The 144,179-nt window shown below is 39.6% G+C and overlaps 1 pseudogene; it reads left to right on the top strand.

Annotated features, from left to right (window-relative positions):
* Window positions 1–118,342: 118,342 nt before the first annotated feature.
* On the top strand, window positions 118,343–119,004 carry Ntmt1-ps1 (N-terminal Xaa-Pro-Lys N-methyltransferase 1, pseudogene 1; annotated as a pseudogene).
* Window positions 119,005–144,179: the final 25,175 nt, after the last annotated feature.

Raw genomic sequence — 144,179 nt, 5'->3', positions numbered from 1 at the left:
GAGCCAGTTAGGTAAGGAGGATGGCAGATATTTAGGAAAAACAATTTTAATATCTTTGGGGGTTTTATCATAAGGAAACAGTAAGGAGACAGCAAAATGTATCAGGATGCATCACCAGAGAACTGCTTGCAACAGCGAGAAAACTGAAACCGTCTTCAGGGACAACTAGGCATTTGGTAGCCACATTGCAGTGCAACTAGGAAATAGATTGCTCAGGACCGGCTGCAAATGGCTCAGAAGAATCTTGTTATAAACACATGTTTAGGACATATGTAAATAATTCGATGGTGAAAGAACAGAATCACTTCCATTTTAGTACGTGTCTCTGGTTACATATTCATGCACGTATGTATAACATACATGTTCGTTTTTTGTTGTATATGTGTAGCAAAAGACAGAACCTTCACCAAACTGCTTCACTCCTTTTCCTGAGAAGAAAGACTTTGCTCCCCTGCTCCCCATTCACCACCGTTTGCCACTTTCTCTATCGACCACCAAGCTTGCTTTTGCTACAGAAGTTTATGCACTGTGCTTCCTTATGTTGATTCAAACAAAAGAATTTTAAGAAATCTTACTTTCTTTGGAAGCAGAGGTTCTTTCTGAGTTATCACTTAGCCAAGGATGTGTCATTTGCACAAGCTGGAGAGACCCTCCATGACCACATCCAGCTTCAGGGTCCTAAGGTTTTCCCTGGTGTCCTGGGGCCGACACAGTCCATATTTAGCAAGCGTATCTTTTTCCTGCTGAGTCAGCCACTTTCTTTCTTTCTCTGTCTCTCTCTGTCTCTCTGTCTCTCTGTCTCTCTCTCTCTCTCTCTGTCTGTCTCTCTGTCTGTCTCTCTCTCTGTCTCTGTCTCTCTTTGCCTCTCTCTGTCTCTCCCTTCCTTTCTTTTCTCCTCCTCTTCCCTCTCTCTCCCTTCCTCCGTCCCTCTCTTTCTTCCTTCCTCCCTTCCTTTCTTCCTTCTCCTCTTCCTTCTTTTTCCAGAGCTGTGTCTCTTCATCGTTACCGAGTACAACTTTGACTATGAATTTCAATCTGTGAGGTTATGACGGCTTCCCAGACCTCTGTAACCTCTAATAGAGGTCTTGGCTGTTTTGGTTTGATAGAGGGTTTAGCTATTCTGGATTTGACAGAGGTTTTGTCTCATGTACCATGCACTTACAAGTGACATCGTCCAGACATTAAAATGCCTGCTTTTGATATGAAATCAAACAATAGTTCTTTAAAACCTTTTCCCTGAAGAACATTCCAACCCTTTAGAAACTGTGTGTCTAGGTAGAGTCTATTTAAGTGCCTAGTCTTTAGGGAGCATGTTAAAGTTGCTAACATCCTGTGTCCTGTGCAAGTATCATCATGAGTATATGAACATAAGACCATGCTGAAAGCTTAATGTTGGGTCATCTTTTTTACCCTTACATAGTTCAGGTAACACAGTATGGTAAATACAAGTGCTACTTGGAATGTGTCTTCCAGCTTCGCTCATTCATTCTTTCTCTGCTGCCAGGGAGTTTCAAGTTTAAACTAGAACGAAAATATGTAGCTTACACAATGATGAGATATAAAAGTCTTAACCAATTCAGAGTTTCAGCCACCCTCATCTTTTTGTGATTTTTTTGGGGGGTAGTTCATGAAATCCTACCACCATTTGTATTCTTATTAAACGGCATTTCAAATACTTTATTATTTACACAAATCTCAAACGATTAGCAAGAGTTGGCATTGCCTCAGGCTCTGCTGGGATGCAAGCTCCGCTCTAAGGCATTTACTCTAGGAAGTGTGGAATGAAGCCTGACAAAGGGATTTCTACGAGCGTCGAATGATGCTGATACTTTTGGCGATGCTGGCTGTCTTGTCAAGTAGCAAAAATGCAGAGCGAGCTTTCGCTTATCTCCTAGCCACTGTCTCCTTATGCTGAACATCTCCCCTTTGGCTTTTCAAGACCCTTGCTCTGTTACATGTACCTGGTGGGGAGAAACAACACGGCTAGTCAGAGTAATTCGTCTTAGAAAAGACATGTGCATCCTATGAGCCTCCACTGGAGATGCTTTATAGATCAAAGTGAAATTTTTTTTCACTGATGCTGTCTATTTGAGCACGTGGAACTTACAATATATCCCACAGCATCCACTATCGGGTGTCAGTGCACCAGGCTGTAAACCGTAGCTTGTCTCTTTGTTTCTAAAGGACAAATAAAAGTGAAGTCAGGTCTGTAAATAAACCAAGGGACCTTAAAACACACACACACACACACACACACACACACACACAAACACACACACACACAGAGAGAGAGAGAGAGAGAGAGAGAGAGAGAGAGAGAGAGAGAGAGAGAGAGAGAGAAAGGACATGTTTTCTCGAGCCAACTACAGATAAAATTGGTCTTCCCTGCATCTTCATGCATCGGGATATGTAACAGATGTCAACCGAAGTGACAGGGGTTAGCAAGACGCTTGTGAGTTGAAAGGGCACATATCCCTTTCCAGTGACATGTTTTCTGCTCTCCTCTGTCCCTCTTTGTTTATCCTTCACTCAGTCTCTGAGGCAGCTGCTCATCTATTTAGTCTTGGATAGGGCATAAAAATGCAAGTCAGATCTCAAATTTAGTTTGTCATTTGCCTTTTTGAGAGATGTGATTTATGTTTATAATAAAGTATTTGAAATGTCACTTAATAGGAAAACAAATGGCAGTAGGAATCTCATGAGCCCTAAAAAAAAAAAAAGAAAAGAAAAAAGAAAGAAAGAAAGGAAAAGAGGAAAGGGGTTGAAACTTCAAATTAGACATTTTTATCTTACGACTATTTGAGTTACATATTTCTGTTCTAATTTGTAAAAATTATCTCTCTCGATCAATCTTTTCCATTATTTTTTTTCCGAGAAAATTCATCAGCTGGGTTAATGATGGCACAGAAGTTTAATATATGCATTAAACATTTAAGTTTTAATATGTTAACATGTCATAGGGTGTGAATAATAACAATGTTTTATATATGAAGTGAAAACATATTTTATGTTAGAAATAGTTATAATGCCGAGAAAGTGACTTATATCCATAACAATTTCATTTAAATATTGCTTTAGCTCCCCATCTATCTCAGATGCAATTTTATAGTCCTTTTAAAAAATTCATTTCAGTGTGACCTCTTTGAGGCTGCAACTTAGTGCCTCTAGCCTACATATCCAGCTGTACTTGGGCTTGCCCCTATTCAATTACCTTTTAACATGCAGAGAGCAGCCAGCACCCAGGTTTAAGCTGCATTTCCCATTCAGAAACTCTTCAAGAATTACAACTTTGGCTCAGTTTCACTGCAATAAGAAAGAAGGGCAAAAAGGAATCCATCAACCTGCTTGGCTGTTAGATCCCAGGGGTGGTTTTTAATATCCCAAGTCTGGGCTCATACCTGGCCCTAGAATGGACTTCAGCGGCTTTATTCTGAAAAGTATAGAAATGAACTGTTAAAAGGGACCTTAGAATATTTCTGTGCTTCACATACTATGGAGGAAAGAAGGAGATTCTTGAGCTAGGAAATAATTCATAGAATGGCATAGAATCGTGGAGCCCTCCTTTCTTCATAGACTCTAATTGGATGGTCATGTTACAACTCTGAATGGAATAGTAGAAGTGGAGGGCAATAATTATTCTGTTTCATGAGGGTGAAATGACAAAACAAAGAGATATGACTATAATGTTTTAGAAGAGTCACACATTTTATATAGTCGGCCATTAAAATGCCACAAGACAGAGGCAGATGTGGAGAAAGAGGATCACACTTCCTCTAAGGGAGAATTTGGGCCCTGGAGTTTGGGGATGACATCAATAGCTTTGGTAACAAACTCACACTGTCGCACACTACATAGGTCAGCAGAGAATCTAATTCTCTCAGAATACAGTGAGTTCCTCACGAAGTTTTGACAAATATATGAACAAACTTTTAAAGATCAAAATGCTGCACCCTGAGCAGTTTGCCTTTCAGTGGTGGTTTTAAAATCCTGGCAATTTGCACAGACATCCTACACCAGGATATAGTATTATGTTTCTTCATAATTGATGAGGTGGGCCATAAATAACTGAACCGCATCATCCTTTTGGCAGATTGCTTTTGCAATTGACTCAAGAATAGTAGACAGTTTGGTTTACTGTATCTTCTTTTTAACGTATGCATAGATACCAAACATAAAGAAGCATGTCTTAAACGGCAAATATATCATGATATCAAGTCGATGAAGACAAATAAACAAGCACTAAATATCATCCCTCTATTACAGACATTTAATGAATGTCTATTGTTTAGATTGACACAGAGGAGAAAACTGATGGCCAAAGTAAAAAGACGTAAGAAATATGAGGTTCCACTGACAGACTGTGTGATGGGGAAAATGTCACAACAAGCTACACCTGGAAGCCAGGAGCCATGCCTTCGATGCGAACCTATGGTGTAAGCCTTCCGGCTGCTCTTCCTTTTACACTGCTCTTCTCTGGCATGGTCTTTAGAACAAAACAGTAACTGTATAGACAAATGGCTGGTGTTCGTTCCCATTCATTCATTTTGTTTTGCTTGGTACTAGGACTGGAGTCTGCCTCCTGAATGCTAGGCAAGCACTCCATCCCTGTCCTGCTTCTCAGCCCCATGTTCTTAGGCTGAAAACCAAGGTGTCACCACTGGGCTCTGTCATGGCTGCCTTCTCTGACTCAAACCATAATTATCTATGGCCTCATCTCTGTCAATTACTCTTTCGAATTTATTGACTATGTGGAACTATTTCTTTCCTTAGTAATAGTCTGACTTAGCAGGATTTCCTCACTAAATGCATTATATTTGTTTGAATTGCTATCGAAGTGATATAGGGTGAACCCAACATCTATGCCCAATCTTGCTGAATGGCAATCATTGGCCTGAATTGACTCTTTGGCCATAATTGGAAATACCAGGTCTTCCACAAGACCCTTGCTTGTTTGTGTCCAACTATTTCCTTTACCACCTCAGATAGATAGCTGTCTCCAGCATTTGCCTTTGGTAGAACACACCCGAGAAGTCTGTGTAGAAGAACAGGATCAAGGGGAATGTTTTCTTTCAGGTTGTTTTATAATTGCCTGACTACACATTGTGTTTCATGACGAGAATAAAATCTTTCCTAAAATAGCTCAAAAGTCTCCCTTAGAACAAGAACTATCCATTAGAAATAATAATGTACTTTAGCAATTATAACAGTTGATGAATAAAATCACATGGGTAATTATTTTTTTCTTAAAACAACACCCAATTGTAAAACTATATAAAAATAAGTTTAAGGAAAATCAAATTCTGGTTTTCCAAAGCCTGCAAAGTTTAATTCATAAAGCAAGATATTCAAGAGCTCTAGAACAATAAAGCTTAAAATAAATATTAATTGCAATAGCTTTCAAATATTGAATGCAGGCATCAATAAACCAAACATGAAAAGACCCATTTCCATCTTGTGGAGAGGACAGTAGCTTAAAATAGTTCTGTTTCTGCTAGATGCAAACAACATTAATTTTATTCCAAGTTTTAATGTTTTCCAATCATTCCAAATGAAACCCATCTTATTCTTCTGTTGTCCTAGGACTCTGCCACTCACAACCCATTACCCAGGACTGTTGATACAAACAATGGTTTCATCATCATAATGCCAGCTCCTTTAAAGCAGGGGTCAAGCTCTGTCTCAGTCTTACCATTACTGACCATTGGGCATAGTTTAGAGCAAGGCTCACAGCATACTTACAATGTCAAGATTTCTGAAACTTCTTTAGTAAACTGTGGGGGATTTTAAGCACAAGTAAAGAGAAATGATAGAGCAATGTAGTTAGTTGTCTTGCAGCATCTGAAGGTATGGGTTCCAGAACTTTCCACAGATATACAAGTCTGAATTTGCTCAATGAGTTAGGGAGGAGGAAACTTGGCCCAGCCATTGAGAGTACTTATCTTCTTGCCAAGTAGTGGAGTTCCTTTGTACCCACACTGAGAATCTCGTAACAACTGTAATTCAAGCTCCAGGGGATCTTGCACCCTCTTCTGTCCTCCTGTAGCACCCACACACACACACACACACACACACACACACACACACACACGTGCAAAAATAAAATACACATGTTTAAATATAAATAAATAAAATAAAATAGTGGTTGTATTTATTGCATTCCTGAATTTTTTAAACCATCCCAGATTTTATATATGTGTGTGTGCATAGATATGTATAAATGTATACATATGTGTATATATAAATGATATACATATTTACACATAGTAGGTCTGTTGTATTGTATTAAAGAATGATGACAGGAAATGCATTTGTACATGATCTATGTAAGCATGGCTTTTGGATCACAAATACTTTTAATCCATGGCTGGCCAGCTCTGTGAAACCATAAGTGTATTTAAATTTCAGGCTTATCAAAGTATCTTTTGCATGTGAGTTGTTTTATATTCCTAAAACCTTATTTTCCACCTTATCTATTATAGAATTTTCAATTATAACGCAAACCTGAAAGAGGCATTCTTCAGTTTTATTATAGACTGAATGTTACAGTTCAGAAATACTTTGTGCCGGAACATTGATCCTAGATATAAGTTTTGAAGTTCCAGTATATTTCATCTCATCTCTATGTATTGATTTTCTATGGAGAAAATGAGGAGAGAGAGAGAGAGAGAGAGAGAGAGAGAGAGAGAGAGAGAACTGAGAAGAAGAGGAAAAAGAAGAAAAGGAAGTTGAATGGAAGAAGTAAGATAAAGAGAAAGAGAAAAGGATGGGGTGGGAGGGAACAGAACGAAGGGAAGAGAGAATGACTGTGATAGCAGAAAGAATCCAGGAAAAGGAGAACCATGACAATACAGAGAAAAAATGTCTGGGTTTAGAGTCATTTATCATAAAAAGTTTATTTTGTATTTGATCTGATTTTTAGTGCCAGCAATTGGAGGGAGGGAGTGACAATGTTTTTTATTTCTTTGCTTTAGGAAAAAAAATAATAAAGCATCCCCTCCAATGAAATTTGATGTGGTGTGTTTGCCTTTGTTATTTTTTAAATACTGCATAGTCTTATTATGTAACTAAAGTAGGCAAAATACTTACATTTTATGTTTCAAATTAAAATCATGTGGTTCTTCTCTGTCTTTCTATTACTTGAGTAGACATCCCTGAGTCTCCCCTGACCTCCTGGTAGTGAGACGCAGTATCTGGCATTGAGTCTGATGCTAGTAGACACCAAGTACATCCTGCTTGAACTGATTTATTCACTCCAAGCCTTTCTTCTGACAGCGGATACATACATATTTTTCCCTTGGTAAAAATCAAAGAGAGTGCTTGACCTGATAGTTAAGAAGATATTTTTGTGGTCATATCAATGTTTTCCCTAGATGTCTGCTGACAACTTGTTCTACCCAGAATTTGATCTGTGCTGAGATTTGCTGGACGGCAGCATCATGTGGATTGATGTTTGGGTTCCTGGGACTCCTCTGCAGAACTCTCTTCCCACATTTCCGACAGGAACGGATGTCCCAGAGATGCTCTAAGTCTCTGCTGGAGACTGGAGTTCATCTGCTGTTCCCCTGCCTCCATTGGTACAGCTGTGATGGTACAATCTGTGAAGACTGGGGACTATGTGCCCATCTTCAAAAGCAGGATCAGTACATTCAATGGCATCGTGACCATAAATTATATATTCTCCAATTACAAGGAAGTCAAGATAGAAGTCAAGAGGATAATGGGATTTAAGCAATTTATAAAACAATTTCTAATTTAGCGTCTTACCTCTAAATGATACATGGAACATCAAGTGTTGGCTAAATAAATACATGGAAATTTTAAATGAAAAACTGATACAAAATGGGAAGGACTAATGAATGAGGAAGATATGTTTAGTTGGAAATTTGCAGCCTTAAAGCTAGAAATAAGACAAGCTAACACAAAAATAATAAACTACAATAGGGAAAAGATAGAAAAATAAGTATAATTAAACTAAAAATTATTTCTTGTCAAATAGACAAGACCTTAGGCAGAGTTATCACTGAGTAAATGACACCATGTAAATTACTAAAATCACAAATCAAATAAGAATATTTCCACAAACTTACAGCAATTGTTAACATTAATGGGATTCCTAAGAACCACATTAGCACAACAACTTAGCAAAAAAGTGGAAAATTCCTTAAAAAAGAAAAACCTGGAAACTACCAAAATCAATGTTACCAAAAATAAACACTGCTTAGATGTTTCATAACTTAAAGATAAAATTAGTGAATGCTTCTTTCTATAAGGAAAATGTTAATGCTAAATAGCTTTCCTGATAAATTCTTCCAACAGTGAATGAAGAAATAATAATGTGTCAAAATTACTTTCACACACACATACAAAATAGTATAGAGCATCTTTAACCCATTCTATGAATTTAATAGATTAAGTCTCGAGAGAAGCCAAACAATAGCATTACACAGACAAATATCAGTCAGGAGTGTAGACACATAACTTCGGAATAAAACTCAACAAGGAAGGCCCAAGGAAGACCCACTATTCATAGGCTTATGAATAGTGATCAAATAAAATTCATACCAAAAAGACAAAGTTTGACTTAAATGAAAACGTCGATGTCATTTATACAATGTTAGTAAGTTAAAGAAGAAAATGGTTTAAAAATATCTCAATAGGCACAGAAAAAATAATACCCATTTAATTATGATAAAAAATTTTCACATATAAGCTATAAAAGGGTTTTTTTTCAACTCGATGAAAAATACTTATAAGATGCCATGCAGCTAACACAGAATATACATTGCTATGAAGCATAAGGTGGATTTCCGCTAGGAAACAAAACAAAGTCTCTCTCTGCTGCCATCCACACACATTGTGTCCGTCACAGCAGTTCCACTTCACTCCATTCTGAAGTGGTTGGCCAGGGGGATCAGACAATAAAAAGAAATTAACGAGTGTACAATCCAGTATGAACCCGGAAGTTTCTTTCCCATGTAGGTTGCGTAATCTTGCACATAGGAAATCCTAAAGAAGGAAACCCCATCAGAAGCAAGCAGACAATGTGATGTAATAACATGGGACTCAGCGAGGTTCTGGATCCAAAGATTAATATGCAATTAACATGTGGAGATCAAAACATTAAGCTGTAGTTCTTATTACTGGAGCAATGCAAACATGAGCTAAAGAAATGGTTTCATTTAATGAAAAGTGTAAGTTTCTAGTACCCCGATATGATTTTATTTAATTAAAGTAAATATTTTAGTTTGTTTTTAAGAAAACCCATGTGTATGTGAACCATGATTTGAGCAAATGAAGAGAGGCATAAAACAATCACACCAAAAATTGGTCACAGAATTGTAATAGGATTAAGATGCATTTGTGTAAATATAAGGAGACCAGAGCAGACTATAGCGAGTCGACAAAAGATCCTGAAGTATGTATGTCTACGTGAAGAGGCACTTCCGGACTTATGAAGTAGCAGACTCACTGCTGTTACCATGGTTCTCTTGACGATAATCAGTAGCATCTGAAATTCTTTATCCCAAAACACTTTTGTAATAACTGACAAACTGAAATAGACATAAAACAAAAGTATATAAAATGGCAAAAGCGAGTTTTAAGAACGAGCTCGAATTTGAGGATTTATACCCTCCCTTTGCAAAACACACAATACAGAGTGTAGTCATCAAAGCAAGATGACATTTGCATAAGGACAGACACAGACAAAATGGAACAGAACTGAGAATCCCCAAATGCCATTATATTTATGGTCAATTAATTTCAAAAGAGCGACAAAGCAATTTAAGATGATTTTAGATAATCTTTTCAACAGATGGCACGGGGAAAATTGGGTATATTTAACAAAATATACATTTATCCTATTTTATATGTCACATAATATACAAAAATGAACTTAAGTAGATCAACGTCTATATAAAAAAGCCCAAATTATAAAAAATATAAAGAAGAAAATATAGGAGTGTTTTTGTGACCTTCAGTTAGATCAAGATTTCATAATTTTTACATTAAGTATATGTGATCAAAGTAAAAGTTATGGTTATCATTAAATGGCTTTCATTAAAACCCAAGCGTTTACACTTCAAAAGTCATAATTTAAAAAATGACATTAACAGCAGACCTCGAGGAGTCACTTGCAAACTATACAATTAATAAACTCTCTGTAGTCAGCATTTATAAAGAATAATATTTCAATAGGAAAAAAAGACAACTTTAAAATGAGCAAACTCTTTAAACAGATATTTACTACAAGTGTTTTTATAAATGGAAAGGTGTCTCATCCAGGTAAGTCACAGGTGAAATACAAAACCCTTCAGACACCAAAGTTACTTTATCAAAACACAATACAGCATCAAGCTTTGCCAAAGAAGCCACAGGGCTGGGGTCCTCCCAGAGTCCTGGAGCAAATCATGATGAGGCAACTTCTTCAATGACTTCTTTAGGCTGAGGTATTAGATGGTCAAGAAAATGCTCATTTATCTGCCTCCACCCCAAGTTGTATTCAAACACACAAAAAAGTGTACACAGATGTTTAATCCATCACTATTCACAATTGGATAAATGCAAATATGCTACAATACAAAGATACTTTTGTGAATGGACAAACCAAAAGTACCATGTTTAAACACTGAAGTATTATGTGACAAGATGATGAAGTTGCAAATACATACTAGACTATGCTTGGACCTCAAAAAAGTCCCAGTAGAAGCTGCTGTTAAAGGATGCATTTTATATGGTAAGTGCCCAAGCCTCTCAGTGCTTTCCTAAGGATGCTGATGGTACCAGGCAGTCAGAAGAAATGAGTTCCAGAGATCTCTACTCAATCATTGACTCATAGACTGACTAATACTTTATATTTAAAGTGGATAAACCGTATGGTTTGAAAATTAGACTTCAGTAAAGCTTTTTAAAATCATATGATGGGAATTTTGACTCAAGTTTCAAATGTTTTAATAAATGGGTTGTGCCACATTTTATTATAATGAGATGAAAATAATCATTTGAATTCATAGCTACAAAGATCTTAAAAAGTAACCTGAATGCTCTATACATATCATTTATAAGTGGCCAGAATAAAATTGATCCATTATAAAGGATAAAGATCAATTTATGGTGTTTAAGTCTCATAAACATGAAAATAACCATGAATCAGTAAGCAGAGGTTTAAATGTAACTTGAATGTAGTAAATCTTAAGCTAGATACTGAGAAGCTGACTAAAACTAAACTAAAACTGCAGAACTGACTGGGCTAGTCATGGTTGGTATGGTAAGAGTTAAACTAAAGGCTTCCACCACCCACGTGTCATTTATACAACTTTGGTTGGTTAATAAGTGTTAGGCTATTTAATTTCAAAATATTTTAAATTGAATAAAGCACATTGTTTAATGCAGGGTGAACTGTGTTATGGCCACTTTTCTCTCATGTGTGGTAATATTATAGACTTTACGTAAAAGCCAAAGTGCCACAATCAATCAACCTGATTACTGGTAGGAAAGTGCATAAGATCTACTGAAAGTTCAAAGAAGGGCTGTTTTGAGCTGCCTGATGTGGGTGCTGAGAACTGTACCCCAGTTTCTCTGCAAGAGCAGGAATGCTTTCAATGGCAGGCCTATCTCTCCTGTTTCAAATAAATGTTTTTTTCTTCAACCAGACCTCAGATCAAAATAAATGTAAAACTGTAACGTGAGAGCTACACAGACTTATCCTTTAGGAAAGTAAGGATGTATAGCTCCTTGGTGCCTTGGACCTACTTTACTCTATAGAAAAGGAAAAAGGGAGAATCTTTGCTTTGCATTAGGGAATGGAGAGGAGACAGGGCTTAGCCACATCATGCAGGAAAGTGTCTCATTATAGTCACACTTCCTTCTACCGCCTGACATTAATAAAGTGTGGGGTCCATTTCCAAACCACTCCATTGTCTTGGAATGTGTTGAAAAGGATTATAAAAACAGATGCTTAACTAGACATTTACAACTCTACACAAAACAATCCCAACATTTCCAGTGATGCTGCAAAGCCCTTCTGTTTGTCCTGAGGAACACAGTTCTGTAGGAGTACTATGTACTCTGTGGGAGTACAGCTCTGTAGTCTGATGTTCAGATATGAAGACCCTGTGGAGGAAAACGCACATCCAGGAGAAAGAGTCACATTTGTTCACTTGTAATCTACTCCCCTCCACACCGTTTGTTGTAATGTGGTGCCAAGGTTCATCTCTGACCAATCTGGTTTTCTAGCTTCGCCTAATAATAATAATAGCTGTTACACTGGAGACCTGTGTCACCTAGACACCCTTTCTAAAGGACAAGTTCTAAATGCTGTTGACTTCTGCCCTATTCCCTGTCACTCATGACAGTTTTCTGCAACAAATTAACTAAGAAGAAGAATGTTAGACCCGGGAGCAGATGGTTCTTCATAATATTTAAACACTGTCCAAACTTGGACTGCTGCCACACCAAAGCCTTGCCTGGGCCTCCCTTAAAAGCCTGTGGTAAAGGACAGCCTACTCAAATGGACATCAATTTTGCTATGCACCTGACTATGGAGCCCAGTAGAGAACTCACAAAGCTAAAGTCTGACTCCTATGGATACTGTTCAGTGCCTTATTGGCCAAGATGAAAGACTAAGTTCTAGTCCTGACACAATTCAGTTGAATGATTTCCTTCGTGGAGGGAACAACAGCTTGTTCCCACTTGCATAGAAAGTTATCCTGGAATTGGATTTCTCTGCCCTGCACAGAGTCTGTCTGCCATTGGTAGACATACAAAATGCCTTATCCAATGAAGCTGTGTTTCACAGAGTTCTGCTTCTGATTCAGGAACTCAGGGCACTGCATACAGAAACCACAGACCATGCCTTATGAGCCTCAAGGCTAGGTTGGTGGAGGGTTTAAACAGCCACCTTGCAGAGTCCAGACTTAATATGTGATGTGTATGTGTGTGTGTGTGTGTGTGTGTGTGTGTGTGTGTGTGTGTGTGCGTGTGTGTGTGTGTATGTGGGTGTGTGTCTGTCTGTCTGTGTGTCTGTGTGTCTGTCTGTCTGCCCATCCATCTATCCATTTATCATTCATTCATCTATCTATCTATCTATCTATCTATCTATCTATCTATCTATCATCTATCATCAAGATCAATGTAGATAAAGATGTGCATTTGGACCTATATATCCATTGTTTCTTATAGGGAAGTTCTTTAGAGTTGAAACCTTCCCTCCAGGAGGAAGGACACTGCCCACCTCCCTGCCAGTTTCAGGAAGCAAACAAAAGGTATCAAAGGTCACCTGTCTGATACAACAAAAACTTGTTAGAGTCTCTGGGTTCCTATACAACAGGATAAAAAGAAGTAAGTCACTGCTGAAGAAGGTGACTGACCAGCCGAACTACAGAGAGATGAGATGTCCCCAGCATTGGGCTGCCTTGGAGCTGTGCAGAGAGCTCCATCCAGGGTTGCAGCTGTCCTTAGTCTTTCCCCGGTGCTGGGCGGGCTTTTCTGTGGTGCAGCTGCTTCTCAGTCATCCCTGATCCCTCCTCAATGCATAGTGTCACTGTGAACTTTGGTATAGTTTTTACTTTTGTCTGTCCCAAGCTCCCTTTCTGGGGTGAATATTATGTCTGCCCAGGAAGTCTGCCATATAACAGTTGTATATTGAAAGTTTAGCATTTCGTTATTTAAAATATTAGGAAAAATCTTGTCAGTGCTAAGGATGCTCATACCTTTTCTTATCATTATATCATAAATATTAGTACTGTGCAGCAACTATGTCCACTGTATCCAATGTCCTAGGTGTTTAAGAAATTATTTAAAATATATAAGATGTGAATAGACTATGCAAACACTTTATATATGAAAGATTTGTAACCTTATCAGATTCTGGGTTTCTCAGGGAATCTGAAACCAGGCCTCCATTGACAACAGGGGCTGATAGTCTCATTTACTGGTTCTGTTGTTCAAGCAGAGCCCATACTGATTTAAAAAGGCAGATACCCTTTAATTGGGAAAATACTACACTAGACATTACTACTGGTACATTACCTCTGTCAGATGTTGCTGCGGCAGGATGCTGAATACAGAACTATGAAGAAAGTGATGTGAAGGGATGAAGGGGGCTGGAGAGATGGCTCAGTGGTTAAGAGCACTGACTGCTCTTCCAGAGGTCCTGAGTTCAAATCCCAGCAACCGCATGGTGGCTCATAATCATCTGTAATGAGATGTAATGCTCTCTTCTGGTATATCTCAGACAGCTACAGTGAACTTGTATACAATAAATAAATGAATGAATGAATGGATGAATAAATAAATAAATAAAAATTTTAAAGAGGGAAGAAGGAACAATGTAATATTACCAACCTCAAAGAATGGGATAGCATAATGCACTGCAGATCATAGGGTAACTGGCCTTCCATGAAGGAAAAGACGGCTGGATTTGTACAAGTCCTGCTCACAGAGTGCATGGTGGGATAGTGAAGACAACATTCATAGTTAAGGGTGCAGCCATCTCTGTCTCTAAGTCCAAAATGGAATTGAATTCTGTGGTTAAAGCAGCAGAACCCCTCAAACATGTCATAAGACAGAGCTGCCAGTGTAACCTCAGTTGCTTGTTTTCAACTTGTTTAATTTCTTTCTACCACTTTTCTTCTCTCCATCATTATTATTGTCATCGATATTTACCGTTCTTTAAACATTCACAGGGCTACCAACTAATGTTTGAAGGTATCCTACGTTTCATCTATTTTAGTGATTTTTTTTTTGTATGTGAAATATACAGTATTCCTCTGAGAGTGGGAATAACGATGAGTTGCCCAAAGCAGTTGAATAAGTCAATAGGGTTGAGAACCTCTGCCTATGTTAGAGCTTTGGTACTACCTCCCATTCCCCTGTTTGAGGACCTGAACTCTTAGTGCCTTATTCACCACTTCAAAAACCAAGCAGCTTCCGGCGAGCCAACGGTAGTCATCATAGAGAAGGCAATTCCTGCTGATGAAGAAGCAGTCAAGAAGCAAAAACAAAACATAAAAGCAAAACAACAACAAACAAACAAAAAAATGAAAGCTCAAAACGGTAACAGCATTGTACTTTTTAATGTCTAGTCTGCAGGAAATCAGGCTGTCCATTTAGTTATTCCTCTAGAGTTACTCTAATGTCTTCCATTTACTCTAGAACATTGAATGCTCCTTTAATGACTATTTCCTTAGTCTCTTTCATACAAATCTTTCACTTTTTTCTCACATAGTGTCACCTGCTAAACTTTAGCTTCTTTGCTAAAGCAATAATAATAATAATAATAATAATAATAATAATAATAATATATAATAGCAGTATACTTAACTTTGTATAATAGAGAGATAGAATGAGAGAGGAATTTTGCAGACATGGTAAGCCTGAGACTTACCGTTAAGAGAATGCTTGAGTTAGAAGAACACCCAGTCTGCATTAGCCAACAGGTCAGTCAACAGGTTGGCCTTTCTGGAGTTTTCTACAGCTAAAGATTAAAGCTCTAGTAGATCTTCATGCTTTCTAATTAGAGAACCTTGCAGGCTACTTATACCAACTCCTGAGAGACTTCACTGAAAAAAAAAAACTGTCTTTAACGAGATGATGTGAGGTCCTTGCTAAAAGGCAGAGATTTAAAAGTACCTCACAGTAAGTGATGTGAAGGTTTCTTTTGAGCAATAGGTGTGTGCAGAGGGTTTTAAGACGCTAACTTCTGTAGGCTGCAGATGGCTCTGCAGTGAAGAACACTGTTGGCTCTTGCAGAGGACCCAGGTTTGATTCTAGCACCCACACAGCAGCTCACTCACCTTGGTAGCTCCAGTTTCAGGGGCCCAACATCATTTTCTTGCCTCTGAGGGAACTGTGCGCATATGGCACACATATGTATATGCAAACACTCATGAACAAAACAATTAAAAAGAAAAGAAATAAACCTTTGAGAAATAATTCTAAGGCAAGTTATTCCTCTATGATGAGCATGCATTGTACTTCCAGCCTCCCTTCATCCTTGTGTTTTTCAGATGACCGTGTCTTGTGTAGTCAGCCTCCATAATTTCTTGTGTTTTTCAATGCTGCTAAGTGTTTTATCAGAGTCCGAGCTGTGAAATTCCCTCTTTTCTGTTCTTCTCTTTTCTTAATCTCCAGTCTGTGTGCCAATTAATTTCCTGAGTTGAGAAATTGCTTCCAGATTTTTTGCCCTATTTAGAAACATTTTCCATTGGTTAGGCATGGAAAGAGACAAACCGTTAGCACTTTAGCCACTAAAATTTCCAAACCATTTCCAAACACTGAGAAATCAGACACTCCTTTAAACTAGCAAGGCAGTCAGCAACCTTCACTAAACTTAATAAAACAATTTTAGGGACTGATTTAGGCAAGAAAATCATTACTCAGACAAAGCCAAGGATACCTCCTTCATATCAACATGAACAGAAATAAATTGGTTATTCACATTATTTGGGATTGATTGGGAAATTTAAATTATGATTTCATTCACTAAGAGACCCTGGTTTTCAGAAATAATAAGGGAGACTTTAATGGTCTCTTACCAACAGATGTGTCGTCAGGAAAGATTGACATGGGCTTTCCCTCAGGTGTGTTCATATTGGGAATATCTGCCTGAAAATACCAATATATATAAAAGTCAACAATAGGAGACTCAGATGTCATGGCAACATAGGATTGTGTTTTTAAGCCTAATGATGTCACAGAATTTATAGTCCTTGAAAATTGGGTCTTCTTGGATCTCAAATAGCTTCCCTCCTTATTTGACAGACAAGATATCTTTTCTCTATTAAACTTTTAGGAAAACTCAGCCTCTTCATCTCCCAAAGACCATCTCCAGCTAAACTCCGACAGGCTACTATGTTGTGAGAGAAAGTCTGGAAATGTGCCTGTTCCGTCTCTTTCACAGTGCCGTTAGTGAGCTCACACCTGTCTCCATTTCCGTTTTCCCATCTGAAAACTGACAATGATATCCATTCTCATAGCTAATTATGGCAAATAAATTAATAGACACAAAACACCATGACATATAGGTTAGCAAACCCTAGCTAGTTAATAGTCATGTTTAATAAAATGCCCTTTTTTTTTAATCATCTCAAGTTACTTCAAGCTATTATAGCATTAGTGGTCACAGTGGTATTCTCATTATTCTTGTTCCATCGTCCATTCTCAGTCATGGGGAAGAACAAAAGGACTTGGAAAACCAAGGCTTGCTTGGAAAACCAAGGTTTGTTCTGAGACACACCAGGTACTCCTCCTGGATGAGTTTTTTGCTTTGGAAGGAATGCTAAACCATTAGACACCATCCCCTTTATCATAATAGAAAAGAACAATCCTGGGTCGATGTTGCGGGAAAGTGTGAAGTCTGTTTGGTCTGTTCCTGTAGATCACTCACACTGGAGTCTGTACCCCGAGCAGAGGGTGTGTTCAGTTGGTGTGACCAGGCAACAAATTCAAATTATTTCCATGTCCTTCTTACTTTGGCCTCTCTTGCTGCTGCTTTCTCGCTGATTGTGTTTAAAATATGGGACACGGAGTCTTTTGACTTAAGATGAGGTTGAGAACACAAATTATTTTCTAATTTAGATGCTAGGATTATTATCTATGTATCTCTCTTCAGAAATGAAGTATGATGTCCAACATATGCCTTTAAAAAAAGTCAAAGTATTTTATTATAATAGAAAAAAATAGTCATGTACTGGTTAGCCTTGTTTATTTTAAACAGATTCAAGTGTTTGGTCTAGATAAAGGTTCTGGGTGTTGTTATTTTTTGTTATTGTTGTTGTTGTTGTTTATGCATTATTTGAAAACACATGAGCTGCCTGTCAGTCTCAGGTGTTCTGTACTATCCTAAATATTTAATTCAAGATTATAATCCTAGGCTTCAAAGTAACCCAGGCAGACAGAGACTTGAATCACAAGATCTAAACAACACTGTGGTCCCACGCTTTCCCTGTGTCCCACATAGAGGACAGATTTAAAAAAGTTCATTCTGAATGATTCCTTCAAAGATCTGAACAAAGTGCTTAGCACTCACCAAACACTTAATAAATGGATTTTGGTTGTTATTCCTATGAAACAAGTTTTTTTAATTTTCTTTCTCTTGTTCATGTTTTTCTTTCTCTCTTCCTTCAAAGTCTTTCATGGTTTCATTATCCTTTTATTTTTTTTTGTAGTCTATGTGTGAATTTCTTAACTATTGTTTTTTTCCATTTCTTAGACCATCAATTATGCATTGCCTGTTTCACACATGGCTTTCGTTGTGATAATCCCCAGTAACCAAAAACAGACTCATCTGCACTTCTGTATAGCTTGCATTTTGGTAGAAAAAAAGATAATAATTTGGGAGAGCATGAACAGTTACTCCTGCAATGGCCATTGCAGCAGAGGGATGTGCATGCTCTGAGAACAGGGAACGGAGAAAAATGTCCTGAGAAAAGGACAAAGGCAGCTTCCTTAAGTAAAGGACACTTAATCTGCGTGTTCAAGCATCAACTACTATTACCTACATGACTGTATGAGAGAAAACCACACCGTAAGAGTGGGCAGAGCTTACCCAACATCATGAGAGCAAAGAACACATAAATTTGAGCTCCCAGAAGACGAGCAAGGAATACAGAGAAACCGTCTGGTGTTGACATGGCTACCTATTCTTTTTTGTAAAGCGCCACTGAAAAATAAAAGATTGGTATGGGTACATTTTTTTTGAAACATGGCATCTATTAGAAAGTCTTTGGAAGGGAACTAGAGTGGAAGTAGGTAGACTCTTGGGAAACCTGCTGAAGCCATCATGGAGAAAGACATCATAAATATGGTCTAGGGTGGTGGAAAACAGACAGTGAGATTGCACAACAGAAGTCAGTTGAGACTTGAGAAGGAAACTGTTAAGAATTATTCAATGCTTCTGATCATGAAAGGTAGGATGACAGTTTTAGAGGCATGCTAGGGGTAAGGGCACATACCTGAGTTCTAATTGAATGACGTTAGTTTTAGATGTCTTTGAGATCCCCCCCAAATGTTAAGTAAATAATTAAATATATGGGTCTGGATGTAAGAAGAGATCTGAGCGGACTGGGTAGGTCTGAAAATAATGGGTCAATACAAGACAATTGCAAACACAGAAGTGCTTGGAGTCAGAAGAGAAGCCTTAAAGTCAGTATTTGGGGTTTACTGTAGATTAGGTTAGCCTGAAAACACAGAGCAGGCAACAAAAAAATAAGTGAAACTTAAGGTATGGGTTAAATACCAATTTTAATAAATATTCTAATGCAACTGTAAAGACTTGTATAAAAGTAATGGAAATTTATTTTACATTCTATGATCCAGAAATCATTGTAGAGCTTAATAAAAGCTGTTTCAGTGTGTGATATAGATAGATATATGAATAAAATGAGAAAGTAGACAAGCCTGAATTTATTCTCCTGTGAAGTTTGGCTATGAAGAAGAGAAACTAGGGAAGTTAAGGGTACAAGAAAAGTTAACTGGATGAGTTGTCTGAGGAATATTGTTGATTTTACATTAGCACAGTTAAAAGCCAAGGAGAGAGTTTCACTTGACTGAGAGAAAGCTGTAACCACGTAAACAAAGGTAGCTAGAAAATGGACAACAGCTGGGCAAGAGAGAAGGCTTGCTGTTAAATCTGAGGTTTCTGGGGATGGAATCCACAGAAGAGATCTAGAATCAGTCTTAGGGTCATTAAAGACAATAAAAAAATTGATAATATTGAAATCCTGTAGGCAAGGTGTGATTACTAGTGGTGCATAGTGGTGTAGAAACATTGCTATGGGGTCTTGAAGAAAGGAGGGGCTCATACCAAACGCAGTTGTTCAAGTGTGAATTTTCATGGTGGGATCACAGGATCGGAAATTAAAAAGAGCAAACTCTCAGGCAAAGGAGATCCTGTCTAATCCAACCTAGTGAATCCTAGTTAAAGAAGGAAGGGTTAGAGTGGCAGACCATACGTCACCTGCTGTACAATAGCATCTATAGCAGACAGAGGTTGAGTGATTAGTTATCCAGAGGGACACTTAAGCACTATAGATTTAGCAAGATGCTAGAACTGAAGTTCATGAGTGAAAGTACACAGATATTCAAGTTGACCAAGCTGAGAATCTTTGCCCAGTAGGTAAAAGGACCTTCTGGACTTTAGCAAGAAAAAAATGAGATAACCGTAGCATGCATTCCTTGTTAGGCAATATAGACCTTCACATTCAATTATGTATTGATACAATATTGTGCATCTTTTTTTTATATTGGATATACTTTCAAGTCAAAGTTACCTGACTTATCCACCACACTAGGGTCATGATAAAAACATAATTTTGGAGACTGAACAAAATGGATGGAAAAAAATGTTTTTTACCACTTTCAAGAAGCATATTGAAATTTTCCGAATATAATATTCTTCTGTCTTATCTGCTCTCCTAAGGCACAGCTCTACTGGTAGATTTAAAACATTGGGGTAGAAGCTGAGGAATCCAGAGGCCTGCTGCAGAGACTGAGCTTTGGAAGTGTGAATCTGTTATCTCTTTTGTCAACACAGACACGGAGAATGAGACATATTGCATTCACATACTCACAGAAAACTGGGACACAGGTAGGTAAACACCAGTCTAATGCGCATGATTCCCTAGTAGGGCTAAATGATCTATTTGTGCCTGGTCAAGACCTATTCTAGCATTTGAAATAGAATCATGGTATACCCAAAGGGTTCACTTATCTCCCATGGGCAGCGCTTGTGTTGTGCTGGCCACAGAAACATGTCTTGGCCTATCTTTTACTATGAGGAAAAGGTCAGCTTTGTTTTTATGCTATGAGATGCTGACAGGAGAAGGATATGTTTTCTTGAGTGTGTGACTGCATATTCAACAGCAGGAGCACTTCCTGTGGCTCCTTTTCTTTCTGACATATATGGGGATGCTGTACAGCATCATTACTTCTCGTCAGTGTGACTCAGTTATAATAGTTATTTTCTGTACTAGGTGAGGCTTTGAACCCTGTCTGGATACTCTTTGGCATCACGAACAGCATGGTCCATGTCAGACCAAGGATGACTCCGTGCTTGGAGATTTACCCCACCTATTGCTACCTCTTCTCTGGTGAGGGAGCTTAGCAAAGCTTATTTTTATCGCTCTCAGAATTCATACGAATCATAAACACTCGTGAGCTCTCACATACAAAGAGAATATCACTCTGAGCCATGGTTATGGGAGACAGAGGAAACAAGATACACGAGTACATACCAGTCATCGACGGAAACTGTAATAACATAAGTAACTGGTTTTATCTGAAGAATCCTTTCTGCTTTCTAGACCCAAATTCAGACATATAAAAGGAAAAAGTAAGTGACATTAATTTCTCTATGCATGGCTCTCAGACTTTCCTGTATGTCTCATGTGTCTCATACTTGTGAGCTCAGCACACCGTCTTCTCAAGGGTAGCACGGCACAGCCAGGCCTGGGTGTGAGAGGTTGTTCCTACCCACAGAATACATGGTGGACATCTAGAAACTTAGCATCTCATTTCCAGAGATTCCCATTTTCTTTTTCAACTGTGACACAAACCTGCTGTATGGAATACTCCCCCAGGAATTCTCTAAAGTACTCAGACCAGAGCCTTCAACACCAGGGGGAAGCTCATGGCATTTGTCACGTGCAAAGTTCTTTGTCTTTAAACCAGGAGCCCCTTGTCTTCTCCCAGGATGTTTGAAGCCACAGTGGGCCGAGTGGTTCATTTTTAATATGTGGGAAATCTCTTTCCTGTTGAGATTCCTCACACTCCTTCCCTGTTAATATGTTATTTACAGATTTCTTCTCCACGAGAGTCTTTGGAGATCTCTCTGGTTACCTGTCAACAAAAACGTGTAAAGAGTTCGGGGTTAGTGGGTTTGTGGAGGGGAAACTGGGAAGGGGGATAACATGTGAGGTGTAAATAAATAAAATGACCAATAAAAGGGGGGAAACAAAGCTAAAAGTAAGCAAATACTAGGAAAGAAAGGTTCTGCTGAAGAGGTCTACAACCACCCCCACGATTCTCCCTTGGCAGGAGAATATTTAGGAATAATGTTTAGTCCTTGAAATTTTTGAAATCTTGTTTGTTTGTTCATTTGAAACAGAATCTCACCAAATGCTGGAGCTGCCCTGTGTATTCTGATCTAGGTTCCTCTGTGTGGTTCAGGATAGACTTGAACTCAAGGTCCTCCTATGCCTCCTCCCAAGCACTGGAAGAAAATGGTTAAACCTTTAAAAATGAAAACTGAACAGAAGCTTTTAGTATTGAGTTACTTCTTTAACATTCATCTTCTGGAACTTTGTTTCAAATTTTTCTGGTAACGTTATGTCTAAAGGTCAATTATAATGGTGTTTCACGTCATTGTGCTTTTTGTTAGATGTTCTCCAGGTCCTGTGACTTTAAAGAAGAAAAAGACAGTGGTGCCTCCTGTATCACACCAGACTCCCATCATGCCTCCCAAAGACATCAGGACACAAGCGAAAAACAAAACCAGAAACAATCCCAAATTAACTGCACCTTGTCTTATTGTTCAACAGTCATCAAAGGATTGAGAAATGTGTTTTGGCTGAACTGGTAGCATTCCGTTTCCTATCCCCATCCCATCCCACGCAGTCTGCACTTCTTCACTGACCACTGATGAATGTGAGGGTGAAAACTCTCAGACAGTAGACAAGAAATATGTCATGGACGTTCTGGTTCTTCCAGTTTCTGTCTAGGAGCAAAGCCAGCATTTCCACACACTGGATCCTATTCTCTTTATGAATAAAGAGAAAGCAGAGGCTGCTTGGGCTACAAGAACACCTCTGCTCACCCTCACCCGGAGTGAGTAAGGCTTGGCACTTGTGAGAAAAGCAAGTGCTGGAGCATGCCAGGACAAGGAAGAGCAGTAAGTTACTTCTCTGTCTTCCTCCTGTGTTCTTTCCTAATTGAGACAAGGAGCTGGCAGGACAGTTAGGGACAGCTGGTGCACAGGACCCAACACAGTCCTCCTGAGCAGAGGAGTCCATCAACAACATGTTAAACACGCATGTATTGGTGGTCTGCGGTGGCAATGTTATTGTATTTGAAAAGCTGACAGCTCCAGAGGGAAAGCTAGACAGTAAGCTACAAACGTTGCCCTCCTTAAACATAATGTTAGATGAGGATCAAATACATAACTGTGGGATTAGCACATGCTATTGAACTTTTAAAAGCAAATTTAGTCCTAGTCACAGTGTATAAATATAGACTTCCTAGAAGAAGTGATATATAAATTGAGAAAAGGAAGATAAATAAACTTTAAATTAAAAATTATATAAGTTCTAAATGTTCATGAGGCAGGTCGAGGGCACATGCTAGATGCAATCCTCGAACGAAAAGAAATGACTCACTTATGGGAGCACACAAATACACAGGCATTTAAAGTACCAAACTATGTGAAGAGATATGACAGACAGACAGGCAGGCAGGCAGACAAGCAGGCAGACAAACAGACACAAATATGTGTGTTTTATATATACATACATATATATTCTGGATAAAATATACAGGAGGTAGAGCTATAAGAGTACCGCAGAAGACATATATTATCAAGCCCAGTCCTATTGGGGACATCTAGGAACAAGTGTGATGCCGAAAAACCCACCCAAGACTTTGTCAAAGAGGAGGGAAGAAAGACTTGTTGATTGTAGCAGGTAAGAAGAAACAGTAGATAATTCTCAAAGCATGGCCTTTTAGAAAAAAGCAAGGAGCTTTTCTAGCTGGGCAACACATACATTCGCACATCAAAGACTGCACTGCACAGAAATGGGTGGGCACATCGTGGAGCAGGTTCAGTTGAAGCCAAAACACTGTGTGCACAAAAATTGAGACTGTCCCTTGCCCAGGAATTTTGGTATTATTACAAACAGATTGCTCCAGGTCATCCGAAAAGGGTCAGTCTGACTGGGTAATTTTGGTTGATTCCTTGTAAGATTCTCTAGATGGCTTTATCTGAAATAAAAGGACAAATTGAAGACATTTCAAGTTAAGGAAACAGGCAATTGCTTCTCCTCCCAAAGCTTGATTGACCAAGTCTCACGGAAAACAAACAAAACCCGACTTTTCTCTGTCCCACTTACTTCCTGCTTCCCTTCCCTTTTGTGGTTGTGCTAGAGTGAGAATAACATGGGGCTGCTGGAGATCTGGCTCATGGGTAAAGTAAAGGAGTTCACGGCACAATTCATGAAGAGGCTAGGATGCATGACTAGAACGTAAGAAGACTCTGGGCATGACTGCAAGGGTCTGTGAGCCCAGCACTGGAGTGGAGAGAGGGGGATTCCAAGAGTCTTGGCCAGCCAGCCTAGTTAAAATGACAAGCCCAAAGTCCAGGGAGACATCTTATCTCCAGGTAACAAGGTGAAGATTCACAAGGCATCTTTCTCTGTCTGTCTGTCTGTCTGTCTGTCTTCTGTCTGTCTATCTGTCTTCTCTCTGTCTTTGCCTTGTCTGTTTCTCTCTCTCTCTCTCTCTCTCTCTCTCTCTCTCTCTCTCTCTCTCACATCTTCAACTTAGGAATCATAAAAGTCAAGATTATATTTGATATTGTCAGTCACAAGTTTTGATTAATTATTCTTTTAATTGATCGTGGTTTACACATACCAACACAGGATTTTGTAAATGCTAACAAAGCGTGTTATTATAGTCCTCCAACTCTGTATTATCTGTTTCATTTTGAAGAATGAACAGTACTGTCTTATTCTTGGCTGGAACCTTATACATTCATACACTCACATATTTATTCCTTTTAGAATTGGCGGTCACGGTCGTATGTATTTACTGTGTGTAGCTCGCATAACATGAGGACTGCAACAACCTTGGGTAAGCAAAAGAGTGAGTCCTGACTTGGAGAGCGAACTTCACCTGGGTTTCCTGCAAAGCACAGCGCAGCTTCCGCATCCAGGCTCAGCTGGAGTTACTATTTGGACGTAGTTTGTGGTTCAAAAGTAGGACCCTAGACCAAGCAGTGTTGCTATGCCACGTGGGGAGATTAACTTAACTCAAATGTGTTGTTACTTTTTCTAAATGTGATACCGCATGCATTCACTAGCTGAGATGGTTTTAATAACCTGTTTAACTTGTTTTGGTTGTTTGTTTGTTTTCTCTTTGCTTAAATTGGTTATGTCGTCTTACTGTGCTCAGTTCTTCTCTGACATTCATACTTCGGACTCTTTTTAAGAAAAGGGGATAATACTGGAACTTATCCCCTGAGCACGATGTGGATGCTCATTTGTGAGCCTCCTTGCTTTGTTTTTTTTTTTTTTTTTCATAGATGGAAAATCTCACCTCGAATTAGGAACCCAGATAAAGGCATCATATTGGACTTTGTTCCCCAGCATTGAGTGCTCTTTTGGCCCCATATTATGTCAACCATGCTATGTGGTACTAGGGGTTAGGACCTACCTCCCCATAGTCAGCTGGCTTTTTAGAGTCTACAACAGCAGACACGGGAGGGAAATGACCAGGCTGGCAGAGGGAGAAGAAACTTCCTGTAGGCTCAGGCTGCTCTTCCCATATGTTGTTACTGAGAAAGTTACCCTAGCAACAACCTTTACCCTAACTGCCTTCTTCATGGCAGCCCCAGCAGTGCCTTCCTGTAAGCCCAGCTGGATCTAGTTTGTAGCTGCCATGGCTGTCACCTCTGCCTCCGAGCCTTCATCGTAGGCTGCAATTCTGAAAGATTCCCATGTCTCCTGTTTTTAGCCCTCATTCTTAGGGTGGCTGCTTCCTGAAATTTTGTCCCTGTGGTAACTTTAGCATTTGTGGTTTTAGTTACCAGACTAACCACTTCTACACAGCTCTCAGTTCTTCACATTAAATTTTCTGTGTGTGCCTGACGTGCTTTCTGCTTCCAAGGAAGACGAGGTAGGTTATAGCCTTTATAGGTCTCAGGTATACATTAACTTCCCATCTGCTTACCTATTCTAGGATTTTTCACACTCTGCAGTCTTCCTGATATACTGGTGGGTGAGCTATGCTGCCAACTCTGTGTCTTATTTTTAAGTGTGCTGTTCTCTCTAAATGCTGGTGCTTAATGACATCTTGAACTCTTCCTTTAGTCTCAAGTACAGGAAGGAGAAATCGGCTGCTCGCCGTGACACCAGATATTGGTGTTCATCTAGTTTTGACCGTATGCCTCAGGCTCTGGGCTTCCGGTGAATTACTTCGGGTGCTTACTTCTCACTGTGTAAGCACTGCACTGATTAGCGCCGTTTTACAGTATTCAAAAAAAAAAAAAAAAAGCTCGTCTAAGATAGGATGACATACACGAGGTCAGAACGAAACGAACTGGGTTTCCCTCTATATCAGACACTAAGGGGGCAGGACATATTCTTACATGTCTACACAGCTTTGCATCCTTAGAAGACCTCAGCTGCGTTATATCACGTACACAGCGGTTTAATCCCATCATCCATGTGGACTTTTCTAGGGGATCAAGAGGCTCACTCCGTGAGAAGGAACACAGAGTGACATTGCAAACCTCGTCAAAAGCCTGGGGCTAGGGAGGGTGTGTGCCCGAGGACTGAGCATCCCTAAATGAACATGTTGTCAAACTGCCTTCTAAATAAATTTGACTCGAAACCCACAGTGGCTCTCAGCCTTCATCAAAGAATCTCCTTGTTGCAGAGGGTGGACCCTAATGCAAAAACTCAGATGTGGTTAAAGTGCCAGGAGCATGCAAAGCACTGGTGAAGATGAGGGTTTGTCTTAAGTGCGATGTCTGCACCACTCCTAACCTCTCCATCATAGAGAACGTCACAGAAGACAGGGTGAAAAGGATGGAAGTGATGGAGGATGGGAAGAGTGCCCTGAACCCAATCAGGTACAGCTTTGCAGTCACACCCCCTAATGCACAGCAACTACAGACACCTGCACAAATTGTGACCCTCCAGTGTTCAATTACGGATAGAAGAGGTATACATGAGGCGCCATTCTTTTCTAAGGAGCTAATGACTGTTGCTGGCCTCAGTGGTGTGTGTGTGTGTGTGTGTTTTCTCTAATAATATGTTCGTTCATTCATTGACTAAGAGAGAAGAAGGAGTTCAGAGGAAAAGGACAGGAACTACCACAGGGAAAATAGATCAACGTTATCACAACATACTTCGTACATGTGTAAGGCTGCTCAAGAAGGGAAAAGGAAATACCCTGAAACAGAGATTCAATGCACCATGAGTTGGGAGAAGAAAAAAATCACCAAGAATATACCACCGACCTCACAAATATTCACAAAGATTTCAATGCTACTACTCCTCCTGTTTGGGAGAGACCAGTCCAATCTCTTCTTCTAGTCCTTGCATTGCTTTGCTAAATAGATATCTTGCCAAAACTGCCTGTGTCTCTCAGCTGAATTCTGTCCTTCAAGAAGACAAAACTGCCCCATAACAAACAACAACTATGCCAAGCGCCTCGAGCCCAGCTGCACTCAGCTCACTCAGGTTCTAGAACATTGCAGTCAATCACATCTTACTGTGCAGGTGACATTCCCCAATGTACCCCGTGTCCCTCTAGATGTACGACAAGTATTGACAAGTTCCTAGACACAGTAAAGACACAACTGAAAGAAGAAGGTGGAAAGACTTTCTTGGAAAGGAGGTCAATCTTCTGTCCATGGCAAAGTTCATCCAGAGGTAAAGAGTGACCTGCTGCTCGACGTAAGCCTCCTCTGAGCAGTATCATTTTAAATTAATGGCACTAGAAACATGTTAGGGCCAGTAACTGGCAACATCTTCAGAACAAGACAACATCTCATAGTAAATAAAAATAATTCTAGACAGCAGTTAAGTTTAGGTAGATTTAAAAATAGAGGGATTAGTATAGGGCTCACAGGGGCAAAATTACAATGTGTCAAGGATTTTAAAAGTACAAAGTGATATTTTAAAAATATATAGAGAGGGGTTGGGGATTTAGCTCAGTGGTAGAGCGCTTACCTAGGAAGCGCAAGGCCCTGGGTTTGGTCCCCAGCTCCGAAGAAAAAGAACCAAAAAAAAAAAATATATATATATATATATATATAGATTATATATAGACATAGACATAGACATAGACATAGACATAGACATAGACATAGACATAGACATAGACATAGACATAGACATAGACATAGATATAGATATAGATATAGATATATGCCCTCTCTGGAGATAAGAAGAGGGGAGGGGAAAGAAGGTTTGTCATTGGTCTTTAGTCTTTTTTCTGTTTGTTTGTTGTTTTGGCTGCTGAGTAAGTGAAAAAAATAAAAAGGAAAATGAGGTTCTTCCAATTTCAAACTGTTTCAATATGGTTTCTCACATGCCCTACAGAGAATTCCAGAAGGCATGAACCCAGTCACAAATCACTACACATCAGCATTTTGCATAAAAAGAAAACATCCATATTTGACTCAAGCAACAATGAAATCAATACAGAAACATTTCCAGAGAAGTCCTGCAGGTTTTTTTTATGCATTTACAGCTAGTATTTTCCTGCAAAAAAATCTTCTGACTGTTTAATAAATCAACTTGAGATCCACAAGCCCTAAAAGTCCATGACTTTCTTTATCATTGCCTGGGGAGTCCCCTGAAGACCCAAAGAGGCATTTGTTTCTCCTGCTGTTTTCCTCCCTATTAGATGGTTTATCTCTGCTGTTATTTTGTTGTTGTTGTTGTTGATGATTTTAAATACAGGGTTAACTCATATCTTACAGTCTTTCTCCCGAAGCCCCTTCCAAAGCTTGTCGAATGTCATAAAATGAGCATCTGACCCACTTGGAAGCCAAAATATTGCTCTCAGCCCTCTGGCGTGGGATAAAACATTTCAATCTGTGACCTACAGGCCACACTCACCCTGCGGTGTCTGTGAATGCAACCCAGCACAAAAGCGCGAATTTACTTCAAATATAATGAAGATATTTTGGCAGTGTTTTGAAGCTTGATTGCACGAGTCTCAAATGTGAGCCTTGTAGATGGTGTTGCCTCTCAATGTTAAGAGATTGAAAACATCTGAATCCCTTGGTGAGTAGTGTTAAAACTACTCATTGCCTGCATTTGAGGAGACTCACCACTGAACATCGGAGCTACACTCCTCATTTTGGATGCTCCAGAAGTCAAACTTGGAAGGGCTTCATAAATAATGGGAGGTAAGGTACTACTTACTCACCATCAAGAAATCCTAAGTCTCCTTCATGATTTTATTAGTGTGGAAACCTATTGCGTTGAAGTCACATTAACACTGTAATATCTGCAAATCAGTCCTGCTTTTGAAAGTTACTAGTGCATGAAGAAGAACTGTTAATATGAGATGATAGAAAGAATGAAATATTTTTCTCTTGATATCACAGCAACTCTGCTGGATGAGATGGGTATAACAAAGAAACCCATCAAAATGAATAACGGATATGAAAATGTGCAGATTTGGGGGTTAGGTGCCCTTTTATCTAAAGCATTGAATTCCTCTGCAATGTCAACCATATTCTTTGCATATTAAAAACATCTATGCAATTCTCCATTGCATTCTAGTCTTGTCTTTGGAAACATGTAGATAAGATTTTTTCAAGGACACATGTGAATTAATATTTTAAAAATATTCCTAGGAGCTGGAGAGATGGCTCAATGGTTAAGAGCACCAACTGCTCTTCCAGAGGTCCTGAGTTCAAATGCCAGCAACCACATGGTGGCTCACAACCATCTGTAATGGGATCCGATGCCCTCTTCTGGTGTGTCTGAAGACAGCTACAGTGGACTCATATACAAAATAAATAAATAAATCTTTAAAAAATATATTCCTAGATAAACACCTCACAAAAGACTTCAAAATATGCATGTGTTACCAATATAAGTATTCTATTAAATTAGAAAGCCTTTATACATTGAGGATCTGTTTTGTTTGTATTTAATTTCTTAAATTACTAAGGGCCCAGTAAACTCTTATTCAGAATGTATTAAAGTCTTTGGTGCATCTAAATTGGAGGACTACACTGTGAGCTACACGATGGGCAAATAGGTCAATCTCACACTTAGTCTATGAAAAAATTAAATATGTAAACATACACTCATCAAAAAATATCATGATTGGGTCATAAAGAAACTCCAGGCCAGGCATGGTGACCGAGTGTAGAATGTTGGAGACTTTAAAGCCTTATTGAGATTTGGATTGCAATAGGAACCATCTTTGAGAAATGCTATGAATGCTCATGAATGTGTGTGGTCTTATTAGCTGTCTGGAAGACGTTTTTAAGGGATAACATGTTGCCCTTTAAACGAACATGAAGATTCCTTCAAAATAGATCAACTTTTAATTAGGTGTATGTGTGTGTGTGTACGCACTGGCAAAGGGCAGAAGTGGCTGTTGAATCCACTGGAACAGGAGTTACAGGTGGTTGTATGTTACCTGATATGGGTGCTCAGAACCAAACCCAGGTCTTTTGTGTACACTCTCAACTGTCTGGCCTTACTTATCATCTGTTTGTTTCAGATAAAGCCCTCTAGTAAAACTAATAAAGGCTCAGATAAAAACACACATCCCCCTGCCCCTTGACTCTTTCTCTTTTTAAGTTACTTAATTTAAACTATGGTCATAATAATACTAACTTTTCTCCAAGAGATTTTGCCTCAGCCATTTAAACATATGCACTATATGAAGAAGCAAGACATTGAGTGGAGCACATAAGGTAATGAGTATGTCTTGTTCTTCATGTGATGATGACTCTCATTTTCATGGGCAGGTAGACTAGATCTGGATGACAAGACACAGAAGCCCACAGGCCACTGGAGGACCGTGCATCTGCCAGTGAGGAGATGCTATTCCATAAAGTTGCAGCAATAAGAATAGAGAGAACAATGAAGGGAAGGTTCATGGATAATGGTCGATTCCTCAGGAGCAGATGCATAGGACTCCAGGACCAAACACAGCTTGGAATTATGATGGAGAAATGATGTCTACACAAAGGCAGGTTTCAAACTCCATGCCTGAGTGCCTGGCAATTTGGCAAAGGAAGATCAGGGTAAGGTTGATAAAATGGTTAGATGTGTTTACTAATTTGTCATGTAGCTATGCCACATAGAACTACTAGGTACTGGGGTTGGGGATTTAGCTCAGTGGTAGAGCGCTTGCCTAGCAAGCGCAAGGCCCTGGGTTCGGTCCCCAGCTCTGAAAAAAAAAAAAAAAGAACTACTAGGTATATTTTAAACATGATTTGAAGGTTTTTATGCACTTTTGCTAACTGTACATGTTAATGGGGTGCAGTGTGGCATCTCAATACAAGGATGCACGCTTCAGTGACATATTTGAGATACTCTCTTCCTTCTGATCATTACTTTATGCCTGTGATCCAAGTTCTCCCCTTGTAAATCTTCATAAAGTATAGCATAGATTGCTGTAAACTAGGGTCTCCCTAGACTGCTCCCAAAGACTAGAACCTCCCTATTCCTTCAATCTGGTTGTTTTTGCTTGCTATCAAACGTCCTGGGAACCTTACTGGCCTCTAGGGACCACAATTTACATAGAGTCTTTTTCCAGCGCTGAGGATCCATCCTGGTGTCCCGCTCATGCTCTTCAAGTTCCCTGCCGCAAGCCACATTGCAATCATTCAGATCGGATTTTAGACCGTGGGTTCTAACCCTTGAAATGATCTGTTTTATGAGAAAACAAATCACTTTACAGTGGTCAAAATGGTTGACCACCAATTAAGCTGTAGCTTAAGGACATATCTCCTTGCCACAGCCCTTTTATGGCCAAGGGCAAAAGAATGAGTATATCGTCATCACTAGGTCATACAATGAAGATCTAACCTCTAAGACAGGTGTGAATGTCAGGGTTAGAATTTCCGGCTCTACCGTTTATTTGAGAAGTGTGGGGACGTCATTTAATCTCTAATGCCCCAGCTTCCTCAATTATAATATAAAATCACTAATGCTACTTGGCCTCTATGTTAGTATAAACATCTTAATGATTTCAGCACAGACTGAGGACAGTGTCCATTAAGGGGACATGCTTTGGGAAACCTGAAGAATGTGTCCTCCTAGTCAAGGGTATGTTGTGGCTTCATGGACTAAAGCATGTATACCTTAGCCGCACACCTCACCGCAGGAACATCAGCACTCTGTGTTTAAGATTAGTCCAAATATATCTACTAAAATATGCTAGCTAGAACAAGCCAGATACCTTACTCACCAGGTAAAGGTGTGTGCCGCGAAGCCTGATGACATGGGACGGTCCTCAGGACCCACATGGATGCTAATCTCCTTCGACGACTACATGTCAATACACAGCAATGAAACATTTCCAGTTACTAGGAAGTCTTCCGCACAAACTTTTAACATGTCAATGTTAAAAAAAAGTCCATGATTTTAAGTGGCCCCCAAAAAATAATGAGCAGAAGTTGAACTCACCCATAAAATATATTTTGTGGTTCATTTTTTTCTTCTTATCTGCAGTTTAGAGTGCTCGTTTTCGTCTTCATTGTTGGAAGGATGAGGGCATTCAATTTAATTTTATTTTTGTGTTATTTTGTTAAATACCCATTAGGTTCCATATGAAATGCCCCAGGATAATTAAGTCAGGAATTAAAATAAATCTAGTGATCATTCAGGATAGTGTTAGTAATTCTAGATTGTGGTTGTGTCTGCTGTATGCTAAGCTTTGTAGTAAAGCACTGTTGAAGTTGCCGGAAGAATTGCAATGAGCCAATTGGAAAGTGGGACTCATAGTCAATGTGCTGAATTTTGAATAGATGTGGGGTCAGGGAACGAAATAATTTCCAGCAGAGGGGCAGGGTCTCCCAAGAAGAATGTGCGTTTCCTACAGAGATTGAACAGAGTGAGGGTAAGCAGAAGCTCCAACCCCACAGAAATATGGACAGCCCATGGCTCTGATCACAATGAGCTATCAACTGGGGAGCTAAAGAGGATGGGCTGCAAGTAATTAATCACTGACAAATGGTAACTTCCTATGTCAGAAGCAACAAGAGAAGGAAATCATCCATTCCCTGAGGATACCAAAGGAAGCTTCACACAGAGGTATTATATACCGTTGAAAGTCTGAAGATGCTTTTAGGCTAAAGTAGACATTGACCGAGGAAGTCAATGCCTGTAAAGCCATCCTGCTAAGCTTCTCTTCTACATAGTGCTATGGATAAATTCTGGGACACCTTTACTCTTCATTTGCCTCTGAATTCTCTGGTGTTGGAGAATGCCTATGCTTTAGGCAAAGGAGATCCACACTTTAATTTCATTTGTTTTGATTTTTTCATTTTTTAAAATTACTCATATTTATTTATTTATTTTTACATTACCCATCTCCCGGTCCACCCTCCCACAGTTCCTCATCCCAATCTTCCTCCCCCCCTGTTCTCAAGATGATGTCTCCTCCTTGCCAGTCCTCCTTACTCCCTGGGACTTCAAGACTCTCGAGGGTTAGGCATCTTCTCCCACTGAGGCCAGACTATGCAGTTCTCTGATGTATATATGTCAGGGGCTTTGGACCAACTTCTATATGCTGCCTGGTTGGTGGTTTAGTGTCTGAGAAATATCAGGGGTTCAGGTTAGTTGAGACTGCTGGTCTTTCTGTGGAGTCGCCCTTCCTCCTCAGCTTCTTCGAGCCTTTCCCTAATTCGAACACAGTGGTTTCCAACTGCTGTCCATTGGTTGGGTTTTAGTATCTGCATCTGTCTCAGTCAGCTGCTTGTTGAGCTCTCAGAGGACAGTCATACTAGGCTCCTGTCTGTAAGCACACCATAGCATCATTAATAGTGTCAGGCTTTGGAGCCTCCCCTTGAGATGGATATCAAGCTGGGCCAGTCACTGGACTGCCTTTCCCTCAGTCTCTCCTCCATTTTTGTCCCTACAGTTCTTTAAGACAGGAACAGAGTTTTTGACTGTGGGATGGCAACCCCATCCCTCCACTTGATGCCCCATCTTTCTACTAGAGGTGGACTCTACAAGTTCCCTCTCCCCATTGTTGGGCATTTCATCTAAGGTCCCTCCCTTTGAGTCCTGAAAGTCCCTCACCTCCTGTGTGCGTTTTGATTAACACAGATCTTTTCTATCCTACTCTAATCTGAAAGTGGATGATCAGGGAGCAAGCTGTGTTAAGATAAGAGCAGGATAGGGGTTGGAAGGAACACCTAAGAGAGTCAGCCGAAGTAGTCCTGGGCATAGCTGCATATATTTTCCAGAATTGGAGAGCATGCAAAGAGAGAGGAAAGAAAAGTTTCCATTTGGACCTAGACTTGGTGTGGATCCAAGTCTACATCACCCTGAATTAGATGCATTGATGTGTTTCCTTCAATGACCTCACAGCACTAGTTCCACTCAAGAAAACCCTGATGATGATCTACTTGGGCAGAAAATAAAAATGACACAATCCTATTGGACATGCAATTTTAATCTGGTCAGCGCACTGGTTTCTAGTCCAAGTAAACCAGATAGCCAACCATAGGGTAAAAGGATGATGAGTATGACCTTGTAGCATACAGATTCACTTGACTTGTGGACCATTCTTATATCTCCTAAGCATAGATGCTCAATCTGCATATACATAGGAATTATCTAGCTGCAGATTCAGCAAGAGATTTGATGCAGACAAATGACTATTGACTGTATCTTTGCAAAGAAGATGATTATGTGTTCCCCTTTAAATAATTAAACACAGCAAGGTAGCACAGCACCTCCCGATCAAAGGGGAATCCTGGGTTCTCTGGGTGACCATGCCTTGCACCAGCTCAAGGATCAGATGGTAGGATAAACGATGTTTCCTAAGCTCAGCTCCTGCTGCACCGCTGTGTAAGTAAAATATTTACATATCAGATAACTTTGGGTGGGTACCAAAGTTTTGTACTGCACATCTGCTAGGATTATTCTAAGTACAATTATCTTAATCCAAGAGGGGAAAGTCGCTAGTACCCTTTTTGATCCACTTAATTTAGTAAATTAATTTACAAACGTAGCCAATTACCCATGATAACATTAAGGTTTTTGTAGGATTATCGAAGTAACTTGAATGAAGCTGCTGACTTGGAGGTCTTCACTTCCATGTAAACAGTGCTGACATAGCTTATCTACTTCGCGATCCATTATAAACAGCTTAACCCAATTACAAGAAATACCTGACTGTCTGAAATTTGTACTTCTGAACATCAATCAGAGGTTTCGAATTCAAAATTTGGTACACGAAGGAAGAGCTAATAGAAACCTCTAAATAGAGGCTTTTATCCACTAATAGGGTCTTAGGCTTGACAGACCAGGTGCTTACCAAACTGAATGGCCAATTGTAAGACAAAAGTTCGGATTTTGGACACATATTTAGATGCTGCCTCTTTAAAGGTGAAAAAAATATGATTAACTAGATATAAATGCCAAGTTGGTTGTTGTTCGAGCTAATTATTGAGTTTTTTAGTATATCCTTAGATGTACTATATTTTGCATGGTAGTCTTGGCCTGTTAGCAACTGTAGAAATTAATTTTAAGTATAAAGCTCTCCTTTTCCCATCGACTATATTTTGTTATTCCATAAAGAAAAAAATTCATGACTTAGGGTAAATGCTAATATTCTAAACCCTAATATTCTAAACTAATATTCTAAATGCTAATATTCACACAGAAAAATGTGATGGAAAAGAATCAATTACTTTGAGGAGAGTTATTTATGATTATATTCCTAACATGTTTCATATTTGAAAACAAGCATAACTGCCTGAGGATCCAGCTATACCTCTCTTGGGCATATACCCAAAAGATGCCTCAACATATAAAAGAGACACGTGCTCCACTATGTTCATCGCAGCCTTATTTATAATAGCCAGAAAATGGAAAGAACCCAGATGCCCTTCAACAGAGGAATGGATACAGAAAATGTGGTACATCTACACAATGGAATATTACTCAGCTATCAAAAACAACGAGTTTATGAAATTCGTAGGCAAATGGTTGGAACTGGAAAATATCATCCTGAGTGAGCTAACCCAATCACAGAAAGACATACATGGTATGCACTCATTGATAAGTGGCTATTAGCCCAAATGCTTGAATTACCCTAGATCCCTAGAACAAACGAAACTCAAGACGGATGATCAAAATGTGAATGCTTCACTCCTTCTTTAAATGAGGAAAAAGAATACCCTTGGCAGGGAAGGGAGAGGCAAAGATTAAAACAGAGACTGAACGAACACCCATTCAGAGCCTGCCCCACATGTGGCCCATACATATACAGCCACCCAATTAGACAAGATGGATGAAGCAAAGAAGTGCAGACCGACAGGAGCCGGATGTAGATCGCTCCTGAGAGACACAGCCAGAATACAGCAAATACAGAGGCGAATTCCAGCAGCAAACCACTGAACTGAGAATCGGTCCCCTGTTGAAGGAATCAGAGAAAGAACTGAAAGAGCTTGAAGGGGCTCGAGACCCCAAAAGTACAACAATGCCAAGCAACCAGAGCTTCCAGGGACTAAGCCACTACCTAAAGACTATACATGGACTGACCCTGGACTCTGACCCCATAGGTAGCAATGAATATCCTAGTAAGAGCACCAGTGGAAGGGGAAGCCCTGGGTCCTGCTAAGACTGAACCCCCAGTGACTAGACTATGGGGGGAGGGCGGCAATGGGGGGAGGGTTGGGAGGGGAACACCCATAAGGAAGGGGAGGGGGGAGGGGGATGTTTGCCCGGAAACCGGGAAAGGGAATAACACTCGAAATGTATATAAGAAATACTCAAGTTAATAAAAAAAAAAAAAGAAAACAAGCATAAGAAGCAAAGAATTCATATAAAATCTTCAACCAACAAAGGGTAAATGTCTAGCTTATGCCCTATGTTTGAAGACCAGGCAATATAATGTTTATTTTTTAGTCAGAAATATCAGGACTTAAGTACATGCACGATCTATGTTACTTTCTAGCTATTTGTTGCTAGTTACACATAATTCTCTGGGTCCTCTTCTTCTCATCTTTAAATGGCCTAATGTTAATAAGTTGTTAGAAATGTAGAAAACAATACATTAGTGCACATGAAAGACCCTCACACACACAGGAGCTCTGTGGAGAGAGAGGATTCTTGATTATAATTACGGTGTCCACTATTAATCTATATTGATAGGTCATCATCAGTAGTAAACTATGTTCAATAAAAGTTATTTGTTGTGCTTGTGTTTGTGTGTGAGTGAGAGACAGACAGACACACAGACACACAGATGCACAGACAGCATGTGGAGGTCAGAGAATAACTTTAGGAGTCAGTTTTGCTGCCCTAGTTTTGGAGGGATCTAAATTCAGGTCCTCAAATTTACATGTCAAGCATCTTTCCCACCGGGTCATCTCTCTGGCCCCTGATGATAAGTTCTCATAGTGCTACTTGAACGTCTTTATTTATGTTATTTGAAATGCATGCAGAGATTCAGAATTGGATGTTTCATCTTGCAATAACTTTTTCCTCCTCTCTTTCACTCTCTGTCTCTCTTGCTCTCTGTCTCTCTCTGTTATATGCTCATATCCACGTACTGCTGCTCAGTCCTGTGCTTAGAGTCCAGGGAGGATGTGGAATGCCCTACTCTATCACTTTCTGCCATATTTCTTTGAGAACATGTTTCTTATGGAACCTGGATCTTAATATTTTGTCTAAAGTGGCTGACAAGCCATCTGCACAGCCCGCAGTACTTCTCGAAATGTTTAACACATGCACGGCATATCACTTAGTGGCCTTTCACCACTGTGCTTCACTGAACTTTGCACGGTCTTCCTAATGTCAGCTCTGGACACATGGAAATCAGAGTTTACAGACAAGGTAACGATGGTAGTTTAGGAAGATGTCCACTCACAAATAGCATAAAAGGAATCACAGTGATTCCTTCCAGGGCTTTTCGAAATAAAATCCAGAATGCGCTAAGCCAAAAAAAAAAAAACAAAAAAAAACAAAAAAAACAAAACAACAAAAAAAAAAAAACCCCAACCTTTCACAGAAATTTGTATTACATATTCATCTTTATCAGTGCACAAAAAGCCCACTGCGCATTGGTAAAGCAGGTATGACTATTTCAAACAATTGTTGAATGATGTATGAATCACCCTGCTTCCTTGCATTGTTACTGGCTTTGTGCTTGTATTGTTTCTTGGTTTCTTGTGTGGGGTATACGGCCTGTGCGCACCAGTTTCCTTGCATCATTGATAGCTTCCTGGCTGGTGCTTTCCGTTTTGGGATGTGAGCAGGCTCTCCTCAGGCAAGCCAAGCTAGAATACGGTGAGACCCCTGGAGCATGCAAGGCCAGCTTTCTTCCTGGAGAAGCTGCCTATGGGATGGGTGCACTAAGACTTGTTGACATGGAGTTGACAAGACTTCTGGAGATTGATGTGCCATCCACCTCACCATTGTGCTCATGATTCCCCAGCCTCAGCTCTGTGCCTTTTCTTCTCTTTCCTAACTGTTAGCTGCCGTGATCTGAAACAAGTGTACTTTTGGATTACTTTGGATTTTACGAGGATAAACTGGAAAACCATGCACTGCTTGGAAATAAAAGAAAGTTTCTTCCTAGGTGGGATTCATTCTCTGTTCCTTTCAAGTCAGAAACCATGGAGGCCATAAAAGGAAGCCCCCCCCCCAACCTTGCTAAGGTTGTAATTCCTCTGGGTGCAACTTCTAATTTTGATTAACGATAATGGCTTAAAAGTAAATGAGCTTGAAAAGCCTAAAGTGTTAAGATGGAAAGAATATCACTAATTTTTTTTAAAAAGTTATCAGTTGTTTTGCCACTGAAAACTCAATGCATCCTATAAATAATGGGTGAGGAAAAGGGCTCTGCTACTTTTCTAAAATCTGCTTTCCTCTCCTCTGACTTTAAACTGATCCCTTAAAATGTTTTACTTTTTGACTTCGGTAATTAAACATCCCTGGTAAGGCCGGGGTCATGGCCATTTTGACAAAAGAGAAGGTAATGCAAGAGGTATTAGCTCTAGGAGTTTATGAGTCTAAAAGTCAGCATAATAAAACATCACAGTCTCCAAGGGAGCCCATGTAAATGTGTTACCTTAGCAGTTAAGTGTATAAATGACTTCCTTGCTTATATAGACTTCTGCACAGCTCTTACATACATCATGCAAATTTATATTTACTAAAGAGACCTCAAAACTTTGCTTATTTAAAAAACATATTAAATAAATTATCTTGGTTCAGAAAATTGCCCTGGCACTGCCAGAATTAGCCTGTGGTATATTATTTAAATAGATAGTCTAGGCTTCCCTGAGGAATGAATTCGCTACTTCCATAACTTTAAGAAACGAGTCGGAAGAAAAAAATCAAAATGTCCCTTCCCCTAAATTATGCAAGCAGAAATTCAGATGTATTTATTCCATACTAAATGGTTTTCCCCACCACAAGCAAACCTCCTTGCAGGGGAGCAGGGAGGGGGCGTTACATTTTACATTTCAGAAATTGTTTCAGAAAGAAATGAATTTATCGGTACAATATGACACAAGACATTCTGCTTTAAAATCTCCGAAAAATATCTAAATCGCAGTCAGTTATGGAAGACATTCATAGCCCATCATAGACTTGTTCTTCCATTTGCAAGATGGGTGGACAGCGTTGGGTTCTCAGTTTAAAGTGTGATGGAATATACCACTCACCTGCACACTGTTCTTTTGGTCATAGGAGGATATACCGCAGACTGAAGGAGCTAAAGGAACCTGGGCAGCAGTCTATTGGAGTGTCAAGGTAATCGCCTTCGTTAGGAGGAATGTAACCCATTCATAGCTTTGAGTGTGTGGATGTGTAAGATTGGATCGTGAGAGCTAGAAGGTCAAATCAAGTCCATTCAGACACAAATAGACAAATTACTTTGGAAACTGCCCTCTCTCTGTTTCCCTCCCTTGTTCCGGGTGCTCACAAATGACCCAGTTTAGGAACACACAAGCTGCTCCGTCTCTCTGGTTTACATTCCTCTTCAGCGAGGATCACAACAGCATCAGCACGGAGAAACTGCTGTAATCAGTCAAGTCGGAAGCTGACACACTTCTTAGAGTTCTGCTTGCCAAAAATAGGATGTCATCTGTTCTGGATTTTTTCCCCCCACCTGAACCAGTTAATAGAGTAAAACGCCAGGCTTTGAGAAAGCAGGACTGGGGAAGCTGAGGTTTCGGTAGGTGGCGCTTCAACACAGCCCACCTGCCCTGCCTTCCACCAGGCTCTGAGAGCTAATACTGTAGTGTGGCTAAGAGGCACTTGGCCCAGTTTGCTAGCACTGCAGCTAAGCTGCGATCCAAGGCAAGAGCTGTCAAGAGATGGCGGGGGCGGGGAGGGGGTGAGGGGGACTATTTAGGAAACAAAACAAACCATGTGTTTGATAATCACCTTTACACCTGTGCACATATGTGAAAACACATACCTGTTCATACCTGCATTGGTTCTGCTTCTTAAGCTCAACGCCAGAGAACCAATTTTAAATTATCAATGATTTATAAGCTTTATTTGGGGGGCTCACACTTGTCAAGTTACAGTAGTTTTGGCTTCTGATTCTTTGATTGGGTTTCACAGTCATGCCATATATTTTTTGTGTGTGCCATTTCCCCCTTAAAAAGCCATCCCGGAATATTTGGATTCTTAGAAGTTTTTCCCTCCCGATATTCAACTATTTAGATAAACAGATATATAAAATGGTCAGTATTTTCCTGTCTTAATGACGAAAAATCAGTAAATGGAGCTTTCCCTAGGAACGTTCTCTAACATGGCTACAAATGATATCAACCAAGATGATTAAGTGGACAGTACTCTACGTGTCATTGGCAAACAGGCATAGATGCCCGGAGAGAAATACACTCTAAAGGGATTCACTGCGCCAGGCGAGATCCCTATGGTCCATTGACTTTAAGGATATCTGGGAACCTCACCCTAGAGAAGATTCGAGGGGACCGGGACGAACCAGGCTCCGTGTCAGACAAACAGATAGCAATTTCTTAATTACCTGATGTCTTTTCCTCATACTCTGCAGAGAATTCTCTCTGCCATTTCTGAGGGTTATATAAACAAATAATGCCTCATCAATCTCTTCGAAACATAAGGTTTAGAAGGAGATATTTTTTATTTGAAAATACTATAAGTAGTATTTTCCTGAGCTATTTTTTTCTGATAAAATTTTTGCCTTTCAGTCTGCTTTAGATTAAGTTAACAGACATACTTCCAAGATACTAGATAGAAAAGCAAATAAATAGAAGTGATTTGCATGACAATCATTTGATGCATTTGGTTATATTGGTATGAACAATTTACATACAAAAGTATGGGTTTGTAACTACTGAGAAAATAAAGTCACCAAAAGTGCAAAGATTGCTTTGTCGCTCCTAGACTATATGCTGTCTCTTCTGAAATTCATAGAACTTTAAAATGTTTAAAAGGTACATCTGGGGTTCTGCTGTAGTTCTAAAAATAACTTTCAAAGGACAAAGTATAGTGACTTTTAGAATAATCGGTGGTTCAAATATCGAAAACGATTCTTCCCCTTAAACAGAAGAACACAAAGAAACGCAACGTCAGCTACCAGCTACTTGCTCGCCCTTCCCTTGGATTTCTTGATAGAATTATCACAAAATTTGTAGTTAAAAAAGAAAACTGATTTGCGAGACCCTCCTCCTTTGGTTGAAGCTCAGTCTGCAAAATGCTGCTTCGGGTTTTCTCTCAGAGAAACCGCTTTTCTTCTGCCTCTTCTTCTGGTACTAATGTTTCTTCTCTTCTTTGGATGTTTTTCGTGCGTTTTTCTTGTGAGGGAGAAGAAGAAGAAAACTGTGCTCCGAAATTTCACATGTCTGTCATTTGACTATGTTGACAGCCACTGCTTCGTTAACTTTGCATTACAGTCTGGAGGTTAAAGAAAATGGCCACCGTTGCTTCAACTCTTTGCTGATGCCTTGCCTAAATTCGTTTTCTGTTTTCGGCTCCCTGCCCCGCCCCCAACAAATCCATTGTATTTTCAGCAGAATTCAAGTTTAAAATCCGTTTGAATCCTTCAGGATTTTTGCTTCCCCCTCACCCTGAAAGGTTTTGGGCCACAGAATGCCAGCAGAAAGGAAGGAATGGCATAAGGCCCCTTTGGCATCTGTCAGCCAGGAGCTCCCATCTGGGTCCCTGCAGCACTCAGAGTCTGGCCTCCTCCCCAGCGAAGGGCCACAAGGCTCCAGAGCCCAGACATGGGAGCATCTGATGCGAGACTGGCCTAATGAAAGTCCAGCATGGGGCTAAATGAGTTTCAACCAGGGCCGGGTGAGGGGCTAATGATGGAACTGCTCCCTGGGCTGCTCAGCGCTGCGATCTTTGTCAGGGCATATGGCTGTTGGCTCTGTGCCTCACTAAGCGATTTCCTGTTAGATTTATCCCCAGAACGGTCTCTTCCTAGCGTCCCTCCTCCGGCTCTTTTTGGCCTCTTCTCTTCCCTTCCTCAGCGCTCTGAGAATCCCTTGATTGGACTGCTGGGTCATAAATACTAAGTATCTTTAAATACTAAGGACAGAAGAAGGGAAGAGAGAATAGTGACAGGTATACCCACTGGGGTTTTCCTCTCATTTGCAGCTTGTAGCTGAAGCAGGCATTTCTCAGAATCAGAGAGACTCTCACCTTGAAACTTGTTGAACACAGTACTGCTGGCAGAAGTCCTCCTTTCTGTGTGTTTTTCTTCTCCTCTATTTTACGCTCTATTATTCATGTGATACAGAATCTTAGATGTCAAATACCTGAAGTGACAACAGACTTGGAGAGGTTCTTCTTCATAGGTAAAGGCACAAAGACAAGTTTTGGTTTGGGATGAGGTTTGGTTTGATATAGGTGTGTGACCATCATTATTTAAATCGTTATGGGGGAAATGCCTAGGACAGATACCACAGCAAATCCAAATACTAGATACATTGCACAAATACACATTTTACTTTCATAAAATAGGTAACCCATTAAGTATTGATAAAAAATAATGCCAACTTGCATATTTTAATATTGCTATGAATGGGCTAGTATTTGAATATGGTTTGCTTAAGTCTGTAATGTGTTCCTACACCAAATTTTGCCTTGTTTATTAAATTATAGACAGAGGGGTTGAAGGTTAAAGGACATGGTTATTAGAAGCCTGGTGGTGTATTTATATACTTATATTTATATACTATATTAGTGAAAGGTTTAGACATCTGAGAGCAATGGGGTCAGGCAGAAAATCCTAAAGAAATTTTGTTATTTCAATATGATGGTTTCAGTCCTAAACTCTGTCTTTCTCTCTCTGTCATTAAACATGAGTCTGACAGAAAGTTTCAAGACTTAAACACAATATGAAGTGTACATAGCTGCAAGGAATTGCCCATTCTAACCCAAATCTGAGTAGTCCTTTCATACACTCCTACCGAAGGATTCTAAATGAAATTTCTTAACAATCACACACTCTTTACTGAATGAACCCACTCCCTTCAAGCTTCCATGAGCTCCCCTGTGTCAGCCCCGAGGTCACTGATAGAATCTGAGATTGTTTTCTTGTAATTTGCATAGTGCAGAAATACCACCTCGTTCCATATGCCGTATGCCCCATTTTAATTTATTCCCATGACAGGAACTCCATTAATATAATTTTGGAACAAAGTGAGAGGGGTAGGAGTTTTCTGTGTCACTGAAAACTCAGCCTGCTTCTTAAGCAAATATTGCTTTAAACGTGCAGGAGAGGGGCTGGGGAGTTGGCACAGTGGGTAAAAGGCTTGCCACTCAGGCATGAGGATATGGGTTTGAATCCCCAGTTCTAAAGTAAAGCCAGGAGTTGACAATGCCTGTCCACAACAATTCCGAGGTAGTGAAGAGAGGGGCTGATTCAGGGGGCTTGCTGGCCAGACTGTCTAGAAAAAATGGCAAGTCCGAGTTCAATGAGATACCCTGTCTCAAAAAGCAAGGTTAAGAAAAGACACCTGAAGTCTGGCATTCGTGTGTGTGTGTGTGGTGTGTGTGTGTGTGTGTGTGTGTGTGTGTGTGTGTGTGTGTATGTGTGTGTGTGTGTGTGTAGAGTCCACCATAGGGTGTACACATGTGGTTAAACACACGCACACACACACAGAGAGAGAGAGAGAGAGAGAGAGAGAGAGACAGAGACAGAGAGAGCTTCCAGTTAATCATTTATTTACATTTATTCTAGGTATAGACTATTTACAAAGTATTTTCAATTCTGTAACAATAAAATAAATGCTAATAATTTCCCTGTATTGTTTTACTTGCTTCGTGTGGTGTCAGTTTTTGTAAAGCTGTGTTAGTTTTCCTTTCTTCTTCTCTCTTTTTTTGAATATGATTTTGAGGCTTGATTTGTATTTAAAAAAATATAACTTCCACTGACACACACCTTTAATCCAAACACTCAGGGGGCAGAAGCAGGCGGATCTCTGTGAGTTTGAGGTCTGCCTGGTCACCATAGAGGGTTCTAGGATCAGTACTACCTATAGCGACCCTGTCTCAGAAAACAAAAGCAAACAGACAAACAAGCCACCCCTTCTTTCATTTCTTTACCACTGTTCCTTTCAATATGATTTTTTTCTTATTGCAGAGAAGTGAGGTAATGCAGAGTAAGAAAAATATAAAAGCCAGAGAGGTCAAGAAGCTGAATCGTCATGACAATTCTGCCAGTTCTGTATCTCATAGGAAAGCAGCACTATGCAACACTCTAGTTTGTGGGTCTAGTTTGTAGAAGAGTCAACTTCCCGCCTTCTGCTCCCATTATCACAGAGTTCCAATGTTTACATAGCATTGGTCATGGGTACAAAACCTTGCAGAAAGGAAGGATAAACAGACATAGACACTTCTTGGCTTCGGATCTTGACATCTTCGAGCTGTGTTCACATTCTACCTTTGATCTCTTATCTCTCTGAACCAGTTCAGGACTAGACAAACTTGAGGTCTGGAGAAGAAAAGTTTTAGGCTTATTCAGGTGTTAAAACCTGGGTTGACTATCATTCACACAGGTCATCTCCCTGTTAATAAGTTCAATAAGGGAGTGGATTATGAAAGTCACATGGGACCAAGCTTCCCTAAACAGACATACCAGATGGTCTTAGCAATAAAGCACTGAGTGAGCTGCTGTTGAAGATATGTAATTTAGATCTTTTTAGCTATTGATGCCCCACGCAATTTTTAGATGCTCTAGATCCCGTGATTGTTAATCTGGGTTCCTAACTCGATTGGATCTAGGTTTACCTAGGAGATCAAGACACAGCTCTCTCGGTAACTATGAAGGGAACTCAAGGCGAATTAACCAAGAGGGGAAGGCCACTCTAGTTTGGAGGGCAGCATCCATAAGCTGGGGTTTGAATGGAATACAAGGGGAGAAAGCAAGCTGAACTTCAACATTCACCTCTTTCTGCTTCCTGGTTCACCTCGATGTGAGAAGGCACTCTGGAGCCTCCTGCCATTAGGTCAGGCCTTCCCTGTTAGGAACTATCCCCTCAAGAAGTTTGCAAAATAAACCTTCATTTCCATTACTTCCTGTCAAGTGTTTGATCCCAACAACAAGAAAAGCAACTGATAACGCCTTCCAGGAAGCAAAGCAAAGCAAAGGAAAGGCAAATGATGGGGGATTTGCGCGTGCTCATCTTCTGACGACCTCTATTCAAAATACAGTTAATAACCGGGAAAAGCATCTATTCGATGATTGTAGGAAAATTACCCTTGGGGTATTAAATGTAAGTATGACTGTTCTCTTTAGTGAAAGCATGCTCTGTCCCTGTGTATACATGTGCATGTGTGTGTGCTTACTGAGTGCAGAGGTAGGCTTCAGGTGTCTTCCTCGAAGACACTTCAGTCTTGGGGATATGGTCCCTCGCTGAACCTGGGCCTTGCTCTTTCATCTAAGCCGGCTGGCCAGGAAGTCTGCCTGTTCATGGTCTTTATGTGGGTGTTGGGGTCTCAAGCCAGATCCTCACATTTGTGTGGCTTGCACTTTACATACTGAACCACCGACACAGCCCTTCAGGGCATGTTCACATGTAGGCCACCTTGTTTGTGAAGTGATCTGTAGGAATCCTGCTAGACCCTCTCCAACACGTCTCTTTCTGCCTGTCAGGCCATGCCTCGTTCTTCTGAGGATTCCTGATTGCTTAGTATGACAGGTTATTAGCCTGGAGGAATGAAATGTGTGTTGGCATTCCCTTTAACTAGAAAGGAAATAAAAAACAATGTTTAGACATATCTACCACCAATAATCTGTAATTTCTAGAAATACATATATTTAATAAACTACTTGTTAACTCTATAATTATACATTAACATATAACCATATAATGAGAGTTGAAGTTTATTTCATTTTTGAACTTTTGCTTTGTAAAGGAATAATTTTTACTCTAAAGTGAGCCCACATTCCATAGTATTTATAGGAACATAGACAAAACTCTTTGGATGTGTTTACACATATGTATATATTGACTTCTAAAGAAATAATACCTCAGTTATGAGGGCCTATTGACTATTCTTGCATTAGACTTAAGTTTTTTAACATGTATAAGCTCAATTATCATATTATAGATTATTATAGAATTATAGATTTGGAAACTATACTTTTAAGAACTTGTTATATGATAACCAAAAACCATGAATTTTTAAAATTTATGTTTGCATATCTATCTGCACGAGAGTGGTTTTTATTTATTTAAATGATACTCTTCTCATAGAATATATCCTAATTACAGTTTTTCCTCCCGTCACTCCTAGTTCTTTCCCTCTGGATCTACTTCCTTTCTGTCTCTCGATAGAAAAGAACAGGTTTCTACAAGATAACAGTAAAACATGACGAAGTAGAAATACAATAAGATGAAGCCAACCCTTTCATATTGAAGAGGTGTTTTAATTTTATCTGCCAGCTGGTTTACTTCTCCAGCTCAGTCAACTTATAATTCATCTTCTCTGTTAGAAAAATAACTACCTACTAGATGACCTAAAAAAATTAACTCATGTAATTTGAAGATCATGAATAATTCTAAGGGAGGGAAAATTGTTGATAGAATGCAGGAGATAAAAACTGTATCTACACAACTGGAGAAAATATGAAGGAAAGGTCTCTCTCTGCCGTGTGGTTGCTGATGGAGGCAAACTGCTTTTCCCTGGCAACAACACACAGGTGCTCACACCAAAGTACAGTTTTAATTGCTAGCGATATAAAAATACATTGATCTGCTCGATGTGGATTTATAACAATTAATTTCAGATCGATAGCACTAAGTGATATCAATAATTCATGCCGGAGTGATTTTTAGTCTGTTTGCATGATTTGCCTCTCAGATGATGTAAAACTCTTACAGAGGTGGGTGGGAGCAAGTAGGGACAGGAAAGACGTGGTGAATTCCCAAACCGCAGTCTTCAAACAAAGGAGTTGGGGAGCACAATTTCGTGGTGTGCAAATGTGTTTGATGATCATGCCTTAAAGTCCACACTTGGACTGAGGTATCTTTAATAACTAACTCTTATAAGGTACTTTTCTTTATTATTTTCGTCTCCTGAAATTGCATGTTTACTGCTGCCCAGGCAAGTTGAGATGGTCTTATGCATTGGAAAGCTATCACATATTAATTGCTGGTTATAAATTGTCTGTCTATTAAGAATCTCTAAGAAAGATCTAAATGTGTCCTTTTTAAAGGTAAATTATAGTCTACCATTGAACACAGTGTTTCCAAAGTTCATCTCACACTTTTGGCTTTAAGCACGTTTTTCATACAGACCATAATTTTTTCACTTAGAAAAATCCACATATCGCCTTATGAATGGAATGCCATGACTTGCTTTTGGTTCAGAAGTTCTAGACTTGGAGTAAGCATATCTGATAGGGAATATCTTATGAACCCAAGTCCTGGAGGTATCATGACTTAGGGTATCCCATGGCAAAATACTCCGAGATTTCATCATCACTCATTTGGGGATTCTGTAGGTCTCCTCTGTGTACTTGAAATACTAGAGTCATTTTTAGTGTCAGGTTTTATACTCATGTGTGAGTGTATGCATGCTATAATAGTGTGATTACCGTAGCCCATGTGAGCTGTGCAGGAAGCAAGTTAACATGGCCACATTACAGGGTTATGGGAATGAACACCAGTACTAAAAACTATGAAGAAAACCTTTGCTTGCGTGTTCCAAGTATAACTGTAAAACCTTTGACATTGACACAGCAGCAGAGTTTGGCTTTATGTAGTACTCGCAGGCTTATGTAGAAGACTTTACAAGTTGGACACAGAACTTCCATTTCTCATTTTCCAGAAGAAGCTATTGGTCTCTCTTCAGATCCTGGGCTTCTTAGGACAGGCATTCGAAGATAAAGTGCCCATCATATTGTAAATAGTAAAATGGTATTGTATTATAGTAATGTAAATATAGTAATATAGTATTGTAAATATAGTAAAGTGGCTACCAGAAATTATTGGTATACTATATATCAAATATAGTAATACAGGAGAGTATTATAGTATATAAATATAGTAATATAGTATTATAAATATAGTAAAGTGGCTACCAGAAATTGTTGGTAAAGAAGCAAAACACAAAATACTCAGTACTTTACATTCAAGAAATTCATAGCTTTTCCTGTTGTGATAGTTGGGAATGCAACCTCTCTTAGCACAGGCACCTTCCCAAAGGGCCTCTCTGTTTTCACTATTACTGACACACAGTCTTCTGCATCTTTCTGTTATAGCACCAAAGAAGTTCTAAGTATGTGAGTAGAGTGTGAGGCTAGGGAGATGGTCCTGAAGCACTCCAGAGCCAAAGTCACATCTCTATTAGATCGTTGTTTGATTTACTTATGCCACCCTCGAGGGAGCTGAGTCAGTTTTTCCAGTTCTAAAACCCTGCTTGTTTCTCTCTGTCATGTGGTTTCAGTTTGCTAAGAGTGTCTAAACTCACACACAAGACATGATTATTTTACGTTGTGAAGTAAAACGCATTCCAAATGAGCCGTGGAGTAGAGGACAGTAATGGAGACAAGCTATATACTTGTTGTGGCTCAGAAACGGACTATTTTGCCCTCTGTTTCTTTTCAATGTTTTGGGATAAGTTTTATGCATCTATTAAGATGGGAGTGTGGTCTGGATTCCCCATGATTCCAGGTCATGGACAGGTCCTCAATCAAGCAGGAAACAGGCAGAATTTAGGTCGGATTTCTTTACTTATTAAAAATAAGAAAATAAAGATTTTTGCTAACACTAAGAGGTTATTCTTGTTTTAACTATTCAAACAAATTTGTTTTCTTTTATGGGCCAGGTAGAACAGGCTCATGAGATGTGTGTTTAGAGTGAATGGCAGCTGTGGCTGTGCAATGGTTAATGATCATGGTCCACTTGACTGGATGTGAAATCACCATGGAAACCAAACTTCGAATGTATCTTAAGGATTTTCCTGAACCTTTTCTCAGAGGAAGGAAAACTCCCATGAATGTGAGCAGCACATTTTCTTGGCTCAGGTCTCTCAGCGAATAGGAGAAAGTGAGGTGAGTGCCACACTATTGTTCTGTGATTAGTGACTAAGGACACAGTGTGGCTAGCTACCTCACACTCCTGCCCTGTGGTGCCCATCCACTGTGGTGCGCCCTCTAACTGTGGTGAGCTGCAGTCAACCTCTCACTCCATGATTTGCTATTGCAGGCTGGTTTTTTTTTTTCGCAGTGAGAAAGTGTCTGTTATATACAGGTTGAACACCCATTTCATAGTAGAGGCTAAGGGCTGGAGAGATGGTTCAGTGGTTAAGAGCATTGTCTGCTCTTGCAGAGGTCCTGAGTTCAATTCCTAGTAACCACATGGTGGCTCACAACCATCTGTAATGGGGTCTGATGCCCTCTTCTGGTGTCTGTCTGAAGACAGTGACAGTGTGCTCATATATATGAAATAAATAATCAAGTAGAGGCTGTGTTATGACAAGCTAATGCTGATGGTGACTTAAGCTAATTTTGTTAAGTTTTGTGTACACACATTAGATTGTTAAAAATCTCAGACAGTAAGGTGTACTTCAAGAATCAGATTCATTTTTTTAGCCAAGAGAATCTTATTTAGAATTTAAAGTTATCTACCTATTAATGAAGAGAGGGTATTAAATACAGGTGATGTGACCACGTTGTATCATTTTAATAATGTAAAAATAGAAATCTCTCAGAAAAAAATGATTTCATTAAAAAGAATCAGAGATGAATGACTTTTTGGTGTACAAAGAATTACAAGTCAAGCTAGGTGATGAGGGCACACTTTTAATCCCAGCACTTGGGAGGCAGAAGCAAATGGATCTTTGTAAGTTCAAGGATGGCCTGGTCTACAGAGAGAGTGAGTTCCAGGATACCATGGCTAAACAGAGAAACCCTATCTTAGAAAAGTAATTCTCCCACCAATGCAAACACTGAATATCCACACATACCAGAAAAGCAAGATCTAGATTTAAAATCACATTTGATCATGATGATGGAGGACTTCAAGAAAGACATAAGAACACCCTTAGAGAAATGCAGGAAAACACGAATAAACAAGGAGAAGCCTATAGAGAGGAATCACAAAAATTCCTGAAAGAATTCCAGGAAAGCACAATCAAACAGGTGAAGGAATGAAAAATGGAAATAGAAGCAATAAAGTAAGCACAAAGGGAGACAACCCTGGATATAGAAAAACAAAGGAAGAGACAAGGAGCCGTAGATACAAGCATCACCAACAGAATACAAGAGATAGAAGAGAGAATCTCAGGAGCAGAAGAGTTCATAGAAATCATCGACACAACTGTTGAAGATAATGTAAAATGGAAAAAGCTACTGGCCCAAAACATACAGGAAACCCAGGACTCCATGAGAAGATCAAACCTAAGGATAATAGGTATAGAAGAGAGTGAAGACTCCCAACTCAAAGGAACAGTAAATATCTTCAACAAAATCATACAAGAAAACTTCCCTAACCTAAAGAAAGAGATGACCATAAACATACAAGAAGCCTACAGAACTCCAAATAGATTGGACCAGAAAAGAAACTCCTTCTGTCACATAATAGTGAAAACACCAAATGCGCAAAACAAAGAAAGAATATTAAAAGCAGTAAGGGGAAAAGGTCAAGTAACATATAAAGGCAGACCTATCAGAATTATACCAGACTTCTGACCAGAGACCATGAAAGCCAGAAGATCCTGGACAGATGTCATACAGACCCTAAGAGAACACAAATGCCAGTCCAGGTTACTATATCCAGCAAAACTCTCAATTAACATAGATGGAGAAACCAAGATATACCATGACAAGACCAAATTTACACAATATCTTTCTACAGATCCAGCCCTACAAAGGATAATAAATGGTAAAGCCCAACACAAGGAGGAAAGCTACACCCTAGAAAAAGCAAGAAACTAATCATTTTGCAACAAAACAAAGAGAAGACAAGCACACAAACATAATCTCACCTCCAAATACGAAGACAACAGGAAGCAACAATCTCTATTCCTTAATATCTGTCAACATCAATGGACTCAATTCCCCAATAAAGAGACACAGATTAACAAACTAGATTCATAATGGGGACCCAGCATTTTGGTGCCTACAGGAAACACCTCAGAGAAAAAGACAGACACTACCTCAGAGTAAAAGGCTGGAAAACAACTTTCCGAGCAAATGATCTGAAGAAACAAGCTGGAGTAGCCATTCTAATATCGAATAAAATTGATTTTCAACCAAAAGTCATCAAAAAAGATAAGGAAGGACATTTCATATTCATCAAAGGAAAAATCCACCAAGATGAACTCTCAATCCTAAACATCTATGCCCCAAATACAAGGGCACCTACATACATAAAAGAAACCTTACTAAAGCTCAAAACACACATTGCACTTCATACAATAATAGTGGGAGATTTCAACACCCCACTCTAATCAATGGACAGATCATGGAAAAAGAAATTAAACAGAGACATAGACAGGCTAACAGAAGTTATGAACCAAATGGACTTAACAGATATTTATAGAACATTCCATCCTAAAACAAAAGGATATACCTTCTTCTCACCACCTCGTGGTACTTTCTCCAAAATTGACCATATAATAGGGCACAAAACAGGCCTCAACAGATACAGAAAGATAGAAATAATTCCATGTGTCCTATCAGACCACCACGGGCTAAAGCTGGTCTTCAATAACAATAAGGAAAGAATGCCCACATATACATGGAAGTTGAACAATGTTCTACTCAATGATAACCTGGTCAAGGAAGAAATAAAGAAAGAAATTAAAGACTTTTTATAATTTAATGAAAATGAAGGTACAACTTACCCAAACTTACGGGACACAATGAAAGCTGTGATAAGAGGAAAACTCATAGTTCTGAGTACATGCAGAAAGAAAGAGGAGAGAGGATATATCAGCAGTTTGACTGCACACTTACACCCAGGAGGAGTAGAAGGCAGGAAATAATCAAACTCAGAGCTGAAATCACCCAAGTAGAAACAAAAAGGACTATACAAAGAATCAACAGAACCAAAAGCTGGTTCTTTGAGAAAATCAACAAGATAGATAAACCCTTAGCCAGACTAAACAGAGGACACAGAGAGTTTGTCCAAATTAATGAAATCAGAAATGAAAAGGGAGACATAACAACAGAATCAGAGGAAATTAAAAAAAATCATCAGATCCTACTACAAAAGCCTATATTCAACAAAACTTGAAAATCTGGAGGAAATGGACAATTTCCTAGACAGATACAAGGTACCTTCCTGAAGTTAAATCAGGGACAGATAAACCAGTTAAACAACCCCATAACTCCTAAAGAAATAGAAGCAGTCATTAAAGGTCTCCCAACCAAAAAGAGCCCAGGTGCAGATGGGTACAGTGCAGAATTCTATCAAACCTTCATAGAAGACCTCATACCAATACTATCCAAACTATTCCACAAAATTGAAACAGACGGAGAGCTACTGAATTCCTTCTATGAAGTCACAATTACTCTTATACCTAAAACACACAAAGACCCAACAAAGAAAGAGGACTTCAGACCAAATTCTCTTATGAATATTGATGCAAAAATATTCAATAAAATTCTTGCAAACCGAATCCAAGAACACATCAAAATAATCATCCATCATGATCAAGTAGGCTTTATCCCAGGTATGCAGGGATGGTTTAATATACGGAAAACCATCAACATAATCCACTATATAAACAAACTGAAAAATAAAAAGCACATGATCATTTCATTCGATACTGAGAAAGCATTTGACAAAATTCAACACCTCTTCATGATAAAAGTCCTGGAAAGAACAGGAATTCAAGGCCCATACCTAAACATAGTAAAAGCCATATACAGCAAACCAGTAGCTAACATTGAACTAAATGGAAAGAAACTTGAAGCAATCCCACTAAAATCAGGGACTAGACAAGGCTGCCCACTCTCTCCCTACTTAGTCAATATAGTTCTCGAAGTCCTAGCCAGAGAAATCAGAAAAGAAAAGGAGATCAAAGGGATACAGATTGGAAAGGAAGAAGTCAAAATATCACTATTTGCAGATGATATGATAGTGTATTTAAGTGATCCCAAAAGTTCCACCAGAGAACTACTAAACCTGATAAACACCTTCAGCAAAATGACTGGGTATAAAACTAACTCAAATAAATCAGTAGCTTTCCTCTACACAAAAGAGTAACAAGCTGAGAAAGAAATTAGGGAAACGACACCCTTCATAATAGTCCCACATAGTATAAAATACCTCGGTGTGACTTGAACCAAGCAAATGAAAGATCTGTATGATAAGAACTTCAAGCCTCTGAAGAAAAAAATTGAAGATCTCAGAAGATGGAGAGATCTCCCATGCTCATGTATTGGCAGGATTAATATAGTAAAAATGGCCATTTTACCAAAAGCGATGTACAGATTCAATGTAATCCCCATCAGAATTCCGATCCAATTCTTCAGAGAGTTAGACAGAACAATTTCCAAATTCATCTGGAATAACAAAAAACCCAGGATAGCTAAAATTATCCTCAACAATAAAAGGACTTCCGGGGGAATCACTATCCCTGAACTCAAGCAGTATTACAGAGCAATAATCATAAAAACTGCATGATATTGGGACAGAGACAGATAGACCAGTGGAATAGGATTGAAGACCCAGAAATGAACCAACACACCTATGGTCACTTGATTTTTGACAAAGGGGCCAAAACCATCCAATGGAAAAAAGATAACATTTTCAGCAAATGGTGCTGGTTCAACTGGAGGTTAGCATGTAGAAGAATGCAGATCGATCCATGCTTATCACCCTGTACAAAGCTTAAGTCCAAGTGGATCAAGGACCTCCACATCAAACCAGATTCACTCAAACTAATAGAAGAAAAATTGGGGAAGAATCTCGAACACATGGGCACTGGAGAAAATTTCGTGAACAAAATACCAATGGTTTATGCTAAGATCAAGAATCGACAAATGGGATCTCATAAAACTACAAAGCTTCTGTAAGGCAAAGGACACTGTTGTTAGGACAAACAGCAACCAGCAGATTGGGAAAAGATCTTTACTGATAGAGGGCTTATATGTAAAATATACAAAGAACTCACGAAGTTAGACTGCAGGGTGACAAATAACTCTATTTAAAAAATGCGGTTCAGAGCTAAACAAAGAATTCACAGCTGAGGAATGTTGCATGGCTGAGAAGCACCTAAAGAAATGTTCAACATCTTTAGTCATAATGGAAATGCAAATCAAAACAACCCTGTGATTCCACCTCAGACCATTCAGAATTGCTAGGATCAAAAACTCTGGTGACAGCAGAGGCTGGTGAGGATGTGGAGCAAGAGGAACACTCCTCCATTGTTGGTGGGATTGCAGGTTGGTACAACTATTCTGTAAATCAGTCTGGAGGTTCCTCAGAAAATTGGACATTGCACTACCTGAGGACCCAACTATACCTCTGTTGGGCATATACCCAGAAGATTCTGCAACATATAACAAAGACACATGCTCCACTATGTTCATAGCAGCCTTATTTATAATAGCCAGAAGCTGGAAAGAACCCAGATGCCCTTCAACAGAGGAATGGATACAGAAAATGTGGTACATCTACACAATGGAATACTACTCAGCTATCAAAAACAATGACTTTTTGCACTTCATAGGCAAATGAATGGAACTGGAAAATATCATCCTAAGTAAGGTAACCCAATCACAGAAAAACACACATGGTATGCACTCATTGACAAGTGGATAATAGTCCAAATCCTCGAATTACCCTAGATACACAGAACACATGAAACTCAAGAAGGATGACCAAAATGTGGATGCTTCACTCCTTCTTTAAAAGGGGAACAAGAATACCTTTAGAAGGGGATAGGGAGGCAAAGTTTAGAACAGAGACTGAAGGAACACCCATTCAGAGCCTGCCCCACATGTGGCCCATACATATACAGCCACCCAATTAGACAAGATGGATGAAGCAAAGAAGTGCAGGCTGACAGAAACCAGATGTAGATCTCTCCTGAGAGACACAGCCAGAATATGGCAAATACATAGGCGAATGCCAGCAGCAAACCATAAACTGAGAATAGGACCCCTGTTGAAGGAATCAGAGAAAGAACTGAAAGAACTGATGGGGCTTGAGACCCCATATGAACAACAATCCCAACCAACCAGAGCCTCCAGGGACTAACCCACTACCCAAAGACTATACATGGACTGACCCTGGGCTCCAACTGCATAGGTAGCAATGAATAGTCTAATAAGGGCACCAGTGGAAGGGGAAGCCTTTGGTCCTGCCAAGGCTGGACCCCCAGTGAACGGAATTCTTGGGGGTAGTGTGGTAAGGGAAGGAGGATGGGGAGGGGAATACTGATTATAGAGGGGAAGGGGGAAAGGGAAGGGGATGTTGGCCTGGAAACCGGGAAATAGAATAACATTTGAAATGTAAATAAGAAATACCCAATTTAATAAAGCTGAAAAAAAAAACAAAAAAAGTAATTACAGATAAAAAAAATTTAAATAGATCAAATATTCAATAGTATCAGATAAAAGAATTCTATAGCAAAATGGTCTTTAAATTTGTATGAAATGTCAAAAAAGCCTGCATAATAAAACTATTGTAAGCAAAGCAAAACAAACAAAAAATAACAAGAAAAAATTTTCAAAGTTGAAGGCATTATTTCACCTCATTTAGAAATATATCCCAAAGTCACACTCATCAAATCTGCAGTGTTAACACAAAGGCAACATATGGGGTTACAGAACTGACTAGAAAGTATAAATACATTCAGTTACTATTTGACAACAGTACCAAGAATACAGGAAAGGGAAGCATCTTTTTGATAAATTTCATTGGCCAGACTAGATATCTGTGCCGAGTGTGTGTGTGTGTGTGTGTGTGTGTGTGTGTGTGTGTGTGTGTGTGCGCGTGTGTGTGTGTATTCAAAATAGATAAGACCACAGAAAACTATTTTAAAATAAAACTACTCAAGACCTCCTTGGTCTGGATGATAACTTTGGTGACAATACTTCAGGAGTGTTGTCAACAGAAGCAAAAGGAAAAAAATGAGACATATAAAGCAGCAAACAAACAAAATACTTCTGTATTCCAATGGCAGTTATTCAGTGGAAAGGATGCACTGAGAGTGAGAGGAAACATTGAGACATTTGCAAAGGGCTCATCTGAAAAATGCTTGATCACAGCTTTCTCTATACCTCCTTTCTCTCTCTCTCTCTCTCTCTCTCTCTCTCTCTCTCTCTCTCTCTCTGTGTGTGTGTGTGTGTGTGTGTTTACCTGCATGTTTTGTTCATGTTATGTTTGTTCATTTTGTGTATTTAGTTCTGTTTTGCTTGAGATTGGGTCCACTACGTGTCCTGGAATAGATTCAGACCTGAAGGGTTCCTGCATGTGCGTCCTGAGTCCTGGAACTACACACACCATCTTTCATAGAATAGACATGTATTGAAGCAAAGCAGGCACTGGCAAATATATCATTAGAGAAATGCAACTTAAAACCCAGGTGAGGGGTGTTGTTGTTTGACTCCTTGTCATGACAAAACACTGAGAGCAACTTCAGGAAGGAGGTGTTGACTTTCCCCTCACAGATCTAGAATATGGTTTACCATGACAGGAATGTGACGTCTTCAGCAGGATGAGTAGGCAGAACTCCCAGTGTCCATACACAGAAAGCAGAGGGAGATAAACATTAGTGGTTAGGTTGATTGTCCTTTTGTCTTCCAGGTCTACCAGAGCGATTCCTCCAAGCTAAGGTAGGACTTGCCACGTCAATTGTCTAGTCTATATTATCTCTCCTGAGTGTGCCTGGAGCCATGCCTGAGAGGTGATTCTAGATTCTGTCCTGGTGACGAACAATAATACCCATTAAATGAATTAATACTTTTTAGCTATTGAAATGCCTACTACCAAAAAGACAATTAGCAATGTTGGTGAAGTCATGGCAAAAAGGGATCCCTTCCTTGTACTCTGATGGCAGGAATAAGGCTAATAGAGCCATTATTAAAACTGGTATAAATATTCATCAAAGATTAAAAATGGAGCTATTGTGCAATATAAGCAATCTTACTCCTGTATACAAAAGGAGTCACATCAGTGTGTCAAGAGATATCTACAGCCCCCATGTACATTGCAGAAATACAATAAATTATGGGAAAATGAACTTAAGTTGACTGGTAAATCTATTGAAAATGTGAAAAAAAAGTTCATCTACCCAAAGAAATAGTATACAGACCTTAAAATGAGACATTTTGTCATCTGAGACAAATTGAATCCAAGGACTGGAGAGATAGAGAAATGGCTCAGCAGTTAAGAGTGTTTTTTACAGTTCTAAGAAGCTATAATGGATCTGACTCCCTCTTCTGGCCTCTATGGGTGTTCATGCATGTGTGCATATTCATGTACACACAAACACACACACACATATACACACACATACAAACACACACACACAGTCTTATTTACTCTACTATTTTGATAAAAAAAAAAAAAAACCACCGTGAACATCTTAGGAAAAAAACAAGAAAAAAACAATTCACTGAGGCTTACAAATTCATTGGGGTCCATGATGGCTGGGCAAAGGCAAGAAGGCAGGAACAGCTGAGAGCTTACATCTTGGTCCATAAGCAAGAGGTAGAGTTAGAGACACACTAGGAATAATGATGGTCTTTTCAAACCACAAACATGCCTACAATGATACGCTATAAGACCATCCTTCCCAATGAGTTCCACTGAATGAGATCAACTACTTAAACATATGGACCTATGAGGGCATTCTCACTTAAACCACTGTACACTAAAGGAGCTTTACACTGAAGGTAAAAACAGGCATAGAAAGAAAAGTGCTGCCCAATCTCAATTTATATGTAGAATCTACACGGAGTGGGGAACACGAGGAAACAGTGAGGGATTCAGTTGTTCTAAAGTTTTGTTTAGACATGAAAAAACTGAGTTCTACAGATCTATGCGTACTGCTGTAACTATAGTCAACAACAAACAATGTATTGTGTACTTGAAAGCTACTCTGTACATCTTAAATACCCTCTATACATATATACATGCATGTGAACATACATGCATACATACATGTGCACTCACCTACCCTTCTTACCCATGAATGCACACATATACTAACAACTATACACAGCCTCACTCACACATAACACACACACACACACACACACACACAGAGAGAGAGAGAGAGAGAGAGAGAACTATGAAAGGATAGAAATGTTGACCTGCCTTCCTGTGGTATTCATTTCATAATGTATACTGACACAAAAATGTCACATTAGAAAACATAAGTTTAGTTTTGAATAAGTTCTATATAAATAAAACACATGTTTCCACTTCAGGTTTTAGTGGAGTACATTATCATTTACGCACCTAAACTGCTCCAGATTTGAGCAGGATATTCAGTGAGAACTGTGCGTGCACACCAGATCTCACAGCCCCTTGCTTTGGACAGAGCATCATTTCCACCCGTGGATCACACTTTGTCTCTAGTCTTTGTCTTTGTCTTTGTCTCTAGTTTCAGCTCCATGACACCCCTTCACCCTGTCCTTTCCTCAAAACTCATTCAAGCAGGAAGAGTCCCAGAAAAGTTCTAATGTGTCAGTCACTATGATTAAAGGATATGGAATCCTTCATTGTGGCAATTCCACAGCATAGGATGTAGGAGTTATGTCCACTTCAGAAAGAGGGGCTTCACCTCCGGTCCTGTTTAGAACACAGGAGATCACTTTGATATTAAGCTGAACTTAAAAAGTGTGCTTTAACCATTACTCTGTTCTTAGCTAAACTTGTCAGGAAATTTTAATCTGAAGACAGGGTTAGGGCTGGAGTTATAGCTCACTGGGGATTTGCTTGCCTAGACCTTTGTACTATGCCCTGTAAAACACACACACACACACACACACAGAGAGAGAGAGAGAGAGAGAGAGAGAGAGAGAGAGTTGAAGAAAACAGCTAATGCATTAGAAATGGATTCTTAAATCATTTTTAAATGTAAATAACTACACAAGAACTTGTGAATCTTAGCATATTACTAGGAGTGTCCTGACATCTCTTAAGCAAATGATTCTCAAACTTAAAATTCCTAATAGAAACTTTTCAAGTACTTATTCAAAAATATAGACTGAGCCCCCAAAGAGTGCCGATGTTTGCCCATGAGAAAATGAGCAAGCAAGACAGAGGAACTGTTTCCTTGATATTGCATTTTGGAATGGATCACATGATCAAATGTCATCCAATGGCATTAGGCTGCTTTCAAATTATAAGTAGTTCTACAAAGAATATGTGGCAGATACTCTGTATGAAGTTCGTTCTGATTCAGTTGAGACTAAGGGTGTCCCATCTAGGACTGTGAACACAGGGAACAGTGAATGTAAACATCATATTTTATGTATAATAGCCCTGCAAATTTGACATCTGACTTTACTTCAAATTAATGCTGTATGATCAAAATTATTAAAAATACAATTATTGACATGCCTGCAATCCAGTACTAGGAAGCTGGAGGTAAGAGGATCAGGAGTTCAAAGTCAGCCTTGTCTACACTTCAAGTATTAAAACAACCTAGGTTATAGAAGAATGTCTCCCCAAAGCAAAACAAATTACTAACATTCTCTTGTTAAATATTGGACAATGTCTGATGATTCAGGAAGCAAGTGTTGCTTACTCTGTGGAAACCAAGAACATCTCCTTATGCCATGACAGAGACAATCTCCTCAGAAGTTATTGGCAAACCCACATACAATCATGAATAAGTGTTCACTGTTCTACGAAAAATTATGCCTAGAAAGACACAGGTTTTCCTAGAGTAGAAATGGATATGCTACTTTTCTCAGTGCAGCAAAATACTCATGATCATCAAGTCAAAGAGTAAGAAAGAGTTACTTTGGTTTGGCAGGTTTCAGGTCCTCACCAACTAGCTTTCTTGGATTTAGAACAGGAGGACGCAAACGAGCCCATTCTGTTGGTGAGTACATGGTGAAGCAATGTTGCCTGCTTCACTGTGATCAGGAAAAGAGACACAGAAGAGCCCAATATCCACAATTCCTTTCAAGGTCACCTCTAGTGACCCAATTTCCCCTGACTATGTCGCCTTCCCTAACACACTTCCTTCTCAAAGTTTCCTTCACCTTCCAATAACACCTGAACCTAAGAATCATTCAATTCATGATCCTTTGAGGGACATTGACCAAACTCTAATAATGGGCTTCTTCACTTATTAGCAAGATGTTCATAACTAAGGCTAATCCATTCTTGAATCAATAGACTATTCTCCATTTGTAGGAATATACAGTTCATCCTCCAGTTGAAATCTCTGTGTTTGTGTCACACTCGATGGTGGTGGCTTTGCTATATTCTTTAAAGTTTGGAAGAAAATAAGCAAGCGTCTTAAATATAAATAAAAGACCACTTGATCCCAGACTATCCGGGACACTGACGGATGGGTTCCCTTCTCTATGATGGCGCAGACACACTTAAAAAGGCTCCTCATACTCAAGACCCTCTGGATGATGGGGTCCACCATTATACAAACAGGTACCCCTGATTGTGGAGCGATTCACATACTCCGTCAGCAGTGCCTTAGTGCGGGTATAGGAATTCTCAGAGCCACAACACTTTCCTCACACGGTCTTGCTGGAGATTGTCTAGTTTCCTCCGAGAAAAAGCTTCGCAGGCAGCCGCCTCCCTCGCAGACCCGCTCTGCAGATTTCCTTGGGCCTCGCTCTGATTACTTGCAGCTGGGCTCCATTGCGGCAACATTTTTATATCGTGTACAAGATTAGAGCAAACAAATACTCTGACTACAGTATTCTCCAATTACATTAATTTTACCCACTGATGTCTTTATTTCCTTCCTTTCCAATTTAGATCTGTAATGTGAAAATTGGCCCTATTTTTGTGCCTATTGTGCTGCTCTGAATCCGCTCTTTCTTCTCGTATGGTGCTCATTGCGTAACAAGACTTCACAGACAGACTCTTCTAATGGGAACGAGGGGATTGTACTCCCACCCCCACCACCACCTCCTCTTTTTAAGCTGAAGAATCCCAGAGTTGGACAATAAACTTTCCAGATATTTGAAGTGGAGGGAACTTGCTCCGAATGCCCACCAGGAAGACATGGAGGGCAGTGGTGTCAACTCTGCAGCCTAAACATTTAACCCTTTCACCTTAGGATCCGTCCATGGCGGTTGGATCGGATTAAATGGAGGAAGCTGGTGAGAAAATCAGAGTGCGGAGCAAGAAGTGACTGGAAGTTTAAAAAAAAAAAAAAGGAAGAAAAGACCAAGATTTATATCTCTTACGCCTCTTATGAGGCATAAGAACAAAGAATTTGGGAGTAAGCCAAACATGATGCTGTCCTGCTGTGTACATATTCAGGGTGGCCCAGTCTGTCCTATAAGCTCTCTTTTAAAAATCTAATTAATTAATTAATTAATGCATCTGCACCAAGCCATGCGTGCAGAGATCAGAGACTATCTCTCTAGTGTCAATGGTCTCCTTTCACCTATGTTTCTGGTAAGCTAACTCAGGTCATCAGCCCTGGAGACAAGTACTTTTGGTGACTGAGTCAGCAAGGCAGCCCTGTCATCTCTTATGCTGCGACTTATGACAGAGCATGCAGGGTTTCTTCTGAGAATCCGCGCTTTCCTGGAGGAAGAAATGAGAAAATATCAACCACACATAGCTGGAAAACCCCAAACCTTAAAGGTATATTAAAATTGTACTCGTTTTCAAAAAAGATATTTTTCTTATGGATATGTGTATATGTGGGGGCAGGGAGGTTTACACATGAGTGCAGTTGCCTATAGACACCCGTAAGGACATCTAATACCCTGGAACTGGAGTTACAGTATGAGTTGCCCTATACAGGTGCCAAGAGCTGACCTGCAGGCCTCTCAAGAACTAGAAGTGCTCTCAACCACTAAGATACTTTCTCAGTCTCATAGTCATACTTAGGATTAAAGAAATGGCTGTGTATAGTGGTACTCACCTAAAATTCAACATTTGGATTTAGAACTGTCACAGGTTTGAGAGGAACCTGAGCTATAGAGTAAGAGTCTGTCTCAAAAGACCAATAAATAAAATTCAAGAAATAAACATTCAAATATGTGTTAACACCTATATTGTAGGACTTATAGGCATATATTTTTAATTATTTAATTAAGTGCCAACAAACAACTTTTTAAAGCACTGAACAATATTTTCATGGTGAACTGCTGTATAATAAGAACTATGTTAAACATTCCAGAGAGTTTAATGTGAAATGTCATCTAATTCTGTGTAGTAAACATTTAGAAAATAGATAAGATTAATATTTTGCTTACATTAAGGAAATGTTTATAGGAGCAATCACCATAAACCTAGACAGAAGCGACTTAAACTTGGTCTAAGAACTCTGCATTAGCTGTGTCCGCCATTTTGTGGGTGATTTTAATATTTCTACTTTAGAGGGAAGGACCTGTGACTTCTCAGAAAGTGGACACTTGCGTCAGATCTGAGTGCCTCTGCAGCCCTGTATGTGTGGTGTGGAGTGTGTGTGTGTGTGTGTGTGTGTGTGTGTGTGTGTGTGTATGCATGTATGTATGTGTGCGTGTATGTGCTTTTCATATTATGTATATTAAAAAAGAACAATGACTCTAACATTTGCCTATATCTAATAAGACTCAAAAAATTGTACTTTAAAAATCTAGTGACCAATGTATACAATTTTAAAAAGCAATATAAAGAGTTTTGTTTATTTATTAGAAAACATATATTTATTTATTTGTTATTTATTATGCTTTGTTTATTTATTAGAGTTGAGGTCTAACATACCCCAAGCTTTGCTAGTATTTGCTATAGCCGAGGATGACTCTGAATTCCTGGTCCTCCCGCCTCCCCTTCCCCAGTACTGAATTATACTACAAAACTAAGACAGTGTAAATCGTTGGGATGCTCTTCTCTGGACCCTTGTGCTGCCTTGCTAGGGTCAAGTAGAGTGCATTTGCCCTTGGAGGCCTGGGTTCAAGTGTTACCTCTGTTGCTTCTGAACACTCTGCTGGGAGAAAGACACTTCTCCCCGACCTTTGCTTTCATTTCACTGTCACATTTTGCTGTAAGAATGTAATCACAAAAGGGGTTCAGCAGTGATTTTCTTGCATGCAGAGTTTGCTAAGTCTCTGGTGCTTGTAGCAAAATAAAATTACATAAACACGCTGTGTATCCTACATTTGAGATGTTAACATGTCTTTTAAATATTTAGTTTTTGCTTTTTCTTTATTTGTTGGTCTTCTGAGACACAGCCTCAGTCTATTAAACACACATACACACAGAGACATATACATATACATCATAAACATATACATATACATATAAACATACATACATACACACACGCACACACACACACTGGGCTTTCAAGGTGTCTGAAGTACTTCATTGTGTTTGGCTGTAACTAGGTGTAGTGAATCTGTAAAAGAATGGAAAGTCAATTTCTATTGATGTTGTAGAGGAGCACACAGTATTTTAGTTGTAGGAAGATGGTCTGCAACAATCGGCTGCCCATGGGATGGGTTCTATCCTACAGGACTGACCTTGTCTCAAAGGTCCATGTCTCTCTGGTCTCTATGTAAAGGAAACAATGGAGTCAGCTCTTAGGAGCTGGGTTTCCTCCACATTGTGTTTCTGTGTCTTTACTATTGTTGTCACCAAATAAATGGAAAAAATATTTTAAAGGAAATACTTTTTTCTTTAACTTATCATCTACCAACTTTTATTTATCTTTTCTTCATTGGATTCTAAATTCCTGAAATACTTTTGTGCCTGAGGCCTTATAGAGGACACCTTGAAGAGAGTGTAATTTTCCCAATCTCAGTATAATAATCTCCTTGGCGATGTTCAAGTTGTTTCTAATGACTGTGGTATGCTAAGCATTAAAATATTTATAAGGTAAATATTAACAATAGAACTATATAAGCAGTGTGATAGAAGCAAAAGACAGGTGATTGAGCTCTCTAGACATTGATAGTTTATGCTAAATGCCAATGGTTTTCATTCCTTGATTTTCCTGGTAAGGTACCATTTCCTAACACTATCCTTCTTACTCAGGGAGGAATAAAAACAAATCATAACTGAGATCCTGTGAGAACATGCCCAACCTTTAACTCCCTGTGCCAAGATGAAAACCAGTTGTGACAATTCTGATAATGTCGTTTCCAAATCTCCCAGGTGGTGACTGAGTCTTCTCTGTGTATAGTTAATGAGCTTAGGCAACCTGGTCTCGTAAATTAAAAAAAAAAATAGTCATTTCAGTTTCACAAAGAAGAATGTCTTTAATTTGATTTAGGTTCCACTAAATACACAGTCCATACTCGATAGTCAAAATCAACACTGTAGCACGGTAGTCATTGCCTACCTTTAGACTCACTCTACCCAGCTTCAGGTCTGCTCTTGCCTGGATTCTAGACTTGTCTGATTCATAGACATTGACTCCCACCTCAGTCTTCATTCATTCCAATATGAATTTAGCAGGGAAGTTTCTCTTTGGATTTTGCTGGTTGAATAGACTTTTCCCCGGACTGCTAAATGCATGACATTTGTATCCACAAACAGATTCCTAGCTCTCAAAGCCTACACGTCTATGCCATGTGTGGCCCAGATAACATCAGAGTTTGGAATTTGCCAAGGAGCATGAACCTTTGAAGCTTTGATTATCCCTAGTTTTCTATTCCCTCTATCAGACCGGAATCACACAAATGCAACCTGAACTGAATGTAGGTCTCTGGCTCAGAGAACCCTGTCCCACTTCGATCTGAGAAACCCTACCTTTTCATTCAACTCTCTACAAACTCTTGAAGCTTGGGTGAGATTATTTCCAAATCCCTTCTGTCATACTTTTTGATTATTCTTAATCTATTCATTGATATTATTAGGTTGAAATCTGTGTCACTTTAATGATATATTTTATATTTTTACATGTTTACCTATTCACTTTTTTATGTGAATGTTTTTTTTCACATATGTCTGTGCACCACACACATTCCTGGTACTTATAGAGACCAGCAGCTTGAAGAAGGCCACAGAAGGTCCTGAGATTGGAGTTATAGATGGTTGAGAAATGCCGTGTAAATGGAAGGACTCGAACATACATCTTCTGGAGGAGCAGCCAGTGCTCTTCATCATTGAGCCATCATAAAATGTTCTATTTCACTTCATCAGTGTACAGCATATTGTTCCTACAAGAGCAGCCATTCTTGGTTTTATTAACAATGACTACTGCAGTCATCATAGTAATCGATGTGATCCACAGCTATGGGTGTGGTTTGTTATACGCCTCCTATTACTGACTTCCTGTGTTCCCCTCAGCCAGTCTCTCTAAAGCTGCAGTTCTTTCTTAAACTCTTGAGGAACTCGTGTTTACTTTCTTCTGCTATTAATAACACGGATGTGCACATATGCTGAGCAAAAAAAATATGGTTATCTTTAAACATTTTAGTAATTATAGAATAGCTTATTCATTACATTTCAAATGTTCTAGAACTCAGATTTCTGCCTATTTTCTTTTATTTGCAAGTAAAATATAATATAATTTCCTCTCGTTTAGATATTTATTTGAAGACTTCGTTGTGAGTGGAAATACTGTTATTTACTTAAGGAAGCATGAAATTCATATACCTACCTTTGGAACTGGAAACTGAAAACCTGCAAACTGAGAGGAGATACGGTTCTAATGAGAAACTCATTGGACAATGTAGCATTTACGCGAATTTCAAGATAGGTAAAAGAAAGGGGGTGGGAATCACCTGGTGACTTACTCAGCTGTCTACAGCAAGGATTAGACTCACTGTCACATAGATGGCTCTCAATAAATACAGTGAGTCAAAAGAACCGAGGCCACCAAATCTGAGTTCACTCACAGGATCTGCGCTTGAGTTTGATTACATGTTCAGTTATGTATTCTTACTCAGCAGTGGGACTTTCATATCCTCTCACCTAATTAAATATCCATCTTTTAATGTTAGCACCCCTGTTAACCCACCAAGCTTCTGGATGCTCTATAGAAAACATCTACTATGTAAACACAGTGCAGATATATCTTGACAGTAAACTGGGCCCTAGAATACTGTGGGTGTTGAACATATGTAGCTGACAGCAGTAGTATTTCCACTGTAGAAAAAAAATATCTGAAGAAATTAAATTGGGAAGTGCCGGCACATCATTTTGATTTGCTACACCTACTTCACGAGGCTGAAACACTTACAAGGGGATTTAAGCAGGATTTCATTCAACACAGTAGACTGCACCATGGCTTTGGAATCAATCATGTCCTGGGTTTATGTATAAGAGCTGCTAATTGGTCACACTAGCTCACTGAAAGCAATTCGCCATCTGAAACCTAGTTTTCTCCTTCACAAACTGTGGAGTAAGGTTATCTATATTTATCATACATTGAAATCTAAAAATATTAATGCTGGTTGTTCAAGACAAACTAGTGTTTCAAACAAGAAGGAGATCTTCTTCATCAAATAAATCTCAAATTCTTTAAAATCAATACAAGGTAGCAATGGGATACTAGAAAGAGCCTAGCAGGAACATGACATTTATTCACACACATGCACACACATACACACACACACATACACACACACACACACACACACACACACACACACACACACACATGTATATACCCCACCACCACCAAAGCACTGAACAACCACATCAAGAAAAGGGAAAGAATGGTTGTTGAGAGAAGATTTTGTATAAAATAAGAAACTCCAATTGAGGAAATGATCAGCAAGCAACTAAAATCTTATTTGCCATGGATTGGGAAAAAAATTCTTGTAAGGCCTGGATGATGGATTTTATTGTACTTAGTACCTCTAATGAAGTCTAAGCTCTCTAAGTGGTTGTGTGAAAACACAAGAGCTCAATGCAGAATCCCAAGTCGAGAAGACTCAGCTTGGCAAAACTGACTTCAAAGAGTCTTATAAAAGGCTCAAATCATGTCTTAGGAATCAAACAGCCCATGTTCAAGAACCGTTTGATGCATCGAGTGTAAATAAATGAGAAACATATGGGTTAAAGTTTGCATGAAACTAGTGAGAAAAGCGGTGTTGGGCCAAGTCATCTCTGGGTTTTTTGAATCAGAAATCTTTGGGAAATTGTTCAAGATGTTTGAATGATTGCCCTCTAACACTTTGTATATAGTCTTGCTTGCTATAAGCATCCTGAAGCCTTTAATGCCCTTTCCCTATCATCTCTGGATAAAGTTCAATTCCATTTTCTCCCAGCTGTTGACTGTTCTGTCTGGTGCCCTGACTCTTTAACTCTTTCTGTTTTGGGAAATGTGTTTGCTGGCTTTACAATTTTGAGGGGAAAAGAATGACCAAAAGGGTTCAACTGCTAAAGGTTTAAAAATATTTGTCATCACTGTTGAAATATCACTCCCCAACTTGTCCTTGTTTGTCAGAGCATTGAGGTGGAGCAAAATCCAGGTAAGATCAAATTAGTGAAATAGAATGAGATAGAAACTATATTCCATGGGACATACAATATTTGATACAGATAAAACTGGCTTGAATATTTAATGGAGAGAATTTAGATATAGAACTAAAATGTTTAAAAGAAACTGTCATTTAAATATCACAGCGCATAGTTCAATAAGAAAACAGAAGTTGAAAACTGTTTAAGCTCTTATAATTTTAATTCATATATCAACGTGCTCTCCTCAACTTACATAACTAAATTTTCATCTCCCCAGATACCTCTTTTACACTTAAGATATAGAAAGTATATAAAACGATAGCCAGTTAACTTCTTGCCAATGAATATTTCCCAAAGACCAGAGTTTACGACAAGTTTGTATAATTCAAACAGAGAACTTTAGCACATTTGAGGATATTCTTTCAATATAATACCAATTTAAATATTGTAACATGCTGGCTTTCAGGAAAGTGTTAGCCAGTACAATGAGAACAGCTTGCTTTGTGTCTTGGATTCTCAAGGTGCATCTTCTGTGGTTTAGATCATAGGGATGTGTGGTGAGCACATAGGAAGCAGGGAAGATTAGGCTGACTGTAGGTGGGCAGATCAGGCAGAAAAAGCTTGTGCTCAGTGGTTAGAGCTAATCTGGAATCCTCTGAGTTGAAGCAAGGTATTCATCTGCCTGGTTATGTCTGAGTCTGCCTGAGTTTCCATAACAATGCACCAAGCACCAGGGAGCTTTAATAGCTGGACTGTATTTCCCCTCATAGTAAGTGTTGAAAGTTCGAGATGAGGGTTCTCTTGCCACTGAGAGGCTCTCCCTCAGGACTCTAAGTCAAGTAATTATCTTCAAAACACCACACCTCTGGACACCATCACATTGCTGGTTCAGGCTTCAACATATAAATTTTTGAGGGCAGGAGACATAAAATACTGTCTATAGCTTTCCAAAGTTCATCTCCTGGGATGAAATATACATCCTTCTATTCTGTAAGTCCTAAACTTTTAATTCATTCTAATTCTAAACTCTACAGTTTCATCCAAATGTCATGAATACATGTTTCAGGTGTCTAAAATAGATATGGATGATACATAAGGTATACTTTAGTTTGAGGCAGAAATCCCTGTTAGCTGTGAATTTGTGAAATCAGAAAAGGTGCATGCGTTGATGTAATGATGGACCAGACATAGGCTCTTTCACTCTTGCCTTCAGGATCCTATTCTAAATAATGACCTGGTATTAACAGATATTAAGACTGAGTTCAACTTAAACTGTAATTTATCCAATCAGCCACAAGGGTTAGTTAGTACTGTGGTTGAATGTTAACAGTTTTAGCCGATGGCTTCCCAGGAAAAGCAAGGGACACCTAGAAGCTTTGGGGGGCACAACTGTGATGCTTGAGCTAAGAGTTGAAATCCATGAGTTCATCTTCTTTCTCCTCTTTATCTAGAGAAAATGGACTCTGCCAACTAACATGTGCTTCTATTTCCCCAAATAAATAGAAGTGCAGAATACAGGATAGAGAGACAGATAATTGCATCATGTAAACTGACAGGGAAGCTGAAAAGTTCCAAGATCTACAACTAGCAAGGTAGAGAATCAAGAAGACCAGTGGCTTGAAAGCTGGCAGACTTCAGTTTTCAGAAGTCCTGAGATCTCATTCCAAGTCTCAGATTCAGAAGAGATCAATCTCCTGACTGGAAAGAGGGCCAGCTCTAGCTATGAGGGTGATATTCATTGGAGAAGCAGTTTGTTTCACTGTTTGCTGATGGAATGTTAATCTCACCTAAAACCAATCTCAGTGACACACCCAAAGCAAATGCTGCACCAAACATGCTGGTACCCCCGGGCCCAGTCATGCTGACATATAAAATTAGCTGCCCTGTTCTAGTTCTAACATGATTCTTTCAATTACTTGCTGAACTTATAGACAGAAAAGATACATTCAAAAAATTATTGACTGAATAAAATCTTGGTTGGTCTCTAGTCATAAGGACTTTCCTGTACACACACACTAATCTTGCTTTGCTTTTCATCCTTATCTTACAGACAGACAGACAGACAGACAGACAGACAGACAGACAGATGTCAAACTGCCCCCATCTCAATAATTCTCTTATGATCTTATGCATGCAATTATTGCTCATTTTATCATCTCTCCCCTCTTTTAAAGACAGAGTCACGCTATCTATTTTTGGATAGCCCAGAATTCTCTATGTAGACTAGACTGGCCGTGACCTCACAGAGATCCACCTGCTTCTGTTTCCCTCGTGCCGGGATTAAAGGTGTGCACCAACTGGCTTACTGATCATTGTAGTCTTAGAAAAAGATCTCGTCAGTTATTGTTGGATTCATTCCTGAGCTCAAAAAGGATTACTTTGGAGCAATAAGAGGAAAGTAATTCCACTGTAATGTCCAATGTAAAAATTTTTCTAGACAGAAGCAAACAAAAAAATCCCTTCATTGTCTGTAGGTCCCCTTTTAAAGGGAGCCAATAGAACATCCACAGAGCAGCAGTGGGAGTGACACCTAATTCCAGCAGGAGTAAGATTGGGCATACAGAAAATGTCTCTGTTGTTATAACACTCAGTGGTGCATAAGAGGAAAGGGGCATTTTTAAGTGGAGAGAGTTGGAGGAGGTAGCCATGAATACAAGGAACCAGCATCATCTGAGGAAGAGCTACCACCAGTCTGACTGGAACCAACATTATAAGGCTCACATTTAGCCTCATAGTCACAAAGGTGGAGAGAGCTCTGAGCAGCCATGTTTCTATTCCATCCCCTGTGAGTTCTCTCACTTTATCCAGCTTTGGCCTTTGTTCCAGGGGAGAATATTTCCAGATCTGTCTACAGGTCAACCCTAGGCTCTTTAACTAAAATCAGGCAACTATAAAAGACAGGCCCATGGGTAGCACCTCTTCCTGTAAAATTTGGGACTGGCTACTAACCCTTGTTGGCTCTTCAGCTGATTGATCATCTCTTCAGATACCCACACGGAATGTGCTATGATTTTAACGTGGAGGATTTTTATAATATTTTTAATAGTTTGAAGTCACAGAGGTTTCTTATGTAGCTCAGAGCTTACTGGGCATGCATGACCATGGCTTCATTCAACACCCCCCGCCCCTTACTCATGCATACACAATCGATTGTTTAGCAATTTATATCTGTTATCTATAAAAGAAAAAAGAAATGGTATGGTCAAAGCATGCTTGGCACTTCATTAGTCTTGGCCATCAGGATTTTGCGCTGCACGAACTTGAATTAAAAGTTAGCATCTTCCTGACTGATTTCATTTGATGTTGTCATAAGGAATGTGAATGGAATGGGTTGTATGCTTACATAACAATACACCATGATGAAAATTAGTTCAGTTTATTGTGAGCTAGCTCTCATTGTCCATAAGGGTTGAAATAGTACATGACATCAATACTTTAGCTTCTCAGCCTCCTCAACTCCAAGTGGCCTTCCATTCAAATAAACCACCATTATTCTACAGTAGAGAGATATGCCAAAATTGGGGAGATTTTATTTAGACAGTGTGAAGGGCATCAATCATGCAATCATATTGAAGGGTTTTATAAATCAATATGACTTCCATGCTGCTGTATCTGAGTTCTTATCAGTTTCTGCACCATGCCTCATGGACTTTTTGGGGTTTTTTTGTGAGGCTTGATTTGCTGGTAATGGGCTCTGTAATGCACTCTTTATTCGTGAGCAAATTTTAAATTATTTCTATTTTCTTATAATTCCGTGCTTTTCATCTGGTATAGAACATGAAGAGTGACCACTGGCACTAGCAGATGTATATATAAGATCTAAGGATCTGATGTCACAGATCCACTGAGATGGTGGTAGCTAAGTGTGAACTCCTGAGTCGTATATTGAAGAAATAAATCAAGATGAAGGGATTGGCAGTCCAGTTGTGAGCTTGGTGGCTGATAAATGTGTGTACCATACTAAGCACAAATGAGTGAGTGAGACAAGGAGACAAGCCACACAACTAGACAAGTCCCCCCCCAACACACACACACCTCTAGGACAACTTGTTGGGCACCTGGAGATTCCCAACTCTCCAGAGGGCTAGAGGGAGGACCTTGAAAGAATGTTTCTCTATAGCAACCTGAACTTCCATTCTTGAGGTTCAAGGAACATAAGCCAGTCTGTATTTCCTGGGATAAAGTAGATAAGGAAGGAGGCAAGACCAACAACCGGAACTCATTAAATTCCCTCTGAAAAGATTCAGTCCTCGGAAGCACAGAAAGATTCACCTGAGAAGGTCATTAACAGGGACTTTGGAAGTAGTTCAAACTATCAGAGGGCACACCAATAGTAGATAATGTACTCCTACATGCTAGTGACAAATTCTTCTTAACCCTCATAATTACCCAAGATGGATGTACTTTTTTCATTTCATTTTAGACTTGGAAAAGTCAAACACACTGTGCTTTCTTAACTCTCACAGGGCAAAAGCATCTCAAAAAATAGCACATCTAAGACTCTAAACCAAGAAACCTGGTTCTGGTTTGTGAGCTTCAAAGTTACACAACATTTTATTATATGAACCAGAAAAGAAATGTTCTTCATGAGCAAGGTAAGGTTTCAGTAGTAAAGAACAGATAAAGCACTCACAAATGAATTGAGTATTTTACAAGGGGCTATATACCCTTCAAAGATGTGTGAGGAGGGTTGGAAAATTGTGATGAGGGTCTCCATTGTTGGTTCTCAGGATCTGTGATGAGCAGCCCATAACTGTCTGCAACTGCAGCTACGGGGAATCTGACCTCTTCGGTCCTCCACAGGTACCTACATATCAGTTCACAAACATATATATGTGCACATACACACAGACACACTTAGCAATAAAAATGTTTTATATGTGTGACAATGTATAAATCGGAAAATAGCGTGTAGTATTTGGTTGAAGCAGAAACTATCTTATTGATGGAAAGTTAGGTTTGTAAGTTTTAATTAGGATAGTCTATAAACTCAGAAGACATTCTCAATAGCTCAAACAAGTGACTTGGAAGCATCCGGAGACCCACAGCAAAAAGCTGGTGGAACTAAAGGTGACTTCTGTAAGCCAGAGGCTTCCTTCATGGGGCCAATTAGGACATTTGTAGGAAGGAGCATGTCAAACATTGCGGCATCAGCATTTGGAGACATTCAGGGCAATGATGGGTAACCTTCTTTTAGAGATCTGATTTGTAATAGTAAAACACAGAGGAAAATAGTGTTAGCTGTTATTACACAATAAGAAGAAAAAGTCATCACTTTAGATAAAATAAATTTAGTTTAGATCTACTTCACCAGAAAAAAAAATTAGGAGTCGTATGATGAAGAAATAGTTGTGTAACAAGGAATAAGTCTAAGTCAGGGACAAGATGCTCAGGCAATTTTTCCAGGTTGCCTGTAAAATAAAGACATTTTCAAATCTAGTAAGGCTGAAGAATTTGCATACTACGTCCCTTAATATGAACAAACGAATAGGCACGAGCTTCTAGCATGAACAGCAAGTGGGCTCATAAGACAATAAAATCTCAACAAATCAAAGCCACATACATGCAATTAAATACAATAAAAATCTGATTAATGCAATAAAATGAGGTGTGCTAAGTAGAATTCAGGTAGGCTGGGACTTATCATGTAGTAAGAGAATGGATAAGATGACTTTAGAATGTTTTAATTTAAAACTTTTCACTCATAACTGTCAAACATTTAGGACTAGCTGTCAGATTGAAAAACTGCCTCTAGCTTCAACTCCAGAAAAGAAAAAGAAATAGAAAATACTTTTTTTCAACAGAACAAAAAGCATACGTAACCAAGTGACAGCAAATAAAAAGTGGTTAGGATGGCCTGTCCAAAACTGTAAATGTAGCTCAGACTTTAATAATACTTCAAAAAATGCAGCTCCCTGAAATTTTTAAAAGAGACACGCCCACTATAGAACTACTCAAATTAAGTGAGATAAAAATAAATGGAAGAATTACAACAGAGAAATGCTAATACACATAAGCTCTGATCACTTATTAACAGCAGATTGAAGAATTTAAATGTGAAACAAAGCAGTGAGGACAAAGAGAAAAATACTAAGTAGAAATGTGAACTCGAGACCGGATAAACAGTTCTCTGCACCCAAATCCCGTGGGAGGGAGAGCTGAACCTTCAGAGAGGCAGACAAACCTGGGAAACCAGAAGAGACTGCTCTCTGTACATAGATCTCGGACGCCAGAGGAAAAAGCCAAAGACCATCTGGAACCCTGGTGCACTGAAGCTCCCGGAAGGGGCAGCACAGGTCTTCCTGGTTGCTGCCGCCGCAGAGAGCCCTTGGGCAGCACCCCGCGAGCAAACTTGAGCCTCGGGACCACAGGTAAGACCAACTTGTCTGCTGCAAGAGAGCTGCCTGATGAGATCGGGACACACAGAGGCAGAGTTCATCTAGGACCAGGCACGTCCTGTGTTTGCCGGAGGTCTCACGCCCGCGGATCCCAGGCCCGCAGCAGCTCTCTGCTCCCAGACCCTGTGGGAAAGACACCTCACCGCCTGATCAGGTGGGCACTCCTGAGGCTGCAGAGCAGAAGAGACCACCAACACTGCCCACCCCTGCCCACATCCCTGGCCCAAGAGGAAACTGTATAAGGCCTCTGGGCTCCCGTGGGGGAGGGCCCAGGAGCGGCAGGACCCCTGCCTGAGACACCGCCGGAACCTGAGGGAAACAGACCGGATAAACAGTTCTCTGCACCCAAATCCCGTGGGAGGGAGAGCTGAACCTTCAGAGAGGCAGACAAGCCTGGGAAACCAGAAGAGACTGCTCTCTGTACATACATCTCAGACGCCAGAGGAAAACACCAAAGGCCATCTGGAACCCTGGTGCACTGAAGCTCCCGGAAGGGGCGGCACAGGTCTTCCTGGTTGCTGCCGCCGCAGAGAGCCCTTGGGCAGCACCCCGCGAGCAAACTTGAGCCTCGGGACCACAGGTAAGACCAACTTTTCTGCTGCAAGTGACCTGCCTGGTGAACTCAAGACACAGGCCCACAGGAACAGCTGAAGACCTGTAGAGAGGAAAAACTACACGCCCGAAAGCAGAACACTCTGTCCCCATAACTGACTGAAAGAGAGGAAAAGAGGTCAACAGCACTCCTGACACACAGGCTTATAGGACAGTCTAGCCACTGTCAGAAATAGCAGAACAAAGTAACACTAGAGATAATCTGATGGCGAGAGGCAAGCGCAGGAACCCAAGCAACAGAAACCAAGACTACATGCCATCATCGGAGCCCAGTTCTCCCACCAAAACAAACATGGAATATCCAAACACACCAGAAAAGCAAGATCTAGTTTCAAAATCATATTTGATCATGATGCTGGAGGACTTCAAGAAAGACATGAACACACTTAGGGAAACACAGGAAAACATTAATAAACAAGTAGAAGCCTACAGAGAGGAATCGCAAAAATCCCTGAAAGAATTCCAGGAAAACACAATCAAACAGTTGAAGGAATTAAAAATGGAAATAGAAGCAATCAAGAAAGAACACATGGAAACAACCCTGGATATAGAAAACCAAAAGAAGAGACAAGGAGCTGTAGATACAAGCCTCACCAACAGAATTCAAGAGATGGAAGAGAGAATCTCAGGAGCAGAAGATTCCATAGAAATCATTGACTCAACTGTCAAAGATAATGTAAAGCAGAAAAAGCTACTGGTCCAAAACATACAGGAAATCCAGGACTCAATGAGAAGATCAAACCTAAGGATAATAGGTATAGAAGAGAGTGAAGACTCCCAGCTCAAAGGACCAGTAAATATCTTCAACAAAATCATAGAAGAAAACTTCCCTAACCTAAAAAAAGAGATACCCATAGGCATACAAGATGCCTACAGAACTCCAAATAGATTGGACCAGAAAAGAAACACCTCCCGTCACATAATAGTCAAAACACCAAATGCACAAAATAAAGAAAGAATATTAAAAGCAGTAAGGGAAAAAGGTCAAGTAACATATAAAGGCAGACCTATCAGAATCACACCAGACTTCTTGCCAGAAACTATGAAGGCCAGAAGATCCTGGACTGATGTCATACAGACCCTAAGAGAACACAAATGCCAGCCCAGGTTACTGTATCCTGCAAAACTCTCAATTAACATAGATGGAGAAACCAAGATATTCCATGACAAAACCAAATTTACACAATATCTTTCTACAAATCCAGCACTACAAAGGATAATAAATGGTAAAGCCCAACATAAGGAGGCAAGCTATACCCTAGAAGAAGCAAGAAACTAATCGTCTTGGCAACAAAACAAAGAGAATGAAAGCACACAAACATAACCTCACATCCAAATATGAATATAACGGGAAGCAATAATCACTATTCCTTAATATCTCTCAACATCAATGGCCTCAACTCCCCAATAAAAAGAAATAGATTAACAAACTGGATACGCAACGAGGACCCTGCATTCTGCTGCCTCCAGGAAACACACCTCAGAGACAAAGACAGACACTACCTCAGAGTGAAAGGCTGGAAAACAACTTTCCAAGCAAATGGTCAGAAGAAGCAAGCTGGAGTAGCCATTCTAATATCAAATAAAATCAATTTTCAACTAAAAGTCATCAAAAAAGGTAAGGAAGGACACTACATATTCATCAAAGGAAAAATCCACCAAGATGAACTCTCAATCCTAAATATCTATGCCCCAAATACAAGGGCACCTACATATGTAAAAGAAACCTTACTAAAGCTCAAAACACACATTGGACCTCACACAATAATAGTGGGAGATTTCAACACCCCATCAATGGACAGATCATGGAAACAGAAATTAAACAGAGATGTAGACAGACTAAGAGAAGTCATGAGCCAAATGGACCTAACGGATATTTATAGAACATTCTATCCTAAAGCAAAAGGATATACATTCTTCTCAGCTCCTCATGGTACTTTCTCCAAAATTGACCATATAATTGGTCAAAAAACGGGCCTCAACAGGTACAGAAAGATAGAAATAATCCCATGCGTGCTATCGGACCACCACGGCCTAAAACTGGTCTTCAATAATAATCAAGGAAGAATGTCCACATATACTTGGAAATTGAACAATGCTCTACTCAATGATAACCTGGTCAAGGAAGAAATAAAGAAAGAAATTAAAACTTTTTAGAATTTAATGAAAATGAAGGTACAACATACCCAAACTTATGGGACACAATGAAAGCTGTGCTAAGAGGAAAACTCATAGCGCTGAGTGCCTGCAGAAAGAAATAGGAAAGAGCATATGTCAGCAGCTTGACAGCACACCTAAAAGCTCTAGAACAAAAAGAAGCAAATACACCCAGGAGGAGTAGAAGGCAGGAAATAATCAAACTCAGAGCTGAAATCAACCAAGTAGAAACAAAAAGGACCATAGAAAGAATCAACAGAACCAAAAGTTGGTTCTTTGAGAAAATCAACAAGATAGATAAACCCTTAGCCAGACTAACGAGAGGACACAGAGAGTGCGTCCAAATTAACAAAATCAGAAATGAAAAGGGAGACATAACTACAGATTCAGAGGAAATTCAAAAAATCATCAGATCTTACTACAAAAACCTATATTCAACAAAACTTGAAAATCTTCAGGAAATGGACAATTTCCTAGACAGATACCAGGTACCGAAGTTAAATCAGGAACAGATAAACCAGTTAAACAACCCCATAACTCCTAAGGAAATAGAAGCAGTCATTAAATGTCTCCCAACCAAAAAGAGCCCAGGTCCAGACGGGTTTAGTGCAGAATTCTATCAAACCTTCATAGAAGACCTCATACCAATATTATCCAAACTATTCCACAAAATTGAAACAGATGGATCACTACTGAATACCTTCTACGAAGCCACAATTACTCTTATACCTAAACCACACAAAGACACAACAAAGAAAGAGAACTTCAGACCAATTTCCCTTATGAATATCGACGCAAAAATACTCAACAAAATTCTGGCAAACCGAATTCAAGAGCACATCAAAACAATCATCCACCATGATCAAGTAGGCTTCATCCCAGGCATGCAGGGATGGTTTAATATACGGAAAACCATCAACGTGATCCATTATATAAACAAACTGAAAGAACAAAACCACATGATCATTTCATTAGATGCTGAGAAAGCATTTGACAAAATTCAACACCCCTTCATGATAAAAGTCCTGGAAAGAATAGGAATTCAAGGCCCATACCTGAACATGGTAAAAGCCATATACAGCAAACCAGTTGCTAACATTAAACTAAATGGAGAGAAACTTGAAGCAATCCCACTAAAATCAGGGACTAGACAAGGCTGCCCACTCTCTCCCTACTTATTCAATATAGTTCTTGAAGTTCTAGCCAGAGCAATCAGACAACAAAAGGATGTCAAGGGGATACAGATCAGAAAAGAAGAAGTCAAAATATCACTATTTGCAGATGATATGATAGTATATTTAAGTGATCCCAAAAGTTCCACCAGAGAACTACTAAAGCTGATAAACAACTTCAGCAAAGTGGCTGGGTATAAAATTAACTCAAATAAATCAGTTGCCTTCCTCTATACAAAAGAGAAACAAGCCGAGAAAGAAAGTAGGGAAACGACACCCTTCATAATAGACCCAAATAATATAAAGTACCTCGGAGTGACTTTAACAAAGCAAGTAAAAGATCTGTACAATAAGAACTTCAAGACACTGAAGAAGGAAATTGAAGAAGACCTCAGAAGATGGAAAGATCTCCCATGCTCATGGATTGGCAGGATTAATATAGTAAAAATGGCCATTTTACCAAAAGCAATCTACAGATTCAATGCAATCCCCATCAAAATACCAATCCAATTCTTCAAAGAGTTAGACAGAACAATTTGCAAATTCATCTGGAATAACAAAAAACCCAGGATAGCTAAAGCTATCCTCAACAATGAAAGGACTTCAGGGGGAATCACTATCCCTGAACTCAAGCAGTATTACAGAGCAATAGTGATAAAAACTGCATGGTATTGGTACAGAGACAGACAGATAGACCAATGGAATAGAATTGAAGACCTTGATTTTTGACAAAGGAGCCAAAACCATCCAATGGAAAAAAGATAGCATTTTCAGCAAATGGTGCTGGTTCAACTGGAGGTCAACATGTAGAAGAATGCAGATCGATCCATGCTTATCACCCTGTACAAAGCTTAAGTCCAAGTGGATCAAGGACCTCCACATCAAAGCAGACACACTCAAACTAATAGAAGAAAAACTAGGGAAGCATCTGGAACACATGGGCACTGGAAAAAATTTCCTGAACAAAACACCAATGGCTTACGCTCTAAGATCAAGAATTGACAAATGGGATCTCATAAAACTGCAAAGCTTCTGTAAGGCAAAGGACACTGTGGTTAGGACAAAATGGCAACCAACAGATTGGGAAAAGATCTTTACCAATCCTACAACAGATAGAGGCCTTATATCCAAAATATACAAAGAACTCAAGAAGTTAGACCACAGCAAACAAATAACCCTATTAAAAAATGGGGCTCAGAGCTAAACAAAGAATTCACAGCTGAGGAATGCCGAATGGCGGAGAAACACCTAAAGAAATGTTCAACATCTTTAGTCATAAGGGAAATGCAAATGAAAACAACCCTGAGATTTCACCTCACACCAGTGAGAATGGCTAAGATCAAAAACTCAGGGGACAACAGATGCTGGCGAGGATGTGGAGAAAGAGGAACACTCCTCCATTGTTGGTGGGATTGCAAACTGGTACAACCATTCTGGAAATCAGTCTGGAGGATCCTCAGAAAATTGGACATTGAACTGCCTGAGGATCCAGCTATACCTCTCTTGGGCATATACCCAAAAGATGCCCCAACATATAAAAAAGACACGTGCTCCACTATGTTCATTGCAGCCTTATTTATAATAGCCAGAAGCTGGAAAGAACCCAGATGCCCTTCAACAGAGGAATGGATACAGAAAATGTGGTACATCTACACAATGGAATATTATTCAGCTATCAAAAACAACGACTTTATGAAATTCGTAGGCAAATGGCTGGAACTGGAAAATATCATCCTGAGTGAGCTAACCCAAACACAGAAAGACATACATGGTATGCACTCGCTGATAAGTGGCTATTAGCCCAAATGCTTGAATTATCCTAAATGCCTAGAACAAATGAAACTCAAGACAGATGATCAAAATGTGAATGGTTCACTCCTTCTTTAAAAGAAGAACAAGAATACCCTTGGCAGGGAAGAGAGAGGCAAAGATTAAAACAGAGACTGAAGGAACACCCATTCAGAGTCTGCCCCACATGTGGCCCATGCATATACAGCCATCCATTTAGACAAGATGGATGAAGCAAAGAAGTGCAAACCGACAGGAGCCGGATGTAGATCGCTCCTGAGAGACACAGCCAAAATACAGCAAATACAGAGGCGAATACCAGCAGCAAACCACTGAACTGAGAATAGGACCCCCGTTTAAGGAATCAGAGAAAGAACTGGAAGAGCTTGAAGGGGCTCGAGACCCCATATGTCAATGCCAAGCAACCAGAGCTTCCAGGGACTAAGCCACTACCTAAAGACTATACATGGACTGACCCTGGACTCTGACCTCATAGGTAACATTGAATATCCTAGTAAGAGCACCAGTGGAAGGGGAAGCCCTGGGTCCTGCTAAGACTGAACCCCCAGTGAACTAGACTGTTGGGGGGAGGGGGACAATGGGGGGAGGGTGGGGAGGGGAACACCGATAAGAAAGGGGAGGGGGGAGGGGGATGTTTGCCCGGAAACTGGGAAAGGGAATAACACTCGAAATGTATATAAGAAATACTCAAGTTAATAATAATAAAAAAAAAGAAAAAAAAAACAAGAAATGTGAACTCATGTGTATCTAATAATGCCTCACGTAACCACAGCAAGATCTTCTAGAATTGGGAAGTATAAAACACAGTCTCCTGAATCAGGCTAAACATTTTAGTAATATTTACATTTCAAATAAAAGTTAAGCACCATGACCACTGTTCTGCCTTCAGGAGTCTCCTTCAGACGTTATCTGGTGCTCCTCTGAAATCTTCCAGTGGGAGGTACGTTAAATTGTAGACCTGACTGGCCTTCCACACTTATCATGGTCGTTGATGCCATCCAGGTTGGTTATAAGATGCTCCCACAACCTCACGCTCTCCCCACAATGTAAAACTACCACTACTGCATCAAGAGTTACATCTGTGTTTCTCCTCCCACAGATGAAAGTAATAAGGGGGCTGTACCTTAAGGACACTTTTAATGCTCAGTGATTAACACCATCCGAAAAGAACACATCCTCCTCCCGGCTCTCTTCAGATGTTTGCTGATTGTGTCCCAGCACCCCCATGTAATTCTTTCAGAGATTCTTTTAAATTTGTTAACATTATTTGTTTGTTTTAGTTTTTTTTTCAACTTGTGTGTGTGTGCAAGTGCATGCTATGTGTACATAAATGTCCGCGGAGGCCATGAGAACTCCTGGAGCTGCAGTTACAGGCGGTTGTGAAACACCTCTCATGGTTACTGAGAACTAAACTTAGGTCCTCTGGAAGAGAAGCAAATGACCTTAACTACTGAGCCAACTCCTCAGCCCTAAAGTGCTAAAGTTTCATTTTTAGTAACATTGCCTTTCATCTCAACATGTTATTTTTTTCTCTTGCTTTTAGTAATACATTCTGTAATTGATAGTAAAATGAATCCACTAACTTTATCTGAGTGATAAAATTCAGCATACAATCAAAGAGTTCCCTCTGTATTGATCACATGTGACCATACCAGAGTATTTATAAGTGACCTTAATATAATTTATTTATAAAAATTTATTTGTATAATATTTATATATGTGGACTTACTGAAGATTGGTGGTGCGAGATGGGGTCAAAGTACAGATTCATTAATATTGTCCTCCCACTGGAAAGAGGTAAGTCTCCTAAGACAAGTTCCCAGTGTCCTATCTGTCCCAGGTCCGTATAAAGTGATACAGGGATGAAATAGGGCCAGAATGGAAGAAAACAAGATGATCTTCAGGCTACATTCATAGGGGTAGAAGTTGATCCTGGCTCCCTTTTCAGAATTACAGGCATCGCGTCTGAGCCTGCCACATAACCACGCCTGAACGGGACAGCTGACCTTCAAACACAAACACGATTAAAGCTGAACAAATCAGGTAATTACAACAAAAATCAGGACTCGACAAGCAACCTTTAGACAGAATTACAGTTCTGTATACACACTACGCGTTCAATTAAAGTGGTTAGCTTAATGCCTTTATCTGAGATTTTTAAGATGCCAGCTATCATCTTCCTTGCCCGTGAGTTAGGAGGAAAAAAACTTCGGCAGATTTGTGAAGATTTTTGTACGCTCCTCCTCAAATGCGGAAAGGATTCTCCTTAGAGTCTGGGTTTTAAAATTTTGAAATATTGTTTTTATCGTATACATCCTGACATGTTTATTCAGGTTTCAGTATGATGTGCTAATACCTATAATTGCTTACAATTTTCTATTATGAATTTAAGACTTTCTCTTATTGGATGAACATGATACTACGCTTAATACATTCAATCTCTTGGCCTACTCTGTTAACCAATGGTGATCATATAGTTAATGAGGTAAGAATCGCATTTGCATACTATACTAGAAAAGTCTGGGTCACCCTCATTTTTAAGACACTTTTATAATAATAACCCCATAACAAGTGAAGCAATTGAAAACTGTCCTGAATTTTATTTCACTGTACTTAATATTTTAACTTATTTTGTTTCTTCTCCTCCATGAAAATACATAATAGGTAAGATATTTAATTAAAGTTTTGCTTTGACATTTGGAGGTCATACTTATACAGAAAAATAATCTATAACCCCTTTTTTCTTGTTTCATTTGATGAAGATGAATTTATTTTTTAAAGATTTGTTATCTGTAATTATGCTACATACATATATGCAGGTGTGTGTGTATGTGTGTGTGTGTGTGTGTGTGTGTGTGTGTGTGTGTGTGTATGTGTGTGAAGATGTCCATGGTGACCAGGAGAGGGTGTTAGACCCCCTGCAGGGTAAGTTATAGGTATTTGTATGGTGCCTGACAGTAATGGTAGAAGTCAGACTTGGGCTCCCACGCAAGAGAAGGACGTGTGCTCAACTCCTGAGCCACCTCCCCAGACCCAGGGATGAAATTCCTAATGCTGTCTGAATTTTGTTGCTAAAAGCATACATTTTGGAAAGTCGCAGAGAACTCCAACAGATTGTTGGGATGCTGGTTCACAGAGGAGCACAAGAATGCTTTTCCCAAGCCCAGATAATCCAGTTTGATCCCATGGTGATAGACAATATGAATTTACATTATACAGTCCTAATGAGTTAATGGTTTAGAAAGAAGAAGCTCCAGATTTTTGAAACACTAAAACATTACTGTGTTGCCAAATTTGCTGGATAGCTTAAGAACTACTACTTAAGAATAAAGTTTCGTTACTCAATTTTCTGTAATTAACAGAGATCTTGTCCTTTGGATTTCCTTAATATGTTGCTCTTTGTATTTTACATAATTAAGGGGGTATCTGTTGGCTCTTTAAAGTTATTCATTAGTTACTTCACAGAACTTTTCTTACCAATCTGATTACTAGCTACTTTTAAGTCAAATAGATTTCTGTTTTTTTCTAAAAAAAATTCCAATTGACATACATTAACCGCCCATACTTATGGCATATAAGATGATAACCCCATTCATGCATACAATATGCAGTGACCCAAATTAGATACTTAGCATTACTGTCTCAAACCTTTACTCATGAGTGATGGGAGCCATCGATGTAATCATTTCTGGTTATTTATAAGGCATTTAATAACTTGTAATTGCATAGCCCTTTGTGTGGTTGAGTTATTTTTGAACTTCTGTGCCTTCCTTCCCTTCATGGTCAGCGGATGTGGACACTGTGGTTCCACACACTTGGTCCAGAACTCATTCTTATGAACTCTGTTATTTGTAACACATCATGATCTATTGCATGCTCTAGAAGTTTCATTGCCAACATACAGGTGACATTGCTTCCCAATCCATTACACTTGCTGCTAATGGGGAAAAGCCATGATGGCCAGCTGTGTCCATACAATAACATAGGAATCATTCTATACAAGGAAGATTTTAATCCCCCAAATGAAGGTCTACTCAAAAATTAGTTTTCCCCTTATCCAGTTACTAAACTTAGATATCAGTCCTTTCTTTTTCTTGGCTCCAGCTATCAAATAAATTTGAAGAATTTCAGTTATATCTCAGTTATCACTGTCAATCCTGGTCAATATGAATATATGCATCTGCTGTTTTTATCTGAGCAAAGAATGTGAAATGCTATTAATCAAAATTAAACTACCCAATAATTTCTCCTAACATGTTTTAGTCATACAAGGAACCCCCAAAGACAGCTCTTTACGACTATCTTATTCTCCCGTGAAGTATTATCAGTGTGGCTGCATGAACAAGATCTTAAGGAGGACCACACCAATGGACGAGTTAACATGAAAGGAGAAAATCTCACGAGTTCTCAAACCCAGACAAACAACGAGAAGAAGCTAGGGAATTCTGAGAAGGAAAAATGTCTCCCTCCAGGGAAGAGCCCCAAGTTGGTTATTTAATACCAAATGGTCAGTCCTGAAAAATATACATATATGTAACTTTATGTGGACTTAGTAGGTGTCAGCTAAATATCTATATCTGTTTGTCTCTCTGTCATCTACAGTTAAGAAAATAGATAATGAAAGCCATGACCTTGAAAGAGACACTAAGAGGGCATAAGGAAATGATTGGAAGGAGGAAAGGAAGGTAGAAAACAATGAAATTATTTCTTAATTTCAAAAAACTGAAACAATATTTTAAGAAGATTATTTTACTCTCTCTAGAAAAAAATATCGCCTTCTTCATTCCTTGAGGTTTCTTTTTTGTAAAAGATATAGAATTAAAAAACTGAAATAAAAAGGATATGTACTAAGAATGTGGAAGACTTTCAACATTGTCTGCATTTTCTACAGGTGATGAAATTGACGGCAGTTGGGTTGTAATTACTCTTGAGCTATTTAATTCTTTTATTTTTTTATAATTATTTTGCTACTTCTAGCAAGTCTTAATATCAGGCTAACTGACAGAAAATTATTTTAATAGAAGCTAGAAAGAAATTCTTCCATATCTACCCTGCACATCAGGCTTTTTAAAGCAGAGAACTCCAGGAGAATGTTCAGGACTCATTGCTACATCCCAGCAGGCAGATTCTAGAAGGGCCTCTACTCTGTGCTAACACCTCACTGCAAACCTCTGTGTCACTCAGCTAAGGGTTAGTGTGTGAAAAATCACCAGTGTCAGAAATGTAAAAATAATTATGCTCACCTTGGTCTTTTCTATTAAATAATTTGGGCCATGGATTAGTAACCTTTGTTTTGCCTACTGTGCAATCATAAATTACTTTTATAGATCAAGGAAACTTGAACTTTCAAAAGTGCTGTTTTTGCTTAAAATGCTATAATTTAGATATTCTATTTATGTGAGAAGAAACTGGTGTCAGACACAGTAAGCACTTTTTAAAAGTCCTTCATTCAAATTATTGCCCCAGCATGGGGCTCCTGCTTTCAGAATAGCAGAAAATGGTTTGAAGACTGCTTGAACACATACATTGAATTAAATAATAATGAAAGACATCTGGACTGTCAAGTAGCATAGGTGGCTTAGAGACTTGTCATCTCATCCTTTGGCCTTCAAATGTGATTGCACTGTAGGATACTTTTTAGACCCCTTGAATCAAACTCAACACTTTGCTATGATGTTTGGAAGTTAAATAATCATACTGTTTTACATTCCACAGGAAAAGGTTAGCATGCTTTTAAATATCGTTTTAACAGTGACCTAAGATAAGCATTCATGGTAGTAATTTGTCTAGCTTGTCAGCCTCTAAAAGACAAACTTGAAAGCCTATGAAAAAGATGTCTACCACTCGAACCATTACTCATAACTAGAGGGCTATTGGTTGCTATTTAATATTGTAAGGTAATAATGGCTTCACTTAGCCTGCTTTAAGTGTGGCCGTCTTTAGTCTCTGATAATGTTTCACGATCACAAAACTATTTCTGTTATTAAAAGCAACTTCATGTGCTAGATATTTAAACCATTTTGGACTGTTTCAATTTAAATAACTAAGGTATAAGGGTTACCTTGAAAACTTCCTGTTTTGATTTTTCCCATTATAAATGGGCTATCATTTTTCAGAACATTTAAAAGCATTCCTCAACAGAGCTAAAGTCTATGTCCATTTAGCAGAGTAATAGTATTATTAGGTCCTATGTCCTATCTTACCAGGTATGGGAGGAATACATTCTATAGCAAATCAGAAAGTGGTTGGATAGTCACATGACATTCATGCCACTATTGTGCCCATGGGGATATGTGGTAAAGGGAATTGTTGTAGCTCATTGGGCTCACAGATGAGTAGAATTGATGATGGCTTCCCCATGAGCATGCACATCTCAATGCATCTCTCAGTCCATTTCGGGAAGCTTCTACTTGCAGTAGATGGCTATTCACGCAAAGTTTCTCAACTAGTTATAATACGAAGGATAAGCATTCTCAACCCCAAATAGAGTGTACAAATCACATTCTTCCCCCACAAGACTACAGGATCTTCACAGAAAAGCGGTAAGAGCCAGAGCTTGTGTGTGACTTCAAGGAAATAATGCTCTGAACACAACAGGGCAATTGAGTATCGAAACTCTCAGTGATTATGACAGCATGCATAAAACCTCTGTAAGGTTGAGGAAGATAAAATCCCAACATTAAGACGGAGGATGGAGCAAAGACGAACACAAACCAAAAACAAACAAACAAACAAACAACAAGTTTTGGTCACTGCTAGCTACTAGGTGAAGGAAAGTCAGATTTTCTTAAGGATGTGACCCTTACTAGGTCACTCATGGTTAAAGTGGTCTCCTCCTAGGTACTTGGCAGTAAGGACTAGAGCCCATGGAACAAAAGCAAACAAACAAAAAATGTAAGCTGGATGATTAGAGAGATAAGAGCAGAGAGAATAGATCTTGGAGGAGAAGACGTAATTATGATCAAAATACATTACAGAATATCCTCAAAGAATAATATGTATGTTCTTAAAAATAATTAAAGCCATTTTCTGCAGAGCTTCACAAATATTCCTGCAAAGCAAGTGAATTCTGTGTTTTGCTGATTTCATTTTGCTAGGAGGGAAAAGGCATTGACAGAGGTCAAGAGATTTTTGTCAATAATTAATCATGAAGTGTGTAAAAATAATTTAAGAAAGGCAATCTTGGTGACAAGACTACCGCTTCGTTCTGTTCTCTCTTTCTCTGTGCCTCTGTCTGTCTCTCTGTCAGCTCTGTCTCTTTCTCTGTCTTTGTCTCTCTCACACACATACACACCATAAAACTGATCAATTATCTATCTTCTGGAAGACACAACCATGAAGGCTGTACGATCCTTGATGACAACTGCAACCTTGCTTTCTGAGGTCTAGAGCACGCTTTGTGTCTCTGCTCTTTGAGCGAGGCTTAGAAATCACAATGCTCCTGTGTCTATCTCCATAGCATTAGAATCACAACTGTATACCTCCCCATCCAGATTGGTGTTTATTACTTATTTTTAGTAAATGATGAATAACTGTGGAACTACCAAAACTGAGAAGATAAAAGAAAAACAGATAAACAGACACAGAGAGAGGAAGAAAGAAAGAAACAAAGGAAGGAAGGAAGGAAGAAAGAGAGGAAGAAACAAAGAAACAAAGAAAGAAAGGGGGAGGGAGGTAAAGAGAATAAGTAAGGAAGGAAAATGAGTGAAAATTTGCCTATAGGTATGTATTATCCTTCTGTGAACTTGAAAGATTCTCAAATGATGCATTTTTTAAAAAACTTATGATGGTTAATTTTATTTCCAAATAAGTAGGTTAAAGGATGCCCAGAGATCAGATAAAACTTGGAGTTTGTTCTTGATGCTATAAAGTAAAAGGATCGTATCCCCCAGTGTAACTAGACTTCTCTACTCTGCTGAAGAACTTGGCTTGAATGAAGAGGTGGAGAAACATGACTTTTCCCCCAACTCTTTCTGTCAGAACTTCCTTAGGCTGCTATTTATCTCAGATGGCACTGGTTCTCAAGCCTTCAGATTTGGACACATTCTAGGTTTGAATCACACCAGTGCTTTCCTAAGTCTTAATTTACAGACTATATATTGTCAGATCTCTCAACTTTCATGGTTTGTGAGCCATTAGCTTATGAATGTAGTGTACAATTTTCTTTCTTTCCTTTGCTTCCATGAAGAACCCTGACCCCTTGCCAACAGCATCTGCAAGATTGTATCCTTGACTTTCCTTAGTCTTCCTAACTCAGGGCCTACAAGAAAGACTCTGAAGGTCTTGAAGAGGAAGGAATGCACAGCAGGCCACAAATTTCACAAATTTCAGGATTATTATTGCCATCAAGGGTCCCACTGTTTCCTTGAGATCATTCTTTATAAGACACGGAATTAGACTGTATTATGGTGTGTGTGTGTGTGTGTGTGTGTGTGTGTGTGTGTGTGTGTGTGAAACAGAGTGTCAAAACACAATGGAGCAGTCTTCTCGTCAGAAGATTGGCTTTCTTAAATTATATTTTGCACACTTTATGATTAATTATTGACAAAACTCACTTGACCTGTGCCAATGCCTTTTCCCTCCCAGCAAAATAAAATTCATTCTAATTACATGACAAAGAAGCAGGCTTGGAAAAGGAATGGCAATACTATTTTTTAAGTCATCTCCTCTAGTCCTGCCTATGGGATGGCGGGAAATACTTCACTCAACGACTGACTGATAGCTCGGCTGGTAATGAGCTTGGTGCTTAAGCCCAAGAACCTGAGTCTGACCCTGGATCCCATGGTAAAAGGGAGGAGTTAACTCCTAAAAGATGTCCTCTGAGCTCCAGTCATAGGTACACACACACACACACACACACACACACACAGAGAGAGAGAGAGAGAGAGAGAGCCATGCTCTCTCACACATACCAACATTCACACATCCAAACCCTCCAGACACACAGTCATACACACTTTCACACCCAAACACTCCACACACACACACACACACACACACACACACACACACACACAACCACACAGAGAGGGGGGGAGCCATACTCTCTCACACATACAAACACTCACACATCCAAACCCTCCAGACACACACACATACACACATTCATACCCAAACACTACATACACACACACACACACATTCACACTCAAACACTCCAGACACACACACACACACACATACACACATTCACACTCAAACACTCCAGACACACACACACACACACACGCTACATATACACACATACACACTCACATGCACAAACACTAAACACACACTACACACACACACGCTACATATACACACATACACACTCAAATGCACAAACACTACACACACACACACTCTCACCTCTCTTAACAACAACAACAACAACAACTACTACTACTACTACTACTACTACTACTACTACTACTACTACTACTATTACTATTACTATTACAATTTAAAGAAAATCTTCCACTAGGACCAGGGACTACTTTGAATTCTGAGAAGATATATATGCTAAAAAACTTTTACACAAAGCTTCCCCATAAAAAGTGCTTGAAACTATGTTGCTTACGATACCAGGTTCTTTGAAAAGATAGCTGATGAGAAATGGCAATCAGGGAAACAAGATTTCCAAAACAGTCTCTCTCATAACCACAGCCTTCACCACTACAGAAAAACACAGGTGTTAAGACTACAATAGCACATGGGAAACAAAAGCTTTCTAACTTTTCTTACATGTTGGTAATTCTTGGTTTTCTCTCTCTGAGTTTGTGGCGAAAGAGGTCTGGACACTGGCCAATAGCAGCATCCCTAACTGAGATCTTGCAACATAGTTTCCTTGGGAAATAGTACTTGTTGATGTAGAACTTGCTTGCTCTGTGTGGTTCAGTGCAATGGAAACAAAAACATCATTGTTCACTAATATGTTTGCAATTCTATTTTGGTCCACAGTTCCAAGAAATATAACTGGGCTGTCTTTGAATATAGTAGCTATTATGCTAAGAGTTTGTGCTTCTTCTAATTGAAAGCACTCCCTTCACAACATATTTTATGCCTGCGACAAATAACACTTCTGGTCAGCTTAACTTTCCAATTGTCATCTAAGTATGGTTATAATGTATCACCTTAGAAGTCTGACCAAGTGCTATTAATTTGTTTCATGTCGTTTATTTTGCCGGCTGTGTGGTTGACAAGAAGTCATTTACAGAGTGAATGCTGGGATATCATACCAGATGGGAAAAGGGAGACCTAAGCTTGGACTAGAAGAATCTGAGGGCCAAACAACTATGAGTTGACCTCTCTTCTTGTAGCCTTTACCTGGGCCATCCAGCATGAAATTAAGTTACAGCCTGCATAACCTGGCTGTGTTCTGTCTCTGGATCCTAGTGTCCAGCAAATACATCCTGTTTGCAAAAAGACCAGCAGAATGAGTTTTAGCCACCTTTAGAAATCTAGAGCACTTTCAGCCTATCCTCACTTTTAGAGCAAATGATAATGTCCAGCTTTATACCGAGCATATAGCTCACAATATTAGAACTTCTGAGAGACGATGTCCTCTTTGTGCTTTTTTGTCCCCTTTCTCCATCAATAAATTTAATTAATTAAACAGCTGTAGCTGCCTTTTAACACAGCTAGCCCATGTTTGCATTGTAAACAGGATATATGCTGTGACTTCCATGGACAGATTAAACATTAGGACACTTAAAACCACTTACTCATTTACTTTTATGCTTTTTAAATGTGGCCTTACTTTGTACCCCAGGCTAGCATGGAAAGCACAATCTCCCTGTGTCTGCTTCATCATGTTGGGATTACATGTGTGATCTTCTACGACAGTTTAAGATTCAATTTTGAGTGAGCTTTCTGTTCCCAAAATTAAGATAGATACAGTAGACCCCTCCTACAGAAGGGGGAAACACTTTCTGGAGAGGGCACGATGTGTTCAGATCTTACATTCCAATGTGGTCTTAGCCATTTAACCAGTATGAGAGAAAGTCCAATTACTCCAACTCATTCACCATGTAGGTGGCAACACTGACTTTCAAAAGCCTGAAGTGCTCAGGCTCTCCCAGGTAGCCAGTGTCCCTTATTTTACCTCTTGCTAATTCATATTATAATATTAGCCTTGGGCTGGGGACCTGACTCATTAAAGTTATTAAATAGCTTGCTATTCAAATGTGGGGATCTAAGTTCAGATTCTAAACACCCAAGTAGAAATATGGGCCTGGTGATAGATGCCTAGTGCCAGCCCGGGAAAAGTTGAGAAAAGAAATCTGGGACTCACTAGTAGCCCTTCTAGCCAAATTGGAGAACTCCAGATTCAATGAGAGACACTGTGTCAAAAAATAAAGTGGAGAGAGAGGGGGGAGGGAAGAGGAGGAGGAGGAGGAGGGGGAGGAGGAGGAGGAGGAAACACCTTTCTCCATGTACATACACATTCATGAATGCCTGAACGCACATGAATGTGCACACAGCAAGCACATGCGTATGCATTCACAATGCAGAAGACATGATTTCTCTGTATGTTTGGCCACTGGAACATCTCTTCTCACACATGCGCAGAGTGTACCGAGTAAGCACGGTCACAGGTTGTTCAACAGCCAACCCATGAGCCTTTGGGCTCTTTGCCTAGAAACTCGGTAATGGTAACCTCAGCAGTCAGTAACATTCCCACATCTAATGCGGTGTGGGTAGGATTGGTTCTAGGCACAGAACACTCTGGGCAGCCTGTTCTGGGTATAATTCTGCATATACGATGATCAGCGTGAGCCCAAAACAGGAAAGCAGTATTTGGGTGAGTGTGGACTAGCTAAGAAATCTGTGCAAATCCCAGAGCACAAGGCTTCTCAGTGCTTGAAGCTTAGATTGATCTCTTTAAATACCTAAAATTCCTACTTCGTTTGATGTCTTTAGAGGGGATTTTCAGGATGCATTCCCTTCGTGTCCCATTGGTTATGATTCATTACCCTGTGTCAAAAACTTCACAGGAGATTATGTCTACAGTCCTTTTAGTCCAACCCTTTACTTTATTTTGCAGAAATCTTTAATACTTTATGTACTTTCCAAAGTATAATTATGTCAAGATTACAGTTAACCCCAGCCTTGTAGTCATGGTTAAAGATCCAAAGGTTTGAATTTGTACTGTCTTCTGAAGCCCAGGTCTTCGTGTTAAGTGTGATTCGATGGGCAGTGTGAGATCATTCTGTCCCCAGTTCATTCTAAGACACTAAAACTTACAGCCCTTATTATGAAATTGCTCATCTTGGGAAATGAAGAACAAATGGAATATTTTTTTCAGGTTAAGTCAGGTGAATGGATGTTGTCAAAGACGACAGGTGGGGCAGTCCATTATTGTGTTGTGCATAATCCTATTGTTAGACTGACTCAACCCTACCCAACTGCTGTGTAATTAGCATGCTGATACCTTTGCCATGTACAAGAATCCCATGAGTGAGGGCGGAGGCACCTAAACAGCCAAGGCATGGACAAAGAAAAACATGCAAAGCCACAAATGCCAGCCAGGTGAAGCCGGCTTGTGTCTGCACAGTTCCTCCATGGTTTTGAGAGAGTTCTCCTTTATTGGGAGTTGACTCTGAGTGGGTGTGGCTCGGGGATGGTCCAGGCAACGTATGCCAAATTAGATTGGCATAACAACATGTTTCTCAGAAATAGAGGTATACTATTTTGCATAATGATTAATGATATCGGGTAAAGCTTGGTTTATTTGTTATATCACAAATATCTTAATTGCCAACATAATATCTTAATTCCCCTGTTAAAGTCACATGTATACATATACACACATACATACAGCATGCACATGCACATGCACATGCATATACACATACACCTATACATATATAACATATGGAAGTTTTAGGTTCCACCTTATATCAGTCAGAACTGCAGAGATCAAAATCTCAAGTGATAGCACATGCTGGTGAGGATGTGGAGCAAGAAGAAGACTTCTTCAAGGCTGGTGGGAATGCACACTTGTACAATCATTTTGGAAATCAAACTTGGTGCTTTCTCAGAGAACTAAAAATAGTTCTACCTCAAGGCCCAGCTATACATTACCCAAATGATGCTCTATCATCCCACAGAGACTCTTGCTGTACTATGTTCATAGCAGCTTTATTCGTAATAGCCAGAAACTGGAAACAACCTAGATGTCCCTCACGTGTAACATCTGTACAACTGAATACTATTCAGCTATTAAAAGCAAAGACGTCATGAATTCTGCAGGGAAATGAATGGAACTTGAGAATATCATCCTGAGTGAGGTAACTCAGTCACAAACAGGCATGGCATATCTTACTTGCTTACTTACTTACTTCCTTACAAGTGGGTATCAGTCATGGTACACTTCAAAGACCCAAAGGAGCTATACAAGAAAGAAGGCACAATCAAGGAAGCTTAAATCTCACATAGAGGGGGGGAATAAAATAGAAGGCAGATGGAGGGGGGAAATGGGAGAAAGAGGAGATGGGGACAGGAATTGGGGTGTTCAAATTAAGGTGTGGGGAGAGGCAGGAAAGATGGCTCGATGGCTATGAGAATGAATGGGAATCTGCAACTGACAGGATGACGAGGTGAGAGTCAGAGACCTGGGATAAGGGGGTACCCAAGAATCAGTGGTGAGGACCTTGTCTGTGACTCACAAGATTGGGATGTGAAACCTCAAAAAGTCACCTCCTGTAGCTAGGCAGGAACCCCTGTGGAGTGACAGAAACACCAACCCACCCACCAAATTTCCAACCCCAAATTTATCCTGTCTACAACAAATGCAGGTATGTGTAACGGAGCAGAGACTGAGGCAATGGCCAATCAATAACCAGCCCAAACTAAGACCCATGCCATGGGCAAGCACCAATCCCCGACACTATTAACGATACTCTGTTGTGCTTGCAGACAGGAGCCTAGAATGGATGTCCTCTAAGAGGTCCACCCAGCAGCTGGCTTAGACAGATGCAGACACCCACAGCCAAACAGTGGATAGAACTTTGAAGGCTCTTGTTAAAGAACAGGAGGAAGGATTCTGGGACCCAAATGGGACAGGAATGCCCCAGGAAGACCAACAGAGTCAACTAACCTGCACTTTTGGGGTTCTCAGAGTCTGAACCACCAATAAAAGAGCATACAGGGGCTGAACCTGGGCCTCCCTGCCCATATGCAGTAGACAGGCTGATCAGTCATCATGTGGTTCCATACAACTGGAGCGAGGGCTTTTCCAAAAACTGTTGCATGCACATGGGATATGTTATTCCAGCCGGGCTGCCTTGTCTGGCCTCAGTGGGAGAGAAAGCACCAAGCCTCTCAAAGACTTGAAGTACCAGGGTGGAGAGATATCAAAAGGGCCCCAACCTGCTCAGAGGCAAAAGGGAAGAGGGATTGGGGGAAGGATTGTGGTGGGGGGAGGCCAGGAGAGAGGCGGTGAGCAGGATGTAAAGTGAATAAGTAAAAAAATTAAATTTAAAAATGTTTGTTTACACATGTGCCTAGTATTAGTTTTTCCACACATCGGAAGTATAAGGATCATTATTTTAGGATCTTTTCTTGTTTTGAGACAGTTCTACAGACCATACGGGCTTTGAACTCACTGTGTCATTGAAGGTGACCTTGAACAGCAGATTCTTCTGCCTCTTTCTCCTAATAGCTGGGGTTGCAAGTGTGTGGTGCTATGCTTGCCTTCTATTTCAGAGCTCGAAATGCTGTAAACTAAGAACAAACTATGCCTCTAGTTGAGGGAAGGTTCCTGAAACCTAACTTCTACTTGGAGAGTGCACTGGATCACAATTAAAGACAGGGGTTATGTATCACTTCCCCTGAGTCAGTATATGCATTTGATAATATTTCATTCCACCCAGGAAGGATGTGATGTGAAGACAGGCATGGGTATGCTTCACTTTTGCAAAGCTTCAGAGCACTGCTCACGATATTCTAACCAGTACCTGTGTGGAAAAGCACTCAATGAGCCATTGTTAGTAAATGAAAACTGTTGTGTTGCTTTTAAGTCAATTGGGATTGAGTGGACTTCCTTTGTAAAATACAGCTCAAGAAAATAGACTGTGCTGGGCCTCCACAATTGTGTTTCTCACTTACTAGTTTAAATGGGCTTACGTTCATACAGAGGACCAAAACTCATTTGTTTCCTGTTATTAGTGAGATGTTTTGCTCTCTTGAGATGGCAGATCTCTGGGTATGGCCTCCAACAATGGCTACAGATGCTCCTAACATCTGTATTGTCTTTTAAAAAGGGGGGGGGGGACCTGAATTTTATGGTCTATCCTGTCTAAACTTATTTAAAGGAAAATTATATTCTAAATTTGCAGTGGAGATAGCAGATAACAGGGTCATCCTGCTAATGAAGCCCATGAGATCCCCCAAATGCAATGGCTACAAATCCATTCTTAACTGCACTGCAAGTATATAAGATCACTGCCACAGTCAGCAAGAGGGAAAGAAAGCAGGCAGAACCCCCATTGACTTCCTATTTATGAGTGTATGCAGCACATGTATGTATGCACACTCACATGTGTTTAGGTACATGTGCATGGAGCCAGAGCTTGACATTGATGATTGGACGTCTTCCTCCTGTCCGTTTAATCACTGAGGCAGGGCCTAGAGTGTGCGGATTGACCTAAGCTAATTAGTAAGCTTGCCTGGGAATGCAGTGTTTCTACCTCCCAAGAGCAGGGATCTCAGACAGACTGACACATCATTCAAATAGTGTGTGTGTGTGTGTGTGTGTGTGTGTGTGTGTGTGTGTGCTGATGATTCAATTTCAGTCCTCATAGTTATGTGGAAGTTGCTTTGTCCATTGAACCATCCCCAGCCCCAGAGATTTCCTTCTTGCACAATTTCCCTCTTGCACAATCAATCCCCCATACATAGAGACTTTAAAATTAGTAGTCTAATGAATGTCAGTAGATGTGTCAATAACTTGCTGGTTATGTGTGTGTATTTTTTTTCTTGGTAACCAGCCCTAAGCACTGCTTTGAGGGCTCTACATACAGTGATGCCAAAGAGGCTTCCTCTCTTAAGCCTTCAAGTGAGACTCCATTCTTGATCCCTCTTGCTCTGAAACTAAGAGCTTTCTGGATGTGCAGCTGGCTTCCCCACTCTCCAGCCTGCATACGCCATCACAGGACTGTCCAACCTCTAATCTCCAGAGGCAGTTTAACAAATTCCCCATAATATGAACATTCTGTAAACCCTTCTGGAGGAGCCTGACTAACCCCATTGAGTCAGCACTCACAATACACCAAGCACCAAGTACGTCATCTGTTGCTCTCAGAGTCTAGTTTAAGCAGTGCAGTCATAAAATACAAGAATATGATGAAGATTTCAAACATACAATAATACGGAGAGTGAATGCTGTCATAGTCACAGCATGCATTTACAGCTGACACTTCAATGAGGTGATTTTATTGTGTGTGTACCCATTATCCATTTCCCCATGAAGAGCTTAGAATCCTCCTAAATATTCAGTGTGGAGATCAGTGGAGCTCAATGTTTGTTTACTATCCTTACCTTCCACTATGAAATTTACCATAGAAGAGACTTGTGCTGCTAAGCACACACTCACTGACTCTTAATGGATGCACACATGCCTGCATCTCCAATCCTATCAATAGATCGTGTCCAGTCTCTGCGGCTTGTCACTTGGTCATGTGCCCATGTCATCAACGGTCTGAATTTTCATAGCCATTGATTTCTTTGCTTATTTCATATATGTATAATATCTATACATAGTGTGTGTGTGTGTGTGTGTGTGTGTGTGTGTGCGCGCGCGCGCGCGTGCGTGTGGGTGTGAATACCATTAATGTAAAGCTTCTTTAATTTGGCCTAATAGTTTTGAGACTTCTATGTTTCTAGGTATTAACGATTGGTTGTTTTTACCCAATAGCAGTATTTCACTGTAGGAATCCGTTTATTCACTTTCTGATGGACATCTGGCCTATTTCTAACCTTTCTCTGTCATACATAAAGCCAAAGGAATAGTCACTTACAGTGTCCCAATGATCATATGTATATAATTCCATAAGCATGCTTATAGGACTGCTTTAGTGTAGCTATGTCACATGACTGGTTTACATTTAACTTTTTAAACTGCTAAGCAGATTTAAAACACAGCTGTGCTTCTTCACTCTCTCAGCAACAACGTACTAGAACACTCATTGGTCCATATCCTTGCCTACCTGTGGTGTTGTCAGTCATTTTAACTTTAGCCACATTGGGTCACATGACCTGTATCTCTCGAAGTGATGGTAACTCAGACTTCAGTGTCATTCATTTAAACGTCCATGGAATCCATTCCAATACTTTCAGCTGTTATTGATGAGCTCTGAAAGTCAAACATACATCTATTGTTAAACTAATATTATATTATTATGTTATTATTTATTAGGCCTATCCTTAATATTATTTTCAAGTATTTCCTTTGAATAATTATTATTCTAATTACTCTATAATTCTATATTTAATTATTCTAATAATTTTATTATTATTCTAATAAATAATACTGAGTAATTTACCTATTTTTCTCATCAGTACCATTGAAGATCTGAAACTTACTTCTGGCTACATATAATTTCATTTATGCTTTTTTCCTTTTCAACTGTCTTAGATTCATTTGCTTTCTCCAAGTTTGAAGTTTTACTTTACATATTTTTCTGAAAATGATTCACTTTCTACTATGGTGTTTCATGATCTGCCTCAAATTAGTATTTTTCGTAGGGTGTTCGATATTAAGGTTTCATTTTCAGCACAATCTGTGGAAAAGATTAACTTTTATCCATGTTCTGGTGGTCATTTTGTAGAAAATAAATATGCATGTGTATCTATTTCTGTGTTCTAGACTCTTGTAGGTTAACCGAGTCTGTGATTCTTGGGCTCTCTGTACAGTGTCCTGAGCAGGAAGTTCTGAAGCCATTTTCAAGATAGTCCTGGTCTGAATTTGCATATCACTTTTGAAATTAATTTGGATTCTTTACAAACCCTTGTGCAAGCAACAGAAGAGTATGTTATAAAAAGAGGTTCACACTTTCCCCAAAAACTTTACATGTTGCTATATAGAATCCTCTTTTCAAATCTTTACATTATTAAGAGTATTATCTTCTAAATTTAAGTGGAAATATACATATTCAAACAGCTTTGTTTATTAGAATTGTATTGTAAGGATTCATTAGCTGATTTTTAAGGCCGGTTGAAAGGTTTCTGAGAATTCCCCATCTAAACAATTGTGCCTTTGACAAATAGACTTGTGTTTCTTCCTCAGCCATTGTATGGACATTGGCTTGCTTACATAGCTGGTACAGGACTAGGATATTTAATTAAAGATTGCATAAAATAACAAAATTTCTTTCCTTTCTTTGTTCCCAATGTTTGGAGAATTCTGCACAATGGATAACTGTTAACTGTATTATTTATCTTTTTCTAAATTGAAGAGATCCACTCTTATTCCCAGTTTCTGAATAATTTGAATATGACTGGCAGTGTTTCTTTACATATTTTCTTACACTTACTGACTTGCTCAAATGATTTATTTTCTTTATCATGATAACATGAGGAACTGCCTTAAGTTCGAACATTAAATTGACCTTTCATTTCTTAAATAAAATCCATTTGTCCATGATGTGCTATCAGGAATGGATTCCATTTCTGAATACATAAAGAGGATGTTCCTAAGACTATCAACTTGTGATTTCCTACTTGCACAATCATTTTTGAGCTTCAGTATTAGAATATTCCTTTTTTATGATAGTTAGGATGTCATTAGCCCTCTTCAATCTTAAAGACTAGTTAGTATCCTTTAAACACTCAACAATGCTCACCAATTAATATATAGGTGTATGTGTGTGTGTGTGTGTGTGTGTGTGTGTGTTGAGATGTATATTAGGGTGTGTGTGTTTGACAGTGTGTGTGTGTTAGTAATGTATTCTAGGTTGTGTACAAGGGAGGGGTGTACTCTATTGTGTGGTGTGCATGTGTATTTGGGTGTGTTTTGGTGTGTATATTGGGCTGCATTGTGTGTAGGTGAACATTGTGTATGTAGTGCTATAGATGTCATTAACTTTTTCATCATATTACTTTATAATTGTTTAATGTCTATGGGACTTTTATTTCTGATATTGGTTGTTAGACTTTTTTTTAATGTTTCAATAGTATCTTAGGAATCTATCCATTTGGTTGATATTTTTAAAGATTAATTTTGGTTCAGTCCAGTTGCTTTTTTATTTAGTTATTTTATTCAATTCTGTATTTATTCATGTTGTTCAGGATTTTCTTTGCTCTTTTCTCCTCTATGTTGAAATGAATGAAATGTTGAAATGAATGATGGATTTAAGGCATCTCTTCTTGCAATAGGACTTTAAAACTACAGATTGATTTCTACACACTAGAATCTTGAATGTCTCCCAAATGTGGTAAAGGCCTGGTTCCCAGCCATGATGCTTCTGGAAACCATCCATTGAAACATACTAAATCCATGTAGCTTTCATTGTATAGCACGCACACTTCAGGCTGACCACTTGGGGTTGAACAACCTGTTTGAGAGCTCATCTCTGAGTGAATTGATTTTTTCCTCATTCAGGGCACTGACCACTTTTATTCCTTCTTCTACAGCTGTGACAATGTAGAACTCACCCTGTCTACATTGACATGAACCTGGTGATGTCTCTATGCTAATCTTACTCAGGTAAGTACATTGTTGAGATTTCCTGTATACAGCTGCCCTGTCATATGAAGAAGACAATCTCACAACAGACATTCCAGTCTTCTGGCTTTTAGATTCTCAAGAAAAAAAAATGCATGCCATGAGGTCATTGTCATCTTGGGAGTGTTAAGACTTCTAAAAATAAACCAACATGTGATCTCCTAATGGCTATATATGAACATTTGAAAAGTCAAAGACTTTGTTCTTTATTGGTCCCGTCTTTGGCCTAGTTTGGTGATTTTCTAGTTTCCTACTGGTGCAACTCTTTATTATATTCCATGTTGCTATGATCCTCAACCATAAAACTATTTCATCATCACTTCATAACCATAATTTTGCTACTGTTATGAATTGTAATATAAATATCTGATATGGAGGCTATTTCATACACTACCCCCAAAGGGATCGTGACCCACAGGTTGAGAACTACTGATCTAGTTGTGTCAATGGTGAGAAAGTGGCGTTAAGTTTCTCATCTATGATTGTGCAGTGGCCTACAGGTCTCATGAATTATGACTGTGTTTGTTTTATGAATTTAAAGGCTTTTATGAGCACAGATCACACGCCAGATATCATGGACACCAAAGAATAGTTAATGAGTGTAAAGTAAAATATTAACCCTGTTACACTCTATCGACTATCTGCTTTCAAAATATGAAGAACGATTATTGAAAGCACTGTTGTTCGAAATATTTAGGCTCATACTAAATACTTAATCATATTTTAAGGGTAAAATGTGTGTAAAATGCTGATTCTCTTAATTATAGCTTACATGAGCTCATGGAATACCATTGTTGTGAATCACTTGAAAATTCAAAACAAGTAGGTGATGTGATGTCCCATCTTAATGCATCTATGTTTTTTAGACAATGAAGAGCATCAGCATTTTCCCTCAATCCATCCTGTTGAATAAACTAGATTTTTATAGATATTAGGAACAATGATATGACCACCACATCTTTTCTTTCAGAATGTTAGAATCATTTGACTTTTGATTTAAATACATGATGGCTTTTTGTAGTTATGTTCTATACTAGAGACTGAGGAAGTTGGATGTGTTAGTAGATTGGCATAGATTTTGACATGTATTTTGTTTGTTTGTTTGTTTGTTTGTTTGTTTCAGTAGAGTAGGAATACAAAGGGTAATCCTGATAGTCAGTGTGTGGCTAGTGAGAATCCTAGGCTCATTCATTCATTCACTCATTCAATAAACATACCCAATATCAAATTGTTACCCATCTCAAATTTGCAGAGCAGTTGTAAGTGGCTAAGTAAAGGTGAATATGGAGTCAAAAGTCATGATAAGGAGTGCTGGCCAGATGACTCAGAGGGTAATGACCTGAGGTTGTGTTCGAGGTTGATGACCTGAGTTCTATTTCTGTCACCATGTTTGGAAGAAAGGATCAGCTCTGAAAAGCTACCTTTTGAGCATGTCACATGAATGTTGATGCACAAATAAATAAGGGTAAAAAATTAAATAATTAAAAATCCATCAGTGCCAAGCTCATTGGTTTGATATACATCCAGTGTAAAATGACAGAGTATATTCAGGACTTTTCCAGAACTTGTTGGAACTCCTTTCCCAATCCAAAGCCATGATCTCATGGAATACCATTGTTGAAACTCAAACGGCACTTTTTAAAATCAAACATTCTAACAAAATGTAATCAAATGTACGATACATGCTGGGGAAAGACTAAGAAAACATTAAATATCTTTGTTTTGTGTGATTCAATCATTACATTTTTTACATGAGCAGAAACTTTACACATACAGTCAACACAGTGCCATTTCTAAGCCTTGAGTCTGCAGGGTTTGTTTCTGTCAGCTTGTGTTGATTCGTGTGGCTTACCAGCAGGCACACCGCAAAGTGCATGTGCTGTATGCTCAAGATCTAGGCCCAATCACAGACATTTCTGAATGCCCTCGATACTTCATCGGGTAAGGTGAAGGGTTGGTCTTTACTAATGCAGAATTTACAATTGTAAGCTCTGTGGGCTGGAGAGATGGCTCACTGATGCTGCTCTTGATGCGAATACAGGTTCGGCTCCTACCCCCACATGGCAGGTTTCTACCATCTTTAGCGGTAGCTCCGGGGAATCTATGCCCTCTTCAGGTATGTTTGTGAGACACAGACATAAATGCAAGAAAAGCAGGCAAACACATAGTAAGAAGTAAATCTTTCTAAACAAAATCTCAAGATCATGTAACCACTTATATGATACATAGCTACAAAAAGATTGTTGAACTGTGTGTAGTTGGGGCAAATCAACTTATGTCTACCTGAAGACGTGTTTAAATTAAAAACTGGTTGCTATTTGTCTTTTTGGAAAATGATATTAAGATTGTATCTGGGCGCCACTATGAGAAACTGGGGATATTTATGTAATGTTTACTATGTGTAGAGGTGACTAAAAATGTTTAATGAATGATTGTATATATTCATATATATTTAATTTCAATGTTATTATCCATATCCACATACATATATATGGAGAGAGCAATTGGGAAAAGGACATTTGGATTTCAAATTCCATTACATAGAAAAATAATTATAAAATGTTTTCATTTGCTTCCCTTTCTCGGGGAAGAGAAAAAGTATGAGTTCTCACCGTGTGGCTTTGCACACAGTTTTCTTTCTTCAGGGTAGGGCCATGCTATGAGTATTTTCTGTTTTTCTTCCTTTTTGGAGGGGGAAACATTTCTGACACACAAATAAGCCATCATTCATTTTAACCCAATTACTTTAGATAAGTTTGTTTCCACAATTTTGCCACAGTGAACACTGTAATAAATGCCTTTGCCTGGAATCCTTTGTCTGTATCATTAATCATTTCATTAGGAGAGATATTTCAACGGAGAGGGAGGCTGGGTATAGTGAGGACAATTGAGGCCACATTTGTCTGAAAGTCTCAGAGGCTAGCACAGTGCTCTGCGGAAAAGTTCTATGAACTCAACTGCTCTCTAGCAGTGCTTGAATACGCCCACCGCACTGTTCATGCTGACAGAACCTCATTAATTACATCTTCTGTAAACTCAGACTAGTTTACCACCCCATCATTAATTATCTGTGATTCATCACAAATAAAACCTGTTTTATAACTTCATGTATATTTACAAAAGAGAAGGGACAATCGTCGTCTCCTCTATTGTGACTTTGAATTTCAAGGACCAAATAAATTGTTTCCGATTAATTTCCATTTTTGGATATGAGCTTCGTATTCCTCATCATTGGAGGGTTTTGTTGTTTTATTGACAAGGAAATGGATTTCAGAAACTTTAAGGATCTCATGACCATTGGCAGCAGTGCGATTTAACTTTAACTCGCCTATAAATTCTTACTGCATAATACTAAATAAATAATTATATTCTTATTTTAGTGGTAAGAGATGGGATTTCTAGGCCACATTGTCTTCTCAAAGAGTCACCTTCTTCGAAATACCACATTGAAAGGAGAAAGAAGCAGTTAATTCATTTCCTGAGCCTTTCCCCCAAGTAGTTGAGAATTTCATACATGAGGACTGTATTTAAGTCATATCCACACCTCCCTCTCCTTTTCCAACCCCTCCTGTGCTCCCCACAACTCTCAGTGAACTTTATAAAGAGTGACAGAGATATTTGCCAGATATTTAAAATATTGTTACAAAGAAACAGGAGGAAGATGTTTGCAGTTTAGTGCACTGTAGACTGAAAATGATTTGAACGTGGTGGTGGGCAGTGCAGGCTCTGAAGCCTTGTTTCTGTCTCAGTGCAAAAGACTTTGCTTTTAGTTTGACTTCTTCACAAAATGTGAGATGATACAGCCCACATCACACGCTGCTCACGCCGCTCTTGATCATTAATGTCTGCAAGTCCCAGTAAAATCTGATATTACTGGATCCAAGAAGATCAAGTTCTTTGTTAGGCTTCCTTTTAAAGTTTCAGGTGAAATCGAAGAAGAGAAGGAGCTTTTGCTTCAAACACTACTAAAACTATTTATGATTATATATTGTATTTTATATAATTACATATTATATAATACATGAACATATACACACACGTAGGATGTTTGAGACTAAGTTTCACTCTACAACCCAGGCTAGCATCAAACTTATATCAATTTCCTTGTCTTGACCTACTTTTCTTTTAGAATAATAGAAATTTTATCTTTTTTAATATGTGAAGTTGTATTTTTAGTATCTGAATGCTGTGTGTGTGTGTGTGTGTGTGTGTGTGTGGTGTGCTCTCACACTTGTGTGCTTGTGTGCGTGTGTGTAGGTTTATGTTCTAATATATAATTTTTTACTCCCCGCCCCCTGTCCCCCACCCCCGCCCCGCTCTAATATATTTTATACATTCAATTCTAGTTTCATACATTAAAATGGAATACACACACTCACACATACATTTAAATACATAGAAATATATCACTCCCTTTGTATTTAATCACAGAATCCCAGTACTGGGCAAGCTGTAAACATGCCATACACAAATACATATTTTTTTTGGTACGTGATGGATCTAAATGTTGTGTTTTCAATTAAAAGAAGTCATACATTTTACTGGAACACCAGCACTGGGGTTTCTTTTAAAATTAACATGAATTAAAGATGAAATGGATAAAACATAGTCTGTAATCATAAAATATAAACCCTACAAAGCAAGCTGTGCAAAGAATAAAATCGAAACACACTCATAAGTTACGCAGAGGCCAGTGTGCTGCAGAAAGGCTCTCTGAGGCTTTGGTGCCTGAGTTCCTATCATTGGCTTTTCCAATAAGAAAAGCTAACACTGGAAGTCTTAGCAGAAGTGGACTCTTGCAAGTTGCTTCCACTCTTCCAGTAACTTGGAATATCAATAGGAAGCAGGAAGGGGTGGGTGGTTGGGAAGAGAGACACCCTCATAGAAGAAGGGGGAGGGGAATGTGAAAGGGGAGTTGTGGAGGGAAACTGGGAAAGGGAATAACATTTAAATGTAACTAAAAAAAAGTCCAATAAAAAAAAAAAGAAAAGAAAAAAAAATGAAAGGATTGAAGGAGCTGAAGTGGTTTGCAACCCCATAAGAACAACAATACCAACCAACCAGAACTCTCAAGGACTAAACCACTACCCAAAGAGTACACATGGACAGACCCATGGCTCCAGCTGCATTAGTAGCAGAGAATGGACTTGTTGGGCACCAATGGGAGGAGAAGCCCTTGGTCTTGCCAAGGCTGGACCCCCAAGTGTAGGGGAATGTTAGGGCAGGGAGGTAGGAAGGACTGGGTGGTTGGGTGGGGGAACACCCTCATGGGGGGAGAGGATCGAGAGTTTATGGATGGGAAACGGGGAAATGGGCTAACATTTAAAATGTAAATTAAAAAATATCCAATGCTTTATCAGAGCTGTTTTTAATGATGTTGCTCAGAATGTTTTCTTTCCAGATGATGATTGAGAAGCTAATTTAAAAAAAAAAATGGTGCCAGGTACCACAAGAGTAACAGAACTGTGCTGTTTTCTCGGGTTTTGTTTTTTTTACTTTTTTTTTTTTAATGGAGTGTGCTGGATGTCTCTACAGTTTTGTTCAGATGACTGCAGAACCTGGAAAAGCTGTTGCTGCTGTTGATGCATAACACACTGCTATTATTGGTCTTTTTATATAAATATAAATATAAATATAAATATAAATATAAATATAAATATAAATATACAGATATATAATTTGAATTTTTTGAAACTTTAGCTGTGCTGTCAACTTTGGAAAAAAGTATCCCCATTTACTGTGTTGAGTTGGCACTGTACAGAAATTAACAGCCATATTGGTCTAGAAATGTTGAACTTAAGTTTTTTCCATTTGTACAGGGGTAACACACTGTATTAAATATGTAAGGTCTTATCTACGTGGGTTTGATTACAAAAACCAATAAAGTATTCTCTAAATTTAAAAAAAAAAAACAAAAAAAAACAAAAAAAAAAGAAAAAGGGAAATAAAAAAGGAAACATTGAAAGGAAAGCACCATTTCCCTTTCATCTCTTCAAATGACGATAAAGGGTCACTAAAAGAAATGGACCAGATTTGAAACCATTTGCACAACCTCTCAGTCAAGTCAACCAGAACATTATGGGAATCTAGAACATAACAAAGTCAGGGTCCTTCTCTTGGGTGGTTTGGAACACCAGGGTGACTCATCCACACTGGGGTTAGGCTTGTGATAGAAAGTTGTTCCTACTGTTGCTGATTTTAACCAGCCAAGTTCCACACTGCAGTTATTAGAGAAAGCCTTTTGTTCAGAGTGTGCTAAGTCAGTGTTACAAAATGTGTCTTCTAACACTCAGAGGCCCCACGTCAGTCTATGAGCGAAGCTAAGAACTCAGGATAGAACGGAGAAAAAAAGGACGTCCTCTTTTTCGTCAGTCAAACTGTTACCAGTAAAACAGCTCCAAAAATTATTATTTACCAGGTTTCGTGAAGGTCTTTGGCCTCCAGGCTACCAAATGTATTAAAACACAGACTGAAGAACCCCCCAAAGAAGTGATAAATTCAAAGTCCTGTGCCTGAAGAGAAGTGCTGTCTGCTTAATTAACATGTCAGTGCCTGGACCGCCAGGTGTCCCTTAGAAGTCACCTGTATGAGTATTGATCCTTCTAAGCTGCATGCCGCCTGACAAGATAATGGAGATACCAGCTCTGGGCAAAAAAAAATGTCCAAAGACTTGTTTATTTAAAGATAGGAGGGTGTGGGGTACAAGTTGGTACTTGTGGAACTAGTGTGGTCATTTGTTTTTAATTATTCAGATAAATGGATGAGAAGCTACCAGAGATTTTCACGCTCTCTTTACCCCCTTAGTGTAGGGAAAAATATTTAGATACAATAGGATTGACTTCGGAATGAGAGAGCTGTGTGAAGCTGTCTCTTTGTGATAGCTTCTTTAATCATAAAGACATAAATACACAAGCATATCTAAACTGGAGATCAGTGTATAGTCACACACACACACACACACACACACACACACACACACACACTCACATGTGTGCATTTAAATAGCTTTCCACGGGGACCTATAAATGCAGTAGTCTGGTTGCTGAATTAGAATGGCAGTTTCCTTCCTGCTGGGTAGCTTCTAGAGAGAAACACAGAACATACTATGACTTACCCACAATCCTCCCGTCTTAAAGATGCATAAGGGTGGAAATGATTTCATAACTGAGACTAAAGTGAGAGTCGGGTATGAACATTGGCTTTTGTTATTTAAACAAGCATAAAGATGCAGCCAGCAAGATCTGTTTCTCAAGAGAAGCCTAGCAAGGAGGCCTCAGTGCTCTGGGTGGACCACTCTTGGCACACACGACGCAGGACCGACTTTCTGGGGTTGTTATTTTATGCCTAAACTAGAAAAGAATACTTGCTTTCAAGAGCCTGGCAGAAATTCTTCAAACAAAAATAAAAATAGAGTAATTTCCCAATTCTCAGGAAGAGGTAGGTGAAAGCACGCTGACAGGATCTGTCAGGAGCCACTGGATTGACTGGTAACCAAAGCCAAGGAGGAATCTGAACATCTGATGAACCAGGTGTAAGAAAAATGTTGGAATGGGCACACATTTTGGATTCTGTCCTATTATGAAAAGAATGTTTCCCTTTATTAATCTTTTAAAGTTTCCTGATATCTTAGGTTGAAGTCTTTTTCAGTTCTCTACCACTATGTAACAATTTTTATTAAACTCAATGACTTAAAACTATTATGATTTTAGGTTCTTGCGAGATTCTCTGTGTTTTCATCATTTAGCCTGGGGGATTTGTTTTCATGAAGTAACCTGACTTGATTCAAATACAAGATGGCTCTTGAGACTGATGGGCACCCGAACTTGACGGTTTTAACAAGGGGATCCTCACACTGGTCTCTGATCCAGTCATTTGGCTGTTCAAAGGCAGTCACCCGTTTCCTATAAGGGATGTTAATTAATAGACTAAGAAAAAGCATTGATTCTCTGGGAAGTTAAAATAGTATTTTATCTGAGATTTCTCTTTATGCTCATCTCAGAAACAGGACGGGGAGGCAAAGGACAGAAGGCTAGAAAAATATAGCCTTTGGCTATGTGTAGATTTCTAAGGGTCCCATGTGGGCTCTGAAGCTAAAGCTCTTAGAGATTTAGTCCAACCACAAGGAACGCTGAGCATGAGTCTGTTGTCCCCAGCCAGTCAGTTCTCAGCTGAGCCTGTTGTAGGCAAGACAGCATGTGGGTACATGGGCCTTCTGGTGAGATAAGTCAGTGCTATTCTTCATAGAATGAGATCACTTTGAATTACTAACAGGTCGCCCTCACTGATGAGCCTAAGGAAGAGAATTTCCAGGGAAAAGACTTGGAGAGAGGGAGGGCTAAGGAGGCTTCCTGCAGAATGGAAATGAGGAGACTGTAATCTCAGTGATAACCCCTGTCAGGTCAGGTTCAAACTGTACCAAGTAAGGAAATTTTTCTAAACTCTAGCTCTAATAATAAGATTCAGTATTCTAATTAATGTATAGGTATACATTATAACTGATGTGCAATTCCTAATTTCTGCTATCCACCTTTATTTCTGAAATACAATGCAAGATAGCCAAGAGCCTTATTAATCACATCCACTGTGGCAATGACATCTTTTCGGTTTCTCTCAAAGATCAAGGAGCAACTCGACCTTCAGCAAAAAGTTCGACACACCCTCAGATATTCCATTCATTTGATAGAAATAGTCTTCAAAGTCTACAAAATTTTATGCTTTTATTTGCAAATCAAATCTTTCGTGCTTCATTGAAGTCTATGATACCTGACCAGTGATCTCGCTCACTAAAATGTCATCATTCACAGTATGCGAGCCGGCATATTGAATAGAACAAACTCTAATGCCTTCCAACAATTGTGACTGAATTTAATACACTGATTTACTTGGGTAAATTTACAAACATACAGGCAAATTTGTTTTGATAATTGTATTTTGACATGATTAAGCACTGAAAGTATTTTAGTTTTTTCTTTTTTCTCATCTCTGAATTAAATTCTTACCATGTCCAGGCTCAGTGGGTCTCAGCAACCATTTTTGACTAGAATATCATTAGCTAGAGATGTCATTTCTTCTAGAGAATATCACCAAGTGACTACTATTTTAGATAAGTATATTGGTAACTATTTCACTCACTAAGGGAATTTGCCATCAACCAATTTCAGTTTTCATGTAGACACTTGGCTATCAGATCTAAGGTAGGAAGGATATAAAGTAAAATGAGAAATGACCTGATCACCTGATCAGGTAGATTATTTGAGAACATATTATTGGGAACTCAATATTCCTTATCAATAATCTATCTATCTATCTATCTATCTATCTATCTATCTACCTACCTACTTAATAATCTTCAAACTTTTAAAATGTTTTAAGTCAAGACATCTGCTGTGAAATCAAAATTAAAAAGTAAATCTTCAGCTAACGGCAATTTCATCAACAGTGTGGTATCAATATTTCTAGAGGGAATTTTGCTGAACTCTATCTCTCTGAGAAGCTGATTAAAGTTTCCCCTGTCACTCCAGGTGCGGATGTGTGGGAGAAGGCATGTAAAGACAAGTCTTTGATGCCAATAACTTGTCAGAGTGCATGGAGCAATACACAGTCTCACAAGGAAACACTTGTTTTATCTCATCTGTGGAGGGAACTGGGATCTGAAACGCACAGAGATTGCCACGCAGAGTCATGTTCCTAAGAACCAGCTCCTTTCTCAGAGCTAGCATGAGAACAGAAGGGATGGTGATGAAGACATTGATTCAACATCGAGAGCATCAATTCGACGACCTCTGCGGTTCTCTGGCTTTGTCAGAGAAAGAGATGGGGCTAAAACATACAGAGACGATGCCCCTTCTCTGCTAGTGTCTTGTGGTCTCATTTCTTTCTGCTGCTTCTGATGAAGTGACACAGTAACTGTCCTTCTCCCCTATTGTTCTTAGGAACAATATTTCTTCTTGGACATTTTTCTTTAATTTTAACTGTGTGTGTGTGTGTGTGTGTGTGTGTGTGTGTGTGTATGCGCATGTGCAAGTACGTACACACACACACAAACACGTACACACACACACACACACACACACCGACCACACATTCATGTGGCAAGGAAGGTGTTTAAAGGTAAGAGGACAATTTCATGTTGATTTCAGAAATCAACCTCAGGTCATCGGGGCTTGGCAACAGGTGTGATTACCTACAGTGCCATCTCTCTGGCCCAGAACTGATGGTTTTAAAATTAAAACATCAATACACTCCGAAAAATACTGAAGATGACCTACATCCCGCAGTATCCCACATTCAGCCAAGATTCCCTTCTTTGGGAAAAGATGAGTAAGCCCATCCATGTTGTTAACACGCCTATGTTTGTGTTACATAAAAGTGGTAAAATTACACGTGTACCAAAGAATTATTTTAAAGCAGATTTCCTCATGATTTAATGCCAGCAAATGTTTAATTGTGTCCATTTTTTTTATGTACCATACGTCTCAGCTCATATTAAAATGTTTTGGATGAAAGGGACTAAACGGAGAGAGTTTAATCACGCCCCCTCTAGATGGAGCACTGGGTCATCATGGTCATTCAGGGAGAGGCCGGAAGGAAAAGGCCTCACACACTGCTTGGCAGAACATGTTCTCCTCTGACTGCAGACTTTCATGTGTTTTCACTGTCTTCCTGTAGAAAACCATGAACCAAGTCTTCTTTGTTTCAACATCTCTCTGGGAATGTCTGCATCTTCCAACTATGTAAGTCAAATTGAAATTACTCTGGCTCCTGTGATAGAGTTTTCTTTGGTTGTTATCAATAAGTAGAATACAAAGACAGCTAATTGCCCCTTAGTACTTACAAACTGCCCCCCCCCAAGATAAAAACAAAACAAAAAACGTTTATGGTATAGCTTAACTCTCTATGTGGTCTATGTGATTTGTGACTTCTGGCCACTCTTCTGTTTCTTCTTCTTCTTCTTCTTCTTCTTCTTCTTCTTCTTCTTCTTCTTCTTCTTCTTCTTCTTCTTCTTCTTCTTCAGTGAGAGCTTTATTGAAACATAACTCACACTCTATAAAAATCTATACACTTGGAGCATATAGTATGCAGATTATCAGAATTATACCTCTGTATACTCATCATATCTTAACGTAGTCACGTATATGAAAGTCACTACAGATAATTATAGAGCTTTTCATCATGTCAAGAAGAAACCCTGTTCTGACTCTCACCTGTCAATCCATTTTTCCTAAGCCATGGAGATTACAGATTTTACTGGTTAGGCCATTTCATACTCATGCGGTCATATACTATTGGCCTTTTCGTGAATGTCTTGCTTTGTTCAGTATGATGTCTTCAAAGGTGATCTGCTGTGTTATGTGTTGATTCTGTGTTCCCTGAGTTGAGTGAGTAATATCTCATTGTATGGATATACAACATTTTGTTTATCCTCTTACCTGCCGGTGGACATTTGAATTTGTTGAACATTTTAACTACTATAATGCTAGAAAGGCTCTTGTATTTCTTTTTGTGCATTGCCTTGGACTGCCATGCCTCTTGACTGTATACCTGGGGGTGAAGTTTCTAGGTAACTGTCTGAAGCTACTTGTCTTCTGAAACAACTGCTCTGGCAAGTTCACCCTTGCCAATCCTTCCCGGTGCCATTACCTCTTTTCATGCTGATGGAGAGCCTGGGAGACAGGTATGATAGAGGGGGAGCCAAGGCTTTGAGCTTTCCGATGAGCATGAAATGTTTGTGGGATTTATATAGGGAGACTGTCCCAATGCAGATACAACAGTGGGTCTGATTTAATGGGTAAATTCACACAGGAACCTACTGAGTACACATTTATGGCCAGCTCTCTGCTCCCATTGGCAGGTAAAGTAAAAGAAGACTCTAGAATAGACAACCTAAATGAAAAGGTGGGAGTAGACTCAGTCAGTGGAGACAATACCTCATATTTTCATAGACTTTATAAAGGCCATAGTAGGATGAGAGAGAGAGAGAGAGAGAGAGAGAGAGAGAGAGGAAGAGAGAGAGAAAGAGAGAGAGAGAGAGAGAGAGAGAGAGAGAGAGAGAGAGAGAAAGAGGAACAAAAGCACTTCTTCTAGACCCAGCATACTATGGAACCATTTTAGCTCTTGAACATAGCTAAATTATTTTCCAATTGTGTTTCTGTATGCAAGGGAAGGGAAGGTTGCCATGGTTGAATCCTATCTCCACTTAATCTATCTTCACTTAAATAAATATATATTTTCTTTAGAACAAAGACTGCCAAGTGGGCCATGGACTTCTTTCTCTTGGATGCCACTCACAGGCAGAGACTTTCAAATATAGGAGATATTTTCTCCTTAAAAGCAAGAAGAAGAGTGCTTGCCTAGGAAGCGCAAGGCCCTGGGTTCGGTCCCCAGCTCCGAAAAAAAAAAGAACCAAAAAAAAAAAAAAAAAAAAGAAAGAAAGAAAAGCAAGAAGAAGGAGGATGGGGAGAGAGAAGAGGAGGAAGGGGAACAAACACTGATAATATATCCCTTGTAGGAATTCTCAACACATCTGTGAAGACAACAAAAATGGTGAAAGTTAATCTTAAGAGATTACAACTTAAAGTGGAATTCCCTCCCACAGTTGGATGCTCCTTTTATAATTGACTTTGAAAATTTAATCCACTCCAACCATTTTTTGCTAAAACGAGAGGCAATGTAAATAAAGGGATCAATAGTGGCCCACTCAGTTGACAGATATCATAGTCCTTAGATGTCAAATCTCTATCCCCACTCCTTACCCCCATATATTTATTTTATGCTCCAGAATTCAGAAGCACAGATTTGGAATGCCATCACACGGGCATTGGGAGCTTTCAAAAGTCATGAGGATTCTAGGATTCATATTGGAACCAGTGTGGTGATTTGAATATGTTTGGTCCATGAGAAGTGGAACTATTAGGATGGGTGGCCTTGTTGGAGTAGGCATGACCTTGTTGGAGTAGGCGTGACTTTGTTGGAGGCTGTTCTTCACTGTGGGGGTGGGCTTTCAGATCCTATGCTCAAGATCAACCCAATGTAGAAGAGAGACCCTCCTCCTGGCTGCCTACAGAAGATAGTCCTCTCAAGGTGTAGAACTTTCAGCTCCTCTAGCACCATGTCTGCTTGCATGCTGCCATGCTTCCTGCCATGATGATAATAAACTGTTATCCAGCACGAAATAAATGTCCTTTATACGAGTTCATGGTGTCTCTTCACAGCAATGAAACCCAATGAAACTAAAACACTTGACTCTGACAAAGAATTCCTCAAAGACAGTTGGGGGTGTGGCTAATTGAAATGGGGATGTGTTCCAAGTCAGTCCTCAGAGCAACATCACCATATAGCTTCCTCTTGTCTTCCCAGGACAGAAATCCCAAGATTAATTTACATAAAATACTGGTCCCATCCAGCAAATAAAAGGTGCAGTGTTAGTTGAGAGTAGATGTCCCTGTTTATGAAGACTACTGTCATGATAACAAGTGTCTTACTAGGCACTGTGAATTTTGATTTCAGATTTCTATCCTACACAATAAAGGAAACAAACCATCTTTTAGTATGAAGCAATTTGAGACTTTATTTATTGTTATGCAACAGATCTTCATTATCAGCTCTTGTTTTTGTTTTTGCTTTTTCTCTCTACACATCTGTTTCCTTTTAAAGGGAATTCTTTCCGGTGCCTGTTCATAGATAGTGGTTGACTGGTTTGACATCAGAAACCAAAGTCCTAAGATAACTCTAGCATTCCCTCTGACATTTCAACTAAGCATGGGAAGTATTTTGTCTACTTTCCCACTGATTTCCTTAACGAAAACTCAAAAGCAGAAATCTCTCCTTTCAGTCACTGAATGGGACGTTTGAAAATTAAGGAAGGAATTTTGCACACTTCCCCGAGTCTCTGTGGACGTGAACAACAGAATGTGAATTCTTTCCCATTAGATTACTAGCTTTACAATAGAAGTCATGTTTGGTTCTTGTGTGTGTCAAAATGCCTTTCTGTATAAAGCCTTTCGGGTTTTTTTCTGTGAGCCTCCCTGGGGCCATCTTCCCCAGGCAGTCAGCTAGCCTGCTCTTCCCTAATTCATCTGCTTTCTATATTCTTTCCTGAGGTTTCTCTGTCAGTTAAAAAAAAATGCTGGTTTATGTTGCGCGCTATTGACAAACCTGTTTATGTGAGCAGCTGAACTGAAATGAGAAACTTTGGTGAAAACCCTGAATGTGAGCTTCGTTTTGTTTTGCTTGTTAGGGTTTTGTTATTTAAAAGCACATGGAATGAAGTTGTACGATCAAAAGAGGGGAAATCAATCCTTGATTTGGCTTATGGACTTTAAAAATGTTTTTGAAGAACAGTAATTAATTTTTCCAAGTTTTCAATATTTTATGGTGATTATATTTTACATGAAAAATAAAACAACTGATTTATAATTTCCAATAAAATGTACTCTTAAAATACTTCATCATTTGTTCATCTCTGTGCCATATCTATTGTTTTTCTTCTGAAATCACCTCCTTCAGATGTGCACAGCACATCTGGGCTTGTGTGCACAGCAAGATGGGCAATTTAGGTGCCTTTTTAGAAAACGCTGCATCTTTAACTGTTTCAAGCCTTTGAAGTCGCTTCCCAAGGTCCTCTCCTAGTGTAAAAATCTGGCTTCCCGGTTAGCAGCCACCTGCACAGAGGGGATCTAATCCATTAGGGTTCCCAGCTCTAAGAAGGTGCCAAGGCGCCTGGGGCGACCATGAGTTTAACTCCTGGCACCTGCTGGGGGATGGATCTGGGAGGCTCCTTGTTACAAGACATAAACACAGGCGCCTTTCATCTGACCTAGCTATGGAAACTAGGGCAGAGTGGGGGCGTGGAGGGATTCCTTTTCTAATTACTTTATGGGTCACTTCTCAGAGACTTAGGTCAATGTCTGACACTCCTAACCCCTCAGAGAAATGTCTGCAAGAGAGAGTATCTCAGACTACCGAATCTGCTGGCCTTTTCCCTTCTGTAGATGTGCATCTATGGATCTTGGATTTGTGACCTTACAATTCTGGTCCTGTTCAGCACTGTTGTCAAGAAGAGGGAAACCTGGGATGCTCCTCTTGAAGGGTGCCCCCTCCTCAGTGTCTCTTGGGTTGTTAGGGGTGTTCCTTACTTTTGAACATTTAAGGCAAGTCCCAAGTGCTGTGTTCCAACTGACCCTACCATTTTTATTTAACCTCTCGAAATTTTAGCCACACTGAAAAGTTGGCCTATATCTTTAAGAAGTAAGATACCAAGGGCATGGGAGCTACTGCCTTTAAGCTGCTGGCACAGTTTCAGGAGGGTCAAGGGAGGCAGGAGATGTGAGGACTTGGTGAGATCAACTTCCACAATCAGCTCTGGACAGAGACCCCAGACTTCGGTTGTCCTTGCTCATATTAAGAATAATCTTACTCCTGTGAGGTGGATTTCTCTTTCCTTGTTTCACCCCAGAAGCAGTTGTCAACAGATCTGGCAACACAAACAGCAACACACCTGTTGTTTTCAATTAAAAAGCTCAAGCTTTCTTTCTTTTTTTTTTTAAATACAGGGTTTAGTTCCTTAAGAAAAAATACATAAAAGAAAGCAAGACAAAAACAGGCAAGCTCAATGCAAACCTATTGATTTTGATATTTTATTTTTTAATGTATTGTCATTTTTCTAATGAGATACAAATGTATTTCAAAATGAGATCATAAGTAGATGCTATATTAAAATTACATTTTACTTAGTTCTAGGTATGGACTCCAGCATGCTTAAATGACATGCCTATTATATACATGCTTGTCCGATACTATTCTGGACAATTTAACATGTGCTTTCCTCCAAAAGAAACTATGTTGTCTCCTATGCCATGTTCTGATTTGAATCAGAAATAAGGAAGTGTAGTACTGACAATAATTCTGTCATTTTATTGTTCTCTTTCTAAAATGTATACTTACTTCACTCTTTCCATATATTGTTTTTAGGTCAGAGATAGGAAAACATTATTTGAAATGCAATATCAGTGAGATTGATTAAGAATGGCAAAATACTCAGAATTAAAATCAATGTCTCCTTCCAATAGCAAAATGGTGTCAGAGGTTTTCAGAACCTGACAGATCACCTGCCAAAGGCGACAGAATTGGTCCACGTCTTCTGTTTTATGAGAAATGCAGACTTTGAGGGCAATATTTTATTTGCTAGATGAATTAGGTTTTCGAGTAAAGTTTATCAAGTTAATATCAAAATTCTTAAAGCTGAAAATTTTTATTTCAATAAAGAAGTGGAAATTTCAGAAACTAAAGACCTGTTTTTAAAGTCTGAAATTCTTTGCAAAGCTATATGCACCCTGAGTGCAGATGAACCCCTGGATCCTGCTGAATGGTAAAGATCAAAGTGACATCTTATGAACCCCTTGATGCCCAAAATTTGATTAATGAAACACAATTTGTTTTGACATTGTTGAGAAAGAATATTCAGTCTATTTCAAGATCCATACCCCCTTTCTCTTATCGTTTAAATTACGGTGTATCTATTATACAAAATAATATTTCACTGAAACATTTATACATGTATATGATGTACTTTGATTATATTCGGCTGCCATCCTCTCTTTGTCCCCTCCTCCCCCTCCTCCTGGTCTCCTTCTTCCTAAACAGTTCTCTCAAGGCCCAAGTTTCTAAAAGTAATGTTACCGTCTCTTTACCTGGTTCCTTCTTGGGTGTTATAAGAATGCAGTTATGTGTATGTGAACCATTTAGGGAGATGCAGTGGTCCATGAACAGCCCTCTGGGTGCTGATATCTGTTCCAGTAAGCCCTGCTGATTCCATTCTCTTTTCTTCTATGGTTCATCCCAGGATGGTACATTCATGAGTCTTCTCTGCCCAATCTCAGGCATGCCCAGATGCCTGGGGCATCTTACAACTCATCTTGCCTATTTTGTGACCAATTTTTTTTCTACCTTTCTGTTTTTCACTCAGGGTAACCTTTGTTCTCACCTGCTTCTCTAGTGAGGGGCTTTGGGGGAGTGTGGGAGATTGATATCCCAGGGTAAATAAAGGACTGAGCCAAGAATAGGTTATATATTAAAATTATATTTAACTTAGATCTAAATATGAACTCCAGCATGCTTAAATGACATGCCTGTTATATAGATGTTCATCCAAACTATTCTGGACAGTTTAGCATGTACTTTCCTCCAAGAGAAGGTATGTTGTCTCCTATGCCATGTTCTGATCCAATCAGAACTAGTATTTATATTTCCATCACTCCACACATATCTTCTTGTTTCTCCTTTGTTTAGATGAAGTTCTAGCTCAATTTTGAATGCTTAGTTTCATTATGGTTCCTGACCTTCACTTCTCCCTTTCACACCCCTCTCTGGATTTTTCTTCAGGCTAAGCCATTTTCTCTTTCACATGTGGAAGCTATTTCATACCATTACCCCTCTAGCAACAGCTAAAAGTAATGCTGGACACAGGGGTCATTAAGCCTTGTGCTTAGAGAAAGGTGACTTAGCAGGAGTAACATTTTCGTTTTTCTCTTTTAAGAACTTCAGCCTTGAGGCTGGGCTTGTAGCTCATGATAGACCATTGATGCAACATGTGCAGCCTTGTATTTTAAAGACAGGCTCTCATTAGAATAGGCTTCCCTAGAACATACTATACAGCCAAAGATGATCTAGAGCTTCAGATCCTCCTGCTTGCTTTTCCTCGATGGAGATGCCTTCCTCAGTGGTTCTCTTCCTAATGCTGCCGTCCTTTTAAGGCAAATTCCCCATATTGTGAGCTCAGTACCACCATTGCCATAAAATTATTTTATTGCTACTTCATAACTGTATTTTTACCAATGTTATGAATTGTAATGCAAATATCTGATACACAGGAGAGCTGATATGTGATCCTCCAAAGGTGTCGTGACCCACAGTTGGGAAGCACTGTCTTAAGTGCCTGAATTACAAGGACGTACCACCATGCTTAGCTTTATGAAATTCTGGGACTACAATATAGGGCTTCCTTGCATTCTAGGTAAGCATTCATCCAACTGAGCTGCAACCCAAGACTGACTTCTAAAAAGTCAAACATCTCATGAAAAGCTATTACCTGTGGGTTTTGAGATCAAACTTGAGTGTTAGTACGTTATTTTAAAGATATCTGGTCTTCCGCTAAATCGTCATAGCTGATAGTTCAATGAATGGAGAAGTGTGAAAAATAGAAACCTTCCTAAGTACAGGGGGAAGATTGCCATGGGGCAACCAAAAGATTTGAAGTTAGCTTGATTCAATGTTACCAGAAACCTTTAAAATGAGAAAGACAGTAGGCTGGAAAGAGGTATATTCCTTCCTTTAAAATGAACCCCTTCCTTCTCCAAGATTAGGACTGAGAGGCAGGTTAAAATGTCACATTTCTATATTTCCAAATGCAGTCTGTGATAGTTAGGCTTAGGATCACATTGTAGATATTTAAGAGTATCCATACTGCAAGACCATAAACAAATGATCATTAGCATTTAGAATTGGACCTGGAGAGGACTGTGTTACCTGTGGGGAGGGACAATCTCGATGAGGAAATGGGAGCAGAGCTGTGGCTGATGACGTCATGACAAGTAAGGTGATTGAAGAGAGGAAACTGTATTATCCAAAGATCAAGACCCAGTGGGAAGTAGATCCCACCCACGCTGGGCCACATTCTTGTAGGTTATGCCACATCTCCAACATCAGAACTCAATAGCTCCCGGATGTTTCTTCAAAGATTTTTAATGGAAGAACTGAACAAGACAGGGAAGTCCTGTGCTTTGGGCTGTGGTGCTGGCATTGGAAGGATCATCAAGCACCTGCTTCTGCTGCTCTTCAGGGTGGTGAACATGGTGGACATGACAGAGGACTTTCTGGCCTAGACCAAGACCTATCTGGAGGAAGAGGGTAAGAAGATGAGGAACTACTTTTGCAGTGGGCTGCAGGACTTTAGTCCAGAGCCTAACTCCTATGACATGATCTAGATGATAGGCCACCTCATGGATCAGCACCTGGCTGAGTTTCTCCGCCATGAAAGCAGGGTCTGCACCCCAATGGCAACATTGCCATTAAAGACAACATGGCCCAGAAGGGTGTGATCTTGGACGATCTGGGCAGCAGTGTGCGCTGTGACCTGGAGGTGATCCTCTGGATCACCTGAAGGGTGGAGCTTAGCCTCCTAGCTGAGAACTCCAGGAGAACCTGCCAGATGAGATCTACCATGTCCACAGCTTCACCCTGAGATGAGGTCAGTGGTAGATCTGGGAGCCCCAGCAGCTGGCAGGCAACTCCCCACAAGGCAAACGGGAAGCTGAGTTGCTGCCCCAGAACTAGCTGCCTAAGGGGAGAGAAAGACTCTTCATTTGGTTGTCAAGGACCTGAAGTGTTTGGACGGCTGTTCACCAGGGCAGCCAGGCAAGACACACATGGTATTGGAATGGTCAAAGTCCCAAATCCTCTTTGGTGATAGGCCACAGCAGTCTGCAGCAAGGGGAAGTTTGCTCACTTCTTCAGCTCTTGGGAGTTCCTTCTTGACTGGTACATGCAATTAATAAAGGGGTGAACTCTGTTCTCAAAAAAAAAGGAATTTAGAATTGATGCTTACTAGATACATCTTTGAGTTACAATCTTCCATGCGTACTCGTTTCTACACCTTCTTCACTGTCTTTTAGAAAGAAATAAAGCTAGGTGCTCACTGGGACCATGTTCCAAAGTATGTTTTATTTATGACAGAACTGGCATTTTTCTATGTCAATGAATGTTCAGTTGTATAAGTATTTGTAATACATCTTTTGGCAGGATGGGTTGTAATTTGGCATGAGTTCCCAGGAGACTGCCCATTGTCCCCAAATACTTGTAACCGGGTAGATGAGTTTTTGACATTCAGCAGTATCCACCCACAGGTATAATAAGCACAATGAGAAACACATAAGTCAGAGACAGATTTATATAAACACAGCCCACAAATACGAGATCATGGAAACAGGACCAGAACAAACTAAGCCAAGGACGGTACTGAGGAAGATGGTTATCTTTGGGGGGTGAAAGTATGGACACTCTTTCAATTTGTGGCTTTTCTTACCTGTGTGGAGTATTACTTCAAAACCTCGTGTTGCCATGTGGTAGCACGGATTTGGCTCAATTATCTTGTAAATACATATTTTAAAGCACTTAGTTGGGAAATTCCATTGCTTTGTGCTTTACATCTTGTGAATTTAATGAAAGTATGAATAGGAACAGCTAGAGAGCAGACAGCTATGTAATGAAGTATCTCTTACATCGTATTTGTGCAGAGACCGACCAAGATGGGGTGGAGGCCACTAAAGTAATAGGATGGTCTTCCGGTGAAAGCTCATGACTCCACAGAGAAGTCTTTGTATTAAGATACTTTAACTTCGGCTGTACGCTGCGCATCTGATACTTCTGACATGTGCTCTAAAAGAATCTCGGGAAGAAAGAAAAGCAATCTATTAAGAAGAAGTGCTCATGTTGTAGAGGGCAACCAGCCTATTTTTAAAAAATGGTAAGTCATCATGTTGTCATAGATGGATTCTGAAAATATTGAGCCAATTAGAAAAAACAAACAAACAAACAAACAAACACAGCAGACTGGACTGCAACAAGCTGAAAGGGAGAGCATCCTGCACAACCAACAGACCGACACCAGGTCCTGTGAGCATTTACTGCACATCTCTGATGGCCTGAGTTTGATCCCCGGAACCATGTTTTCTGAGTCCGGAATTCTATAACAGTATGTGATACACACATGTGCGTGCATGTGCACATGCAAACACACACACACACACACACACACATGCTGCTGCTACTGCTGCTGCTGGTGCTGCTACTGCTGATGATGATGTTGGTGATGATGGTGATGATGATGACGAGGACGAGGACAATGACAAAGTCCAAACATACTTCTTCTACAATGTTAATTCTCCTTCACTGGATGAAGTGAGCTTTGGTGTCAGTGTTACCAGAATTTAATAATGAATGAATATTGTTATTTTATTCTTGGAAAGATTATGCATTCGCTTTAACAGGGAAACATTTATTCTCTTTGATTATGACGGTGCTCATCAATTTTTCATTTCTCTCATAAGTGCCCCTGATCAGGATAATGAAGCCGAGATAAGCAATTCATCAGCCCCTGATGCAGAGCAGTTCAGGCTTTCCATTATTCTAGAAACCCACCCTCATTTACCCAGTGCAGTGCAGATATTAATCCTGTCTCATGCTTACATCTTTCTTCATCTCTTAGAGATTGATAAATGAAAAAGTGCTTTGTAAAAGAGACCGGGGAACTCTGGAGTGCTACACAAATGTTAGGTATTATTATTTAAAATTATGGTCCATGCTTGGTGTTTAGAATGGTGCTCTTTGTTTAATCATGATGTCTGGTTCGTCTCAATTGCTTGGAGGATCAAGCAAAATGGCTCATTGATTGGTAAATGAATGGCACACTCTTCTTTTTATGTAGGCAACTGAAATGATCCTTATTGCTGTCTTGAGGACGGCCTGCAATGCGGAAGGGATGGGGATGTGACTCTTTAACATTTCATGATTCCACGATGCCAGATAAATGGCATGACTTTTAGATGTGCTCCTGTATCCCATTCTGTCCTACTCTGTCCCTAATAGCTCTGACAGTAATGGACATACAGCTCCACTTTTTAAAACTCATCTCTGACAATTCCTTGAATCTCACTTTTTCTTTCTTTCCTTTAAAAATAATTCTCAGTTTAGTATTAGAAACACAGAGAACCTTCTAGAATAAATTTCCCTGTGCTCTAGTATCCTAGATGGCCTTAGGTACTACAAATGAACTTGCCTTGACATCCTTCAATTGGATATAATCAAGTTACAAACAAACAAACTCACCTTAATTTTTGTTTACAAGTTGGAATTCCTTCTCCTGTGGCCTCTGCTTTAGCCATTCTATGTTAGGACACAGGCTTCTGTAAACCAAGCTTGTGTTCTGAATGCTTGATGAATGGAAAAATGGAAGCTCACTGGGGTGTGTGTGGGAGGGCATTCTTAGACATAAGCATTTCTTTTCTTACGGCAGTGTTTTTAATACAAGACCCATAACAACATGGTTGGTGTTCAGATGGGTATAATTCAGTCTGCCATATTGTAAACAAGGAGTGAAAAGCTTACCTCTCTTTTAAAGAAGGCTAACAACCAGGAAGTAGACCAATGTTTGCCTTTTACGGAATTGTTTTTATCTTTATTTAAGTGTATGTGTTCATGTTTGTGTGAGTATGTTGACATGCAAAGGTGCCCAAGTGGCCAGAAAAGGGTGTCAGATCTCATAGAGTTAGATTATAGGCAGTTGTGAGCCACTCAAAGTAGGTGCTGAGTTCTGAACTCCAGGGGAAACTAATAAGTGTTCCAAACTGCTGAACGGTTTCTCTAACCCCAGTGCTTGCCTTTTACATTTTGGTAACTGTCCGTTTGAATATAATGGAGCAATCTAAAGACAGGAAATTTTCTAGAACAAATCAACACAGCTCTGAACTGACTAAAATTTGATGTTCTTTGGCCAGGTCTGACTATGTGGGACTTTCCATACTGAATGTTTAGAGGCCTCAACTTTACTTATTTAACTGCATGCAGATTCTGGCATTTAAAAGTAAGCTTAAATTGCCATGACATGGCCCTAAGAAGTTTTTGAATATACTGAATTATCAAAAGAGGGACAGTGTGATGAGTTGAAAAAGAATGGGCCCCATTGACTCAAACCTTGCATGCTTACTCACCTGATAGTGGCAGTATTAGGAAGGATTTGGAGGTGTGGCCTTGTTGGAGGAATTATGTACTAGGGATGAGCTTTGCGATATTCAAACCCATGCCAACCCCAAAGTCTTCACCTCTCTCTCTCTCTCTTTCTCTCTCTCTCTCTCCTCTCTCTCAGCCTGCACATCTTGATATAGCCCTTAGCTTCAGCACCATGCCTGCATGCTACCATGCTCACCACCATGATGTTAATGAACTATCCTCTGAAATCGGGAGCAAGACCTCTAAATTGAATGTTTTATTTTATAACAGTTGCCTGGGTCATCTCAAATTAGTTGAGAAAAATACATGCTAAAGAAATGTTGCTCATAATTGATGTTGGCGATGTCCTATTATTTATGCTTCCCACAAGTGAGCTTCTTCTAAACTTGAAAGCCGAGTCAGGGCTCAGCAGCTCCTAAAAGGAGTTAGTTTCTTCCTTACTAAACTCTTGCCACTGACTCCCTTTGAGCCAATACAGTCCTGATGTGCTGCTTACTTGGCTTGTACACTTTAGAGAGGAAGAAAAGGGGGCGTATTTATTAGGAAAATGGAGCAGTTTGCCTTCTGACTGATGGAGCCATAGGATAGGTCAGTAGTTTGAGATGTGGGTAGAAAGAAATTATGTATTGTTGCTGAAAGAACCCTGTCAGAAAGGTAGGGAATCAAAGAGCATCCCTGGGACATGTCAGAGTGGTAGACGCATGTAGTAGAACAGCAGACTACACATCTTGTTGAGTTAGTCTTTAGTAATCACAGGATTTTTCTGAAGATGTCTACCTGGGCACACCTGTTCATATTGATTCCTATGTTGTGTGATCTGGCAAGCGGGTGACTATGGTTTCCCGACCACTTGTATATCTACCATCTTTTAGACCTAATATCTGACTAGAGAGCTTTCAGGCAGGAAGTAGGTAGAATTAACCTTATCGATCACAGAAGTTACTCTTAATGATCGATCCAAGGTGAGGCCCAATTCCATCAGACAGCTTCAAGCACATGATCACAGATAGAAGCCATATGGTCCTGAAAGGTGGAGACATGAGGTACAAACACAGTGAGTCCCTACAAGACAGGTTACAGCTCCTGCAGGCAGTTAGCTGCTGGGGTGTCAGTGGGCTCTGCAATGGTTTTTTCAGCCCCAAACATCTAGGTCCAAGTGAAAAATACCATAGCAACGTTTCATGTGTTAAAGCTTCTTCAAGGGAGGAATGATGCTAGCAAGACCAAGGTTGCCTGATCAGAGCTTAGCTTTAGCATCGAGAGGAAAGGAGTCTGTAGGAGAGCCATATCCATGGAAAAGAAGAAAAACTGATTCAAAGCTGGGGCGTTTGGACAAGGACATTGCAGCTGGGGAGGCTGATCACAGAAATGTAACCGCAGGGAAGCAAGGACTCATTCATGGTTTTCAGAATAGAGGTTCAGAGATGGGCAACGATGCCAAGAGAGGTACCACAGCAGTTGGTAACAAGAGAGAGGAAATGACTAACCATAGCTGAGAAAGGTGGACTGAAGGTCTCCAGTATTAGACTTAATGGGTGAGAATGGGTTAGACTTCCAGGATTTGACTGTGTGACAGTTGATTACAAAACACCCTCCATTCTTCACATCACCAACCTTTCAGTTCACTATGTCTTTAACGTGTGTTCCCATTGTGGGCAGGGTGTTTGACCCAGAACTCTCTGCTCGGCTACATGACTTGTTTCAGATACCATAATGCAGATATGTAACAGAAACAGTAGATGAAAGACCTTGTGCCATTCGCTTTTCGTGCCTTTGGTTTTCTTTTGTCCCTGAGACAGGTAGCTATGCCCAGATGCTAAGTTGGACTGTGGAAGATAGGGCACGCTGAGCAAAAGAGAAGATCTAAGCTGTCCCTCTTGTATCAGTGGAGGTCAGTGGGGACCAGCCAGCAACATGAAGAATTCCAAACATATAGAGAAGTCTAGGCTACCCTCTAGACTCCAGATAAGAGAAGAATAAGTGTGGGTTTCATATGGGACTGCCACTTTCCAGCTGTAGCTCAATGTCACTGTGACAGCCATTGGCTGATAAGACTTGGAAAGGAATTTTTATAGAGTAAGGAAGAGGAGCAGGAACTCAGACTAGGCTAACGGATCTCTTCAAACGTGTGCTGGTAAGCCATGCCCATTTCACCTGTTGATGGTTAAGTAAATCTCACAGGCTTCTTATCAGTTTAATTCTGTTCATCGTACATCTAGATAACCCTTTAAAACCAGTTATTTGCATTACTTTGGTTGCTAATTATAGTGATAAATACTGTGATTGAAAGCAATTTGGGGAGGAAAGTATTTCATTTTGTAGCTTACATCACGAGGGGAAGTTGGGACAAGAGCTCAAGGCAGGAGCCTGGAGGCAGAAACTGAAGCAGGCTTATGGGGTTGCTCTCTGTTTCTTGCTCTCTGAGTGTTTTATAAGACCTGAAGACTTGGGACCCGTGTGGCACCACCCATTTTCTCAATAAAAGGTCCCTCTTACTGGGTGATTCTAGGTTGTGTCAAGTTGACACAACCCAGTACCTTTATTATTACTCTAATAACTTGATAATGAAAACAGAAAAAATACATAAACATAATGAAGATAATATACAAAGAAAAAAGTTAAAAACTAATTTTGCTGTTTTTTTAACAAAGACTTAGAAAATTTCAACTCTGTTATCTCAATATTAATTTCTTTGACTAAAATCAATCAATGAATTTGCAAAGATTGCATCAGAGATGCTTATAAGTGAAACTAAACACAAAGAATTGACAAGCATCGAAGTGTTTATAGGATAATTGTCACATAATTATCTTACATTCGAATGCTTTGAATTAAAGCCAAAACCTTAAATGTTCATTTCCCTGTCTTGAATTCCATGCCTACTTAAAGAATCTCTCTTGATCTCTCCTTCAACTAAGGGTCCTAGACTCTTTACTTTCTAGTCATCTGCTTAGCAACATAGAAAGATAGTCATCCATTCTGAATGCTTCAACTGTGTTAGCATGTTTACTGGTACTACAGCAAAGCACAACACGTAACAGCTTGTAAAGAGCAACCAATGGTTCACTTTCGAGGGCAGTTGCAGAGTTTATAGTTTAAAACTAAGCAGGTCTATTACTCTGAGCCTTTGTTGGGTACTCGGGAATGCAGGGACTAGGGCATCTGGGAAATTGCTCAGTTTATAACTAGGAAACAGAAATGAAGCACTGGGAGCGTGCTGTGATTTAATCGTGGAAAGTCTGGAATCATTCATGTGATTGAGTGTTCCATTTCCAGTTCTTGTAAGTGTTTAGAACATTGCGGCACCTTTAAGACGTGGAGCGGCTCTGGAGGAAGTGAGTAGGCGGGGGCGGGTCTTGAGGTTTTCCCCCCATCTCCACTTTCCGTTTGCTGTTTACTGGATGTGATCAGCTGTCTCAGTATCTTTGCTGCCACAGCATGCCCTCTGATGGGCCGCATCCCTTGGAACGTTAAGACAAAATTTACAATTTCCCTTCTAAGTTGCTTTTTAGTAGGTGTTTGATCACAGCAAGAAGGACAATAGTGACACTACAGCACCAGATCCTCCCATGAGGCCTTGCCCACAATGACTGTAGGGCTTTCTATAAGGCTCTGTACTTTGAAGGTCCGCAGCACCCCTCACCAGCCTGGGTATCAAGCCTTTAATCTATGGGCCTGTGGGGACACTTAACAATTAAGATACAGCAAAATGCCACGTCTTCCATGGTTTTCCTTAGAAAAGCTAGGACTCTGGAATGTAGAATAATTTTAGTCTAAGAATCTGTTTTGAACTCAAAGATTTGTGGGATTATATTATGGAAACAAAATTCCATCAATTTACTCTACAGCACCTGTTCTAGTTTCTCTCCACAGTTTTTTTTTTCAATAAACATGATCATTCATGCAGTAGCTCTACTGAGATGGAAACTCTACTGTCTACAAACTCTAGACAGACCCATTATAAGATTACAAGTGGGTGCTAAGTCGTAGGCAGTCTAGAGTTGATATTTCCATAGCCCTACAAACTTGCCTCATGTTCTATAACAGCTTCTGCATCCATGCACTCCAGATACTTCATATTACCAGATACTCTACACAATAGGAATCTGTTTCACCTGGATCCTCTAATTAAGTGTTATGATTTGAAGGTTTCTCAATGAACGTGAGATATAAAATTTGTGCTTTTATTTTCAGAGTTCAAAGAACTTTCAAAGGGCTCATGTCTTCTTTATTCTGTAGATTTTTTTAAAAGATAAGTACTGTGTGAATTTCTAAATAGAGATTTCCTGAAATTCTGTCCGTTTTGTAGATTTGTTTTGCTTCATTGCGGCTGGGAAACCTCTTTTGAACAATTTAATCGTTTTGAAATTTATGAAGAAATGTTTTAAACTTAAACTTGAACTTAACTATGAGAGTTGAAAGGAAAACGATGCTCCACTCTTGTTAGAATCGCATTCTCAAACTACCGAAGACAAGATGGCGAGTAAAGCTGTTCAAATGCTGTGGCTTCCGTCTGTTTCTACTATTTATTACAAGTGTGATATTGGGACTCTAGATGCTTGTGTTTTCATGACTCCTTTATCTTGATTTTTATTTCATATACTTCAATGTCTTTTCATGAGCCTTTATGATCATTCTATGATATCAATGGGGTGACCTGTCTCTGTGAAGTGTCTTCATGTCTAGTATGTTTTTCTTTGTTTTATAGACTATATTTCCTGATATTCTTACAGATGTTCAGTTACCTGATATGCTTATATTCACGCCTATATCTTTACTCCCAATCTATTTGAATCTCAGAATCTACATATTTCTCTACTAGACAGTTAGTTCTTGCTTTTTGGTCTAGTCTTCCCATCTCTCCCTATTATTACCCTGTATTCTAGGCTCCTAGTTATTGTAATTATTTAACATAAGATTGTTAATTTCCATTGGTTCCTATATGCTTAATATTTTTGTTTCCCCTTTATTTTGTTGTTACTTTTTAATACAAGTTTTCTCTACATTCCCTGATTGGAGCTCTCAAATGATGTAATTAAACCTCTGTTTCTTTTTAGATGTGATAAGCAAAAGCAACAATTCCCTTTTTCTCTCTGGGTTACCACGAATCCTTAAGAGATTTTGTAAGTACAGTGTGCCTTATAATAGCATGCATCTGTCTACAGTGGTTGCTTCCCATCACAATATGTTACTAGTTTCATAATCTGGCTGAGGCTAATTCTGAGTTTGTTTTGCCAAAATATTAGAATTTTGCTATGGTATGGCTCTCTTCTTCCTAATCCTTACAGTTCTGATTAACATATATGAGACAGTAAATGTAATAGACTTACTGTCTGGGACTTTTAAACAAGCTGCAGAAATAAGCTTGAAAAATAGCAGAGCATGCTCCCTCTAGATTTCAATGGGGTGGGTCTTTGTCGTCTTTAAAACTCTTTATATCTTGTGTAAAATAATTCTCCTGGAAATCAATTCTCTCAGACAACTCTTAGGACTTGAATGTACTATCTTCTCTATCGCTTCAAGTTTGTTAGCACACGGGGTGCTCAGTTGCTGCTGCTGTTTTGTGAGTTGTTAGACCTGAAGGGAAAGTGACCAAGCTAACAGATGTGGGCCACTGGAAGCAAGGCTTGAAAGTGGTATCTGCTTTTGTTTCTCTCCTGAGCTGTTTCTACTTCCTGGTACACATGTGTTGGTGTGAATGGCTACTGAGTCAGGATCCTGCCACCACAAATGGGAATAATGTGGCACCTCAGCAGAGTGGGTTGAAATAGCTCTGAAATCATGAGTCAAAACGTCCCTTTCTTCTGCCAGATATTACAATAAGGAAGGTAATTAATATAGCAACCACCTCTACAAATGGATTGCTTTCTTTTCTCTGCACAACTTTGACCACTGGTTGATAGGCTTGCATGTGGCATGCAGATTTCCAATGATCTCTTCCTGTTTTTTGGGGGACCTGAATTGGCTAGCTTTATGCTAACTCAATACAGGCTGGAGTCATTGGAGAGGAGGGAGCCACAAATGAGAAAAGTTTTCCTTAGGATCGGGCTTTGGCTAACCTATACAGAATTTTCTTAATTAGTAATTTATGGGAAGAGATCCCAGCCCATTGTGGCTGGTACCATCCATGGACTGGTGGCCCTGGGTTCTATAAAACAGGCTGAACAAATTATGGGAAGCAAGCTAGTAAGCAGCACCCCTCCATATTTGCTGCATCAGCTCCTGCCTTCAGATTTCTGCCCTTACTACATTTGATAATGAACTGTTATATGGACTGTTATTTATAAAATAAATCCATTCCTCCCCATAGTAACTCTATCTACAGCTTGGTAACAGTAGTGTATTGCTCTAATAGACCTGGCATGTTGTTCTGGGGAGAATTGCAGAGGAATTTTGGAACTTTGGGCTAAAAAAACTATCTAGTGTGGAGACCTCAGTAAGATGTTATGTGAGAGCTTAGAAGATAAGAACATTGGCTCACAGCCATCTGTAGTGAGATCTGATGCCCTCTTCTGGTGTGTCTGAAGACAGCTACAGTGTACTTATATATAATAAATAAATAAATAAATAAATAAATAAATAAATAAATAAATCTTTAAAATAATGGGGGGAAAAAAGAACACTGATAACAAAATCAGACAATAAAGGCCTGGCTTTTGAAGTTTTAGAGGGAAGCAAAGACTCTACTGGGCCCTTCCTGTGAAGAATCTGTTTGTCAGGTTAGCTAGAGTGGAAGAACTGGCTGTGACAAACAAGTAGTTATACAGACCAAAGGGAAATCTTTGCCTTGCTGGGTCAATGGATGCTAGTCATCTGGGGCTAAAGAATCAGCTCTGATTAATAAGAGACCAACAGGATAGAGGTGTGTTCTTAGAAATATTTCCTCAAGATCAGCATGCAGAAGCTGTGTTTCAGAGGCAGCCAAGGTTGTACCATGTGCTGGCAGCAAAATTTGTATAAGAGAAGAAGAGTCAGCCTGGTGGTACTGGGTATGAAGGTATTAATAGGTCATGGAGAACAGTTGAAGATTTGCTCTGTATGGCAGTTTTGTAGTGGCCGAAGAGAGTCCAGGAGAAGCTATTGGTGAAAGTGGAGCTCAGTTGCCCTGAGGGATACCAGTGCCATGGAATAAACACCAAGAACAATAGTAGTGGAAGTGTAGCACTACCTGGAGCCTAGAAGATTCCAGAAGTATGTTCCACAGAGCAGGCTCCCTTTGATGGAGCCCAGAAAATCTTGAGTGAGCCCCAGATGTGTAAATGTTGAGTTATTTACGCCAGATAGGTAAACATTGAGTTATTTACAGTATTGGACTTCGGGTTTGCTTTGTTTAGATTGTAACTATTCCGTCTGACTCTTCTCTCTTGAAGAAAGTATTTGATTCAGTTGTATAGGAGCCCACAGCTAGAAGACTTTGAACTTTTAAAGGATGTTTCAGATTTCTAATAAAATTAAATATTTTAAAGAGACTGAACTTTTTTTTTCCATGTGGAGAGGTTTAATGAGAGAAGAAGAAGAAAAGAGGAGAGAAGTTAAGGAGGCTAGCATGGGCATATGGAGGGAAGTGGGGGAGGGGAATGGAAAGAGAAGGGATGAAGGGGAAGAGGGCACGAGAGCAGAGAAGAGAAAAGAGCGAGACTGAATATTTAATGTGTTCAGAATTGTGAAAACTGTATGACTTTTAAAGTAATTTATGTTTTATATTGTGATAATAATATGAATGTGATATCTTGTGATAAATGAAAGGATTCTAATTGAAAAGTCTTGTGCTCATGTGTTCAGTTGACAAGGGGTAGCTTGTACTAGCTAGTTTTAGAAAGAGTCAACTTGACACAGGCTAGAGTCATCAGAGAGGAGGGAATCTCAATTGAGAAAATATCTCCATAAGATTGTACTATAGACAAGCATTATGGCATGCTCTTAATTACTGATTCTTGCAGGAGGGACCAGTTGATTGTGGGTGTTGCTATCCCTGGGCTGGTGGTCCTGGATTCTTTAAGAACGCAACCTGAGCAAGCCATGAAGAGCAAGCCATCTAGTACGCTGCACTCCTCCAGATTCCTGCCCTGTGTCAGTTCCTGCCTTCACTGCTTCTGACAGTGAGTTGTTATATTGAACCGTGAGTGAATAAGCCCTTTCCTCCCCAAGTTGCTGTTGGTATTTTTTCCTATGATACTATTTGAATAATTTACAGGTTTAGAATAGTTTAACCTTCAAGCATACAGACTCCTTGGTTCTTTCATATAATATCTGCTTTGTGCATGTGGTGACTGTCCCCAATTTCAAAATTTCTGTCTGGCTCAGTTTTATAATTTCTACTTTGCTTGTGACCCATATTTATTGATTCATGATCATCATATCTTCCTGTAGATCTTTGAAATACATAACTATTTAGAAGACTTTGATGCAACTAGTATCTTTACAAATTCAGTTGGTTTTTACCACTCCTCTCCCTACCTACACTTTCCTTCTGTGCATAAACACAATCACCTTTGGCTGACAGCACTGAAATTTTGAGTAACTTATTGTAGCAATTTTCGATTCTGATTATCTTACCTAAGGGTTATTGTCTCTTTGGCTTAGTTTTGGGATATATATATTGTTTGGATTGAAATTGTATGTTTACTTTCCCTTTATAGTACACAGACCCCATGTTTCTGTGTATTTTATACAATTCTTATGTTTAATTTCTCCATCTGAAATCCTACATATCACCCCTGATTGAATAGCACGGTAATTATTCAGTCATTTGGCCAACAGATTTTTTACTCAAATACTTCATACCAATTAGGCTTCTGTTCTCTCCTGATAGTGAGATCTATTTAAATGCCAAGCAGATTGCATTGCCATGGTTCCTTTAATGTTTGCTGGGTCCTCTTGGAAGTTCCCAGACCCCTTCTTCATCCAGCTACATGTTAGAGCTTGCTCACCTGGCTCTGTCACGGCTCTCTTATTCCCGTGTCCTCGGGTTAGAATTCTCTCCTGTCTTCTTTCTGTTTCCCGAGGCAGGACCCCACTCTTCATTTCCTTCTACGACAGTTGCATTGGTTACAGAATTTTGTCCTATGTTAAGGTCAATTCACTCCATCCACACAATTCCTCGTTGTCCCAGAGTATCCTCCCCTTTTGCCATCAGGACAACTGAGCTGAGGGATGAAGAGAATGGAAACTCCCAGGCAAGAACATGCTAAACTTCATGGCTTTTCCTGGAAGCTGTAGTTTTTATGAATAATGTACCTCTTTCTGTTTTTCAGAAGAGCAAAGTGGCACTTCTGATCATTCTGTACTGTTTGAGATTTCTTGAATGTGGGGAGAAAGAGAGGGTTCTATTATTTTTTTAAAACATTTATTTTACCTTGTAATGTGTATGCAGTGAGGGAACGTTCCCTCAGATTCCAAAAAAGACAGCCAGATTTGCTCAAGTAGAATTACAGGTAGTTGTTAGATGACCAATGTGGGTCCAGGGATCTGAACTCAGTTCTTCTGCAAGAGCAGTATGCACTCTTTAACTGCTGAGTCTTGTTTCTAGACCCTGCTGATATTTCTTTATGAAAGAATATTGCTACCTTTTTCAAATAAACTGATATCGAAATTTCTATTACCTCTCACACTTGCTTGTACAAACATGGAAGAGATACCTGCCCCACATGTGACTGTTCATCGTCTCTCTGTTTGCAATCACATGCCAAGACAACCATATCTCACACTTTGTTGGACTGGAGGTTAAAAAGTTATTTGAATAAACACATTTTCCTGCTGCAAAGAATATTAAATGCTTCTCTACCCACCTCCATGGCTGGCACTGAAGTGGCTAGACTCTGCGTTTACTAGTAGTTTAGAAACTGACTTCTGCTCTTTTAAACTTTTTGTGTTCTCTGGAGGAAAGATACTGTCCCAGTTCGCTTTTCTGTTGCCACGATAAGCAACACAACCAAAAACAGTTGGAGGAGGAAAGAGTTAACTTCATCTTCCTGGTCATGGTCTGTCATCAGAAGACTCATGGTAGAAACTCAAAGCCAAGCTTGAAGGAGAACTAAAGAGAGACCCCGGAGGAATTGTGTATAGTGTCTCACTCAGGAGGACCAATGCCCCAGACATAGCACTGTCTGCCATGGGCTGGATCCTCCCATGTCAATCCGCAGTTAAGAAAATGCTCCATTTCTAACCCAAAGGAGGCAATTCTTCAAATAAAGTGTCCTCTTCCCAGGTATTTTATTAACAACTGACTCTAACTGTGACAGAGGCTGTGGAATTATCTACCCAGCTATGAGAAAGGGAGACACATTGCTATTCATGAGTAGTTGATTGCCCTAGCTCTTCATCATGACTAGAAACTATCTTTACACACATCTATGGCATTTGACCTATAAAAAATAGTTCTCTAATTAAAGTGGTGGTTATTCCGTTATATTTCTCTGGAGCTAATTTTTAGCCAATGTCAAAGAATGCACATCCTACATGATAGGTAAAGAACTTGACTCCAACACTACGCTCCAAATTCAACTTTTCGGAAGTCCTTCCAGAGTGAGAAGAGAGGTCTCCTTTCAAAATGGCTGACAGTGCTTCTAAAAACCACTGCATGGCGGGAGGCTCCTTAGAGAATAGGTTGCTCCGCATGGACCTGGAAAACATTCTCTTTGTCCTTGTGGAACATAGGGGTTGGGCTTGAGAGAAAATGTAATAAAAACTTCTCAGGAAAGAGGTTGGCTCTACCGAAGGACCGTTATCTCCTAAGTCCTCCAAGACAGAGGAAGAAATGTCACGTGAAATAACAGAAGGAGAAGGGTGATTGTTGACAGATGGAGGCTCCAGAGGACACTGTGGGACAAAGTAAACTAGGGAGATGCTGGCAGGGAAATCAGAAAGTGGAGAGGAGATCCTGTAAACAAAAGCATAACCTGAGGGTCTGACATTTGTGAATGGAGGAGGGGGCGGTAAAGAAAATTGTTTTCCTGTCTAAAAGAGGAACATACGATCACAGGAGGGAAAACAGTGTTTTGTTGGATATGTGTGCATTTCAGGAAATGTGCAGGCAAAAGTCAGTAATTAACCTTTTGGCATCCCCAATATCGTTATATTCGCCCAATTGTATATATTCGTGGGATCATTGTCTAGGAGTGTCCTCACAGCCGGTGTGACTAATAAAGTTTTCTTATATTTTGACATGTGGTGTTAATGTGAAAATTCAAATGTGTACCTGGGAATTCTTCTCAGGTAATGCTTGTCTGCCACCTGTCTCACAATTCGTTGTAGCCCCCAGGGCATTCTGGGAGTCAGCTGTTTGTGCTAAAAAGGAACTAATGGTTGGTGTAAGTGGCACTAAAAATAGAGTGCTGTTATCAAAAGGTCCAGATGCTAGCTTATCAGATTCTGGGAAAGGAAATCCTTGCTAACTGGTTGCTATTTTCCTCCTGTCAGTTCTTCTTGAGGAGACGTTAACACTATACAGCTGGAATGTGGTAGTTCTTTTCGAACAAGACCCTGTAAAACCAAGCTGGTCTAAGGGCCTTCTTCTGTGTCTTCCTTCTGATTCACTTGTCTTGTGTTCTAGTTTGGCTGGCCTGCAGTATGACTGCTAGTAACTGTTATTATCATTGGAGAATATCGTTGTACAAAGAGAAAAAGTTCCAAACAATGGGAGAGCTTAGGAACTTTTTACCCCAGACAAGAATGAGAAAGTCATAGTTCTGCCCAATCTCATTGGGCAATTGATTTGAAAAGAACCAGTCCCCTTCACCATTGAAGGAGACTTCATATGCGCTCTGGTCAAAGGCTCTCATTTCGCCACCTCGGGACTCGATGCTCAAAGAGATGAAATAGCCTAGTGATACTCACAGGAAAGGCGCTCATGAAGGTGGAGGACTCTTTAATGTTAGGATCTTATCTTGCCCTCTTCTCAAGTAACAAAGCATTTTCCTCCTTTCATTTACTTCATACTCTTTTTTAGATATTATTTTCAAATTTTTAATAAAATATAATTACATCACTTCCTCCTTCCTGTAGCCTTTCATGTCTTCTTCCTCCAACTTCTCCAATGACGATGACGACTCTCTCTCAAATTGATGACCTCTTTTTTGATTATATGTATTTATGTATGTATATATATGTGTGTGCGTGCGCGCGCACGTGCGTGCGTATGCATAATACATAAATACAATCTGCTGGTCATTTGATTGTTTGTGTGTACATGGTTTCCTAGCTGATCGCTTTGTATTAGATGAGTAGCCAGGGATCACATCTTTGGAGAAGCTAATTCTCTCTTCCTTAGCCGTCCTCAGTTGCTAGCAGTTTTGTCCAGCCATGGTGCCTACTGAGATCGTCCCTCTTTCTCGGTAGCATGTCGATGGAGACTGTCATTGTTCAGATCTTACGGATGCATCCAGCTCTGAGAGGGGCAGCTCAGAGTAGACTGCCATCTTTGTGGCCTTTCTCCTGTGGTTCTCCCTGAGCCATGCATGTGGGAGCCGGGATGTACGTGTAGCCCGATGGAGCTGGGTTCTCTGACAACCTATTGATCGCTGCATTATGTCCAGTTGTGGTTTTCTGTAATGGTCTCCATTCGCTAAAGGGAGAGGTTTCTTTGATGACAACTACACTTATCAGTGGGTATAAAGGTCCTATTTAGAATGTAATAAGGGCTGGAGAGATGGCTCAGCCGTTAAAGGCTAGGCTCACAACCAAAAATAGAATGTAATAAGGAATTATGCTGCTCCAGTAAACTGGTGGTTATAGATTCTCTTTTAAGATTCATTATGTCATTAGGCCCCGGGGTTCTAGAACCAGGCATGATTTCCATCCTATTGAGTGAACCTAAAGTTCCTGCAGACATCTTTTGGTTACCACCAACATATGAATAACACTGCTACTCCTTATGGACATCTTGTCATGCTGGTCATTGCAATAGTTCATAGACGTCCTAGCTCAGTAGGACTACTAATTGCTTCCTTCCCTTGGCAGCTTGAATAGTACTTTCTGGTGCTCTGAATGCTAGACTTCAGGATGGAGGCTTTCAGGTTAGATACAGCTCATATCCCACGAGTGGCTTCAGAACAATGACTTACTTTAGGTTTCTGAGAGTCATTCAAGATCAACAGCAGTAGCCTATATTATTTTGGGAATCATTTGGACAATTCTTACCAAGTACTGGAAAAGAGGTTTCATGCTTGGGGTTTTTGTTAGTCTGTGATTCTTGTGGGAAGCATTATCAGCCCAAGTACCATAACCTTAATATGTAATTATTATATATATTGTAATTATATATTTGTTTACTTATACATTTAATTGATATGTATACAAATTATTATATATTATATAATTATATATTATACAATTGTAATATATAGGTATTATGTATTTTTTAGTAGATTATTTACTATGATTACTTGAATCCTTCTCAACATCGGCACCATTTGTCCTTTTGTATTGATTTCTCTTTTTATTTTTCTTTTCTTTTATTGGATATTTTATTTATTGACATTTCAAATGTTATCCCCTATCCTGGTTTCCCCTCCAGAAAGCCCCCATCTCTGCCTCCATGAGGGTGCTCACCCACCCACTCCCTCCCTCCCTGGCGTTCGCCTACACTGAGGCATCGAGCCTTCACAGGGCTCTCCTCTCATTGATGCCTGACAAGGCCATCCTCTGCTACATAAGCTACATAAGAGTACTCTTTGGTTGGTGGTTTAATCCCTGGGAGCTCTGGGGGGGGGGGCTCTGGTTGGTTGATATTGTTGTTCTTCCTTTGGGGTTGCAAAGCCCCTCAGTTACCTCAGTCCTTTTTCTAACTGCTCCATTGGGGACCCCCTTCTCACTCCAATAGATGGTTCTGTATTTTGTCAGGCTATGGCAGAGCCTCTCAGGAGGCAGTTATATCAGGCTCTTGTCAGCTAGTACGTCTTGGCATCAGCAATAGTGATTGGGTTTGGTGTCTGTACATCGGATGGACCCCCATGTCGGCCAGCCTCTAGATGGCCTTTTTATCAGCCTCTGTTCCACACTTTGTCTCCATATTTCCTCCTGTGATTATTTTTGTTGCCTCTTCTAAGAAGGACTGAAGCATCCACACTTTGGTCTTCCTTCTTCTTGAGCTTCACATGGTCTGTGGATTATATCTTGGCTATTCCCAGCTTTGGGGCTAACATCCACTGATCAGTGAGTATTGATTTCTTTATCCCTCCAGTTTACATCCTTCTCTCTAGCTTTCCATTTTAGCTGGAAAGAAAAATGAAATCATGAAGTTTGAAGATAAATGGATGGATCAATGAAATAGTATATCAAGTAAGGAAACCAAGACCCGGACAGACAAACTGTACATGTCCTCTCTCATCTGTGATTACTAGTTGCAAATTTTCAGATGTGAGTATATAACATGGAGGAATTGCAGAAAACAGGAAAGTATAACGGGACCATGAGGAGTGGAAGGACTCGAAAGGGGAATAGCAGTATATAGGTAATATTTCATTCTTGTATATTACCTCCACTTCTTCCCATGTTCCCAGGGAAACAGAATTTGTGGTTTCTCTTTTATTTGTGATTTTGATAGTGCCTAAGACACTAACAAAACTCCACAAGACAGAAAATGGCATGTCAAGAAGAGCAGTATAAATTCCTACATGTGGTTCAAGTGAAGGGTGTACACTTCAGTACCCACATGGGGATGAGAAATACATGTAGGTGAGACAGGACTCCTGAGTGAAAATGAACACACATGGCTAAAGATGCTGGTTGCCTACAGACAGATGACCTTTGTGATTTTACTATACTAATGCTCTAAATCAAAAGCACTTATGGTTAGCTAGCCTGTTAACCCCCAATGTATAGTCAATATGTCATGTATCACATTGGTCTACCCAACCATTCACCTAACCATAGGCCAGGGGATTTCAAGAGTGTTTTATGACCCTTTTGATTCTTCTGATTTTTCTTCAAAAATTTTGAATTTGCTAGCCTGGCCATGTTGGGAGAATGCATGGTTCACGAAAACAAGTTAGCCTTAACTCGCTTGGATTTACCTTCTCCTCTTTCTATGATTATGGTCACTATAAAGGCTGCTTATGAATTCTCCTTCCAGACATCAATACTAATCTGTATGCCTTTGGATGTTTTTTATCTTAAAGTTTTACATTTTTATTTTATTTTTCATAAAATCAAGGTGCTGTTGCTCAAATGAATGCTGACGATAACTGTTGAAAACAAATAGAAAAAAAAAAGCAACTATCATTTCTGGTTTGAAAATTACTTACTCCAAAATAAAGAAAACTGAGAATTCTGCTTGTATCACCCTTAATAGCTTGAACTCTCTCAGAATCCTCTGACATTGCAGTTGGCTTTTCGTTGTTGTTTTTTTTTTTTTTTACACAACTTTGCTGGAATGCCCCAGAACAGTGAGACAAATAATTACTCCTCTATTTCTGTCAATACTTGAAGTATACCCAGCCTGGCAGGCAGTAAATAAATCTCAGGAAGTCAAAAAATGTGGGTTCTGGGGTCCAGTTAAGAGCTCAAGAATAACAGGGCTTGCCTGGTTTGTGGCTTTCATGTAAATGAGAAAACGATTTGCCTGCCCCACGTTTAGATGAAGTTTTAGGCAGTTCATGTATAACACTGTACAGTTGGGACAGAGACAGGTTGGAGAAGGGCCCGGCTAAAATCCTCCTAGGAGAATATTCTTTCTAGTTTCCTGATGTGTTGAGGCTAGGACTGGAAACATGGGGTTTCGAATCACCATTTCTTTGACAGACTACCCAACCAAAAGCGCTCAGCTCAACCTTTTACAAAACTCACTGCTGTGTTGATTACTATTTCGGAGGCGCTATTTGTACTGATGTTTCAAAACGTCATTTACTTCCTAAGTACTATTATCCTATGTTATTACCTTTCAATAACGGTCCTAAATGGTTCAGTGTTTTGTTTATTCTGGGTTCCATTCAAACAAGAAGGCCTGCTGAAAATTCCCAGTCCCATTTCCTACGGACTATAGCTCCCTTGGAAGACTCTGCCAAGGAAGCCAGGACATTACAGAATGAGCCTTTTCTGTAAACCAACACAAAGCCATCTCCAGCCCTTCATGACTGGGGCGGGAGTGTTGGAGACAAAAGAGACGCATGCCAGAGCCGATTTTCATTTAAACACATTAAAAAGCAGAACACATACATTTCAGCTAAACACTACCACTCTACCTTCCTGAAAGAATAAATAAATCCTCACGCCAAGGAAAAGATTTACATTGAGCAATAAGCAGTAAGGCCTGTACACTGTCTACTCCAGGAGGCTATGTCTGGTGTGGGGTGTTGGGAAGAGGGGTAGACCCAGAACGGGTAGAATTTGGAGAATCTTCCAATTTCTAAGAGGAGGTCTTGTTATAACATAACTTAGAGACTGTCAGAGTGGGATCGTATGGGAGGTCGATCTACCTTATGAGTTCGATTTCAAATAATGTAAAATCTGCTGAAATGAGGGACCATTCATTTTGGTAGCCTGTCAGAAGTAATTTCAGACCTGACAGGATGCCCAAACAGCAGCGCGATAGTTAGCTTTCAGCTCTCCTGCTGGACACAAGAGAATCCTCACTATGGAAGCAGGGCTGCCAGAGCCTGTAGCTAAGCCAATAGCTGCATGCCCACAGCCCTCCTCCGTGGTGCATCCCTCCTACTCCCCCTGCCTGCCCTCCCTGGGCGGGTATAGAATTCAGTCTTTTATGGAATTGCAATGAGTTGATATAAGCAATTGCAACAAAAACAACATCAAAAGAAATTACACCACCATCAAACTATCTCATAATATCATTAGTGACCTAAATTAAAGCAAGATAATTGCCCAAGCAGACAACAAACAGCCACGAAGAATACTAATAATGTTGAAAGCTCGTTCCAACAACTCTGCCAGGAGCCTGGCTTCAAACGCTCTTGCAATTTGTGTTCAGATCTCCTGACAAAGCTCTTTCTCAAGTTCAGCAAAAGAAAACAACACCGATCTCAATCACCTTTGTCTCTATTTTTCTCTATCCTTCTTCTAGGTCCTTATTACAGTCGTAAAAGCAGAAATGAGATCCTCAAAGCTCTGCTGAGTGTTGACTGAGAAGGGCTGACGTAACTGTGGTTGTTGATGGGGAAGAAAAGTGTCTTAGGCGCAAAGTTCAGGTCAATGGTGTATCAGCTGAAACACTTAATATTCTGTAATAAATTGGATCAAAAGAAGAACGTTTGCCTCAGTAATTCCAGTCTTCTGGGAATGCTGGCTCTAACAATGGCTTTCATCAACAATGTGAGATTGTACATGATACTAAAAATAAGGGGTGCCTGAAGTGAGAATATTACCCTTCTCCTGTTTCCTAGGGTCAGATGCGGCAGGAATGGACTTGAGTGGAGTAATTAACTATGACTTCATGGATCAAGACAAACCAGTTTTCTTAGTAGCATGTGAACAAAATGGCGAGGTAAAACTGCTCTAAGTTTTTCTCAGGTTCTCAAAGTTAGTTAGAGTTGGAAGCTGGGGAAGCCTCCTATAAAAATACCTACTGTGGTCCTGGACCACAATTGAGTTAGGTACAGAAAAACAGGTAACCATGGCCATCCCATCCCTGTGGGCTATGAAGAAAGAGCACAAGCAAAGATCCATTTAAAGACCTGGGCTCATTATTTTCATTTGGAATTGACTAGGGAGTGCATGGCATTCTCTTCTGATGCTGAATGAAAAAGCAGCCAAGGTCTGCTTCCAGGTTCCGGATACTGACAGACTACTGAACCTCTTACCTTAGTCAGGATCTAGACACCCCCATAGCTTGGTAGGATAATCAGAGTTTCCACTGGCATGTGGGAGTCAAAGAACCAGCTTCCTCCTGCACAGTTGCTTCTGCTTCTTCTAATTCTATTAAAAATAAAACAGAATTCTTTCAAGAGAGCACATGTCTGCTATTGTCCACATTCCCTCTCATCATCCGATGATAATCGTTTCTCCTCTTCTGAGTCATCAGGTCTAGTGGATATAAAATATTACAAAACAGCGAGAGTAGCTAAGGCCCTCGCACTTCCATGTATACTGAACATCATTGAGAGCTGCCTGGACCTCACTAATACTGTTTTGAACAAACTGAGATCTGATGGGGAAAAGTAAAGAGAAAACACATGTGCTTAGTGTGTTTCCCCAGCTATTAACCAAACATCAATTACACTGAGTATGACTGATATGTGTTACTTACAGAAATATAAAAAGCAGAGGCCATTGTAAAGATCATGGAGCCCACCCACCTTTGTTTACAAACAATCTTTCTCTGCTTTAACATAGGGGTAAGTTCTCAGAAACGCATTGCTCATTATTTTGTTATGCAAACATCATGAAGTATACTTACGTTACCAATTGACTGTCTGAGGGGTTTTCTGTTTTGCCTCTACCCATACTGAGGACTTTGAGTAGACCAGGAGAACTTCTTCATGCTCTGTTTGGGGCAGTTTTTGTTGCCCTCAGAGGTTGAGAGGAGCCATAGCAGTGGGTGGATGGGACATCAGCAGGTGGTGGTACCCTCTGATGTTGCAACCCTTAGATCTCAGGAGTCTAGACAATTCATGTGGTACAACTCTTTTGTAGACCTAGGAAATTAGAATTCCTCAACCCTTGGTGGTCGCTGGTCTTACAGCTTCTAGACAGTCCTAGGTGTCAGGATTCTTCAGGAGTTGGCAGCTCCCAGTGTTTATTGCTCTCAGTAAGCAGTCAGATGTCTTTGACTCTAAAGACTCACTACTTGGAACTCTTACGGGACCTGTGGTTTCTCTTCCACCTGCTTTAGTCTCACCTCTCCATCTCTATCTGCAACCTACTTTGCCAACAGCAGTTGCTATGGTGGCCCCTCTCTCCTCTCTTTCTCCATGTCTGTAGTTCTGGAAGTAAGTAAGGAAATAGCAGTTGAGATGAGACTTTTACTGAGTCTAACACTGGAATATCACAGGAGTAGTACAAGAGAATACCTCCCAACAGATTCACCAAGTCTGATTCATCAAGTCTGAGAAGCCTGTTCTTATAGTCAGAGAATGGGTTCATATTCCAATAATGGTCGCTTGTTATAGAAATACCATAGCTTTACTATTTAGCACCTCTGGCAGCCATTGGACCAATCACAGTCTTGTAATTTTAGCACTAGTCATGGCAGCCCCTCTACTAGGCCACTAGGTTAAATGCTCTCTGACTAAGGTAGAAATGGCTGCAGGGTCATTTAGAGTTCACCAAAGTTTTGACGGTAGGAACTATAGTATAATCTATTTCAAATAGTCTTGGTGGAAGCTTGGGCTTCACAAACCAGGATACTTAGCTGCTATCATCATGTCATTTTCTCAACGTGTCTGCAGAATGTTCCAGATGACCAGTGTTAATGTAATGACAGTAGATTTGTCTATTTGCAAATATAAGGATAGTAGATTTGTCTATCCCTTCTATGAAGTAGATTGCCAATCCCTTCACTCAGGGCACATAAGAAAGCCAGGAAGGGCCAAACAACTACCAATTAAGGAGTCAAATGGCTCTATTACTTGAATATCTTTGCTTATTTATAGGAAACTGAACAGCAATAGTTCTTATCATTAACACTAACAGTTAATAAAGCTTGATAACTCTGTTTCCTTAGGGAGAACTGGGTCTCCCTCTTTGGTATTATACAATCTAAGACTGCCATGATGCCACCAGAAGTTGTCATCTATTGGGACAACCTCTGTACGTGGGATGACCAATATCTGAATAGTGATGTACAACTTATGACAATATTAGAAATGATATCTAAAAGATTTTGGTGACTTTTCTAGGATATTATAGCTAATTAGTACAAAGGAAACATCAAGCTATATCACTTAATTCTTAATAATTGCCTTTTATATTACAGCATAAATCCTAATTACTTATCTCTCTTACAGTCAAGAGTGACATGAACAAACTTTGAAAAAAAAATGACCAAGTTTGGATCAAGACAAATTGGTTTTCATAGTAACTTCTGAGAAAATTAGCTGTGTAGTGGTATGGCATGAAATGGTAGGCTTCTGGATAGAGAGCTATCTGGACACCCTGACTTTTCTATGGCAAAGTAGAGAGTGTCCTTATAGCAAGGTCCTAATCGATCTAGAGCTTAAGTTGATGATAAAAAGAAGTCTTTTTCAATGATTCACTATATCTGTGGTTCTCAATGTACAGCCAGAAGAACATTTAGAAAATTTGCATTTTCTGAGTAATGAGAAAAGGGTACTCATCACCACTGAGAGGGAAGGGCCAAGGATGCTAAAAACAGCCTCGGATGTACTTGATGCCCTCCAAAGATGATCATTGTATACCTTACGTATTACTGAGCTGGTCAAGAGTCCTGGCATAGGCCTGGATGATCTCCATATGCCTTTTTTAGTTAAAAGAAATTGTTCTTATTAATTTTATTATTGTAATTATTATTCATGTTGTGTAAATCTGTAACAAGCCAGCTATTTCAAATATTAATTAAAATTTGTTTTGGTTGTTGTTTAGTGAATGGATGTTATCTGACTCAAATTAAGAAGAAGAGACTCTTGAACTTTCTCAGTTCAGAGGAAGACTGGGTATGTCTAAATCCAATGGTTGTCAAACTTTGAGGTGCATAAGAAGAACCATGGTGGCTTATTAGGTAAACTTTCTCATACCAGAAGTTTAGTACAGGGCTCCAGGAGTTGGGTTTCTTAGGAAATCCCCAGTTGGTGCTTCTGATCTGAGACTAGGATTTAAGAGTCGCTCTGTTCTCAGATGCAATCTCTAGGATAAGTGAGGGGTGTTTATATTTGTTTTTATTTAATTTGAGTTTATCCTGAGCAAGCCAATAGCCATTTTATGTAAATGATGGCATCGATCTCAGTTAACAGGAGTTCAAAATAGTTTTAAAATCCTGTTTGCTTCAGCAGGGTTTTTTGTTTTGTTTTGTTTTGTTTTGTTTGTTTTTGTCACATGAGCTAACAAAGTCATCTAGAGACACTCTAAGAATCTGCAAGAAGCATTTTTCCATAAGCCCTTCACCCTTTCTCCTATCTGAAATGTGTTACTATTGATTTAATGAAGGATTAGGTGTGTAGACAGCTTCCAGCCTGACATTAACAGGGTTAACTGTGAAACAGCCATGTAGTTTCTGGTTATTAAGTTTGCAATTGGATTTGAATACTATTGATGCCTGATCCCAGGAGTGCCTCTGTAATATGGACAATATAAAATAAAATAACATGAAATAAAATAAAATAAAAAGCCAGCTCTCTGACAAGTTTCTACTTAGCCTATTTTCGCCTCTCTTGCTTACAACATTTATTTTCCTACACTGTAAGTCAGATGAGAGTAGACGATGATAATGCTTACTTTGGCTGGAAAATGCTGGTCCCAAACAGCAGGCCTGGCTCTGATTACATCTCATAATCAAGCTGTGTACAGTATGACTTGACTTAATGTCTAGGCCATGTTCATCGGCACATTGGAAAGCTCAATGTTGCCGACTACAGCGTCAATTGGCTTGGGCTAGAAGTCCCAGTTCATCAGGTTTCTATTTTCTCAAGGATGATGTTCCTGCTTCCTCTCTATGAGAGACTCCCTAGGATAATTGAGTACTCGGTTAGCAATTAGGTGATATCATTTTCCTGGCATAGTGGGGGACATGATTT

The sequence above is a fragment of the Rattus norvegicus genome, chromosome 17, assembly GCF_036323735.1.
Source record: "Rattus norvegicus strain BN/NHsdMcwi chromosome 17, GRCr8, whole genome shotgun sequence".
NCBI lineage: Eukaryota > Metazoa > Chordata > Mammalia > Rodentia > Muridae > Rattus > Rattus norvegicus.
This window is presented reverse-complemented; position numbering and strand designations above follow the sequence as displayed.